This window comes from Strongylocentrotus purpuratus, unplaced genomic scaffold (genome assembly GCF_000002235.5).
Source record: "Strongylocentrotus purpuratus isolate Spur 01 unplaced genomic scaffold, Spur_5.0 spur5_scaffold_9, whole genome shotgun sequence".
In the NCBI taxonomy this organism is placed as follows: Eukaryota; Metazoa; Echinodermata; class Echinoidea; order Camarodonta; family Strongylocentrotidae; genus Strongylocentrotus; species Strongylocentrotus purpuratus.
The window spans coordinates 14,062,423-14,187,126 of record NW_022145615.1 but is presented as its reverse complement, the minus strand read 5'-3'; the positions used below and the strand labels follow the sequence as shown (position 1 = coordinate 14,187,126).

The window sequence follows — 124,704 nt, the reverse complement described above, 5'->3', positions numbered from 1 at the left end:
ACCTATCTCGGATATCTCCTGGTGGTCAGTCAGAGACATTGACCATCCTACTTTCCGTCCTTCTTTACGATCTCAACTATTACTTTTCTATTCGAGCTTTGGATGAAGCAGGAAATGCAGGAGCTATTTCAAACATTGTTTCATTGCCGATTATAGAACCATATATTTTTTCCACCTCAGCCCCTAATTCGACAACCACTGTTCAAGACTTTACCAATGGTACCAATGTCACAACATCGACGATGAACGAGACTCTCTCCCCATCTACAATGATTACCGACAATTCTACTAATGAGGTATCGACGACTGTACCGGGAAGCACTGCTAACACGAGCGAGAGGATTCCGCCAACCGATGCAGTGGCAATAAATGGTACAAGTCCTATAGCTTCTTCAGTTAGTTGGACTACAGACATGGAACACACAACCAGCAATGAGTCCCTTATCATGACCGATATGACCACACCAGCTCCTATTGCTACAGATCTCCCAAGTACAGGTGTCTACTCTCCAGTGTCAGGTACGGTTCAAGATGACACCCATGAGCCAATGACATCAGGACAGGGTGGTAGTCAATTACCAACGCATTCCATCTCAGCTACATCTGAACATCCTGCGACCTATAGTACTTCTCTTGCAGATGTATCATCTCTCATCAGTACATCTGATCCTAGCGCCACAGAGCCACTAGTCAATACAGATAGCACCCTGATATCCTCAACGGAAGGACGTGAAGGGTCACACCCAACAGAGCCACTGTCCAAACAACCCCAGACAACTAATGAAACTGAGGAACCAACAGACCTTGGTACTATCATAGGTCTGACCGTAGCATTTATCGTTGTGGCTTTCGGTGGAGCTGTTGGTTTAGCATTTGGCGTCGCCTTTTACAAGAAGCAACAAGCCAGGATTCGACCCGCACAAGATGTGAGCCAAAGCTACCCATCTCAAGATAACTACCAGTCCACTGAGTACCCCTATTATGCTAACCCTACGTATTCAGTAGCATAACGTACTGTGCAGTTCCTTTATATTATAGTTCTAAGAAATGCACCTACACTTTTAACAGTGACCCACATGCGTATAATTATGAATGCTACGATGACAAGAAGAAGAAGAAGAAGAAGAAGAAGAAGAAGAAAAATAATTCAACTGTTTTTACTTTTTTTATTATCGAATAATTTCGTGTCTCCACATGATATTCTTGTCCTGAGTGAAATTGATGCAATATATTGGTCCTGTTCATTCCGTAACCTTAATTTTGAGTTGATATCAAAGGGAATCATAACTTATAACCAAATATTAAGTGTCGCGTGACGCCTTTTCGAGCTGATAGGAGAATCGCTAACAAATAACCTATTTTATGTATCAAATTAATCATGTCAATTATGAATATCAAATGTTTTTTTAACTTTTGATATAAGAGGAGCCAGTTTATCCAAGAAAACGATGTTCATAATTTAATCTATTTAAGAAATACACTGAGACTTATAATAGTGAGCCGCATGCCTTCCTATGATCGATGACAAGAAAAAGAAGAAGAAGAATAACAAAACAAAACGGACAAATCCTGTACCCAGACAAAAATGATGCAATATATTTATCATGTTCATTCCGTAGAATTAATTTTGAGTTGATATCAATGTGCATCATAATTTCTAACAAAATTTTGAGTCAGCCAATGGGATACTCGCTTACATACATCCTATTTTCATAGCAAATTAGTCATGTAAATTATGAATATCAAATGCTTTAATTTAAGATGAACCAGTTTATCCAAGAAAACGATATTTATGATTTAATCTACTCCATACAAGTTTACTTGAAGTAACTCAGAGCAGTCATCAAGATGAATAATGTACATACGTGAAAAGTGCCATCAGAATATGTTTTTTCTTTCTTGTCTGAATGAATCGAGGTGCCAATTCGTTTGAGAAAAAAAAAGACTGTCTCACATATATGATAGATCTATATCTTGTAGATGATCATATTGATAATATTTTTTCTGGCCCGTTACTACTCCTACAAAAAATATTTCCAAGAGCAGAATCACATAAATAACCTTTTTATTTTCCATCTTACTTTTAGTCTTCTACAGTAACAATTCCTGCGATAAAGAGCGAATAAATGTCCTCTTCCCTTTAAATGGGACTTTAATAGTAAAATTGGTCAGATGAGGTTGGTGCTAATGTAGTGACTTCAATGCTAGTTGTACAATTAAAGATAATCTGAAAGTTTGAGTGAAAACATACCATTATTAATGATAACAATTGGGAAAACTGATCTGATCGATTCCTTAATTCTCCCAACTATATTATTACAATTTAATTACATTTTAGGTGAATGTTAATCATTGCAAAACAATGAATTGGCTCTTTATACCATTCCAGTTATTGAATTGTTGACAGATTTTAAAAAGCCTGTCTTATGTCTTATTTTCGTGGAAAAATTCAAAAATGATTGGAAGAATTTTCTGTTTAGACGGTGTCGCGCAGTGATACTTTCAAAGAAAACCATAAATATCTTTGTGGTTTAAGAATATTTTCAGGATTGTTTGCATGTTAGAGGGTTAGTACAGTAAAAGGAATATAATAAGTAACATTTCATACCAAATTTCCGCATTTTTTCATCAACCTTCAACAAGAAAAAAAAAAGAATAAGAAGAGAAATAATTTGATATTGTCACTAGAGCGCTGGATAAAGAACACAGATATTCACAGAAAATGAGTTGATAGTTAAAAGTTAATTCACTAATTATTATAATACTACAATACGAACAATAGCTGAAAAGGTCTTTTAAAATAATGTATTGCTGGCTTTAATATGTAAAAAGAAATGAGATTCACAAAAACGAATGTTTAATGTTCAAGGAGGTGATGTAGAATATGTAAAATGTTCAAAAATTATCAAACTTATCAGTTATCAACTGATCAAACATTCTTTGGGGCATAAGGGACAACCCCTTATTTCATTAAACGTAAATCAGGTTATCGGTTATCAACTGAACACACATTCTTTTGGGTGTAAGGGGCAATGCCCTATTTCATTAAATGTAACTCAAGTCATATGCACTTTAGGGCGAATTTTAATGATTGGATTGCACACCCCATGAAAAGCTTTCAAACGATTCAATTAACATTCATATAAGATGCAAGCGTTTGAATTTCCCCTCATCATATCATTCAAATATTAAGCATCTTCATCAATTAATACATATGGAGTTTAATGATCTGGATGAGAAAATGATACTTTCCAGCCAATGTCATATCCCTTTAATTTTTGAGAAATGCAAACCAATAACGACTTTTTGTTATTTGTTACAAAATAGAAAATAATTAAATGTACAACTGTAGTGTATAGGTTGTCACATCTTGGATGCGAGTTGACATCTTAAAGCGATTCATATCACGTATTATATATTAAGGAGCTATATGAATAAGTGAACAATCTCCTTTATCACTCTTTGTCTTGATTTAATTTGATCTTTGTACTTTGTTAAATAATAACAGCAAGAGTTGTTTGATTTTCGGTAGATCAGAGCGTTCATTATTAATAAATCGCATCACAAAAAATATTTTTTTAAAGCATGTACCAACGGGTACCTGGCATTGCTGGGGAAATAATAATTGTTCAGGCTCTGATTTTCGTTTTTATTCTAACGCATAATGGCCGAGGGCAGAATTTACCCAGCCCCTGTCTTTTAACTGATCTTTAACTGATCAGCGTACATGTCGTTTGTAACGAGTATTATCAATTAATTCAAATTTGAATATCTGATATCAGATTAACCTATATAGGTTATATCATAATATGATGAAGTGGATCCGGATCAAATGATTAGTCGAGAGAGGACATGTGACCAGGCAATACTTTTTTCCTTACACATCACCAGTCATAAGAAAGTGCAAAAGAAAGGTTCCATAGATGGCTATTTGAACGCTTAGATCTATAGTTGTCAGTCGACTTAAAAATGTGGACTTTGGGAAAAGGATGATATACACAAATGACAAGGACCCTCGTAGAAAATGTACAAATATATAATAGACATCATGATATTCGGGTGTTAGTACAATTATCGACCCTTGTCACTCTGGATACAGTCCAAATAGCCTCTGTTGTCAACGCCTCGAATATCGGGCTTTTATCTCCTCAGACTTGTAAAGAAGTAATTTTGTAATAAGATGTATTATCTTTTGTAAAACCGTAATTCGCAAATTTAACGCAACATTTTATGTTTAACTCCAGTAATCATGCATGCTGTACATGATGGGATGCCCTTTAAAATGACACTCCTCCTTGTTTATTTGCTTTCATAAGGTGTATTATTTCAACTTTCTTAAAATCAATGTTTTTGTATCAATCCTTACCCAGTTAAGTTTATTATCACACTTTGACTTGAAGGGTAATATTTCTGATGTAAATTCAATTCCATTCAATTAAGTTCATTTATTTCCATAAAAATCACATTACAAGAACACATACATTTGCAAAAGGTACTGTAATTAACATGCAAAATGTTTAAAAATTAAAATACTAAACAATAATGGAAAAAGAAAAGTTATAAAAACCCAAATAAATGACTTTGTCGAGATATCTCTCCAAAAAGTAATTAAACAAAATGTGATGAACATAATTAAGAAAACTCGTATAACGACAGAAACAAACAAAAAACCCATAAAAGCCCTACAAATACACACATATATATCAAGTGAAACAAAATATTCTACACAAAATCACATGTGATTAGATGCTGCTTTACACTTCTTTTAAATCTGTTGTAATTCATTATAGATGATATGTTATTTGGCAAAGTATTCCATGTTGTTGGTGCTTCATATCTGAAAGAAAATAATAAACAAGATGTTTCAACGACCCATGAATGATATTTATTTCTATTCCTCGTATTATATGTATGAGTTGCATTAGTGAGTGAAAGCAAATTGATTAGGATGTATGAAAAATCATACTAATGGCTAATCGATCATCATTATTATTATTAAGTTCTCAAGAATGTCATAATTGTAGTACTTATCTTGGTCCGCTTTTGTTAAGCAGAGATGGAATACTGTCAGGGAGACGGCAATTAAAAGATAGAGTTGATGGGGATTACTGCTTTTTATGGTTTCTTTTCGGTAAATGGTTTGGATTCGATTTGCCATAGTGTTATAGTTATCAGTGCTCCTGCGGATAACATTTATGTTGAGTGGGTATTTTGTACTCATGGGTGCTTGTATGTGTACGTGGTCGTGTGTGCGTGTGTGTGTGTGTGTGTGTGCGTGTGCGTGTGTGCGTGCGTGTATGTGGTGTGTGAGCGTGTGTGTGTGTATGTGTATGTGTGTGTTTCTTGGTCATGCGCAGTGACATGTACGGTGATACTTTCCTCCTTATTGGGACATGGGGGGGGGGGGGATGGCGGGGATGAATGTTTGAACAAGATTATATATGGGCCTATATGTATCACCATACATGTTCTATATATAACCCTAAATGGTCATAAAACTGGTATATTACCCTAACCCTAACACTAACCCTAACCCTAAATTCAAAACATGTAACTAATCAACCTAATGACTAATGATTAAGCCTATTGTTTCTTGGAAGGCCTTTAAGTTTCCTCTGCTTGCAAAAGTACGTAGAGGGCAGTAATTATATTGTTCAATCGTTAAGTGGACACGCAAATGTCCTGCTAATGACCATGTCTCATTTTTTCCCCTTTACATATGGTTGTCTAATGACGCGGCAAGGTATATATATTTTCAAAGCTATCATATACGTGCTTTTTGAATTTTTAGTGAATAAAGAACATGAAATAAATAAATAATTATCAAGTATTTGGCGTCACCGGTGCCCTTTGACAATACATTAATCTACAGTTGACACTCTACAGCAAGGTGTTAAATGGGTACCAGTGGGTAGAATTCGAATACCTATGAACATTGCAATCGGTAGCCTAGATAGCCCCAGGGTACACTTTAAAAAATATATAATTTTTATTTGTATTATTATGAGTATTGTTGTTATGTTATTTTGTTATTGCTATCATTGCTATTATTTTCATTATATTCATCATTATTAGTATTTCAAAGACGAATCATCCCTATCTTATTCAAATAATTAAACATAGATGTTTATCTAGCAGACCACACCTCTTCTCAGTGATCAAACTCTTTTATCGTGCATTGCACTTTGTCAAATTTTTAGGCTATCGGTTTATAAACATTAGGTTTTTTATCTCCAGAATTAGAAACCAATTAGAAGGGTTCAATTATAACATTAAAGCATTGATTACACGACTTAAGGAAACAATGCACGAACGCTGAAAACACATACTTTCCCCATACTTAATGGTAAATGCTGTATTAACACAAACATGTCTAGCAGATCACACCTCTTCTCAAAGATCAAAGTGCATTGCACTTTGTCTAAATCAGTTTATAAACATTAGGTTTTTTATCTCCAGAATCAGATATCAATAAGCAGGGTTCAATTATAACATTTCAGTCACATTAAAGCATTGATTACACGACTTAAGGAAACGATGAACGAATGCTGCGAACGCATACTTTCCCCATACTTAATGGTAAATGCTGTATTAACACAAACATGTCTCCGACTGAAAACTTGATTATTCTGTTAAGTGTCTTGACCATCTTCAACTCCGGAGTAGTAAGTCAGGATGTCAATCAAATCAGTCTAGAAGATGGAGAATTCAGGAATGTACTTGTAGCCATCGATGAAGGTGTTCAAGAGGACCCCGCCATTATTCAAAAAATCAAGGTTCGTATTTATTGAAGCTCCTATACGGTGGATTGAAAAAAAAATATTCAAGTACATTGTTAAAGGGTTTTTTAAATTTTTTAATTTCACCTAACTGCTAAGAAACATGTGTATGCTTGTCAGTAAGTAACTGGGGAACCAACCGAAATCCTCTTCGATGGACTTGGTAGTGAGGATTTATGCCTTACTAATGGGTACTAGCGCATCGAATTGGTTTCGAGACTACTGTTCTACCACCGAGCAATCACGCCTCATTCATGAAAGTTAAATTATTCATCACCTTTAATATACCTTCACGTGATGTCAAGTTTACTACAGAAGCACAAATTAAAAAGATGTGATTTGCTGGACCTTCTTTCATTGGCATTCAGATTTTAAGCTTCAAAGTCAAAATTAACTCATGTATCCTATGATGATTCAAGTTAAAAAAACAAAGACAATGGATATAGGGTCAACTTGTTAGTGAGGGAAATGCAGATCATATATTCATATGAAGTGAACTTATTTTGCTTACATTTTTCTGTGTAGGATATGTTCGTGATGGGTTCACCTCTTCTCTTCAATGCAACCGAGTTAAGAGCCTTTTGGAAGGAGATTCTGATCCTAGTCCCAAGGTCTTGGACCCGACTATCTTCCTATGGGTTCACTCAGTCCGAGTCCTATAATCGGGCTAATATCCGTATATTCTCTGGCGAAGAGGCTACGGATCCCGTCGTTGTAAACCATTTGCATTGTGGTATGGAAGGGCATCATCTGGAAATGACATCAGGATATTTACAGAGCACCAGTAAATGCCACAGTAAGTTTCAAGGGCATAGATTAGTCCTCAACCATGGCAACTGTTGGTGGATCAAGTCTAAGGGCTCAAATTATTTCATTCTTTAAACCAAAAGATTATTCTCGGTAGTTGAATTGTGTTGCAAATTCACTGTTCGTGAGTACATTTTAATATATATATTTAAAAAAAATGTCCTTAATATTTTGAGGTCATTTGACTTTTTCATGAAGACATTTGAATTGCAGTCTCGCGAGCTCAAATGACATGAAACAAAAATACCCTAGTTTTAGTATTTATCCTAACCCAAATAACGTGATCCTGACTCCAAAATATGAATTGATATTTCTGTAAACACTAGCCATTGGACTTTGCTTCCACACCCACAGCATTTCATTCATTACCTAATATTCAGAATATTATTGTCTTTTAATGTTTAGAAGACATCTCGATATTATTGTCTGTATCGTTTGGACAATGTGCAATTCTACCTCGGGTATCATTAAGTGGAGATACTTATTCATGTGTAAGACAGTAGCGTCAGTAACATGTATAAATGAACAAATCGGAATTTACAAAACTAGACTGACAATTTTTTGGAAGTGTTTTTCTTTTTTTTGGAAAAGCATCAAACAAACCAAATTTGTGAGACAACAATAGAAGCCAAATACAATTTCCAATATTATATTCTTTTGTTGGTGTTGGTGTTCGGCAATCGATTGGAGATTAATCGGCAACCGATCGTATATCATTCGTCGATCAACTGCCGACGATCAGTCGGTAACCGAGAAAATGCTTTGCCCGTCCAGTTTAGTGGTCAAAGATTTTACATTTTTCTGAAGTTAAATTCTTCGTGGTTTTTTGTGAACGTTTGGAGATTAATCGGTGACTAATCGTTTATTGCCGAACTGTTCTCAACCAAATACCGCTCGACGATCGACGGCAAGCACTGTAGGGGAGTTCAGCCGGCGATCAGTCTGAAACCGTCGCCTACCCTTGAAAAACGGAGAAAAACCTACCCACTACCGGTTTTGTCGGCAAAAGTCGGTCAATGTAGCACCGTAAACCTTGATTAATCCAAAATGCTTAGAAGACTCATATTGCGGATCACTGACAACCTTTTAAAGATTGCCAAAAACCTCTCTGCTTATACGATTTTTCCAACCTAATCAGGTTTTAATCAAACTGTACTTTTGCCTGTACCCCCTTTTTACTTTCGTTCCCAGATATGGACATTGTGAGGTATTGGGCTAGACTGCGATGGGGCCTGATGCCTGAGGACTATATTGGTGATGACAAGACTGCACCATCTTACATGGACAGCGACGGTGCGTGCCAAGCAACCAGATGCTCTCTGGAAATCGAAGGTCGTTTGTCTGATCCCATTACAATGCAGCCATGTCAAGCCAGACATGATTGCACGTACGGCGAGGACTGTGTCTTTCAAACCGAAGGTTGCTCCGGAAAACAGTGTTCATCGCTTATGTTTGGTTCACACTGTGTAGAATCCGTACGTATGTTTATATTCACAAGTTTCTATCAATCATTACAAAGTTTTATCAATCATTAGATTACAGAATGTATTTATATATATTATCATATAAAAGTATGCGCACATTTGTTAGTGAGCTATTGTTATTTTGGAGACAAACAAACTCATCGTTACAACTGACATTATATTGAAATTATATGTTGCCCATGCTTTATCGTAAGGAGCGTTTGTCCCTTATTCACATAATTGGATCACAGTATTGCCGTTTTAGTTACGTCATAACTAACCTTCTGATTTAGTTTTTCATATTTAAAATGATATTATTTCAAACAAATTGATTAATTAACCGATTTTATTAGTCCATCTACTAATAGTGGGACTGAAGAAACATTTTCCTTCTTATTCCTTACAGATAGTGGAATTCTGCAATAGTAACACCAAAGATAAACATCGCTATCACAATTTCGAGGCTCCAAATCTCCAGAACATCAAATGTGCTAAAAGTGCATGGGATGTCTTACACGATAGTGACGACTTTGTAGACGAGAAGAATCCACCTATGCCAGGGAGTACCAATACTGCACCAGCTTTCAGGATTCTACAGCCTCCTAAAGATAGACATGTTGTACTCGTTCTAGATATTAGCGGAAGTATGAACGTAAGTATACATTAGAAACCTACAATAGAACGAAATGAGATCATCAATATGATCATCAATTGTTGCGTCACAACTTTGTCTTCAGTCCTCCGGATTAGTTTTCTTGCTTTCCATGTCTTTCTTATTTTAATCTTCAATATTCACTGGACTTCTTGAAGCGACTTGGATGTCGAGTGTCATCAGCAAATCCAAGACGCGTAAGATAGTCACCATGTAGGCCTAATACTGAACACAATTGTTTGTCAGTTCAGTGGTACTTATCTCTGAATATTTCATTCTTTGTTTTCCTATCTTCAGAATGCAAATCGTTTCAACAAGTATATACAGGCAGCAACCATCTTTATCATGGACCTGGTACCAGCTGGGAGTGAAGTAGGCATTGTCTCATTTCAAAATTACGCTATTAAGGCCCGGTCACACAGAGGGGACGCATGGGGGACGCACGGCCGGCGCATGGAAAATTGGCAATTTTGGCCAGTGCGTTGTCGTGCGCCCAACTTTTGTCGAATTTATACAGCTAGCTGACACCAAATGCATAGCGCGCTGGACGCATACAGGGCGTATACAGGGCGCACACAGGGCGCACACAGGGCGCACACAGAGCGCACATGAAAACAACTCCCACGAATGCACAGCGTGTTGCTAGCGCGCTGGAAGAATGGTCCACGCATGCACCGCGTTCTACGACGCACGGCCAGCGCATTGGAAATCGGAAAAGAACGTGTGCCTAACTTTTGTCAAAATTTTGGAAAAGCTAGCGAGCTGACACAAAATGCACGGCGTGTAGCTAGCGCGCTGTGCGTATACAGGGCGTGTGCTCCGCGTTTGTCTGGCGCTGGTCTAGCGCGCTCCACGCATGTCTGGCGCTGGTCTAGCGCGCTCCGGCGCATGTCTGGCGTGCCTTTGGCGTGTATATTCATGCGTCGAGCTCGGCGCACGTTTTTGAGCATGCTCAAAAAATCCCGACGCACACAGCGAATGACGACGCATGCATAGCGCTGGTCCAGCGTTGGTCCAGCGCGCTCGACGAACGAGTAACGAATGATGACGCACGCCTAGCGAACGACAACGCACTGGCCCAAATTGCAAATTTCCAATGCGCTGGCCGTGCGTTCCCCATGCGTCCTCCCTGTGTGACCGGGCCTTAACGAATGCACTTCTCCACGAGATACGAGACGATGCCAGTTCGAGAGAAGACCTAGTAAACCTTCTGCCTCCTTCTACTGGAGGGTCCACATGCATCGGTTGTGGAATACAGGAAGCCATCAATGTAAGTCATTCTCTAAACTATCTTTAATCTGATGTCCTGTATGTGTCACGTTGGACGTGAGTATATTTTGTAGCGATTACAAATCTTATTGTGCCCCATTTTAATTACTGAAGCATACTGGATAGATTAGATATCTGAACGTGAATCTAATGTTATAATAAAAGTGGTCGTTACGCAGTCGCGAATGAAGAGTTGGATTGACAATCCGATCTTTGCTAACTTTGAGTGTTGGTAATTGAATTGTACATGTACATCGAGTATGTCGAGCACAAGTGAAACAATTTTGCTGCGTTTTTTTCAGGCGCACTATATGCAAATTTGACCTGCAAATTTAAAAAAAACTCCAAGGAAACATGCTGATAATTATGACAAAATTTATATGGTATCAGAGATTGATCTATACACGATCAGGACGACTCAATTTATTTGCTCATTTCTCAAGTAGCCTGATAATTTTTTGCCAAAGTCATCTTGCAAAAGTTTTTCATTTGTATGATTAAACTTTATTTTGAATGATATCATGAGAGTTCAAGAACTCAATTTCAACTTTTAAAATTGGTAAATGTATCGGAAAGCACACAACTAATATTAAATAGATATTGTAGGCTGATAAAAGCAGTGATTTTATGTGCAAAAATAATCAGGATATTGGTCGTTGACGAGGGGAAAACGATTATTATCAATCTGTGCAAATGTGCATAACTGATTAGGATGAATGAAGATAATTTACCCGTTTCTTATCCCTCTCTTTTTATCGGCTTGCCTGCCTCACCTTTTCTCCTTTGATATTTTGTTGTTTTGAAATGAAATAATTGAGGGTATGACTAGACATCTAGACAGCGGGGTTCAAAATACAAATCAATAATGTGTCATTACTTCCCTTTGTTTTGAGCATTTGCAGTACATATACGATGCAACTGAATGAACAGAATTTGTGTTAAAAAAAAAAATCCGGATGGGAAACTAGCAATCAATTTTCCTTGGTCCTATAGATCCTGGGAGTAGACTCAAATGGCAGCTATATTTTCTTACTGAGTGACGGGGAAGAGAACCGTAGTCCATATATCCGCGATGTTTTACAAGACGTCAATACGGCTGGAGTAGTTATCGATACTGTCGCTATTACTCAAGACGCCGATCAGCAGATGGAGGATTTAGCTAATATGACTGGTGGCAGATCATTCTTCTGTCATGATCTCAGAAGCAGTGCATGTGTGACAGACGCCCTACTATGGACTATCGTTGAAAGACCACATCTAAACACAGCCCAAGCTCCAATTGTGGTAAGTAAAACACCAGCTCTTAAGTCACATTTTATGGCAGATGGCATTTATTTATTTATTTATTCCGTTTTATTTAAACAGGGTAGCCCTGTCACTCATCAAAGTACTGTTCATCAAAGCAGTTCTGGTAACAGTTTTGTTTCTTAATAGGATTTTTTTTCTTCATCAAGAGGGGTACCCCTTGAGCAAGGGGTTTCAACAATGTGAGATAGATTACTTTAATTTAGTTCATGAAATGAATCTATATATACTTACTTAAATCTTGGAGAATAAATACCTGGGAAATTGTATTATGTCATTCTAATTATAATCTTTAAAACATTAATTTACTGTTATTAGGTGAAGATCACGGACGTCAAAGTACCACCCAGACCAGATGCAATCATTACGACAGTGGTTATCGGTGAAGAGGAGGGCAATGACACTATGATGGCTGTTACATGGCTTGATTTCTATGATATGGATGTCATAGTTGAAGGACCACATGGTGAATTCATCGATGAGTTACATCCTAGCTACACCATTGACAGAGCGACAAAAATTATCACTATCCGAATACCTGTAGCATCGGTAAGATCAAAATTTGCAGATTAAATCGTACTAAATTTATGTATCCAGAGGTTTCTTCTACAAAGATTTGTTAAAACTCAGCTTAAAAACAAAAAGATTAAACAGATTTGACTTTAAAGGTACTTAGTAACATTGTGATGGTTGATTTCACAAATCTGTTGAATCAGGATGCAAAACACGTAAAATTATGTTTGTATGTATGGATTATCCAACTACGATGCCCCAAATCCGAAATTAATTCACGCAATATGAAGATTTTTAACAAAGTTCAACGGTTTTTCGAACGGGCGTCGATGTGCGGCGCTTCTGAATCTAAATTCTCCCAACCATTTTTGAATTTTTCCAACCGTTTTTCCATGAAAAAAAATAAATAAAAACAGGCTATAAAAAAATCTGTCAACACTTAAATGTCTGGAATGGAATGTAGAGCCATTTTATTGCTTTGTGAGATTTCCATTCACGTAAAATGTAATTAAATTGTAATAATATAGTTGGGAGAATTAAGGAATTGATTGGATCAGTTTTTCCCAATTTGTACCATGCATAATGGCCCGTTTTCGCTCAAATGTCAGATTATCTTTAATTGTACATCTAGCATTGAAGTCAATACCTTAGCACCACTATCTCTCATCTGAACGATGTTACAAAGTCCCTTTAATAAAAACAATTCAATTTTACGTATTTAGAATTTGCCTTTATGTTTGAAAGTAGGATCATTAATGTAAACTGAAAACATGATCGCAAATAATTCTTCAGGCAATTTCAAATGTACGAACTTTACGATGACACATTGGCCCGAATTCACAAAGCAAGGTTTGAGCTCAGACCAAGGTTTGTCGTCAAACCTCCTTTTGTTTCGCCAAACCTCCTTTTGAAAAGAACAAAAGGAGGTTTGGCGAAACAAAAGGAGGTTTGACGACAAACCTTGGTCTGAGCTCCAACCTTGCTTTGTGAATTCGGGCCATTACGTTACTTATCTGAACATCGTTTCTGTAGGCAAAACAACATGTACTAACAATTTCCTTGGGTTTATTTCATGACAGTCTTGCAATAGCCGTAAAGCTTGTCACTTCTTAGATATTAAATTTCCTTTGCAGCCTTCAGGTGGAATGTCACCATTCTTCATAAAACTTTCCAGTGATTCTGGATACTAATATTTTTTTCTTGAATCCTTCTGTGATTTCTTAATAGCCTGGTAATTGGGATATAACAATGCTTCATAATGAGGTGTCCATTGAGACTGTAGGAGTGACAGTAACGACGAAACCAAGGCAGACCGGTGATGAGATTGCGGACGTTCACGTCTTCTTAAGCACAAGGGTTAGTAAGATTATAAATAGTTTCTTGAATAAAACTCCAACGTTCGCTGAGGGCATTGGCCTATGTATTAAAACAAGTATTGAAACCACAAGCGATTAAGGAAAGTCCAATGTGAATTGTTATTAATATAAACCGATTTTTTTGTGAGAAATGAGAACCGGATGAATCGTAATAAGTAAGGACATGGGTCGGAGTTTCAGTAACAAAACATGGTAGGATTTTTTTTATAACGGAGTGGATCTTCCATTATAGAACTTGTAAATAAGGGGGGGGGGGGGAAGAAGTAAAAGCTTAAAGGGAAATGCAACCTTAATAGCGAAGGACTCTGAAAGAAAGCAGGAAAATCATAGAAGCAGACTGGTGGAAGTTTGAACGCAATCGGACAATACATAAAATAAAGTTATTTATTTTTGAAAACTATGCGTTACTTAAATTTGGCTGAATCGGTGATGTCAATGTACGCACATAAACTTATTTTTCAATAATTTTTTTTGACTCGGGAGAGTCTTCTATCTTTAGAGGACCCACAATAATAAACTATCCAAGATATATTCTTAGTGGTAACCAAAGGGAGAAGACACTTGGGAGAAAATATTTTTGTACACGAAAATTTGGAAAGTTGTCGGTGACTAGCTCCAGTGATGTCATATTTCAAACATTCACAACTCTTTTATGATTGGTCCGATTTATTTCAGACTTTCGCCATTCTGTTTCTCTTACTTTTCTGCTTTCATACAAATGAACTTATTCCAAGGGTTAGATTGCCCTTAAAAAGCTTAGATCTGCCAGTATGCATTATTCTTTGATCTAATTGTTGTCTTTTTTGGTTACAGAACGTCAACTTCAAGGAAGACCCTAAGCTAGGAATATTTGCACTGGTTCAAAGAGGACACAACGTCGTCAAGAATGCAGACGTTCAAGCTGTCGTAGGAAATTCGATAGGTTCTATCACATCAACAATTCAACTCAATGATTTAGGAACAGGTAGATATTAGTTTGGTTATCCCACGGGACAAACAGACCACGAGACCGACAACACACGAGACCAAAAACCCACGAAACAGATAACCCACGACACCAACAGCTCACAAGAGAGACAGCCCACAAAAAGACAGCCCACGAGACCGACAAACCACAAGACCGTCAACCCACGAGACAGACAGGCCACGAGACTGACAACCCACGGGACCAACAGCACACGAGACCGACAACCCACGAGACCGACAAACCAGGGGACAGACAGGCCACGAGACTGAAAACCCACGAGACAGACAGGCCACGAGACTGACAACCCACGGGACCAACAACCCACGCGACCAACAACCCATGAGACCGACAACCCACGAGACAGACAGGCCACGAGACTGAACACCCACGAGACAGACAGGCCACGAGACTGACAACCCACGGGACCAACAACCCACGCGACCAACAACCCATGAGACCGACAACCCACGAGACAGACAGGCCACGAGACTAAAAACTCACGAGACAGACAGGCCACGAGACTGAAAACCCACGAGACAGACATGCCACGAGACTGAAAACCCACGAGACAGACAGGCCACGAGACTGAAAACCCACGAGACAGGCAGGCCACGAGACTGAAAACCCACGAGACAGACAGGCCACGAGACTGCTAACCCACGAGACAGACAGGCCACGAGACTGAAAACCCACGAGACAGACAGGCCACGAGACTGAAAACCCACGAGACAGACAGGCCACAAGACCGACAACCCACGAGACAGACAAGACAGAATCAAAATCCGGAATAAAGAACAAATACAAGAATTGCATCAGTAAAATTAATGCACTTAGAGCAGCTGGGCTAACGCCAGAGTAACAATAGGCTTATATATAGTACTTTCTAAGCACCTTGAGCATCCCCGATGATAATTACATGTACACTGTAAATGTAGCTATTATTGTTATTGTTATTATTATTATTATCATTATCATTAACATTATTATCATTGCTATTTTTATTGTTATCGTCGTCATCATCATCATTATTATCATCATTATTGCTATTACTATTTTGTATTTGTATTTGTATTTATTAACATTTATTTCCTTCTCTACAGCACAATATAAAACACAATGTATATAGACATGATATATGTAACAATTATTTCAACATTCAGTATACAGTAATTAATTCAGATACGGAAGGAGGCGAAAACCCGGAAAGCGTAGCTTGAGTTGGGAACGCCAATAATAAATTAACACAGTTACCGAAAGAACATTATAGATATTATTATGAAAATTACATTGTATATAACAGAACGTTGATAGGAAAGAAAAAATAATGAAAGGAAGAGAGGAGAGAATTAAGTATAGGAAGGCATGTTCACTTATAAAGAGAAAGTTAAATCAATTGGGCTGTACATGTGTCTGCGATTAAATCAGAAAGATAACGAAGTACAATTGTAAAATAGACAGCGGGTACATATCATTACAAACAAGCAAAATCATCAAACAGACAACAGCTTTATCCGACAGCATTGTCCTGGGAATATACAGATGGTTCTAGCAACAAGTTATCAAAGTAAATAAATAATCGGTCATACAAACATGTCATTAAATTCCACAAAAGATCATTTCACACATAAATACAAGAGAGGGTATCAATATTGAGCAATTAAATACATTTTTGCCTTACGGGAAAAAGTCTGCAAGGAGAGCGATTTGTGTAGAATAGATGGTAAGGTGTTCCAAAATTTTGGCCCAGAGTATCGAATGTCAAATTGAAATCTTCGGGTTCTATGTTTAGGGAGACGAATGTTGGCAGCGCTTCTCGTATTATACGTATGGGTTTCCGAGTTGCATTTAAAATTGATAAAATCACTAAATTGTGATGGGAAGATGTTATTCATGCTTTTATACATGAAAATACCCTGTTGGTGCAAGTTAATATCACTAAATCTCAAGAAAATAATTTGTTTAAAGATGGGACCAGTATGGGAACGATAGTGCATTCCGGATATTATACGAATAATCTTCTTCTGCAATAGTATAAGCCTTTGTATTTTGTACTTGCAGGAATTCGCCCAAACAAGATTACAGTAAAAAAATATATGGAAGTATAAGAGCACAATATAACATACGTAGAATGTGATTGGGCAAGAGATGTTTGAGTCTGGATATAATGCCAATGTTTTTGGACACCTTATTTTCAACTTCGATTATCGATTATCGATGCTAGTCCATGTTTCTATATCACATTTATATACTTAATAGAATGATTTATGATTGATAAACGCTACCTATGTTTAAATCAGTCATTGCCGTACCATATTGTCATTAAATGTATTACCCATATTTTTTTCAGGTTCCGATTTCATGAAGGATGACGGAGTATACTCGGGATACTTCCTAAACTTCGATGCCGATGGTAGATATAGTGTCACGGTAAACGTTCTTGGTGCAGCCGCTTCAAATATCAGTCATACAGACAGAAGTAGGTAGTACACTTACGGATTTAATGGGGAGAAGCACAACTGACCAGTGCCCTTTTTTTTAACCCAATCTACTGTTCCTTTCTTCCATATTTGTTTTCTTCGTCAGTATTGTGTCGCCGTCTTTTGGAGAGTCCGGATAGATCCCGTCTCAGAGTAGTAACAATGAATCATATATTTACAAAGCATGATACAAAGTGTATCATGGACCTTGAACAAGAACATTCATTATATATGTAATACGATTTTGTTTGAGGCGAAACACATAAAGAAATAATTAGTGTTTAGGTTCAAACTTAACTGGTGTCAAAACGATTTAAAATTTAATGAATCAGAATTAGGTGGATTGAATTGCTAATGGTGAGAACAAATCTTGAATATCATTCATGATAGGTCTTTGAACTATCAAATCATTATTTACTCATGATTTTTTAGCTAATGAGAGGGTATCCGTTAACTTTTGTCTCCAGCTAGATTGATCCCATACAAAGATAACGTTCCAATTTTGAGAAACAACTGTAGCAAACTTCTACTGTCAAAGCAAAAGCAAATCTAAATATGAATTATTTTTCAAGTTCTACATGTAAGTAGGTTTGGATGATGACTGCCGTAAGTATAATAATACATGCAGTTAACATATCATACCTTTCTGTTGTTGCTTATTGTTTTTCCACTCCTGGCTCTTTCGTACGCATTTACAGAACGACGGGCCATAACTCCAACCCCACCATCTGTCCCCTCTTCATTCATGCGGTCAGCATCAGGTGGTGTCTTTGCAGTGAATAACTACATCCCGAATGCTCCCGATGTCTTAGCTCCATCCCGTATCCAGGATCTTGCCTATTCTTCATTCTCTTATGAGAATGCAACGGTTATTCTCACCTGGACGGCTGTAGGAGATGACCTCGACCAAGGAACAGGTAGGGGCTACTTTGGCGCCGAAGGAAGAGAATGCCGTTACCCTGGTTTTATATAAATTCCATTGTTTTTACATAGACGTAGCCGATTTACGCATTGTTCGTTGTGTTACTTTGCTTTTCAAAAAGTGTATGTCCTTCGTTTACATTTCATAACTCCAATACTTTGGAGAAGGATTAAATATGTTGAATAAAGTGAATTTGAAATAAAAATTAAAAGAAAGGATATATGAATAGAAAATTGATGGGTTTTGTTTAGTTAAAACACTAATTGTATTCTTATTATTGTAGCTTTAGTGCTCAAACGCTTTAAATGTTTCATGGTCTTGAAGGAGGAATAAAAACAGTTTGACGTTACATGCATTGCAAAAATGAGACAAGGGACCCCTGGTATAAAAGTTAAAAAGTTAAAACTTTGATACAGCTGAGGACGCAGGTTCGAAACTGAGTCACCTCTTTCGGAAGGTGACGTTTGAAGGTTGGTCGCCAGACGTAAATAATCATATCTGATTGATACACGTCTGTAAAACCCCAACACACACACACACACACACACGCAAATTGTTTCCAACCAATCAGGCTTGTTTATTTTGAATTTGTGTTTAATCTTCTTGAGTTTTGTTTGAATGCATTTTTTGTGTGAATAGGCCCAAGGATTTTTGTATTGATATATGAATAAATCATGTAGGTAAATTGCCTGCACAATAGACATACTGGTGATAATGAGGGATTTGATGCAATTACGTGAAGTATGTTGTTACCACGTATTGCTGTTCTGCCAGAAGACATACATGAATATGTAAGAACTTACACAATTTGTTTATACCATGTTCGTAAAACTACTCAATTAAAATATTAAATGTGTCGTTTACAGCTTCTGAATACGAACTGAGGTACTCCAATGACTTCGATGTCCTGAGGGTAAACTTCACTGAAAATCCACTGGTCAACGATCACCAGATCATCGATGGAAACCTATCTCGGATATCTCCTGGTGGTCAGTCAGAGACATTGACCATCCTACTTCCTGTCCTTCATTACGATCTCAACTATTACTTTTCTATTCGAGCTTTGGATGAAGCAGGAAATGCAGGAGCTATTTCAAACATTGTTTCCTTGCCGATTATAGAACCGTATTTTGTTTCCACCTCAGCTCCTAGTTCGACAACCACTGTTCAAGACTTTACCGATGGTACCACTGTCACAACATCGACCATAACAGAGCCACCGTCCAAAGAACCCGAGGCAACTAAAGGACCTGATGAATCAAAAGACCTGGGTCTTATCATAGGTCTGACCGTAGCCTTTATCCTTGTACTTTTAGTTTGTGCTCTTGTTTATGCAAAGTTCTTTTACAAGAAAAAATTCACCCCACGATATGCAGAAGGTGTGAATCATTCTGGAGAGAGCTACCAGTCCACTGAAAACCCGTCCCATGCTAACCCTGCGTATAACGGATCATAAAGTACTTTGCAGTTCCTTTTTAATATAGTTCTAAGAGATGCACCTAGACTATTAACAGTAAATTACAGGCGTATAATTATCAATGCTACGATGACAAGAATAAAAATATTTAAATATAAGAAGAAAACAACCAAAAAATAATAATAAGAAGAAGAAGAGACGAAAAATTCGATTATTTTTTTAATTATCGGAATATTTTCATGTACCCAAAGAAATCAATGTGCTTTTCTTCTACTGAAAGAAATTGATGCAATAGAGTGATCCTGTTCATTCCATAAACTTAATTTTGAGTTGATATCAAAGGGAAGCATAACTTATAACAAAATATTGAGTGTCACTTGACACTTTTCCCAGCCAATCGGATTCTCGCTATCAAATACCCTCTTTTTACATAACAAATTAACCTTATGAATATCATTTTTTGGTGTATATAAGAAGAACCAGTTTATCCAAGAAAACGATGTTAAAAGTTTAATATATCTATCTAATAAATGCACTGAGACTGATAATAGTGAGCTGCATGCGTAGCATTACCTATGCTTCGATGACAACAATAAGAATATTTAATGATATAAGAAGAAGAAGAAGAAAAAAAAATTCAACTGTTTCTACTTATTTTTATAATCGGAATACTTTTATGTACCCAGAAAAATCCACGTGCTTTTCTTTTACTGAACAAAAATGATGCATTATATTGATCTTGTTCATTTCGTAGAATTGATTTTGAGTTAATATCAAAAGGCATCCTAACTTATAACAAAATATTGAGTGTCACGTGACACCTTTTCAGCAAATGGGGTACTCGCTAACAAATATCATATTTTTAAAAACAAATTAACCATGTAAATTATGAATATCAAATGTTTTTGGTTGTATATAAGAGGAACCAGTTTACCCAAGAAAACGATGTGTACACTCTAAGAAAAAAGGGTGCAAAAAGGGTGCAAAATAAGAGTTTGCACCCTTTACATAAAAATAAACCCTATTGAAGGAAAGGGGTTCAAAAAGGGTGCAATATAAGATTTTGCACCCTTCCCACAAAAATGAACCCTATCGACCAAAAAAGGGTGCAAAATAAAAGTTTGCATATTGCATGCATATTCATGATTAATTTCCACGTGTTAACATAAAAATACATTTATCATGATTTGTTAAGCAAATTATGACAATGCACATCAATTTTGTGATTTGTATTTTCCTTTGGCAATCATTAACCAATAGATTATTTTGTCTGATCATGTTACAATTACATTCACGTTTTAGCAATAAATATATTGATTTTTGTATTACTAACCAAGAAACATCATGCATGTTTAATATGTATTTGTGTACGAGCAAATTTTACCAGTATTCCTCGATGATGGGTGCAGGATTGCACCTTTTAAAGGGTGCAGGATTGAACCCCTAAAGGTGCTGCTACTGCATCGGTTTGCACCCCTAATGGAGCAGGATTGAACCATTGAGGGTACTAACATATCTCCTAAAAGGTGCAATCTGGCACCCTCTTAAAGGGTGCAGGATTGAACCCATAAAGGTGCTGCTAGTGTTGCATAGGTTTGCACCCCTAAAGGTGCAGGAATGAACCATAAAGGGTACTATTTCCCCTAAAAGGTTCAATCTGGCACCCTTTTAAAGGGTGCAGGATTGCACCTTTAAAAAGGGTGCAGGATTTAACCCCTAAAGGTGCTGCTATTGTTGCATCGGTTTGCACCCCTAAAGGTGCATAGTTTAATCTATCTATCTAATAAAGGCACTGAGACTAATAATAGTTAGCTGCATGCGTAGCATTACCTATGCTTCGATGACAAGAATAAGTATATTTAATGATATAAGAAGAAGCAGAAGAAGAAGATGAAGAAGAAGAAGAAGAAGAAGAAGAAGAAGAAGAAGAAGAAGAAGAAAAAAAAAGAATTCAACTGTTCCTACTTATTTTTATAATCGGAATACTTTTATGTACCCAGACAAATCCACGCGCTTTTCTTTTACTGAATAAAATGATGCAATATATTGGTCCTGTTCATTCCGTAGAATTGATTTTGAGTTGATATCAAATGGCATCATAACTCATAACAAATTGTTGAGTGTCACGTGACACATTTTCAGCCAATAGGATGCTCTTTAACAAAGAACATATTTTATATAACAAATTAACAATGTACATTATGAATATCAAAAGTTTTGAAATATGAGGAACCAGTTCATCCAAGAAAACGATATTTATAACTTAATTTACTCCATAACAGTGCACTCGAGGTAACTCAGAGCAGACCTCAATAAAGAATAACGTACATGTGTAAACAGCGCCATCAAGATTTTTCTGAATGAATTGAGGTGCCAATTCGTATGAGAAAAGCGACTGTATCACATGTATGATAGACCTATGATTTTGTAGATAACTAAAAGTCCCTAAATTTCCTACTTACATGTGATTTATTTCCACCTAACGTTGATTTCCTTTGATTTTGATTAACTCCATTTAAAATACACACTGACTGATCCAATTATATCTTAACCTCTCTCCAATTAAAGAGGACCCCGAAATCTAAATTCATTGTATTCTTTAGAAAGATTTGTGTCAGTGTTGATCATATCATGACTCTCTCATTTATATTGAACCATTTTACCTTACGTAATAATTGTCCATGACCTGGCATCGTTCATGGTATTAATCAGAGTCTAATCAACAGGTCAACGAAAGTAAACCTGTACTCCTTCTCTATCCCTTTACTGTCCTTCTTTGCAAGTTACCCCCAATCATTCTATCTCTCTTTTGTTATATACATTTTTGTTTAGAAATTATATCTTAGGGCTGTAAGCACATCAAGCTTCATGGTTATAATTCACCTTCTGTATCTCATTTATGCTTAATATTCCTTCGACATGTCATTCATTTTGATTTCTCATGTTTTCTATATGTATAGAGTTATATTAATATTGTACCAACTTTATATCTATGCTCATTGAAATGTATAGAAGAGGTTCAGATTTATTATACATCCATTAAAATAAGATCGAATCTAAATCAAACTCTCCTGACCTGTGTTTGTGACTTAATGTTTAAAGGAGTGATGGATACAGTTTTCATGTGCTACTATTTCGATGAGATTCGGGTCTTCTTAAAGGTACTATTCGTGGATTACCATTTTTCATATGCTTCATAGCTTCCATTCTCGCAGTCCGAATACTAAATTTGCAAAGGTGACAAAATAATGTACATGATTACAAATCAAACACATGATTACAAATCAAACACATGATTACAAATCAAACAAAAGCACAACATTCACTTGTTTCAAAAAGTCCAGTTTAAAAAAAATATAAAACTTACAGATTTAGAGAAAAATCAAAATCAAAATTCAGTTTAGTTTAATACACAACAGCAAAATGAAAAGAAAAAAAACACATTTTGTTTTATTGTCAGTCAGGAAAAATATCTTAGTAGAAATGTGTCCTTAATAAGATTGCTTTTTAAATTATGATAGAAATATAAAGAGAAATAGTATAAATTTTGGGACCACGCATTCGTGCCACTCGTGTGTATAGTTCTATATATACCCACTTCAATGAGCAGTTCATGTGCTTTTCATCGAGATTGAGTCCATTTCCTATTATATTTTCGATAATTCCAAAAATCACAGTTGACGCCAATATTTATGTACTATCAACTTTTTCCAATAGCTTCCAGACAGTTTATCTCTCCGTGAACATGACCAGGGGACTGTTTCATACAACTTGTAATCAATAACAAATGCTAAAATTCTATGTTAAATTGCATTCAGCCAATCAAATGCAACGAATTTAGTAGTTAATAACAGTTATTGGAACCTGTTATTGATAACATATTTCATGAAACCGGGCCCCGAGCACAACTTTATTTTTTTAGAAAAGTATGAACAAGACTTATTAGTTGACATTTTTCAATAAGTAAGTTACCCTGCATCGCTGTATGAATTTGGTTCGGTTGTTGTTAATTGTGTCGTTTTGTTTTGTTTTGATTAAACAAATAAAATCAAAGTAACAATTCAACACTCTGACGTCGTTGTGACTAGTTGATTTTTTTTCTTCTTCATTTGGTCTGAGAAGTTACAAAAATTGAAGGTACATTAGCACTGGGAATTTTTAATATATGTTTTTAGAGTAATACGAGCCTGTTTTTGTATACATGTACATGTATATTAAACAAGATAGTAAATGCAAAATTTAATGTGAAGTACCAATTTGGTAAATGACTAAGTACTTTGAACCCTAGTTCATCTCGAATATCATGAACAATCTCCATTCGATAAAACCACTTTCTTATCTGAATATGCTTTTCCTCTCTCCTGATTTTGAAAGTTTAGCCCTTTATAATATATGTAGACTTTCAAGGCCTAGGTACATAAAGTTAACTTATGGTGCAAATCTTGGTTATACCGAAATCAGACTGCGTAATTGATGACTCGATGGATGGGTCTTAATGGAGAGCTGAGAGGATATCTTCGTTTTCTTTATTTTCATCAGATGCTATCAATATGTTATCGTATATCAGGAGAAACAAACATGGATTGAATTTGATCTCTCTCTTTATTTCTGACCATCTACAGACCTAAAATTGATAAATCACTTAAGGAAATATTGAGTGAGAAGGAATATCCTGAATGGGGATTGACCTCCTTGGATCTTGGACAGAAGGTTTCCGTCCAGGCATGGCTGTCAAAACCCTAACGACAGCTGAGATCTAAACCCCTTCCGAATATCCATCCGAACCAGAAGCCATAGATGATCTGATGTGCGAATGATATCCATGTTCAAAGAACGCAGTCGATATCATAGACAATATAAATAATAATAATATAATAATACTTTGTTCTTTTATAGCGCATTTCATGTCTTTTGACATTTCAAGTGGATATCATAGACAATGCGTATAATAATAATTCAATAATACTTTGTTCTTTTATAGTGCAATGTATGTCTGTTGACATTTCAATGCGCTTTCGAATATACATATATATATATACATAAAATATAACAAGATCATAAAAGGAAGATGAGTAAACAGAAGCATTTATAGAAAATATGAAGTTCTTACAAAGAAAAACATCACATAAATATCCGTTAGTACTATTGATATATGCTAGTTTGAAGAGATTAGTTTTTAGTTTAGATATAAGATTTTCAGTATTGGATTCACAACGTATATATTCAATACCATCTTCATTTTGGAAGCTTAAAAAGTTAAAAAAATATATTCCTGAAGTTCAAATATGCGCTATGAAATGTGCTCATTCTGCAGATTTGCTGGATACATGTACTCGTAAAAGATATATGTTTTACAAAAATGTCTTATATGATATACATAATTATTTGTGCATGTAGCATAATCGCCACTGTATGATGCAGAGTACGACGGAAGGTAAAAATGAACATGATGAAATGAATGTATCATCTACAGGGATATGTTACATGAAATGGTGTTATTCAAGCGTTTATTCGGACTTATACCAGCGGAACGACTGACAGGACTAAGAACGATATAAAAACAGTTCAAAGGGTGTGAATTCAAATCCCTGTACTAGTTCGCTTTTTCAGACGCTTGATTTAATACAGAAGTGTATTGCACTTTAAATGACCACTGATCTTTTTTTCTCCTGATTCCAGTTACTCATAAATGGGCAACAAAAGTATGCAAGGTTGTTTTTCCATATTTATTCAGAAAATAAAAAAGGAAAAAAAAAAGTGAGGAAAATGATAAGATAATCAAGCCACCACCATGTTCTTTGTGTAGCGTTTTAACATGAAGAGGCGCCCCTACCATGCGAAAGGACGGCTACCCTCCCCCATACATCATGTACATGGCGATGAGTCGAGTGAAGCTGACCTTTGCTGGATAAACATAGAGCAGTGTTTATGATGATATCATAATTCATCCGATCTAGGGGTCTTCCTTCATCATGTCCATCGTCTCTTAAGGAAAGGAATCTTAAGAAGAGGATTTAAGAAAGAATGTGAGTATAAGGTCAAGTAAGAGAAGGTAACGAAAAAAGAAAGAACGGGTCTTGAACGTCGAGCTTGTGATCAAATCCTAGAGTAATAAAAAAAAAAAGGACTTGATATTCTCCACACGAAAAAACAATTATTTTGTATATGAGAAACGATCACTATATTGAATTCTAAGCGTGTGCTATCAGTAGCTAACTGCCATCATCAGGTAAAAATGAGTATGCTACATCGATTTGGGTATGGAAAAGTAGTGATGGTTGCAATAATCAAATTCTGGAGGAACCGATTAGTAAATTCCAAATTAGGATGGAATAGAACAATAATTATGGGGTTGGAAATCATTGAAATTATTTGAAAAACACCGGATTCTATTTGACACATTCTTCAGTTTGAAAAGGCTCTACAAGGCCTGCTTTTTCTTCAACCCTCCTGAATAAGTTTAAACTCAGGGCCTAGCTTATTTGTTATCGTCGAACATAAAAATAAAGCTCTTATCAAACTTTCGGTAGAGAAATCCTTATTCGCCCTCATGATCTACGTTCTAATATTTAGAAAATACACTGTTAAAGAACTTTAGGTGCAGGGCAGCAGTACTACACGGCACCATCCTTCTGCTACTTATCAGCTACATATCATTAAGATAAGTCAAAGCGGTTCATTCTTTTTATTTTTTAAGGATGATTAATTCTTTGAGTTCAAAGTCATTTCGATAAATCTGAAGAATGCGGGAGACACAAGGGTATCTATGGAGAGAAACAAGATTAAGTATCTAAGGGAAAACATCCTCCAAACTTGGCGGGAAATGAGAATGATCCGATGCATTTCCTACAAACCGCCCATCTACATATCTCGTATTTCCGAATGCACTGTCAAATGGGAGGGGTCGCAGTCTGCATTGTAAGAGGTCAGTGACGTAATCAATGACTAGTAACTTGCTTTTAACAGGTGCATTGTCATGCTCAAACTCTCGTTCAAAATTACAAGTCGATGATTGGTATCTCAGCAGTGCATTGTTAAGGAGATAGATGAAGGAGTAGGAAGAAGAATATATATATATATATATATATATATATATATATATATATATATATATATATATATATATATATATGAATAATGAAGAAGAAGATAATCTTACTGCTTTTAATCTAACAGTTTTATTAATGAGAACTGTAGAGTTTTATAAAGCGTTAAACATCTTTTCTTCATCATTACTTACGGCATCATGTGCAACCACGTGGACTTAATATCGGATGTTCATATTGAAGATAGAGATAGATAGATAGATAGAGAAAGAGAGAGAGAGAGAGAGAGAGAGAGAGAGAGAGAGAGAGAGAGAGAGAGAATGTTTATGTGGAGCTTAGGAGGTAGCCAACGTATCCTTGTCATAAACTAAGAAGTAAAAGAAAAGAAAAGATAAGCCTATATGCAGATAATGCAAACAAAGTAGTTGTAGAAGGGTGGGATGAAAGGGATCAAAGAGAGAGAGAGAGAGGAGAAGAAAAATCTTTACCGAAATCAACATATTAAAAATCTATCTGTTTCTTCTCCGTATTAAATGTCCCTTTAGCACTATGTGCCAGATATCAAAATCAGTGCGATTACAATGTGTACAAGTTTCGTTGTTAAAGTTTATGGTAAACTGATTACCGATTTGTGTGTTTTCGCACAACATATTAGTACTTGATATGAGTGCATTTCTTAAACACACTTTGGGGGACGGGGGACTTGCAAACATTACCTCCCATTTTCATATTTTGAAAAATAATATTTACTCGATTCTGTCGCAAATGAATAGGTTATATGCTTTCATAATGTATTGTTATTTGTAGGTTTATTTTTAATATTTTGCTTTGTTTAATTTGTCATTGTTTATCATTGTATTTTATTTGTTATAGCGCTTAGAGACTTCGTTGGAAAGCGCTTTAAAAGCACCATTTTTATTATTATTATTTTTTTTTATAGACCTCGAAATAGGAATGGGACCTCCCTAGCATGCTTAGGAAACTCGAATCTCGAATCCCGAACGTACTTTCGGGAAAAGGAAGATGAATTTTGTATCCTAAAACTCTTTGTGAACTGCATGAACTTCAGGCAGTCTTTCGCCACTCGTTCCCTAGGTGATCAAAATCAACTTTATTCCTTCAATATGGTTGTAATTGTATTGATCTTGGTTCTTGTTTTGATTTGATCTCTGGAGACCACGTTCTCAAATCCAGACATGAATTCAGATAACTTCAGGTTTAGAGCAACGTCCTCAAAGCGGCAGAAGCTTTTAACGCTTTTTGTACCTGCGACCTTGCTTTGATCCCTTCTTCTCAAATTGAATTCAAGTTCGGCGAAATTTGTAACAATGTCAAATTGCAGGGCTTAACATTAAAGGTAGCCTACCTGCCTTATCCTTCAGCTGATTTTTTTGTTATGTTGCCAAATTTTCTTGTTGGCTGCAGAAAATTGAAACTGAATCAGGAGCGTTTATAGAAGATTGTTTTCCTCATTATTTCTAACATCTCTCCTGAACTAAATGTCAGCACGTCTGTGAAAATCATATACTTTTTAAACGTTGTACGTGAAAGTTCGTGAAATTCGTGAAAAGGCAATTCCTCAATAATTGATAGGTTTTTTAGATCCTTATGTAATCGTCCAAATCTCTCATCGACCACAAACATCGACCGCAGACGTACGCTTGTTGGCATTTGGCTTTGATCCAATGATTGTTTAAATAGGAAATTTTCACGTTAATTGAAGTTAAAAAATCCATGAACAATACTTAGAATTATCAAAGTTTACTTTGTTGATATCTAAATTGTATTTAACTGTAAGTATCAACAGGAAATTAAAAAAGCAAGAAGAAGGAAAAGAATCATACAGTACTCCCGAATGCACTTTTAATGTTTCCAAGAGTTATAGACAATTTGAAATACACTAAATGTTTCCTCTTGTGTAAATTATCTCTTCGATTTACTCGGCCTGTATGAGTTTTCATTTAAATAGGTGCAAGAACTATGAGGATTTTTTCCCCATCCGTTTTATCATTACTATAATTATAAGAACACTATCCATGGCTTCAATTGTTTATGGTGGTCGATGGGCTCTTCATTTCTAAGAGTTGGTGTCATCGTAGGGGTATCATGATGATCATGGTAAGAGACAGACCATAGATGTACTATGTCTTGTCCAGACGGTTACCCCAGACAACTACCAAGACTATTGCCCCCAGACAACTCCCCCTCGTTTCAAAATAGCCCGTATTATTGGTAGTAGTTGTCGGAAGAAGGTATTTGTCCAAGTGGTGATAGTTGACTGAGTAGAAGTTGTTCAATGGGTCGTCTAAAAAGGGCTTTTTTGTCCGACAGTTGTCTAAGGGGTTATTAATCTGAGGTAATAGTCGACCGATAGCAATTTATATTCATGTACTTATGAATGATACTCAACATATATATTATATAAAATATTGAATTTCTTTTGGAAAAATATATATTCAATTTCCTTCACTGTTATATCTGATTCAAAATGAATCACTTAACTTTGTTTCCTCCTATCTCCCTGGTTCAAGAAATATTTCTCGCGCCATTTACTACTTCTAGTTTATGTTTAATGTCGTACATCAATGTTCATCATTGCATTCAATAGACCATTATTTATTCGGCTGGTTTGATTTGGTTTTTCGATAATATTTGAATGTTTCTTTTGCCCTACCCGACTGCATTAGCTTCATCAAGTATAAACAAGCCTTTGAGAGTTTAAAGCTATTAAACCACGTTTACTTCCCCTCGGTTACGCCTTCGGTTCCAGGTTTAAACCCTGCCTATTTTCCAAACAGTGAATTCAGACATGACTCTAAACGTACTATTGCGCCTGTATATATAGGTTTCTAAAATAATATTTTTCAGGAATTCAACCTATTTTTTATCTTGTCAAAGCGAAATGTTTTTTTGGAAATAAGTTTAGAAAGCGTGAGGGAGACGATAAATTAATCATTTGACTTATAACGAGGCGAAACACTTCGAATGGTCTTATACGTAATCTAGATTCTGGTCAGGAAAGGAGACAATTTTGGAATGGCGGCTGCACCCCCCTCCCCCGCCTTCACCTCATCTAAGAGATCGAAGCTCCCAATATTTCGGCAACCACCACGGTAAGGGGTGGCCTTATTGCCATTTGTTAATATGTTGTGGTTGCAAACATGACATATGAAGCACCACTAATTGAAAAAAGACAGTTTCAAAATTGTTCTCGCATCGCCTTTCTTTCCAAGTTTATGTTATGGAGAAGATAAAAAAAAAACAATATATTCAATGATTAATGAAAAACATTATCAAGGATTTTTTAACGACATAAGTAGGCCTAAAACTAAATTCAAATTATTCTTGATGATGCACTGGTGAGGAAAAAAGGGATAGAGCAACGTCTCTTTGCAATGAGTTGTATTTCTGTTTTGATATTTTGGGATGAATTAGATTATTCAATTCAAGCCCGTGCAATGCTGGTAAAACCTTATCTTTAATGAAAGCGAAACCGAAATCGAAAGCGAAATGTTGATTTAAATCGAATTTGTACAAGAATACTACTTATTCAGCAATTTAAGGGCTCGATCGTTACGGTTTAAAAGAATCGGAGCTGCAAAAAGAAGTATTGCAGTCACGTTGTTAACCTTGAACCTTAACTTACTACAATAAAGATATCCGTCATCGGTTTACATGGAAGTCAAATGTTTGATCTTTAGTATCTCATTCTGTGATTTCGAGGAACTTAGGAGGTTGAGATCAATAAATACATCGTTCGGAGTCTAATCATTCCACAAGGTCTTCATTACTTATGCATCGATACAAATTCAGTACTCGTTGATTATACTATACACCACAAACGGAGGCGTGCAGCATGGCACCAGCCATTAAGAGAGGGGGGGGGTGAGGCATCATGAGGAAGGGGCACACACTGGTCTTTATTGGTGGATATCCTTTAATTTGTCATTTTTAAAAATATTGTTTTAATCAAGTTAAAAAAATATCGTATTAATTCATCTTATTGTTCGTGTTCTTCTTGTCCTTGTTGTTGTGTTTCTTGTTCTCCTTCTCTTTTTTCGCCTCACCCTCCTCCTTATTCTCATTCTCCTCCCCTCCTTCTGTTCTCCCTCTCTCTTGAAACATTTTATAAGCCAGATACCAGTGAGTCGTCCATACCATTCTTTCTTCTAGCTTGGAGGGCCAGGAGGGGTATAATCGTTCCCCCTTCCTCCAGATGGAGGTTAGGAGGAAGTAAGAATGAGTTAAGATGAGCGATGACCTCATTGACAGAGCCAATACCTTATCCAATGATGACATGGTGACGAAAAAGCAGCCAGAAGCAATCAATTGAAAAATGTGAATAACAACGACGTTGATAAACGACATTCCCTTCCTTCCACCCGCTTTTTAAAAATCAACATTTTTCCTACTTCAATCTGTTTGAATTGAGGTTTTTAACTTATAAACTCCATTTCCCTTTCAATTAAAACATTACAAACCGTCGCATAAATACGTCTAATATCGGATCTTACACACTTAACGTACGTATGTGCTGAAAGTGTGAATTGTTTCCATGGAAATAAAAAAAGACAAGGGATACGAAACATCTTGATGTTTTTCGTGATGATGACTGAACGGAATGGTAAATTGTCACTAGGTACCTCGATTACTTATGACTTGAGCGATTAGTGTATACTTACACAGTAACGTTTGCCTTTGTTCTTACATCATTAGCTTAGGTACCACATGATATGTTTGATGTATCCGATGTGTTTGTTTTGACCGCACAGAAACACGTGGTAGGATTAAAATTGTCATTTCAGATTTGCAGGTGTGCTAGGGTGCAAAGGTTTATAGAAACTTAAAACCATGGAGAAGTATTTTACTTTACTAAACTTTAATTAGCATCGATTTACAGACTTTAGCATGATTGTGTATATGTCCACTGTTAAATTCAGCAGTTCCCCAGATGCAACACAGACCAATCATAGATAGGCCTACATGTTGTGTAAGTGGGCACAATATCACGTAGATTATACTCAAAGTAAAACAAAATAACAACAACAACATCATCAACCATAAAATGTACTTTTTAGTTAGTGTATTCGACAAAATATTAACTGTGTTTTTTAAAAACTAAAGTATTCTTTGAGAAAGGGTGAACAACATGTATTATAAATGCGTGTGCATTGAGCTAAAGTCATCACGATTGAAAAGAAAGTTAAATCTGACAATTCAATAATTGGATCATGACCCACTTCTCTTCAACTTCCATTCCTATTTCCCTGGAGGGTGGTAAGGCACTGGATTGTGGGTAAAATTGCTAATGATAGGAGCAAATTCGTTCTCGTTAAAGTCATGCTAGTGCTTTGAAATAAACTAAACGATCTCATGGATTACATAAGTATTCAAACTGATTAAAACTAATATTATTGACTATACAATTTTGAAAGATTTATAGCTTGAATATATGAGAATATCATGGCCACGTTTAGGTTATATTATTGTGTTGAAAAGACCAATAGCATCTCTCTTATTCTATAATGATTCATTTGTTGTCTTCTATAAACCAAACTTCAATGATCGGCGACGTTATATCATGAGGAAATGTTGCACCTGTGAACCTTTAGAACAATATTTAAATGTCGTCATAAAATAATGTCAATGGTTTTTCAAGTTCTCGAATCAATCCAGACTATATTAAAATTACTGTTTTAAGTGCATCCTTTAATGAAGGGAAGTTTAATCCCAATCTCACAACCCCTCTAGCGTGTTTCTGAAATAGGTCACTTCCCTCGCTTGTTTACTCTATTCGTAATCATTATATTCCTAATTTTATTTCTTGTAATAGTATTCTGATATCAATCATGACAGGTTCATCTGTAGCTCCATATCAAGTGAGGTGGATATGAAATATCTACAATTTGCGGTGACCTGATTTGTTCCATTCCAACAAAATCATATTTTTTAAGCTCCATTTTAGTTAGGGAGCCTCGTGGAAATAACTCATTGCATTAGTAACATAACGTAATTATACTTTCAGTATTCTTGCACAATGTAATCCTTATGTTTAGCAGTCAGATAAAGATACTCTTTCAAATGTATTTGATTTCCTATGATGAGTCCTTTCGGAAATAACACAATTTGACAATTCTAAAAGAGCTCATAATAGTAAATTATTGTGTCTTTCTTTCCTCAAGAAAAGTATAACGCCAACGCAATTTTAAAAACTGTAATTGATATCACATAAGTTAATTTGTTCATCATGTTTATTCCATCAAGATGATAATTGTCAATTAAATAAAACGGAAGATGAAATGAATTGTGGACTCGAAACTAAAGATTTCATGTTTAAAATCACAACATTTATAAACGATAACAAACATTAGTTACTCCTGTTTGACAAGTTTTTAGCGTCATGGATTTTTCTTCTTTTTCCTGTAAATATTTCTAGAAATTTATTTCGTGATGTTATAAACATATTACAACAAATATTAAATGGCAGGAATCACCACAGGAAACTATGGACTTTAACATTAAAGTGAAATATGAAGTGAAATATAACATACTAAAGCTTTTTCGCCTTGCGCTCATCGGTTTCTGATCATTCTTGCGATTGCTGGACGAACAAAACGCCCCTCTACGCCTTAAAATAAAAAATAGAAATATCGTTGGGCATGGATTGTTTGTTTCCCCCTTTAAACCAGTCCCTATGGGTCCTGTCATAGTAATAAGACTGGACTCTCTTGATATTAGTAGGGGTGAAAGATGGATCCCATCTCTACCTCCTCGCTGACCCAGGGGACAAAGGTTAGCACCCTTACACGTCCAAAGGGGGTCATCTTTAAACAGGGGGTATTTTCGCACGAGTGGTAGATGCTGTATTTCTAACGTTATGGGGAGGGGGGGGGGGTCAAACAAATAGATTTATGTAAATTTTATATATGAAATTCATATTTAGACAGGCTTCGATGGTTTGTAATGACAAATTACAACACATTAATCATCTATATACTTTGGATGTGTCATTGATATTAGGATAGAAATGAAATTTTGTCTAGCTTTACAAATATAAATGAGAGCATTTTCTAATAAATGAGATTAATCTAGTTTTGTGGTCAGTAAGCCTTATTAAAACCGTTCCTCCAATGCATTCCCCTCCATTGACCCGTATAAAAATAATAGTATGATAAATTACCCTTGAAATGAAATGTCGATATAAGGGCAAGATTAATTGGATAACATAAAAAGGATAACAATCAACCGAAATTTGCCAAACAGATTTTCGTCATGTAGCGCACACTAGATCACGAAGGTCTGTGAACAGTCAGCATACTTGGTGCTCGACCTGTGCCTCGTGTTCGATGTCCCCTCGTCATCTTGAGAAGCATTCAGTAGACAGATCACAGTCAGTGAGTGAAAGACGTCTGCTCGATTACGAGCACTTGCAAGACAGCTGAGGACTTGAGAAGATCGTTTTCCTGTATTATGTCATTGATTTCAAAATAAATGTCATGTGACGACATTAAAGTTTTTTCCTGGAAAGTCTGAGATAAGATAATAATAATCTTCCGTCGTGACCATTGCTGACGGACGAGATTCTGATCGCAAAATCAGCTTCAGATAGAATCCTGATTCGGTGATATACACAGTTTAGATGGAATGATCTTTATATCTTCTTTACAGTGTGTGTCCTGTACTTGACCTAAAGGAGAAATCATTTTATCTAGTTCGAAAAGTTTCTTTTGAGGCCCACCCATACAGCCTCTTGAAAGCCAAGAACGTAATGACCAGATGCAACGTTCTTGACCTTCATAATGCACAATTAAGCCTTTAATGATTCCAAGCCCGCTGAGGAATAATAGTGATTTATACAAACGGAACGAAATTATCAACTTAAAGGGTAAGTGAACTCAAGAAACTTCTGAATGCCTGTATGCCATGCCAACGTCGTACTTGATTCTTAAGTCTTTTCTTCTCACTATTTGAGTAACTCTTCAGCTACGCCAAGACTCATGTCTTCTCTCACGGTCTGCCGTTAATTAGCATACAAATAGTGTTTCTGGTGTGTTTGGTTGCAAGCGAGGGACTCAATTTATCTAGTACCTTGCTCTTTTCTGTAAGCTTGTATTAACTCCCATTGTTGTTTGGCTTTTTCGTCTGTATGCGAACAAGTCTTAAACTAACAACAACTTTTTTCTTTGTCCTCTTCTACCAACGATCTCTAAACTCGATGATGGAGGTGAAAGAGACTGGAACGAATTGATGGCTGTAAGTGACTAGGGGAGGCGGCGTGGTATAGTGGTTCATTCATCTGACTCTAAAACCCAAGGGTTGGGGTTCGATTCTCAACAAGTCATTGACGTCATTTGGCAAGACATTTATCCACATTTGCCACTCTCCACCCATGGGTAAATGGGTACATGGCAATGCTAGGGCAATCATAATTGCAGGGCCAGCAGGATGAGCAATATATTAAAACCTATTATAAAAAACTGTATTAACGTATTCACTCTTTGTATATAAGAACCGATTATATTCATCTTTAATTATTTATAAATGATTGACAACTTACGTCTTTTCTCAAAGATACAATAATTATTGTTAGCTTTGCTATTTAGTCTTAAACAGTTATTGTTAGGTCCTTTCTCCCCTCAAGTCCACACCCTATCACCACCACCTTCAGTTAGAATTCCATGGGAAGTATTTTGGAACATTACATACCAAGTAGAAAGTTATAATATTTTTTCGACTTTAATATTTTGGAATGAAGTGTTTATGATTCAGATTCATGTTCAGAGTTTGTCTAGAAATGTAGTTTCTGTATGAAAATCAAGATTACCTTTAATCGCAGAACATTAAAAGCTATTTATCGTTAAACGTCATATTAATATTAAAGGCCTATCACGTTTTACAATAAAGTGATTTCAGTAATCAGTAAGGAAACGTTTTCTTTTTTCAATTTTTTTTTCCCTTGTAATATTCTATGCTTTATCAAAACTTATTATAAACTTATACATATCTGCTACTACAGTGACGAAATCAGCAATTTGCAAGTTGCTGATTTCTACTCTAATATCTGACGTTTAACAAGTTTTGAAGAAGTTAAAATGCACTTTACAATTTCGATTTCTACTCTAAAATCTGAACACAACAACGAACAAACAGACAAAATCATAACGTCATATTCATTCTTCCCATTCTCCCATCCCTATGAATGACTCTAGCTCCTATCGTCCATTCACTTTACGTAATATCCGTTCGCCAGTCATTATAACCTATTCTAGTAGCGAATCGACAAGTTTTCAAGAAGGTTAAATGCACTTTACAATTAGTTGAATGGTCCCAGCAGGTTCGCAGCACAAATGAGTGTGAGTAACGTCTAGATTAAATAGAATAAATTAGATTATACGATGATATACGTTTGAGTAAACATTGAGTCATCTAAAGTCTTCATCTGCCAATCTCAAGATATCTGGGAGTACTCCGGCGAAATTCCAAGTCATATGTTCAGAATTTTGACAGGAATATTATTTTTGCTAAGCTCTTGGTTAGTTTATGAGATATTTTATCAAAAAAAGTTTTTTCCTTTACTCGTGTGTCCCCCTCCCCCATGCTCTTTTAAATGTTACTTTCACTCAACTCAAGTTTATGAAAGTCATGCAGAAATACTATCCAGACCTCTGCCTCACACCAGAAGACAATTAATTTTCTCTTGACATCGTGAAACTGCGAGCCTAGTGTATTTGGTTGTTTTCCGCTATATAAGGTAAGATGGAAAGCAGTAATTATAAGTTTACTTTTTATATCTTTACAGTCTTCTTTGAAAGGACACAGTCATTCCAAGAACTATTCCCCATATTACAGTTAGTATAGAGGCGGGCTGGCCAAAGGAATTTGGGGGGTGTTTTCCCAGCGGTCCACTCGATATTTTGGCTTGAAGGTCTGAGGGCCGGAAAATGTCAGATTCCCTAAACTTATTTCAGTCCTCCCCTTGTGCACAGTGATATTCTAGCTCGACGAAATTAATATGAATGAGAAAGGGGTTCAAACGTGTTTATTCTAAAGTGGCACCCCACTTATAGATGTGATACCTTTGGATATTGAAAGGTTTAGTTACTTCCATTTTAAATTGCCAAAGGGTTTTAAGTAGCTAGGTCATTGGTGTATCTTTTCAGTTTAATTGTCAATTGGCGTTAAGTTTCGGATCTGGGTAATACAAGCTACAGTATTCGATAAAAGAACAAACAACAACCATTTTTGTTATCCCTCTTTTGATTCACCTCCACTTTTTTCTCCGTCTGTCTGTCTGTCTGTCTGTCTGGCTGTCTGGCTGTCTCAGTCTCTCTCCCTCTCTGTCTGCCTGTCTGTCTCTGTATCTGTCTCTCCCCTCTCTATATGTCTTTCTGTCTGTCTATTTCTCCCCCTCTCTGTCTCTCTGTCTGTCTGTCTGCCCCTCTCTCACTCTATCTCTTCTCCCCCCCCCCCCCGTCACACACACATATTGTCCTATCTTAAATCGTACAGGTAATAATATGGTAAGTAACAATACGATTGAAATAGGGTATAATCTTGTATAATTACCTGATTATTATTGACCCAGAGACTCTAAGATCTTTATGTGCACATTTAAATCATCTTAACATACTTATGTAACCATTGTGCCTGATCTGTTATGGACCATTCAGGGTGGCCTTTGTTTGCATTTTCGCAATCAATTAAGCGGCCTAAAGATAGTTTTATTTGATCTCTCTTGACTGCAAGATTACTTAAGAGTAATTATTTAATCATGGGTTTTACATCTTAGATTAGTAGCAGTGGCGTAGACAGGTTCGTACACCTGGGGGGGGGGGGGGATGACTCAGGGGCGGATCTAGCTTTTTGCTAAGGGGGGGGGGGGGTGACCAAAATAATGACGATGCAGAGCATCGTCCACGAGCCGATTTTTTGGGGGTGTTTATTTGAACCCCGTAAGTGATGTTTTCCTGGCATCTATTAACACAATGGAGACCATAAAAAGCAGTGCATGATAACGTCTTTTTAAATCAAGTAACAGTTAAATACACAGTTATATCCAGAGTTATCATGTGTTTGGTTAAGTTACCAGATGAGTTGAATATCTTCTCACAATATTTGCACTTGAAAGGGTTTCTCTCCAGCGTGCGTTCTTTTTTCTTTTCTTTTTTTTTCTTCTTTTTCCCTTTTTTTTGTTTGTTTGTTTTTTGGGCCGCCCAAGGGGGGGGGGGTTTAAACCCCCTAACCCCCCCCCCCCGTAGATCCGCGCCTGTTTAATCTTGTGGTTATCTTGTGGTTTCCAAACCACAAGATAACCACAAAATACTTGTAAGATTTTCTTTTTTTTACCGTCTGAATTGGCTTTCTCCGTGTGAATGCGGCTAATAACAATAAACACAATTACAATAATGATGAGGATTATTATTATCATCATCATAATTATTATTATTATTAATATTATAATTGTTATCATTATTATTATTACTATTATTATCATCATTATGACTTATTAAGTAAGCAAATATCATTCCCCAAAACCTGGGGGGGGGGGGGATGATTGTACATGCCATCCCCCCCACCTTGTGAGGTGGGGGGGGGGGATGCATCCCCCTCATCCCCCCCGTTGTCTACGCCCCTGATTAGTAAGTTATACCGTGAGTACATGTGTGTATTTACAGATATACCATCAAACAAAGGACTGACCTAGTGTAAGTTATCTTGAAATTACAGTTGATTTGATTTTCTTTTTTTCAATCTATTTAGTTTTATTTCATTGTGGAGGAGGGGACAAGGACATTACTATAACGCAATATTATTCCCCCCATCCCTATTACGACGACCTAAAACTTATCGTACTCGTTTATATTCAGCTACATTTTGTCCCGGTAAACATTAACATTGGTCCCTTTTGAACCAGCACTTCCTTATTATGCTCATGTTGATCATGCAGATTGGGTTTCAAATATGTTCAAAAAGTAAAAAAAATGTTATCAGTTATAAAGGGAAATATCTATCCCACCATCTGAACATTCATGTCATAATAACATATCTGGAAGTGATTTTTCTATAAATTTATCATCGAAAAACAATAAGGACAAAAGATTACAAAATACGGCAACATTATTTTTGCAGGAAAATATGAGGAAGGACGAAAAACAACTTTTTATTTCTGTAGCTATTCATTTCCGTTTTGATTTAAGCAGGTACATAAACATATCGAGTCACTAATAATATACAAATGTATTAAATGTTTATCAGACAAAAAATAAAATACTGAAAATAAATAAATAATGCATCTCCGCTGACCTCAATGAATACATGAACATTGAAATAAGGCTTTAATCTACATGCAATATAGTCATGCGCAGTCAGACCCTTAAGTGACTTTTCTATCAACAGGTTTAACCTGCTGCATCCTAAAGCGTCGTCCAGATGGACTATGGAATGCTCTTGGGAGCATGGTAGGTGTTGCAGAGCTTTATGAAAGGATTTTATTGGAATTACTATCTAAATGAACACACGTGCTCAGTTCTACCAGCAAATCCATCCGTTGGGCCAAGTTTATTTTGCCTTCATCTTTATAATCTGTTGACGAAATTTATGGTCATTCAACTAAAATTTAGGAAAAAAAGCCACCCCCGATGTGCTGCTTTAAACAAAAACATTAAATGCAGAGTGAAAGCGCTTTGATGTAAATCTGGCCCCCGGTATAAAGGAAGTTATGTATTTATAATAAAGATGCCTATCTAACGGATAGGCCTACAATTTTGCAACGTTGTGACAGTTCTATGTATCATAGCTTCAATATTTAATGCGATTCTACTACTACACCACGTGTATTCTGCTTTCGGCACCTTTCATCCCTCTTCCCATCTCTTGATCGGTATCTATTTGTTTCCTATCTCTTTCTCCGGGATGTTAGTCCAGAGAGTTATCGTCCTCGGAAATAGTTGTCCTTTGGGGGAAGTCATCAATGAGTTGTTGTCCGGGATAGTTCGTCTTTTATAATAATAATAATAATAATAGATCACATTTATAACTGTAGTAACGGTCCGGGTGATAGTCCATGAGCATTGTCTAGAGTAGTTTGGAAGCTATAGACTACATAACCATCGATGTTTAGAGAAAGAGAACTAGATACTCTATCAAAAGTAATTGTATATGTTGTCTATAAAGCCATGTTTCCTTGTTTAGATATTTCACTTTCTTTCCCTTCTATTTTTCATATTGAATCTAGCAATCATCATTGTTTGAATTATGTGTTTTGTTGTGAAACTTGCAGAGGATGTATAGTCACCATGTATTCATTGTCTGTGAGACTACTTGTCTCGATACAAGGACGCCCAGATGAAAAATAATTTCTGAAAGTAAAGAAAATTATAACTGTCCGCGCCGTAATTTTGACGTCGAAATTTTGTTTCCCTGGAGAGCATTATGATGTACGAGCGGACACGTCGGCTGATCTTCCGCCGTGGTAGTACCGTACCTGTCATCACAATGTCTCGATGAGCTGTAGTGTTCCCATATGGGCTCAAGAGGGAAATCGAATTCATTGAATATGAGCTTACACACGTAAAGACATTGTAAAATACACATACTTTATTCACTTCAGCCCACCCCCCCTCCAACTGCCGCTCCCTCAGTTTTCGATAGATCTCTTCCTGTCTCCACTTTCTCCTCTCCATCTCTGTCTTTCCCCTTCCCCCCTCTCTCTCTGTCTCTCTCTGTCTCTCTCTCTCTATGTGTCTCCCTATATATATATATATATATATATATATATATATATATATATATATCTCTCTTCCTGTCTCCACTTTCTCCTCTCCATCTCTGTCTTTCCCCTTCCTATATATATATATATATATCTATCTCCCCCCCCTCTCTCTCTCTCTAAGTTTATATATATATCTTTGTATCTCCTCCATCATTTCCCTTTCTCACCTTGCTACCGATCTTTCTCAGCAAACTGTGTCATTTGTGATTTTTGTTTCTTCTTCATAAAACTGATATATCCAGTACTGTACCTATGTCCTCTCTTAAATTGTTCTAACCTTCAATTTATTCCTTTACATGCGTTGAATCTTTTTCTGTATACAAAGGGAGAGAGAGAGAGAGAGAGAGAGATGGAGATATAGAGAGGGAGAGAGAGAGAGAGAAAGAAATTAAGGGAGAGAGAATGAGAGAGATAGAGAGAGAGTCAGAAAGAGAGTGATATATATATATATATATATATATATATATATATATATATATATATATATATATATATATATATATACAGAGAGAGAGAGAGAAAGAAATTGAGGGGAGGGAGAGAGGGAGAGTGAGAGAGATAGGTAGATAGAGAGAGTGAGAGAGAGAAGGAGAGTGAAAGAGATATGTATAGAGGGAGAGAGAAAATATAGAGGGAGAGAGAGAGAAAGCGAGAGAGAAAGAGAAAGAAAGAGAGGGAGAGGGAGAGAGAGAGAGAGAGAGAGAGAGAGAGTAATCATGGTAATGGTACAATAATAGAGAAGTGGGCGTTAACGTTGTGGATTAATTATCTTTATCTTCTCCTTCCACATGCAAAAAATGGGGCACTTCTAATAACATAATTAGGTGCGAAGGTTTATGGATCATTTTATAATTCAATATTCTGGGTTATCATTTACACTTGCAAATGTTGTCATGATAGTAGAAATGCTGAATTTAGAAGGCGAATGATAAAAACGATCTAGATTTACTTACATAAGTTGAAGAATTTTTTTCTTTCTTTTCAGTATACATATGTTCTGGTCATTATTGTTTAACATGTTAATTGTAAAGCTGAAAGACCATTCAAACTATGCACAACACCACAATATATAACAAACATTTGCTTTATAAACCTTCGCACCTAATAAAAAAAGGGCCAACCTTTCAGGTTGCAACCTATTCCGTTTATTTTATATCTTTGTCCAATATGTTCTTAATGTGTATTTTATGTTATTTTTATATGAAATGTTGTCATGTTAACTTAATGAAATAGTTGAATTGAATTGAATTCTTGATATTTGCCTTTGCCACAAAGTATTGTCATAACTGGAGCTCAATATGCAAATGGTTTTTCTCTTATCAGGTATACATATTTAACAAATTTACTCAACTAATAAGTAAGGAAATGAATTAAGTGTCTTGGCAAAGAACATGAATTATGATAAGTCTTATCAGAGCTAGTCATTTCTTTAATTTGTTTATTTGGCATTATACTAGTGTGGTCCTTTGATGCAAGGTTTGTGTTTTTATTTAGATTCCTAGACGTGCATCAATCAGATATGATATTTGCATCTTGAACCAGCATTTAAAACCACATCCGAAAAACGTGACTCAGTTTCGAACCGCGGTCCTTCAGAGACAGTCAGAGAGCTGATCATACGGCTAGACAAACTCATCTCCCTAATGTAATAGACCTCTACACCTCTACACAAGGCACTGTATTATGATGATTGGACTTTTATGTCCTAAATATTCTCTCCTCCCCCTCTTTCGGAATGTTTTACTTAAAGTCCCACTGTACTACTTAAAGCTACTTGCGCCCTCTCAATAGCAAACAATACCTAATCGGTGACCATTGGTCCCCCAGGATCCTCTTCTTCTTATGTTAATTGAGAGCTGATTTGATGAGATAACCACCTGTCACTGACCTTGCAGGGTGGTATAATCCCTCCTGTTAAATAGTACAGATGGGCTTCAAGTTTTTGTACCAATGTTTTCTCAAATCTTTCCACTTTTCTCATTACATTTAAAACCACCTGCTCAAACACACTTCTCTTTCCCACTACATTTATCATATTCTACCTTCCTACATCCCGTTATTCAAACATTATTAAATGTTTCATGTACTTCTCCTCTTACACCTCGCCTATTTCCTTAGTCCTCTTCCCATGTCTACCTTGTGTAAAATGACCTGATTTCAGATACATTCATGACATTGGCAGTCGGCAGTTAATACCCCTCCCTTCAGGTTTCAGACCTACACAAAATCCAAAAGAAAACAACTTGTTCCATTTTGACAGCATTATATTCCCATCATGCTCTTGACCCTGTAATTCATGGTTTTAAACTTCAACCTTTCCGGTTTAAAGCTTGTAGACACAGCCCCGTTCATACTATACCATTCAGGAAATCTAAACCCTAACACGACGGGGTAGATGAAGCCTCGTTTAGATTATATAACTAACTATACTTTTTAGGTTATGAATAGACCATGGCCTATTATGGTGGCACACACAGCCTCGTTCATGGTGCATCCGCAAGCCTAGTGTGTAAACGGTATACTCTGTCCGAACACGACGGCGGTAGAGACAGCCCAGTTTAGACTGATTAAACCACGAATCCTTACTTTACTTTTAGGGTATGAATAGACTCTGGCCTAACAAGACAGTGTCCCACACAGCCTCGTTCATACTATACCGTGATGGTGAATTTCAGGAACGGTTAATCTAATAAGACGGGTAGAGAGAGCCCTGTTTAGACTATACCACAAATTCTAACATTACTTTTAGGGTATGAATAGACCCTGGCCTAACAAGACACTGGCATATACGGCCTCGTTCACATCGTACCAGGATGGTAAATGTCAACCAGGGTATATGAACTTTGTCTAGCACGAGGAAGGTAGGCAAGGCCCCATTCACACTATACCATGATGCAGGATTTCAGTATGTGAACCATGGACCTATAGGACATGGCCACGCTATAACAATGAAACTCGTTAGAGTAGACTTGAAATATCATGGTAACTTTCATTGAAATTTGTTTCACTATAATTATGTAATCAACCTACAATAATAATTAAAACAAAAGGGCTATCGGAGTACAAACCGTAATACAAACGAGTCCGATTAATTCTTGTTTAATCTTTATAAAAAGCTTTTGAAGGAAACACCGTGGTCAATACAGTACATCTAGCTGTACAAAAAATGGTAATACAATACCCAACCACTCTTTAATACGATTTAGTGCATCATATCATACCTGACCGAACAATGTATCATTTTAAGATGATGTAAACACCTTCCAATGTCGATGTCGTCATAATTTTGGCATTTCAAAGCATCGTGGGAAAATTATTAACATTTTATTTATAAATTTACAGTGTGCATGACACCATTGACTAAATATATTAATCCATGATCCTAACTAGTCATGCATATTGATATTATTGTGATAAAGGTTACTTGAACTATTTGCAGAGACAGTTACTTCATCGGAAGTTGCATCTGATTGGTCAGGCATTTCACAAAGCTCCAAAACGGTTCTCTCCTCATAAATATAGAGATTGTAAGTGGGATTAGGGTTGGATGGAACGATTTGGAGCAACATGATTTAACCTCAGGCTAATCTCGTGTACGCGTAGATGAGCGTGTCGCAACTATCTCTCTCTGTACGCTATGGTTGAGACATATATCGGGTGTTTCGAAACATCTTCTGTTTTTCGGGAAAGAGTTTGACTGCCGGTATGACAACTCTTCTGTTTAAACATTCTTACCACTTTCGGGGTTAAGAAGGGAGAGACATCTGTGATACATGAGTGTTATGTACGTGGGTGTGAGTATGGGGTCTGTCTTAAAATAGAACATGAAGAAAGAGGATGGATTGTAAAATGAGAAGTTTTTCATTTTCTTCCATCCGACCTAAGATCACCTCTCTGAGTTTTGAGCACATTACAGCTTCTATCACAACCACTTTAAGCCTTCCTTTTTAAAGGTAAAGACCAGTTATGGTCATGCGATTGAATTGTGAAAGAAACGTTGTGGAATCGATCAGAAAAGGTTGATCATCTAGCATCTAGCATCTGCAAGGTTCTGGAATCATCAAAATGATAAGAAATTTGGCCCATTCTTCGTAAAGTTACAAGCACTATACACAGAAAGATGTATATGGGACTACCCTATATCTCTCACAGACCATGAGAGAAACAAATTTACCAAATATATGAATTAGTAGGCAGTTTCTCGGCAATTTTTTATCATCATGTATTAGTCAAAACATATTCTTTCACATGATTGGTAATGAGATCTTCCATTTCATTTTTTGAAATTGGGGCATTTCCAATACTTGGCTTTACCTTTAAAGACTACAGCTGCAAGTACAAATGCTTCATATCAACATTTGTTCTCTTCAACGAAGTGGTCAGAAATTGTTCTGAAATGTTGTAATTTTTCTTGGGATTGCAGACCTGCTAAAATGATTATCAGATTATAACGGAATAATGATTTGGAGGACACAATCGCGTTTAAGACAATTAAATGAATTGATCACGCATCCCAAAACTTTATATGGGGATTCGAAATGAAAGTATAAGAATGAAATAACAAGTCATTGAATAAATGCACTAACGTTTTAAGAAGAAGGGTAAAATGTAAACAGTATCAGATGGAAGTTCCAAGGAGAATGGCTAAATTGAAAAGGTATCAGATGGAAAACACACGGAGAAAAAAGAATGCATTCGAGAAGGGAAAGAAAGAAACTGATTACATTGTGAAAGAGAACTAATCAAAATTAAACTTCTAGAGCCAAATAGGCCAGACAGTAAGAGACATGGAGAAATGATGAGGAGAAACTAGGCAAGGGACAGACAAGAACACAAAAGCAAAATAAGGCGTGATTATAATGCCAATTCTCGTTCACTTAACACTTCATAAAAGGGTTTCTTACTGAAAAGCTGTCAAATTCTATATTTGGTTTAGGCCCAATGATGAATGGAGTTTGAGGACGGGGGAGTTAACGCCATAATAGTAGCGCGATTGAGCTTGGAAAATCGGATTTGATAGAATAAATCCCTGTCGGATTAGTTCAATTACACCTTTAAACCCTCCCCTCACAAAAGTACTTTGGTGAATAGAAAAGTACATTTGTAACTATAGCAGAGTTAAGTCTTGTAAGTGATTATGTTGACTTATGAGAAGTGTTGTGACGCGTCAGTGTGTCGTCATGATTCTGTACGTGATGGCGGGTCAGGCTGGTTTAGAATTCAAAGCAATGATTCGAGTCGTTATAGATCAGATCACGTTTGCAACGATTGACAGATTAACAAGATACTTGCACAATAGTCTTAATATGGCAAATTTGTTAAATCGCCCCTATTTATTACTCGGTATGATTAAAAAAGTTGTGTTGGTTTACAGGGAGTCACTCACAATCAGTGTTTCATTTATTTTCTTTAAAAAAACAAACACCATTATGGTTGTTTGTCTCTTTGAAATAATGTTACTTTAGTTCAGTGTGGGCTGGCATCTATCAATGTTCACATAGTTTAATTTACGTTCACCATACTGGTGCCAGTATTCAATCACAATATTTATTTTTTAACTAATGCCTGATTGTTAAGCGTTAATCGCATGGAGTAAGATGAAAATGCTGACATTTAAAAGGTAATACAAAGTTTTTGTATGGGGTCATGAATTTGGTTCAAATGAACATATATGAAGCATATGCGATCCTTCAATATTCAGTGATCGTTGTCGCGGTTGAAATCGAGTCTAAAGTTGTACATTATTAATAATAAACTCTTTATGATGTATAGCTCCCTCTCAAGGTCAAGATATTAATTTAGCTATGAAACAATGTTTCTTGACTAAAATCGACCGATTAGCTATTCCCGTTTGGAAATGATGTATCACAACTACATATTCTGAGATTTTCAACGTCGCAGCTACCATTGTACGGCCATAAGCGCTAGTTGAAATTTATCAAAATTTACCGGGAGCACCGGTAAATTTTTATATTCAATTTTTCTCGAAAACAGAAGTGTTTTAGGGGCTATTTTTTTTAGTGCTTATAATACATCCACAGGGGCATCCAAGTATACCAAAATTGTAAAGATTCACTATCCACCCAATTTTCAAAATTTCCCAAAACTTTATATTACCTTTAAACATTTCCAGTTTTCCGACACTCACTCGAAATTACAGCTTATAGACCAACCATGAAACGAGGGTCCTCGAACCCCAATCTTTATGTAGGCCAACCGTATACGAATTTCATTTTCATTTTATTTTTTAAAAAAATTATCAAAAAAGCCGGCTGTGAATCTGGAAGAATGGAATCAATAGAACGTGATACTTGGATGTTGAAATGTGAGAATAGACCGAAGCTGTCGGATGCCTTGATGACTGGTGCTAAATGAGACACCTTCACACTCCTGCATCCTGCGGGGAGAAAGATAGTCATGATCAAGGTTCTGCTATGGTTGGCAGAACATACAGGGAGGTGTTTCACAAAAATCCTAAGTTGAACCTATCTCTAAGTTGGACTTAACAATTATGGAAAGCCGTTAGCATCATTGAAAATATTTTGTAAAAGCTATTTTGAAAGGCATAAAATGTTGATTCAATTCATGCATATTTTCTATAATCAAGGAGATTTCATGTTATTGATGTGGAATTTATGAAAAGTCTAAAATACTTCAATTTTTGCTTTTAGAAATATTTCATTTTAAGGCTACAAATGGCTCTCCATAATTATGTTAAGTCCAACTTAGAGTTAAGTTCGATTTAGGATCTTTGTGAAACACCCCCCAGGACGAGTACATATTGAAGGCCGACAAGGTGGAGTCGTGCACCATTTAGAATTATGACTAAGCTGTGCGAAATAATGGAATCACTTTGACAAAAACTGACATGTTGATATTTCCAACTGTGAAGGTTGAATCGGCAAACGACTTTCCTCAAAGAAAAAAAAAATTGGGGAAAAAAGAGAGTCGGGCCTTGAATTATCAGCATTGTCGGGAAATAAGAGGAAATTATATTCAAATCGTAAACTGTATACCATCGAGTTGTTTTTTGTTATGAAGATTTTCAAATGAATCTTGACCGTCTCCTAAAAATATGGAAAAATGAATTACTGCTCAGTGATTTAAACTGCTATGTCATATGCAACATAAATCAAAACAAAACCTTTATAGTTTGATAATGAACATTGTCACTACTCATATAAAGATAATAAAAACTAATTTTCCGCTTTTGTTTTCACGGTTTTTCTGTTTTTCCCTCGTCGTATTATTATTCTTTTTCTTCATCACATGTTTGTATTTTATAACAAAAACTTGTATCGATTTTCGATCAATTTTTGACCACTTTTTGGAGAGCAAATAGTTCCTACACCATGAACATGAATTTTGTTGTTGGCACAGGCTTTGCTTTTTTTCTGTCGAAGCTAGCAAGCCCTGAAGTAAGGAAAGAGATGGTAGGTCACTGAAAGTACGTATAGTGAGTATCATTTCCTTGATGTGACAAGCTAGCCCTGCCTTTGCGTGTTTAAGAATGCTCAAGGGGAGAAAGAATACCCTAAACAAATACCCTTCCTACTGAGCTACCTGTCAACCAGAGTTTGGAGGAAGTTTGATGGAAACCATGGAAATTCAAGACCATACCTTCCATTCAGAGCAGTTAGTTTAATTCAACATAAACAAATGTTGTTATAATAGATCGAAGGCAAAAGAGAAAGAAAGAAGAATACGAAATATTCTGTAGTGATTGAATTATTTTCTTTGGGTAGGGGATGTTCTCCATTCGAGACCTTTTCCATACTTCAATATATTTTATTTCAATAGAATAGACCTATATGTAGGTTTATAAGCATAGCTTGCCATAAAGTGCATAAAATACTGTCCGGTAACTATGGGTAGAATAATTCTGGACATTCTCTCTCGAACAGGGTACATTTTCCACATAGATTTCTAACCCAGTTTGTTTGATATGAGATCACCGTTACAAATTATATTATGATGTATATGCAATATATTCTTAGAAATGGCAATATAATATTGTAATATTACAATATATAAGGATCATACTTTGATGTGACTTGGATATGTACATGTATGTAGACCTCAAGTTTCACAATGTTGATAATAACAAAGCATTTCATGTTGTTTATGAAAAATTGAATACGTTTGACTTGTAGTATAAAGTTAGAGTGCTTTGCTGTCGATTTTTATTATTGCACCTGATGCACATTATTTAGATATGAAATGCTTTACTTATATCATTATTACTGTGGTCATTGGATCTCCACTCACTGGGGAGTATTCCTACCATATGGTCACCGTGAGGGCATTATGGCAATTAATATCACAAATGCTTTCCTCATCCTACCAGGTTACCATTTCTCTTCTGTGTATGGTAGGTTAAATGCAGAATAATGCCTTGTCCGTGTCAGGTATGGAACATACGACCTTTGCATTACAATCAAGTGCTCAAACCACTCGATTCCGTCACCTCTACGTATTTTTGAATTGTCTATCTAGCTACTTCAGGTGATCAACTAGAACAGAAATCTTAATGCATACACAATCTTAACGTTGACCCTTTAAATACAAAGGGCTAATGTATATGACAGAGATGCTATATTATCATGCAACCATTCTCGCAATACTTGTCCATCAACTATGACCGAGTTGGAGTCAATGGTTGGAGGCAGAGAAACATTTGGTAAGATCTTTAAACCTGACTCGAGTGATAGGAAAGGCAAACATTTTCCATGGGTTGCATTTGTAATTGGATGATGAGAGAGAAGGCGTAACCCTCAGATAAACGTTCGTCAAGGGTTGTGGAGGATTATAAACAGTGTAGACAGTGGCGTCCCTGGGCGCGGGTGACGGGTGATGACTGTTACGAGCAGGGGTGTGGGGGGGGGGGGGGAGATAGGGGCACGGGTCTTACCAGATGGATGAAATGCATGGGGAAAATATATAGAGGAGGAGTTATATTTATTCTCGTGTTCTCTTTCCTTTATCTCGTTTTATGTCTCTTTACTATCTCCCACTATTTCTAATTTTCTGTCATTCGCAAGGGAGAGGGAGGGAGGGGGGGGGGGTGCTCCCAAAAACTACGCCACTGAGTATCTTCATCTCACATATTCTTCTACATGTTAAGGATGCGCCTATATCAAGACGAATGATGGGGTCGTATACCCTATATAGGTAGTAAAGAAAAAAATAGTAGTTCACATTTTCCCGTCGATTACCCCCTCCCCTAAATATGATTCATAGGTTCAAGTTCATTGACATACACGGTATTAAAGTTGTCCTAACCATACCACCACACCCTCCCCATATATTCAATGGTATGGCGGTGTTTATTCTGTACATGCCAATGTCGTCACAGATTGTTAGTTTAGAAACATCATATGTTATGTGAAAATTGAAACGGACCCCTCATAGGCTGGTTTCTCAATCAGGGAACCAAGCCTTGGGTATCATCTACCGACTTAAAAATGCATTCGTCTGCAACCGACTATCCACTGAGTGATCTGACTATCACAAGTGCTACACATTAGGATAGCTACTCCCTGAACTCACCACAGTGGACAACATCGGCTGGAAAACTTTCCTAGGCATACCCTCGGACAATTATCGCCCGACAATTACCTAGGAAAACTAACCTACAACACAAATATCACAGGAAAACTAGGCCTCACCCGAGACCCTATCCCATTCTAGCGTTAAAGGTACTATGTCCCTTTTGCAGCCAACATCAAATTATTTACTATCTGTGAAATTTAAACATTAGCAGTGTCCTAGCAGGGCATGTGAGTTAAAGTCTCACCTCCCTGGTCTTAGTACTTAAAGTATGCAAGATAACCCATTTACCTTCTAGACTTCACTGTCAGACAATAATTATTGAGTGACTGGCTGACATCTTTCTTTATTTGGTACTAACATACATGAGCTGTAACAGGTACATGAGCATTTGTCTACATCAATTATCCACTTCATGTAATGGTCAAAATTGAACTGTCGATTTGAGAACTAATGGTCGTTATTTTCCCCCTAAAAGCTATTTTCAAGCCCTTTCGTTTTGACGGAAGTTCTAAATTAGTATTGTCTTTCAAATGCCGTTGGAATTTAACCTTTCATTTTTGGGGTCAGCAAATTGGAAATAGTAATAATAGTACCTCTCAGTCTTATTATCGTACAGCGTTTAAAAACATGTGGCTAATCAACATTATTTTGTAAACGACGGCTCAATACATTACTCTGCAAAAGTGGACCTGCATAAAAAGAAGAACAGTTATAATACTAATGTGGCTACCCTGGGTGAATACGACCATATCAACATCATTATGCTTTCGGTCTACACGGCAAAGATGTCAATTATTATGATTTATGATCAGACGAACATGCTTAATTGATACTTCTCAAGAGCTGTGAGACTTTACGATCCTAACCGTAGTTCAAATGTCATAGAAAGCAGCAAGTACTATCTTCTTTATGTGAATGAGATCCGACGAGCGTAACGAAGGGATTCACTGAAAATAAATATTTACAATTTGTAAATGATAAGGTGAAGTTGTATCTTTTAAGACTACACAAGCTTCGTAGTTGGTATACTAGTAGTACGCAGAGATGATGCTATCATTTTTTCTGTACATTCCAATGAGACGATGGGGTTGTATATCATACAATATATGGGGGAACAGTGACGTCCAGATGTATCTCGTTAGTTTTATTCAATGCAAGAACAATAGTGGATAAATCAAGTAGGTTTGTTCTGAATATAACTGGTATAATGAGTGACGACACCGCCATTAGCCGTAAATGAAGTGATGGGAGAGATGATCAAGGATAATCACAAATTGGCAAAGAGTAAGGTCAAACATTGATTGGGAAGATCACTGATTACATATAATATTTAAACAATAAAGATGAGTGGAGGATAGATGGACATAATTCAACAATTTTGGAAATTCATGGAACATGTTGAGCAATCATGAATCTGAATATACACATCAAGAAAACACCTCAAAGTTTTTTCCCGGTCAGACTTTTATATCCAAGTTGCAGACCGTATGATCTGAATAATTTCAAATATACATACATTTTGCTCTCAGACATTATAATAACATTCAATGTTATTTCTGCGGGCCTGCGGCATTGAGCTTTTCCGCTATCCCGCTAGGTAAGTTGCCGTCTCCAAAATAAGAAAAAAAAATGTGTCAAAGTAAACTCTGTCATATTCCCAAGAAATGGTAACCCTTTCCTCACATTTTATACATCATCTTAATTGTGTTTTAATTTTGTAGAAATTTTATTCAAATGACCTTACCAACCATTTTTGACATAGTTTATAAAATATAATAGTGATGACTATTCGTGAAAGGCTATAGAATGATTTATTTAAACATGTATTTTCAAACCTTGTCTCTCGATATTAGCCGGGAACACACACATAAACATTTCTTTTACAAACAATTATTACAGCTGTTATGTCTACTTAAAAAAAAACAACAACAAAGAACGACGCCAACAAAAACAACAACAACAACAACGAAAAAATACCCCCCCCCCCCACAAAAAACAACAACACAGCATTCATATCAAATAATGTATAATAACGATAAAAGCAATACGGTCTGATAATAACAAATTGGTTTCTAGTTAAGCTACCGATAACAAGTTAATGTTGCAGCATGACGATTTCTGGATTAATTTGCCAATATCTGCATTCGAATAATAACTTATATATGGAGATTACAAGTAAGTCATGTCACAAAAGGTGCTAACTACTACAAGCAGTATTAAAGTTATTTTCATTCATTCCGGTATTATCAAGGCGACACTACGTCTCGTGTTGTTGGCGCTCTGTTCTATAGTTCATGATTACTATGAAATCTCCCCTTAAACTTGGATTATTTTACTAAAGAGAAATTTGTAAAATTGCGTAGATATGTCAAACGTTCTATTCGATAAGAAATCGAGCAAAGCATGTGAATTTGGTACATGACGATATTGAAGGTGAGATCACTTGTAGGGGTTTATAAACCCCAAGGCCGTGATATCAAACCCATCAACGAGCTCAATATGAAATAGATCATTGTATTGTTAGGAATAATTGGAAATGTGAAGATATAGTGACGAAGCCCCGCTAGGGTTATACCTGTGCCATTTCACAGATTCATCTGGGTTATGCTATGGTCACATTACCCAAAAGTAGCCCGCTCGGCGGCCGAGCGGCGAGTTTTTAACCAATTCTGCCCGGCGGCTGCCCGGCCACCGAGCGGCGACCGCTCGGGCACCGCTCGTTTTTAGGGCATCGCTCGGTCGCCGCTGAAGTTTTAGCGCGGAGTTAAAATTTGGGCAGCGCCTGCTCATTTTTCACTCGCCGCCCAAAATACGCTCGGTGCCTGGGCGGTCGCCGCCCGGGCACCGACCTAATCGCTGGGCGATGCCTAAATTCCAGCAGCGACCGAGCAGGCTACTGATCGGTCGGTCGCTGCTCTGATTTGTGACCATAGCTTTAGTGACAGAATATCTTTCTTCAGTCACGAAGTCTTGGCGGAAGTTTAAGTGTGATATTGAACAATATGTCTATTACTCATTCTTACGAAGTGATATTGTTCACCTTTAGCTGTAAGCGCACTCAATTCCGTTCTGCTTCTTTCCTCTCCATCTCACGCCTTTCAGGTTTATCTATTTATTTATTCCTCACGCTCTTATTTGCATTTACACGAAATGATATAAAAGTTCTATCTGTACAAAGTTTGTCACCAACATCTTTATATCTCTGTCTGCCTATCTTTCTCTCTCACTCCATTCCTATTTCCATATTCTTTGTCCTTCCTATTAAACTTCGCACACTCTCTTTCCTCTCCCTCTCCGTGCTCTCCTTTAATCCACCCTCCCTCGCCCCACGTGCCTCCCCTCTTTTTCTTATATATATCTATCTATCTATCTATCTATCTATCTATCCACCTATTTATTTAATCTATCTACAAATGTATAAATTTTGAATCAATCATTTTTTCAATCAATCTATCAATCAAGGAATCTTTTATCAATTCATCAGCTGATCAATCAGTCAACCGATTTATCTTCTATCTTTATATTCTATCAATTGGTCCTTTAATCTGTCTATTTGATAAATATATTATTCATTCAATAAATTAATCTTTCTATCTATATATTTATATATCCATCTGACTATCTATCTATCCAGTTATCCCGTTTTTTACACAGTTTTGTGTCGAAGAGCACTGTCGAACAAATTAAATAAGCAGGTTCAATTCGTTCCAGTTTTTTTTATGGGTTTAGATTTTCAGTTCTATAGAAGTTATTTTCGGGTCCAGTGATTTTGCTACAATGTCGTTAAAGTGTCAGGTCGAGTTCACGGTCAGACCAATGATCGAGCAGCCTGCACAGCCAGAAGGCTGTATCTAGTGCTTCTATTCGTGCCTTGTATACTAACAGTTCTCTTATTGCGCCAGTAGCGTAGTGGGAGACGAGTTGGGGGGGGGGGGGGGGGGGGGGGGACACAAAATGTAGTACAATGCGCCCCAGACACGAAATGTTACGTATTACAGTTTGTGATGTTTTAAGATGCGAAAATGTTCTAGTGCTGGGTCGCTTTCTTCCCTCGCATGTGCAGCTTTAGAATCTCGTAATGTGTAATAACTCATTTATTCACAGCGTGGACATATGAAGGAATCTATGCTGAGATAATAATATATACCAAATTGGGGGTGTGCATTTTCACCGTAATAAGGTATCAAGTGTTTTGTTGGAAATATGAAAATTGATAATCGGGCAATAGACGTCAGCCCGTACACTTATGGTGACGAGGGCACAACACTTGATATAAATTATGTAAAAGTTGGTAGTTACTAACGTCTAGTCTACCTTTGTGGAATGATAAACATAATTTAAGTGTAAACTTTTTCTAGACCTTACCATTTTCTAGTATGTATTAAATTAAAATTCGTAATTCATTTCTGTTTATTGATTTAAAGCTTATCTGCCATAGTTTACAGGAGGGATTAGAGCGCCCTGCAAGGTCACTGGACAGGTGGTTATCTCACTCAACTCAGCTCTCAGTTAACATAAGAAAAAGAGGATCATGGGGGACCAATGGTCACCGATTATTCATTGTTTGTTATATAGAGGGCGCAAGTAGCTACAAGTAGTGCAGTGGGCCTTTAAAAAAAATCCTTGTCAAACAGTCCAAAAACTGATAAATACAAAGTTGCCATGATAGTTGTGTTATATACAATTATATAAAAGTTTACAATGCTATCACAAGAATCGATAAAGAACAAAATTGAACTTAGAAACTGAAAGAAATTCTTTGAGAAATTGCACTTCAAGTTTATATTTACGAGTATGTTGTTAATGCTTGACATAGCCCCTGCATGTAGACAGTTTCATTGATTACCAGGTTGTAGTAGTACACCCCCTTGTTATGGATTGGTGTATGATCAATAGAGTTGAGGTTGCATTGGACCATCTTATTGATTTCTTCCGAGGTACATATCCTTACATGTGCATTCCTAGGTTAGTAGTTAGAGAGTACCCATCAACGTTCTATGTCCATGTAGCAAGCTGTGGATGAGCGGTTTATCTCCTTGATTTTCAGTGACAGATTCATGGGTTCAAGCCTTGTGTCGTGCTTCCAGACCACAGGTGTAATGAGTGAGTACTGATTTTGAATGAGTAAATCCAAGATAATATAGCGATACTTCTGATAAGCACGCTAAATTTCGGGATCTACAGGCGAAATGCAGTCTATCGTTAATATTACCGTTGAGTTTATGAGTGTAAATTTCACATAATAGTGGATATTAGATAACAATAATAATAGTACAGTTCTTATAAAGCGCATAATACATTTGTTAACATCATTTGTTAACATCTCTACGCGCTGTAGAAAAAAAAATAGATCATGGTTTAATAAAGGTCTACTAATTTCTCTCTTTTGTCCCGGTCTTACATCTTCGTCATCATTTCGCTTTGTAGAGAGAGATTTCGGGTTCGAATCCCAGCCAGTATTGATGACCGTTGGTTGATGTCGATCTACACGTGTGACTATTCGCCCATATAATTAGGCACCTATAGTTGGAAGAAGTTGCTTTTTAGCTTTTTACTAATATAGATACAATTTTCAGAATACGGTTCCAGGTCGTCAACCCCCCTTGGAGGACGGTTTAGAATAGACGGCAAGGGACTTGTGCAAACTTATACCGTTGTGGTTGAGGGGGGTGCTTTTAGACAGACGGCAGATGATTGTTAGTGACCTCAAATTAACGTTCCTTTCAGATATTTGCACTATAATTTATTAGAAAGCATGGATATATCATCATGATATATGTCTCGTATATCTTCTGACACAAATGGAACAGTATAAGGACAAAGCAAACAAGGGTAATTGTGATTTCATTCTATCTATCAGAACTGAAGAGATTGTCTGTAAATTCAAGGGAGCTGCCGAAGCACTGCTGGAAAGTAACTCACTTAATCTATATTATGATTATCTTCTTATCTATTCTGTACCATCTACTAGGTTTACTATCTATTGTTTAATTCTTCTTCTTCCTTTTCTTTTTCTTCTTCTTCTTCTTCTTCTTCTTCTTCTTCTTCTTCTCCTTCTACTCCTCCTCCTCCTCCTTCTTCTTCACCTCCTCTTCCGTCTCTCCCTTCTCTCCTCCCCATCTCCTCCTTCTTCCCTTTTTCCTTCTCCCTTTTCCTATTTGTCTTCGACTTCCTATTTGATTCATCTTCTATTTCTTCTTCCCATACTTCTCCTTCTCCTCCTCCTCCTCCTCCTCCTCCTCCTATCTCTTCTTCTCCTCCTCCTCCCCCTTCTTCTTCTCTTTTCCTTCTTCTTCTCCTCCTTACCTTTCTCCGTATCTTCCTTTGCTTCTTCTCCTCCTCCTACTCTTTCTTCTTCTTCTTCTTCTTCTTCTTCTTCTTCTTTTTCTTCTTCTTCTTCTTCTTTTTCTTCTTCTTCTTCTTCTCCTCCTCCTCCTCCTACCTCTTCTCCTCCTCCTCCTCCTCTTTCTTCTTCCTCTTCTTCTTCTTCTTCTTCTTCTTCTTTTTCTTCTTCTTCTTCTTCTCCTTCTTCTTCTTCTTCTTCTTCTTCTTCTTCTTCTTCTCCTTCTTCTTCTTCTTTTTCTTCTTCTTCTTCTTCTTCTTCTTCTTCTTCTTCTTCTTCTTCTTCTTCTTCTTCTTCTTCTTCTTCTTCTGTTTCTACTTCTTCTCCTCCTCCTTACCCTTCTCCGTCTCTTCCGGCATGTGCTTCTTCTCCTTCTCCTCGTTCTTCTTCAATTTAATTTATTCACATATTAATCATGTGTTCAGATATATCGAGCCATTACGTTCCAGATTATTGCTACATTGGTATCATGATACAATACTAAAGGATACTATAGAAATCAAGGGGGGGGGGGGGAGTAGGATAATGCCTGTAGATCTATAAAAAAGAAAGACAATTGTTTATACCCAGTTAAATGAAATCTTAGAAGATCTATTTGTAATGAGGTTTCAGCAGGAAGCTCGTCGCCATTCCAAACCGATCATAATAGTCTGAACGAGGTCACAAAGGCAATTATTTGGTATTAACATTAAGGCACTTCTAAAGAATAATCAAACTCTTTAAGCAAAACTTTTGCTCAAAGGTAAAGAGAATGTTGACGCTAATTACAGTAGATGGTCATGTTATCCAATAGAAGCTAATATAATGCTGCAAGATTGATGTTATAATTTGCCCCTAGCGGCGAGGCTGTCATTGAAGAAGACGGAGTGGTAAAACAACCAATAATAAAAGTTGATTTTATTTCGGCAAAACCTTTGGAAAACACGGCGCCATATTGCCTTTTATCAAGGCACATTGCATGCTAACTTTTTAAGGATTCTTAATCTTGGTTATTTCCACCTACCTATACCCTGCTTTTATTATTCAATCTTTAATTCATTATTCTTAAAGTAAAGAGAGAAAGTGGCTGTTCTCAGTGTGGAAAATGAACCGAGGAAGGATTACAAGACCCTAACAATGTAGGACAAGAAAATCGTCACAAAAGTCTATTGTTGTCGGTTAACAGTAGTTTGTGAGTGGTCCACTCTAATGGATTATAGTCCTACTTCTGAGCTCCTGGTCCTACATCAGTGGTTTTAAACCTTGTTCTGGCCCCACGTCCCCAGGCATTTGGTCTTTTTTATCAGTGCCGTTTGCTCCCATGTAAATTCGGGTTAGTGCCATTACCTCTTAAATTCAACTTTAAAAATAGAATTCTCCCCTCTATTACCCCCCCCCAAAGTTAACAAACTTTGTCAAGTGTGTGTGTGTGTGTGTGTGTGTGTGTGTGTGTGTGTGTGTGGGGGTGATCATGACCCCCTCCCCCTCCCCCATTCCCTTCACTTCTCTACTCCTGCCAATCCATCATGGTATGATCAACAAAACTTAACCATTAACATTGATGCTCCTCAAAACACATTGAACATAATGGTTCCGCAAGCTGTCAAAGTGACCTTGCCACATGAATGCTTTGTTGGAAGTGTAGGCATATTTGTTCCGGTGATGTAGGAGGTGACACTTGGCTAGTTTGGAAAACAAAATCACATATCAACGAGACACAATTCGTCTGCATTTAAAGAGAAGGGCCTCGGTAATGAGAATATGTGATAAAATGATCAGATTTATTAACATTCAAGATATCCTGCTCATCTAATAACATGAATCTGTCATGCGTAGGGTGCCATTCAAATTTGGGAAGTAATTTTTGGTTCGATGAAGATGAGACAACAGTATTTCGGTTTCTTTTTCTTTTATATTGATAGCGCAATTGCGAACAAAAGCTAGTTGAGGTAAAGGTATCATGGGATAGATGTTGACGTAGCCGGAGTCATGCAACACCCTTGATTCCTTTTCTCCAGAAAAGCTAATTTGAAGTAATGGGACACTTTGATATACCAGTTCCAATATTTGACTCGACGCTCAAAAGACGCACTGAAACGGTATATGTGGGTGCTTCCAACCATTGTTACAGTAGCGCAACGAACTCAGTCGCAGGCTATCATCAGCTTATGAGCAGTTATAACTGTCGCGTTTCTCATTCAGATGTCAAGTGTTCGTTCGGTTGGGCTACTGTTATCATTGCTCTCTCGCTCTCTCGGAACTATGTAAGGGATTCCAGGGATTCTAGGGTATAAAGGGATTTTCTTTGCTACTGACCTGGAATAGCGTGTTTGAAGGTGTCTACCAGAGCAGGTCACTACTGATGATATTAATGGAATTAACCAATTAAAGGTAAAAAGATCAACTTTTCAAAGATTTGTTAAATTTTCAAAGATTTTTTTATTTTAACTTCTACTTTTCTTCGATGTATTTGAAGGCCCTCTCGTATTTCATCACTTGCTAATTATTTAAACCACATTGCATATTGGCTATAATTCGAGTTATTATCACAATTCTTTGGGTAATGGTGTAATATTTGAAACAGCGATGAAGTAGTGGAACAAACTTAGTCTAGTTCACAAGTAACCGGCTCGTTCTGTATGGTAAACCTTCCTGTTTTTGTAGTCAATCCATTATGCATGCTACACTGAGTGTTATCATCTATTTCATGATCATCTTATTTGATTGGTCACTTCTTAAAACTTTGGCCTGTTAACTGTCTGTAAATGTCGTTCAATTATCTTCAATATCATTACAGTTTATGTTGTAAAGCGATGGTCGGAGGGCAAAACATAACGATTTCGGGGGAGAATTTAGTACAACATCTCCCTTGATATTCATCTTATCCAAACGAAAGGCTAATATTCATCATATAAATTGTTTGTGCATTTAATTCGTTAATTTTTTTTTTACAGTTATCTAGATTTTTCCAAGACTGCTATTCCTGTGGAAAGCCAAACATCCCATGTTGTTTTATATCGTTATGATCTTGTCAAAATCACATCGAAAGTAACGGATATAGTAACCGAGCCACATGGTTAGCAAAATGGTTACCATGGAAACACAAAGGACATTTTCCGTTCACCAAATTACCTCATTATTTTTTCTTGAGTTATCAGAGCTATCAGGAAGGTTGTAGGTAAATAATGATTTTACTCCAGACGAATGACGGGATAGTTGTTTGAAACTATTCCCAACTTTTATTATTCACCTGTCTCTCAAACTGCTGAATATTTCAACTGTCTGCTTCCGATTGTTTTGTCAGTTGTGGTACGGCTGTTTCCGAATCAAAGTTCTCCTTTTTGTGCTCGGCTAGTATGAATTTTGGCCTTACGCAAGAACGATTTATCACATGTGACTGTATAATCGTGGAGTTACAACCCTGTTTCTGATCAGATACTACGAAAGCTTTGGTGAAGAGGTTCACTTGGTCCAAAGTACTTCTTAAATTGCCTTTAGCTTTCTCAATCCTATTCAACGGAGGTTCATTGTAACGTCGGTTGTTGAAAGAAGATGTAACACTTCATGCTTACGGCCCTCGTAGTGTGTAAACATCAAAATCTTTCAATTGGTTTTCTTTCCTCCTCTGTTTGGTGTTCAATATGCAGTGTGGATATTAATACCGGGTTCACAAAGTGCGAATATTTTTTTTAATTTTTTTTTTTTACATATTTCATATTTCAAATCATAGAATTAATGCGATCAGGGGTCAACATGGGTGTTGATTGATGGCTTACAATCTTATTTGGGTTTCACATGAGACTTATTGTGCGGTTTTTAAAGTGAAATATGTCATTGAAAGAGACGGTAGTAGAGATTGAGAAATCAATCATCCAGAATTCCGATCCGAGACGCTCTGACATAACTTGACAATGCCAAATATAATCTCAAGAAGATAGCCAAGATATGCTCTTATGAAAGACATCCATAGACCCGGGCCATAGACTCCACCCATATGTCCTTCTTCAATTTGATTCTTAAGTTGGCCGATATATTGTGTTCATCTTCCGCTTTAACTAGTGCTGTAGCCCGGAAGGCTTACCGGGTTCCAACCCGCCGGGTTGAGCATTTCGGGCCGGACCAGTTCCGGGCCGAACTGCAGCAAGAATTGGATCAACTCGGTAACAAAACCCGGCAGTAAAAAAGAGTTTTTAAATAGCTCATTGTTTGTTATCTACTTATCTTTCATCACGATAAAACCTTCAAAAGTAACTGTAAACAAACAGCATGATGGCTCGATCTTTTACATCTGTTGACCTGTCTTTGCAATAGACACTGGGTCACACTGCACACATAGATTTTGTGTTGTGTGTTCAAGTGTGTATATGTATCTCACTGGCCCTGCCTGCAATTGATATGACTGATCAGCTTACTGTACTGACCAATCAGAAAGTTTCCCCCAAAGGGGCGGAGAGTGAAACCAGCATAAATTAAAGTTCAGTGATTGCTGGCACAGAACAGACGATTCATAAATTATGAAGTTTGTTGACCTAGCTGATAGACAGTGAGTGGCAAATCTACATAATGTGTATGAGAGTGTGTATGTGAAAATTTGTTATGCTTGAGGTGGAGGCTGAGCTGAGATGAAGTCGACAGAGAGTTAAGTTAAATTAAAGAGTAATTCCATCACCCAAATACTTCCTGACAAACGGATTTAATTAGCAAACAATCATTTAGCTAATTTGTTGTCTCAAGATAATTATTGGGGTCCATCCTCTCTCTTATTCCCCTGTCTCTAAATTGAACAATTTTTTTTTTAGCCCAGATTAGAAGAATAAAGGAAGAACAAAAATGATAAGTTTGTGAAATGTTGATAGTATTTAGAGATGAGAAGGAAAACGATGTTATCTTCATCATCATTCTTCCTTCCATCTCTACCTTTTTTCAATTCTATTTATTTATCTTCCGAATGTGTTTTAAACCTCCCCCCCCCCCCTCAAATCAATTTGATCTTCTTTCTTAAAAAAAAATAAAAGTACAGAATTATTTACGTAATGTAGTTTTTCTCATTTTTTCTTTTCTTTCTTAAGTTTCTTTCATTGTGTCTCTCGATCCCCCCCCCCCCAAAAAAAAATTCATTCACATCTGATTTATCTCTTTCACTATCATGTCGCAGAAATTTAGAATACAAAAACACTCCCTGTCAAAGATTAATGCATGCCAGACAGCTTGGGCCCAACTGGGTGTAACATTACACCGCGGTTTCTTTGAACAGGGTTCAAAGGTTCAAAGGTTCAACATGCAGCCTTTGTCCAGCTAGCGTTATCGCGCACATTCCAAATATTATGCAAATATCAGTTAAGCATGTAGCATGTGCCTACATGTGATCATTGTCTTAATTGGCAGACAAACAGACCAATCATAGTAGAGCATCTTGTATGGGCACTCTGACAGGGAAATGAGCTATTTTTAGGATGCCTACATACATGTAGCTAGCCTTATGCTTCATCTTTTTAGGGAGTGGATTAAGGGTGATAATTTATGCAGATCGACCTGGGACTTATGTCTGGACTCACAGACAGCATGATAAACAAAATGAAGCGATGTGCCCTCTATTCAGGACAAGGTCGGTAGATCACACAAGATGTGTTTGTAGTAGCTTTCAAATAGAATCTAGTCAATATTATTTCAGTCCAACTCTCACCGGGTTACCGGACCTTTCCGGGTCCCGTTAAGAAATTTGGAAAATTGCCGGGTCGGGCCGGGTCCGGGTTTTGGGTTCCGAGCTACAGCACTAGCTTTAACCCATTATCATGAAAACGCTTGCCTGGCCTATATCACTTATGTAGATGACATGTTCAGCTCTTAGTTTTAGTAACGATTGTAAGTACAGTATTATTTTTTAATATATAGAGTAACTGTTTATGTGTCATGTACAGTTGTGGGTCGAGGAGATTTCTACGTAATGGTTCAATCCTAAATTCGTTCTCAAACTGAATCGTGAGAAAAATGAAATACATCTTACAATCACGAGCCTCATTGTGAAACGCAACTTCCTATACATATAATAACTATACATTATTACGTTTTATAGAAACCTTGGGTTATGTGGGACGGGATATCGGAGTAAGGATAAATTCCATACCCCAGAAATCATACCTTGGAAGTAGGCTAAATGTTAGACAAAGCTCGCCTGCCCTTCTACAACCCTGAGGATGAATTATGTTCTATTTGAAAGACTCTATGCAGCTGTTAAAGAACATGGACAATTCAAGAATTCATTGAGGTCTAATTCATCTTAAAACTTATTTTCATGTTTATAAATGTTGAAGAACATGGACACCGAATAAGACATTTTGGGTTTAATTCATCTTACAAGTTTTTTTCAACGTGTCAAATTGTCAATTTAGAAACCAGCATGGCTTTGTTTCGGAGTCTGGCAAAGGACATTTTTTAAACGACATCATGAATTGTCCAAATGAAGGTTTACATCACAAATCACGTGACTCCATCTTCACCACATACCCGTGTAATGATGGTGATTGATGCCTTTTTGATAGTCATGGAAATTAGGAGTGAGTAAATGATTTTGAAGACACATTGAATTAACGCTAATTTATATGTCGGATATTTCTAGTTTCGTGAGTAATAAGTCGATGAAATTAGATTGAGAACGTGCGAAATGTGTCGCTTCTGCGAGACTTTACTGGCTGTAGCTATTTCCTCTTGTGGTCTTCGAGCTGAAAACATCTCAATCGCAATCTCAGTCTTAAGAAGATATAGCTGTTTAGAACCAAATGAAATACAGTACATGTATAAATTCAGATAATAGATTTATACGAGTTATAAATATTTGTTTTACATAAAGCATCTAAATACAAAGGATCTGTATAATTATGAGGATCAAGATAATCCGTGTCAGGGTTCATTAGGTTGTCATTGCTGGCGTATATCTGATTTATAAAGACATATCCATTTTGAAATTCTTTGAGAATTTGTCAAATTAACAATTTGATAATGTGATGAATAATTTGAAAAGCAAGATAACTAAATGAATGAGCATCACATATGTGCAGATATTGCAGTGATTCGATATGCATCTTGTTGTATTCTTGGATGTTTGTGTACGAGACAATCTGATATTCGAAGATGTTCCACAGCTTTTGGCACCAAAAGGAAGACTTATGACAACAGAGATATTTAAGTACAGGGATCAACAACATTTAAAAACAGATAATCCGTGTCAGGGTTCGTTATTGTCAGGTTGTCATTGATGTAGCTTCTCTTGTTTCATGAAGATATATAAATTTCTTTCTATAGTTTGTTAAAAAAAAACAATTGTCAATGATCAACGGACTAAAACGCAAAGTAATTTCTTTGAATAAGCATCACGCACGTACGAGCAGCGATTGCAATGTTTCGAAATGCATCTTCTTTTCGACTATACAGGTATATAACTTTCAAAAGACATCTCGTTTGCGACAACAAAAACATTTTTCTGCTTCAAAGGTCAAGGAAGGGCACGCCACATTAAGATTTTACAGATCATAAACATATACAGATCTTACTTCAAAAATAGTATTTCTATTGTCATCCTCTTATACAGCGGAACCTGTTCGTGTTGATAGGATCATAAACAGATTATTTCCTTCGTTTCTACTAATCTATCAGTATCTACTTGATTTATGAAGCATAGAAAAGACTGACATAATGGTTTCCAATTTGTTAACTCACAGAGTCACTTACATTTGCGACGGCTCAATCAAAGGACGCCATAAAACGTGTCCTTAAATTCAATTATATCACACAAACATTTGATGCAACAGAACGAGCTTTGAAATGATTTATGGTGTGACATAAAACGCAAACAACATTTGAAATCTGTTTCGCGTAAAAATGAAAAATTGATTAGTCCCTTCAAGGTAGCTTCAAGCGTTTTGCAAGCCTATACATATGTCTACCAATCAAAACGAAACAAATATACTTGGATAGAATAAGGTATTATTATTTTTATTATCATTTTCTATTTTTGTTGTCATTCATTGGATAGTACTCCGTATCGAGGACTTGGGTCCCTACATAAACAAATGAATTGGGAAATGTATTTCAGGAACAGAGTGACTGTCATTTATTGTGTTGTAAGGAATAATCTTTGCAATAATTTCTTCTTCTTCTTCTTTTTCTCCTTCTCCTTCTTCTTCTGCTTTCCATTCTCTTTCTTTTTCTTTTTCTTGTTCACCTTCTTCTTCATCTTCTTCTTCTTCTTCTTCTTCTTCTTCTTCTTCTTCTTCTTCTTCTTCTTCTTCTTCTTCTTCTTCTTATCCTCCTCCTCCTCCTCCCTCTTCTCTTTCATGTTTTCTTTCACTCCCTCCAGCCATTCCCATCATTTTTTTTAAACCATAGATGCTAGCCTGTCAGTGAGTGGATAGTAAGCAGCTTTATATAGTCATAAGAGCTTTCCCAATGCACCCACGATACATGCCCGCTGGTGACGACCCTGGTAACGCCGTTTTGAGTTAATCTCACTGTGTGGCATGCTGAACAGCTTACACTGAGGCGCCAAATATAAAACATTTGAAGGTCAATAATCTGTCACTTTTCATGATTAATGTAAGCACGAGATGATTCCCTTTATAATGTATGTCACTCTCTGGTCTGTACGTCATTTTCGTTTTTTTTTTCCGCCGGTCGTAATTTGGATATACAACCAAGTATCTGCATTTATCCCCTCGTCTAATGTCCTTATTTTGGAAGACGCAAAGTTAATTAGAAGAAAATATAAACTGCACAAACATTGTATAATGATTATCTTATCAAGTAAACATGCCGCGTCTCGCCATCATCAATGGTTCATCATTTGGTCCATGTTTGTCCAGCCGGCGCCACTCTTGTTACTCGGTTCTGTTCTATCAAGACATACAAACATTTACATCCATGTAAGAGTGATATTCAAGACACGTTTAAATACCGGTTAGTTCTACTTTTTCGTTACAATCCACAATTTATTTCATTCGTGATTAGAAGCCCATTTCAAACACGTTATTTTTTACTTTTATTTGTTAAAATAAAAAGAAGACGGGCCCCCTCCCCTGGTGCTCAAGGGGGGGGGGGTACGATTGTTAAATTTTCGGGGGCAAAAAAAAATTAAATTTAGTGCTCACCAGCCCCCCCCCCCCCCCCCCCCCCTGCTTCTTTTTTTTCACCGGCTGGCTATTTCGCCGCTAGATATTTTCTCACGAATTGGGCCCCTTTTTGGCCCCCTCCCCTGCCGCCGGCTAGATCCGCCCTGGCCTAATTAGGGGTGTGTAGTTCTCTAATCCTTCCAGACACTAAGGTCAGGATGATATCACATTTGTACGACTTATGTTCGTTAAGAATGGAATGGCCTCATCCCTAACACGGATGAGAAAAGACGTATGTTGAGATAAGTGCTTAGTTCCATGATCCCGCTCTCACTATAGAAACGGTTGTGGATGTGAAATTAGTAACAGCTATATTTAATCTGGTTAATCCATGTCATTGTGAGCATGGTGAAGGATTATGTTTGGAGTAAAGAAACGGAAGTCTACGATGAATGAGCACTGTTCATGGACATGAAACCTTTCAAGTAACACAAAATGTGTAAAAAGCAAACATCGAATTGGAGTGACAAGAATTATCATAGAAGAAGTGACAACTATTGTCTCCTCTATTTAAAAAAAAAATGCAAGGACAATTCATAGGCCGTATCTAGAGAGATAACTTTATCGGAATACTTGATGATCTATTACTGTATCATTCAGAACGTGAAAGCATATCTACCAGGGATTAGTAAGCCCTTACAGTTACGTTGCCATCATTATTTTTCATCAATGTTGTCAATTGTGATTTTTTTTCCCCCTCAACATTTTGGCCCTTTTACGAGTTTTGTGATTTTCACCGTTCAAGTTCCTTACAATGCCTTTTATTAAAAGCGGGACAATGATTTTGCCTATTACCAAACGCAACAATTAATTGGACTTCGTTTGTTAATTACTTCTGTGATCAGTCAGTTCAAACATACACAAAAAACAACTTGTCAATTGATTTTTTAATTGATTGAGACCAAGCATGAAATAGAATAATTACACGCAAGAGCAGTTTGGTGGTAAAATGTCCTTCCTCTTTTCTTTACTTAAAATAACAATAACAGTTATAGTTTCTCTAAGACGGGACATAACGATAGACCGCCAGTCCACGAGACCACCAAAGTCAGTCTTGTGTGTCCCAAGTCTCGAAATCATAAGGTAATTTTTCAGAAGAAGGTCTGCGATACTATATTCTGTCGGTTTTGTGGCCGTTACTATAGTGGGTTGTCGGTATCGTGAGCTCTAGGTCTCGAGGGCTGTAATCTTTAAGAATGTAACAATACAAAAGAGAAAGAAAGCGACAATACATTTTGTCAGAACCCCCCCCCCCCCCACAGCTTTTCGCGAAAGAGAAACAAATATTTATAATTGTTGGGGCTGTAGTTTAGCGTTAGTTCCCCCGGGATGGTCGTAAAGTGGTGTACTTGCATTTGTATTTAAACGCGCCAAAAATGATCCTATTTGCACGAAGAGAGGTTTCAAGGTCAGGACAACGTCATTAACGGAAGTATACACCAGCAACTGTGGTATGTTTTTTCATATCGTGAAAATGAAATGAAGAGCAAGAGAAAACTTGAAAAGCAAGTACGAGACGTTTTAATAGTTAAAAGTGAAATATACCGTTAAATTCTTCTATTATGTAATTGCAGATATTTGGTTCTGAAAATCGTTTCTATTGAACTACATTTACTCGACAAATATTTAAAATAAGCTATTGCTGTTAACATTCTTTCGTTTGAAAGCCCAGGAGAGTTAACAAAAATCGAATGATTGATACGGTAGTTAGTCTGTCTCAAATATGTCATCTTCATGTAAAGGAGTGGATCGAAAATACGTTTTGTTGAAAATGTTTGAGATCCGATTATTGTAGATTTGTCGTAATTATACATGTGAGTATACAAACATGTTGTTCACAGACTTTTATCTTTCGATTCTTTGGAAGTGGCGACACTAATCAAATATGCGAGGAAATGAGAAGAGATGGGTACATACTCATCGTCTTCTTATTTACCTAGGACAACGAGTTGTCATTGCAAGAAGAAGAAAAACAGTGGTTTAAGACACACAAACCTCCTCGTTCGTCTGTCTGTATGAATACGTGTCTGTCTGTCTTTCTTCCTGGAGTGTCTATATATGTCACTGACTCCAATTTGCTATCTTAAGTCGAAAAATGTTAATCTCCTTGTCGCTACTATATCCTATACATTTTTTAATGAAACATTCCAATCTTCATTGCATTACTAATACCAAAAAGAACCCTTTTTAACGCTAATCTACATACTGGTGAGTACAGCCCTTTCATTATTGGCATTCAATCCGTTAATAGAACCAAACAATAAGAATTGTGTTTTTATGAGAGCAAGTAATCCAAAATGAGGCAAAATGTGGCAAATTGAACGTTATTGATGTTTTTTGGAGGAACCATACAAAAGTTTACTTTTTTATAGGCGATTTCGATATTGATAATTTTAGAGTGATGTTAATCCAATTTGTTAATCCAATTAGCCGGCCTTCAGTATTTCATTTGATGTCCCTCTTGTTCTCTTGATTATACTTTATTTTCCCCCTCTTACTTCTTTCTATTTAATCTTACTTCCTTTGATTTTCTTTTCCTTCGCAACCCCTCTTTTTATTCCTCTTTTATTCTTTATCTTCTTTTTCTTCCCCCTTTTCTTTTGTATCCTTTGTCATTTTCTTTTCCTTTCTCGCTGTTCTCAGCCGTCTTGCACTTATCTTTTGCAACTTTTCGTCTCTTTACCTTTCTTAAGTTTCACTTAAAGACAAGACCGGATCGGTTTTGTGCTTATTCTTTTTTGTTTTACTCTGTACATAATTTTGCAGCTAAAGCTTATCGCTTTTATTGTTGTTCAATGCAGCTTGACAAATATTTGTTGTTATAATGTGTTTCTTCCACTTCCAGCCTATGGTGAATTAATGTGGGTGGTGTAATGTGATTGCCAGTCTCACAGGAATAACAATGTTGAATGTGTTGATGATGCAGGGTACTTAAAGAGTCACATTTTTTGTGCTTATGCACGTGTATGTTTACAGACTTTTATCTTTTGATTCTATTTGAAGTAGGGAAGAGGCGACACTTGTCAAATAAGAGACCATACGTGGAGAGGAACATGTTGGCCAATAGTGGAATAAAGGAACGTAATTGATCTCTTGGGTTTCTTTGAATTGAAGAGAAAGAGAGAGAAAGAGAGAGAGAGAGAGAGATTACTTGCCAGTTTGATTTGATATATGGAACAAAGTAAACAACATATAATACCCACAAAATAATTGACTTTAATAACAACCAAAACAATTAGACATAACAAGACAATACAATACAATAAAACCATTTATATAGTGCTCTTACAAACTAACTGTAGTTTCACAGCGCTTTACCAATCCCCCCCCCAAATAATATATTGTTGATCATGGTTGCATTGTAGCAACCCATGGCCCCTTACCACAAAGAGTTGATAGCAATTGATTTTTGCGATTGATTGCACATAGTGATCAATGCAATCAATCGCTAAAATAAATTGTACGATCAATTGCTAAGTTTTTTTTACGGGGCACTGGCGTGGCGACGATATATAAAGCTATTTTTTAAAGGGGTGGACGGCCAATTATATTATTGTCAGGCTGCATCTGCTAGGTGCTACGTTGGAGGGAGGAATGCCTTGAAATGTTGGCTAAAAATGGACTGTAATACGGCACCAGGGGTCTCTCGGTCTGTGTGGTGTTAGCGCTACACAATAAATCAATGTTGGTGTCAACCTTTTTTTTTAATACGAAGATAATGAATTGATTTTATTTGATTTAATTTATTTATTTCTGTTTGATTTTTCTTTTTCTTTTTGCAGTTTTACAAATATATAACAAACAAAACATTGCAAATTTTAGGCATGACAAAAGAATATATGTAGAATAAAGTAAGGCTGGCTGTAACTAATCGAAAACATCAAACAGGAGGCTTGACAAAGTAAGCACAGTTTGATAGAATGACTACCCTCGAATTGATGTTTTGTTTGAGTAATTGATGCGTCGAATAAGTTTTATTGGAAAGGAATTGAAGTACTCCCATGAGATATACATGCACCGCTATTTCGTTTCCTATTTGTGTATGTTTACAAGAAGTTATTTTGTCCTTGGTGACGTAGAGTAGAATAACTACAAAATCTTATACGACCTACCGCATTTACAGACAACTTGCAAAGAAGTCAGTAGTAACATTTCCCATTCATCTACAGATAAGCCGATAATGACACAGTCTGGGTTGCGATGATTTGTTTTGACATATTATATCATGATATCACAGAGTGTTATCTCTGAATGCCCCTTCAGAGGTACCCTCTTATAATTATGGTTTATAGCCTTTTACTACCAGTACGTCTACTACCCGATTGGTCTATTCCTATATGATCTACGACCAGTCCGTCTACTACATGGTCTAGAATCGTTTTGTCTACATATCATTTGGTCTAATGACAATTAGGATAATTCCATTTGGTCCAATCTCCGATAAGTCTGCTAGCCATTTGGTGTGTTGCTCAATTAGTCTAATTTCCGATCGGTCTAATTCCCAGTTTGTCTAATGCCCTCTTTGTCTACTACCCATGATTTAATAATCATTCAATCATATATAAATAAAAATAATCATCAAACTGATTATTAGACCTAAAAGATGGTAGACGAAACGGGAATTAGACAAACTGGAAATTAGAATAACTGGGTATTACAGTAAATGAACAATATACAAAATGGGAGTTAGTCTAATTGGAGATTGGATCATATGGAAATTAGACCAAATGGCCGTATTAGATGGTCTATAGACCAAATAATAAGTAGACGAAATGATTATTAGACCATGTGGATAGCATACGGGCTGGGTGTAGACCATATGGGAATAGACCAATTGGGTAGTAGACGAACTGGTTGTATACCAAAAGGCAGTTTTCCAGGGGCAGTTTTATATGACCCTTCTTCGAGAAAAGTAAACTCCGCGGTAGTTTGATATCTATGATTTAGTAAATTAATTTTTATGTACAAATGATAGCTGTAGATATTATCTTTTGCTTCTGCTTCATACAATAATTTCTGATTACTAGTATGTAGATAAGTTTGTTTATTAACGTAATTCCACGTACTTGTTTTGCTTCTTCTCACAAGATGAGGTACAGTATATGTTTATCTTTCTTGTAACCAGAAACACCAACACTTATAACTCAAAGAACGTGTGCTACATTACATTAGAAAACAAAAGGCCATCGTCACTTTTCGAGAGAGAGAAAAAAAGGTTTTAAATCACCTTCAGTTATGAATATGCTAATTGTTAAGACTACCGTGTAACTGTTGATGTATTGCTATAATTAAACACATGTGAAAAAATTATTTGCGAAATAACTCTTTGTTGTATTTTTTTTCTTTCTTTGAATGTATCTTTACAACTTAAAGGGATGGGTACCTTTGACTCAAATTCTGAAACAAAATCCTGGATGTAGCTCATGCTGCAATGATAATTATAAACCTTTAGGTCAGTCAGGAACCCCATGACTTTTACAAGCCGATCGCCTGTCTGATTATCAAGATTTTATGATTGGAAATCGAAATCAATTTTTCCATTTTCCTTACGGTTTTATAACACTACAGTCTATTGGAGAAAATGAGTATGGTAAAACCGGTCAAATTTTTAATTTCTTGAGGTACTTCACGATCATTTTGAAGCGCAATTTTGTTTAGGGCTTCAATATTTCACCATATCACATACACTAATAACACGTAGGGCCATGAATCTCAGATCTAACATTGTTAAACGATGCCTTTAAACACAACAACTAACAGACTAAGGCATTTTGTTTTCCTATCTCAATCCTACAGAGACATGATGGTAGGGATCTATTACTCAAGAGCCTGTTTCATTCCTGCTGTTATTTGTCTTCTCTGGCTGTGTGCTGTTAAGAGTGAAGAAGGTATAGGCCTACAACATGATGTAAGTATGAGTACTATGTGCACTTCACATAGTCACATACGCTACATTATTTTGTATGTGCAATTAGGGAAAATTTGTTTCGTAATGATGATGATAATGATGATGACGATTGTCTTATCTGACTGTTAATAAATCATGTGTATGTTTGTAATTTTGTTAGCAACTAGAGGACCGTCGCGACGGTTTTAAATCTTCGACTAGGGACTTGGTAATGACTAGCGCATGGACTAGCGTATAGAACCAGGAACCTTCCGGTTACGAAGCCACTGCTCTACTACTGAGATATCGCCCCTCCTGGTGGAATATTTTGACCATTGAAATATTTACTGGAAATTTACTGGAATTTATATTTATGTTAATAATGTTATTTACGCTAACCAGGGAGATGACAGCAATCTCCCTGTGCTAACCTAAAGTGATTCTTCACACATTTTCTTACTGTCCGCTCCCTCGAGATAATGGGAGCGAAGACAGGTGAAAACTAGAGTTCAGGAAAGTATTAATCCTTTAATTTTGATCCAAATGTGTATTTTAAAGACAAATTTATGGGCATCATCCCTTCCAATTTTAGTATTAAAGGCAAACGATCTTACATACAAGGCCTGTCCTTTATTCAGTGGGTGATTTTATTGCTTTTTAGGGTAATTGGGCTTCTGAAAGCAACACTGAGTCTGAATAACCCATCTCATTCAGAAGTCATAGAACACGCCCTTTATACTGGACATAACATTGGAGGGAATTTGAAACACACCAGTGGTCAAGAAAGGTGAATGTATCCAACTGGATTAAAATGATTAATCCTAATTCACTGAATAGGGATTTAGCTATTCACCGTGATAATCACCTATCTTCTCTACCGTGTGAGTCAAAAAAAGTTTACACCTAGAAAATTGCTAATTATTTTATAAATCGAAAAATAAAGTGTTTTATCCCAAATCATTTAGTACCATTTTGTGTGGTATGTGTTCACGCTTGGATGAACAGGAGGCTTTGTTTGCGAGAGTGCAAAAATTGACTTGCGCTAAAGTTGCTTATGTGATGTTTGAATAAAACACTTAGGATTTGGGTAATAATTCGATCTTTGCAGATCCAAATAACATCCCTAATAAATTTAATCATGTCACACATATCAAATATCGAATTTCAAATATCAAACAACATGTGTGCGCGTGTGTGTGACTTTGCTTCTGCAAAAAGCATAGCAATGCGTTTCATTCGATACATTCAATCCATTCTCTCACTCACTACATACTGTAGGCATCACTCTGCCGCAAGTCGATTTTTGCACTCTCGCAAAAAATGCCTCCTGTTTATCCAAGCGTGAACACATTCCACACAAAAATGATACCAAATGATTTGGGATGAAACACTTTTTCATAAGATGTATAATTATTTACTGTTCATAGATGATTTTTTAAAATAATAAGCAATTTTCTAGGTGTAAACTTTGTTTTGACTCACACGGTACAGTTATGAATTCGAAGCATCCGACAGCAAGAGACTGCGTGTAGTACCATTTGGTTTGAAAACGTCTGCAGGAGTGAATGATTGGTAGAAGCCTATTAAAACAACAACAAGTAATACTACTACTATATGTACTACTACATTTACTACTACTACTACTACTACTACTACTACTACTACTACTACTACTACTACTACTAATAATAATAATAATATAGTACTACTTTTAGCAAGGGTTTCATATATATCCATCCACCCGTAGTCCTAGCCTATTCTTTGGTATCAAAATGAAGAGATAATAAACTTCTGCAATTTGAGCAAACTCCGATTAAAATGAATGAGTATTAAAATTATATAAATTGAATGTTAAACCTCTAAATCACCTAGGTGTCTAACGAAGAGAAGGTCGACCTGAGAAGCGCATCGAGATCGTTGACTGACTGGCGACATCGAGTACGACGGGCATCGTTGACCAGTGTCTGGTCATCATGGAGTGGCTGGTCAGCGTGTTCGAGGACGTGTGGGGGAGGGGCACAGTTTCGGACTAGACATTGTATGAGTAGGTAGGTGGCCCCATACTCGAACACTGTTTCAACGTTTAGTAGAGAGGTCAAGCGTCATTATCAGTTTTCTGTCATGAATCTAACAATATAAAAACAGCCAATGGGCATGAATTCATTCACATATACATCTCAATGGACGTCTTACAAAGTAAATACATATGTGAAAACAATAACATAAATTTCATAATAAAGCAAAAACGAACAAACTACAAAGAATGTAATATGTGTATAATATATTACGAATCAACGAAAGAATTAGGAATATTTTTTAGTTGGGTAACACCTGAATATGCATATACTATTCTTGTTCTTCCACTTACGTATCTCCTTTCTTCTTTAACATTATTTCTTCCTTTCCCCCGGGCCTTTTTCATCTGTATCGGGTAACTACTCTTATAAATGCATTTAGATTAATGGAAAATGAATGATAAATTTGAATTACTGACTAAGAACGCTGAATTTGTGAGACATTGTAGAGCAAGCGCCATGAGCGCCCACCAGAGGCGGATATCGGCGCTATACTAGAAGCCACCTCTATCAAAACCACCATCAACATCACCACCACCCAGGGGCGTATGCAGGATTTTTTCAAGGGGGGGGGGGGGTTTAAGATCTGGCCCAAAATATTTTTGCTCCCGAAAATTTGAAAATCGCGCCGGCCGAAAAGTCGCTCAGTGGGGGGGGGGGGGGGGGGAAGCGGACACTTTTTTGGGGGGGGGTCTCGAAAATTTGACATTTTTTTCGTTGGGGGGGGGGGGTAAGGTCACTTTACGTTAGCCGTGGGTATATATATTTTTTTTTTTAATTAAAAAAAAAAAAAAAAAAAAAAAAGGGTTTTTTTTTTTATAGTTTTTTAAGGGGGGTTTACACACATAAAAATACCAAAGGGGGGGGGGGGGTTGAACCCCCAAACCCCCCCCCCTGCGTATGCCCCTGCCACCACCATCATCATCATCATCATAATCATCATTATCATCATCATCATTTTGTTTCTTTTTTAAGTTGCCTCCCTACTATCATTTCCATGTTCATGCTTTATTTTATTGTATTCATATTATTCTCCATCTCCATTCTTCTCCATGCTTCTCCATCTTACGCTCTCTCTGTCGAAAACCTACCACAATATTTCAGGCATTCAGACAATTCTACCGCTTTCAGTTGATATAATTCAATACGTTCATTCCATAATTGCTCCCATTCCTGAAGTTTAATAGATCGACGGCAGGTGTATCCGCGTATTGAAAGTGAAATTATTTTACCTTGGGAGCACATTAAATTCCCGTTGAAACATATCCCCTAATGATCGCTCAAAACGGGAATCTATATGTAATGCACCTACAATTATTATGTGCTATCAATCACAGCGAAAGCAAAACTAGAAGTATTGCTTTGTCGGGTATCAAAAGTAAATGACAACACAGGATTAACATTGATTTAGTACTGAAGATTTTAAACCAAATTCAGGGAATGTTTTTTGGTTTCTCGATTTCTTTGCGCGCACATGAATTGAATACCGTGATCACTTCTTCACTTTCAGCCTTTCCCCTTTCCAGACACACCTTCACATACCACTGCAAACGACAATCACATGTAAGATATCAAGCCAATACATCAACAGGATTCGAAAGTGGAGGTTTATTTAAGGAAATCTTTCGCAAAAATCAGGAAGACTTTATTCGCATGCATAGTCTCTCAAGTGATTACATTTTTCTTGTTACCCCCTTGAGAGAGAGAGAGAGAGAGAGAGAGAGAGAGAGAGAGAGAGAGAAAGAGAGAGAGAGAGAGAGAGAGAGAGAAGAGAGAGAGAGAGAGAGAGAGAGAGAGAGAGAGAGAGAGGGGGGGGGGGGCGTAACCACGTGTATCCGCAAGATCCTGAGAAGATTACATGGTTAGCCCCTTTCATTCTTCTCCTAGAAGTTTACCCTGTGAAACATTCTGTGATCGATGAAACTGTACACCGAAATAATCTGAATCATTTTCATCGCCAATCTGTCCTAAAAGAATGAGTCAACTGCTACACTGGTATTTCGTACAACAACTTTCCCCGACAAATGATGTAAAACATCCCCACCCCCAAACAAACAAAAAACATCAACAAGAACAACAACAAACGAACAATGAAAAATGTTAGGTTTATTAAAGGGATGTCACAGTTACATTATCTTTAATAATGTCATTGAAAATACTTTATTTCCAGACAGGTTTAATGTTGTAGTGAGAATGTAATATTGAACTTCTGATGTTTTAAAATACATTTGTGTTTGTTTGTTTGTTTGGTCCATGATCAGGCTTCCGATGAGGTACATGACGAGAGCCATTACCTGCCCGGGGGACAGGAGACAGTATCAAACATGTAACACTGAGGTATACTAAACTACTTAAAAGTCTCTCTTATTTCATTTATTATTATTTTGTAGCCTATATATATCTGCTAGACTTTAATGAAGTCAAGAAACAAAACACTCCAAACAACTTGAATGTAATGTTATACTCAGATTAATAATCTATATGTAACACATTTAACGATGTAAACCTGGGCCCCCCGTCTTAAGAAGGGTTGCGATTGATCCGAATTTATCGTAGATCCTTCAGCTCATCGCATGCTTGCAAACTCCTATCTATTTAGCTCAGGGTTGCGACTGATACCAAGTTATGATCAAATTTTATTCAATCGCATATGTTTCTAACACAGGGCTCTGGCGCGATACTCGTCCAGCTGATTATAAAAAGGTATTTTTAGAAAAATACATATTGAGTAAATCAGAAAACAAGATTCCTTTAATGATTCAGCATAAAGATACAATCACAGTTCATTGACAATAAAACGCTCTTATACGGCCGTCTTGCGGGCAGAGGGTGGAGCCCTTTAATTTGCTCTTGATATATTCACTATGAACATGACGGACAAAGAAAGAGGACAAAATAAACAGTTCCTCAGGTAGACAAAGGAACATCCTTTCACTGCTAAAATGTACAAATGAGTAGAACAGGTGAATATGCATGCTACACCTGTTCTACACGTTTATATAATAGCAGTGAAGGGATGTTCCTTTGTCTACCTGAGGAACTGTATAATTATTTGTCCTCTTTCTTTGTTCGTCATATTCATAGTGATTGTTAACCCATTGACTACTGCGAAATATTAATTAATTAATTAATTATTTATTTATTCATGTCCTCTTTAAAAAGTAGGGTGGGTCATTCTTTTAAAAAACACTGCTTTGCAATGACACCCTGCTGCAACATACGAAATACATGAGAAAAAGAAAACGATGTTTAACTTCACAAATAATAAGTGCTATGATATTCTAACAAGTGACAAATGATATCCTCTATCCTTCGTATCTGGTATTCATAGGAATGTCCCGATCATCATCTGGACTACCGATCTGCTCAATGTGCTGTCTTCAACCAGCGTGATGTCCAGGGGAATATAATCAGAGAATGGCTTCCAGTATACAACTGTAAGTATTCACATTCATTTTGAAAGATTGTTGGTATATCCTATTAAAGGCACGTGCATGGACAAAAAACTATGAATTCCTATTGCATTCAAAGTTGAAAGTTTGCGATCCAAAGTATACTAAATTCTGCAGACCTTCCCACCCCCACACCCCTGCCTTGTATGCCTGGTATGACGGCGTGACTGTTACACCATGCAGGTATCCAAATATCATTGTGTAGAGCAAGACTTTGATTTATTAATACATGGTTTGTTTTCTAAGGAAGGAAGTAGCAGAACGTTTAAAGTGTCGTTCTTAATTATGTTAAGCCCCCCCCCCCCTTTGTAAAAGCTTGAATGAAAACAATATCAACTGAGAAGTTTACACCTCCATTTATTATACCCAAGTCATCTTGAAGATTTCCGGTTTTGAAACATTTCAGTTCCCCCAATTCCCCTCTTGAAGTAAGTCAAAAGGCACGGTAAAAGCACATAATCACGTACTCAGAATAAGTTTATTTCGTATTACAATTTTCAAGTGTTATCTGATTTCAAAGGAAAATTCAATTTCAATTGTTCAAATGATCAATGTGTAAAAAATGTCACGATGCAGAATAGCAGCAGTCAAACTAATAGTGCAGAATGCAGGTGCATGCAAACTGCCTCTGAAAACTGACCTCCATTTTAGGAATTGATTTTGACAGAATTTTTTTTTTAGGACTTACCTTTCCTTTTTTCTTGCTTTGATATTTCGTTTTCCATGCAATCAGTGATGAAATTCAAAAGGCCGGTTATGTTTCAAAAACCATTTAATGGCCTTGATTTCATGTCACTGTGCCTGGAGAAAATTAGAATCATAGTAACATGCGCCAAATTGAAAAGGGAAAGGAATTTTTCATGTTTGTAAGTAGGTTAATCCATTTTGTGTTTAATACTCATGAGCATTAAATTTCATTCAGGAGTTGTGTACCATAGTAATCCATCAAAAATATAACCAGTCAGGTCAAACGAGTACGCGATCTTTCAAAAATAAATAGTTGCACCTACTTTACAGGGACAGCGAGGGGGGATGGGGGGGGGGGGGGGGGGGTTCGTGCCTCTTATTCGGGGTTACATAACAAATGCCCCTTTTGCGAGAAAAGTACCTAAATAAGAAAATACCCCATCCGCGGAGATGAGATAAGATTTCCCATCGTCCCTATTGTTGTACCGTGATTTAATACAAAAGGGGTATTCCTCTTCGTCACAAAAAATGTCCTTTCTTTGATAGGTATATTCTTTTTCGGTTTCCATACCGTATCGTAGTGACGATCACCAACCAATGAGACCTAATTAATCAACCCTAAAATATTCACTTTATGCTCCTGAATGTTCCTCCCCAAAAATAAAAACAAATCAAATCAAAACCACCCCACTTTGAACAACGCTCCGCAGCCCCTCTTTAAAAACTATGCAGCACGTCGAATTGTATACACAATAGTTGTGATCAATATTTAAGAAAATGATTTGCTATTTAGGTCAGCATGATTCTACTCCCGTTTCTCACATCTATTCATCTGTCTGTCTTGTTTTGTTTTTGTCTGTGTTTCAGTCCTGTTGCTCGTAGTATATTCCTGTTTCTCTTGTCTATATAGCCATTATTTAGTAGTCAGTAGATTTTATTGTACTTATTTATGTTTATATTTTCTCAATTGTTAAGTTAGTTTAGTTTGTAAGCATTTAAATGTAACGCCATATTCTGTTCACTTGTTATATTCATGTCATATTTGTGATGTGTGTTATGAAAGAAAAATACATAAAACTTGAAACTTGAAACTTGAAACACTTGAGGTGGGAAGTAAGATTTTGACGTCCTTGGTTATTGTGCCGTTAAGGTTTCCTGAGTACTCCTGGGCCATGATTGTTAAGAAAGTGAGAAACAATTCCATTTATGGCAAATAAAAACTGTATTGAGTACAGGTGAGATTTCAGGATCTGTACCATGATTTTAAAAGATAAGGTTGGCCTGATGACGCAAACCGAGTTCTCCATGGACTCTATCGACAATCGTCTTTGCCTTGCAGGAAAACCCCATTCAATACTAATTATATTTCACTTAATAAAGGACCTACTTAAAGAGCTTTCACATTATCACCTGAATTATATCAAGTATAACCGGTTTCGTAGTGATGTCGAAGTTTAGTGGATTAAACACTTGATTAGAGATGCGAGCCCCGGCGCGGCACTAATGACCTTTTGACAAATACAATTAATGAAATACCGGTAGGAAGGTATTAATTGAACTGAACGCCGAAATCGGTAGCCTATATAGCCTGTAAAACTTGAACACTTTGAGCAGCTTGCCTAGTGGATTTGAGCGCTATAAAAAAAAAATCAGCAATACTTTTATTAATTATTCTTAATCATAGTTTTCTTTCAATAGGAAGAGGCGTAACTAACGTTTCAATATAGCTAGCCCCGTTAGCTAACCATTCTTTAGCTCTCGTGGGCACACAGTGACATCTCAGTCTGTCTTATTTACGGCTGACAGGTTTAATTACTACAACATAAAGTCCAACTGTGTAACGGTGTTTGGTCTTAATAATGATCCCATAAATATTTATTTTTCTTAATCCCGTTACAGCTCAAGAGGAATGTGAGTTAGTATGCCATACATCTGATGGAGCTTACATGTATACATTCGGCAGAGTACTGGATGGAACGCGTTGTCGATTTGAGGATCGGGACATGTGTATCAGTGGAAAATGTGTTGTAAGTTTATAATAATACAGAATTATAAGTAAAAAGCAAACCAAGCAGTGATAGAAAAGTCCATTCGTTCCAAAATATTGTTATCATCTGCTATTCAGAGTATAAAAGAAGATTCGGTTGCACTGGTGGGGGGGGGGGGGGGGGGGGGGGGGGGGGGGTGGGTACACCATCCGTTTTTCAATCAACAAATAACCTTGATTAATATGTTTTTCTAACATTTGATCAATTTAAACCTTTGCAGTTCAGTCATAATGCTTTCGGATATCTCTCTTCTGAATCTTATCTTTCTGTTTTTGACATAGAAAGTTGGATGTGACGGTGTGCTACACTCCAATCTGACTAAGGATTCTTGTGGTGTATGTGGAGGACTCAACGATACATGTGGATACGTGAGAAACGTATACACTGATGAATATCCAGTCAAAGGTAGGTTACATGAGACCTTAATGCTCTCACAATAAAACGAAAAAAAGAACAAGAATATAACTTGTGTTATACGTACACTCTGCCTTTAAAGCTATGGACAGCTTTATTATAATTTAAGTTAAATCTATGAAATTTACTAGCCTATTGTGGGGGCAAACATTCATCATTCAAAGAATAATTTTGTTCATGCCCAATTATTTCGTTCTACAAAAGGTATAATCTCACTGATAAAACGATGCTAACGCTACAAACTGCCCGTATTAGTAGTCTAGTGTCTGTATTATCTTTTATGTTTTGTGTTCAACAATGTGGCTTTCAACGAAATTATGATAACAGCCGTGTAAAATGATGAGCCATATTTTTCATTTCATTTATTAACCTAGGCTACTACAGATATAGCAAGATTGGTTCGATACCAGCTGGAGCTACTAACATCAGGATCAACGATAAGAGTGGACTCAATTACATAGGTTAGTATCATGATAATGAGCATGATCACAAGAATTACTTCGCCCGGCCCCCTCCCCGTATCCGTGATGAATGCTCACAATTTACACCTTATTGCTATGACGACACGAACATGCAAGGGCAGGTCGATATTATTTGGTCATTGTGTGTCTCACAAGTCATGTTACCAAGTATGTGAAGCTAAGCAAATCAGAGTGAGTTCTCAAAGCACTTAACAAAAGTAACATACATATATAGAGAGCAGACAATCAGGATAAAAGAATTTCAACTAAATGTGTAATTGCATATCATATCATTCTCTTCACATCTGGTCTTTCACTTATTACAATGATCATGGATGCTAACAAAATTGATGTGATCGGTATAGCGTATGGAACAAAATTGCTTGGATTTTTCCGTGACACAATTCATTTGTTAAAAATTGGATAGAATTGGATAAGGAGAGATAAATGATACGCATTACTCAATGATGGTACATCATCATGGCTATCAATTGTGTTCCAAAATATAATATGGCATGGCAATGCATGAAAAAGGAGGGTGGTTGCTGACGTTATAGGAAGAGAGAGGGCCGTTAACTTACAAAAACAAACACTAACAAACTAAAAACAAAGCAAAACAAAACAAAAATCACAAAAACAAACACCCCTAAAAACAGATATATAAAACTTTCGTTTGACTAAAAACATTTGCAAATTATTTTGGTGAAAGTAAACCTAATACTTGATTGTGAATGCCATGCATTCCTACAAAAGAAGTATATTCCGAAAATTCCTCATTACTTCTTATTCTGATAAAACTCTTGAAACACACTTTCTTCTCTTTCACAGCTTTAAAGGACGAGTCGAATAATTTTATATTGAATGGCGATTGGACTATCAGCTGGCCTGGAAGCTACGAAGCGGCTGGTACATCTATATTATATGATAGAAAGAACGATGGATTGGAAAATGTGATTGCGGATGGTCCTCTAAACAGTTCACTAAACCTCATGGTACGTACCCACTTGTTCACCTTACATCATAATAACATATTTAACATTATCGTTATCATTGCCCTTGCCTTTTTAAATTTGTACATTACACTAGCAATTCATTTGTTCTCTCAATTTCGGTCCGAAAAAGGTTGTCTCATGTTTTGTTTTGAAGGATTAGGTCACTATGCATTAAATTAGGATTATTTACATGCATTTTAAGTTTTAACACCATACACACTTTGATACTTTGATACATTTTAAGTATATTATTTGTTATATTTTCTACAGTTATTGCCCTGTTATATCATGTATTTGTTGGATATTTCGGCAATACAAAGGGAAAATATCAAAGTTATGTTGCTAAATGTATACCAATGGCTAAATCTGCTGTCTTGTTTATGTACAATAAGTTTTACATTATCTATTTATCTTACAATTCTTCACATACAAATAAAAAAGTAGTTTTATGCATTTCTGTATGATATCAAAGTAACATAGGTTCCTCACAATCAATGGCAAACATCATTTGGTAGCTATTCGTATTCCATTATGATAGTTTGATCACGTATTATTTTCTTTGAATGCTTCATTTTGGTTCGCCCTTTACAGATCATATTTCGAGAGCGTAACCCCGGCGTGGAGTACGAATATTGGCTTCCACCGAAGACTAATGACAATGAAATACACAGCATCAACTATAACAATGAGATACAGATGCTTCCATTCATACCAGAGCTATCTGCAACACCAGAAAAGAAGAAATTTGGAACAATGGGTATGTTTACCTTTAATGATCTTTGAGATTAAAAACAAGAAGCAGTTGGGGGGGGGGGGGGCTCATGCCACTCACAATTATTTTGGGGTCTCCAAACATTTTCCCCTGAATTTAAGAGAGGCCCTAGTAGAATTTGAATACGCGGAAGCTTTGACGTTTTATTAAATTATTAGAGAAAGAAGACGATTCGTATCTAAATTCAGTTTCTTTTGACGTTTTATAAAATTATTAGAGAAAGAAGACGATTCGTTTTACCATTCTCAACTCTAAATCCTTGTCTGAATTCAGTTTCCCCACTCCCGCGCAAAGCACCGAAGCTTTGACGTTTCATGAATTATTAGAGAAAGAAGACGATTCGTTTTACCTTTCTCGACTCTTAATCCTTTTTCTTCCTACGTCCTCTGCCTTTCTTCTTTTTCCTCTCCTTTTTTTTTGCCGGCGTTTTTTTTGGGGGTGACCGCCCCCACCCCCTCTCTGGCTACGCGCCTGAACTAATTAACCCCTGTGCATGCACCACCGACACACTGTCCCTTCTAAACAGGGTAGGGAACGATTGTATTAAAAAGGTATAGCAATCGCTTTATATATTTGTCCGGGGATGATCGTTCATAATAGAGTATTATTTTATTCTGAGGGTATTTTTTTCCAATTATGCATGGAATCTGATGCAAGAAAGAGAAAATATATGGGCCTTCTACAATCCGAACTATTACAGACCCATCCTTCTCATAATATTTTGATTGTTTATAAAATATGAACAGAGTCGACGAATAAAAAGCAAGTGCCTCAACCAGAAGAAACTCCGCCATCTTCACCAGCACGTGATGAGAAAAGACCAGCATTAAAGAGTTCTGATAAACAGACTAAAGGAAAGAACAAGAACAACAAATCAAGAAAAGGTGAGAACTCATATCAGCATAGAATGGAGCATGTATAGGCGACAAATAGGATATGTAATGTATATGAAAGGAATAATGGTAGATACTTTCCACTGATAAAAATCCATGTTTTTATAGAAAATAAAATAAAACACAAAAAAGCATACAAACAAATAAATAAAGAGAAAACGATCCTTTAGATGTATTTTGGTTGAAACTTTCCTGGTAATTTTTAACGATTACTGTCACCATAATTATTACTGAACAAACATCCACAGAAAAGTCTACTTATCTCTTGCAGGCAAACAAGATGGTTAAGGATGACACTGTCGAAACAATTTCTTATAAACACCATTTTTTGATAATATTTATTTGTTATTTGTTCTTCTTTTTTGTAATGTATTGCTCTTCTCCTCATAATGTTTTTATTTCTTCTCTGTCATTTGCACTTTCAGAAAAGTGCGGTAAATGCAAACGGGTGAAAGGCCGCGCAGAGCACTATTGCGGAGGGTCATATGGTGAGCATCTGTTCAGGTTTTATTCTGCATGTTACTATTTATTTAGCATTAAAAAAGAAGTTCGTTAATAAACAGTCGTGATTGTTAAATCATTTTGACACGTTATTCCTGTTTATCAGCTATTATTCATCATCATCATCATAAACCATTAAAACACAAATTATTTCCCATCTAATTTCCAGCAATCTTATTCGAGGTGGTCGGCCAGACAGCGATCAACGGTGAAACGCGGTACGACGTCGCCATCGAGGAGAGCTTCAAGAACAACATGCAACTGAACCGTCGCGAGTATCTATGGGTCACCAACTCATGTCCCTGCCCTAAGCTTCGAACAGGCAGTCGATACATCTCAACAGGTGATCGAGTCACAAGCCTCGAGTCAGGCGAGAGTAGACTTACGTTAGAGCGGGAAAACTTGGTCGTAAAGTACAAACCAGGATTAAGAGAATCTTGGAATCGTCTACAGAGGAAAGAAGAGTCAATTTGCTCTAAATTCCTCTGAAAATGGAAAGAAACTGTATAACATGCTGCTAGGATATGATGCAAATTGATTTGTTTACTTCTTGTTGATGTGCTCAATATCATCATAATACTTGAGAAACCACCCTGATTTGATGTGCCTCTTCCATGGTGAAAATGGTTATTTTATTTTATCTTCTGGATTAGATCTGTATTTCTAGAATTGCTTTTCATTATTTATCGATCAATCGTTGTACAGAACAAAAAATAAACATATGGTAAATATGTAATTACTGCAACAAGCCATCTATCAATAGTACTCTGAAATATGCAGGAAATGCAAAGTTTCATAACTCCAAAGGTTTTCTGCTATATTGGAAATTAATGCAAAAATCATAGAGGGCTATTTCTCATTCTGAAAAGTGTTCACTGATTTTCATTTGATTGTACATATACAAATGAAGAATGGTTCTATTTGCTGAAGATAGTAATTTCTCTTATTGTTCTTCGAACATTACATATTTTGTCGAGCTAAGATTTCAGTTTCCATAAAAAACAAGTTCATCTTGCTTCTGGTGAGCTATCATTCTTTCCTCAAAAGGGCAATTATTATTATTATTATTATTATTATTATATCATCACATAAAATATCTACTGATATATCAGAGGGAACTATGAGTCAATTATCGTATCATGAGATTTTCATTTTTGGATGAAATAAATGAAAAAGCAAAACATGCATGGGACATAATGTAGGGCATTGCCCAAAATCTCATTTCTGAAATAATCAAATTGTTCATATGACAATCATTACAAAACCACAAATAAAGGCTCGGAAAGGAAAGATGAGTTTTTTTCAAATTTAATATCAATAAATTGTTTGTAGAAATCATCATCTTCTGTAGATAAATAAAGTATGACTCAATAGAAAATTTCCCACATTGATCAAGCAATTTATTGTTTCCCCACTCAAATCAGTGATTATAATAGAGTACCTTTATATACAATTCATCTTCAAAAGCATTCAAAATCATTTCAAATATTGGATTTGTAACTTCTTGTTTGATACGTAAATTCATCCAAACCGACAAGAATCAAAAGGAAAAATTGCCCCTTTAAAAAGAAGAATATGAACAGTTATATCAGCATAACTAGTACAAAACATTCTAGTGCTGTAGCCCGGAAGGCTTACCGGGTTCCAACCCGCCGGGTTGAGCATTTCGGGCCGGACCAGTTCCGGGCCGAACTGCAGCAAGAATTGGATCAACTCGGTAACAAAACCCGGCAGTAAAAAAGAGTTTTTAAATAGCTCATTGTTTGTTATCTACTTATCTTTCATCACGATAAAACCTTCAAAAGTAACTGTAAACAAACAGCATGATGGCTCGATCTTTTACATCTGTTGACCTGTCTTTGCAATAGACACTGGGTCACACTGCACACATAGATTTTGTGTTGTGTGTTCAAGTGTGTATATGTATCTCACTGGCCCTGCCTGCAATTGATATGACTGATCAGCTTACTGTACTGACCAATCAGAAAGTTTCCCCCAAAGGGGCGGAGAGTGAAACCAGCATAAATTAAAGTTCAGTGATTGCTGGCACAGAACAGACGATTCATAAATTATGAAGTTTGTTGACCTAGCTGATAGACAGTGAGTGGCAAATCTACATAATGTGTATGAGAGTGTGTATGTGAAAATTTGTTATGCTTGAGGTGGAGGCTGAGCTGAGATGAAGTCGACAGAGAGTTAAGTTAAATTAAAGAGTAATTCCATCACCCAAATACTTCCTGACAAACGGATTTAATTAGCAAACAATCATTTAGCTAATTTGTTGTCTCAAGATAATTATTGGGGTCCATCCTCTCTCTTATTCCCCTGTCTCTAAATTGAACAATTTTTTTTTTAGCCCAGATTAGAAGAATAAAGGAAGAACAAAAATGATAAGTTTGTGAAATGTTGATAGTATTTAGAGATGAGAAGGAAAACGATGTTATCTTCATCATCATTCTTCCTTCCATCTCTACCTTTTTTCAATTCTATTTATTTATCTTCCGAATGTGTTTTAAACCTCCCCCCCCCCCCTCAAATCAATTTGATCTTCTTTCTTAAAAAAAAATAAAAGTACAGAATTATTTACGTAATGTAGTTTTTCTCATTTTTTCTTTTCTTTCTTAAGTTTCTTTCATTGTGTCTCTCGATCCCCCCCCCCCCAAAAAAAAAATTCATTCACATCTGATTTATCTCTTTCACTATCATGTCGCAGAAATTTAGAATACAAAAACACTCCCTGTCAAAGATTAATGCATGCCAGACAGCTTGGGCCCAACTGGGTGTAACATTACACCGCGGTTTCTTTGAACAGGGTTCAAAGGTTCAAAGGTTCAACATGCAGCCTTTGTCCAGCTAGCGTTATCGCGCACATTCCAAATATTATGCAAATATCAGTTAAGCATGTAGCATGTGCCTACATGTGATCATTGTCTTAATTGGCAGACAAACAGACCAATCATAGTAGAGCATCTTGTATGGGCACTCTGACAGGGAAATGAGCTATTTTTAGGATGCCTACATACATGTAGCTAGCCTTATGCTTCATCTTTTTAGGGAGTGGATTAAGGGTGATAATTTATGCAGATCGACCTGGGACTTATGTCTGGACTCACAGACAGCATGATAAACAAAATGAAGCGATGTGCCCTCTATTCAGGACAAGGTCGGTAGATCACACAAGATGTGTTTGTAGTAGCTTTCAAATAGAATCTAGTCAATATTATTTCAGTCCAACTCTCACCGGGTTACCGGACCTTTCCGGGTCCCGTTAAGAAATTTGGAAAATTGCCGGGTCGGGCCGGGTCCGGGTTTTGGGTTCCGAGCTACAGCACTAACACAGTGCCTCATGTAGATACCAACAAGAACAATACAATTACACAAGCTGTAAGGCAGAGTTGGGATATTAGTGCCTACATCGACTTTGATTTGTATATAAGAGTTGTACAGATTTCTATACTTGTTATTTTGTATGACATTCTTTTGTGAAGTGTACATATATGTTTTCAATAAAATAAAAGAGAATGGATTCACTGAAGATAACCGAGTACTATAATCTTTGATTTACAGTTGGTGATTTTAAATCTAATGCTACATGTACAACCAATTATACATTGTTAAATTATGCGGTCACACCTGTATATTAAGACTGCTCAAGAGACAAGAAAAGTGGTCTTTATACCTGGTAGGCAGTTTTTTTAGTACACATTTCAAAGAGAAACACTGTTCAAGGAAAACAGAAAATGTCTTTATAGACGGGTTGTCTTTCTATACAAGTGGTCGCTAACGCACGTTTCACTCTCTATCATGATTTCCAACGTTTGAGCCTGTCTCCAATAAAAAAGAGGTTTTCAGTGTTGTAAAGAAGATTGTAAAGAAGGCTTACTAGGTAAACTATCAAAAGCTTGTAGCTGGGATGGGTGTACCTGCACTTAAGAGCATGGAAACTAAAATACCTAGAGAAGCCTAAAGCTCCACAGCTCTTCCTATACAGTGGTGTGAAATTTAACAAAATTTGACCAAAAAATTACAAAATGGCACATGAAATGCTTATTAAGTACTGATTTAAGTACTCCAAATGGCAATTTGGATTGGTGTCTATACTAACTAGTATCGAACTCATACATATGTCTGCCCCACTTTATTCTTGCAGAAAATTAGTCAGCCTATTTGACATTTCAGTAAAGCTACTTGGCTAAAATATGTTAGAATTAATAAAAACAGTCGGATTGACCCTCTTCCCAAATGAACAATCATATCTAACTCAAATTTTAAGCATATTTGATATCAAGTTCATCATGTGAAATATTACATGAATATACAATATACATAATTCAGCATATTTTAACACATATTGAGTAGTGATGATGGAAAATTGCACAAAGATGTTATTTTTTTCAAAAATATAACTATTGGTATTAGAAACTTGAATGCCATGAACGTGGCTTAAATATATATATATATTCTTGCACACTTAGCACAATGTAGTTATATAGAACCTAAAACACAGAAGGCATGAGGAAAATGGATAAGCAGATAGAGAGAGAAAGAGAGATGAGCCAGAGAGAGTGAGTGAGAATGAGAGTGAGAGAGAGATAGAGAGAGACAGAGTGACTGAGTGAAAGGGAGAGATTTTGTGAGAGACAGACAGAGACAAGAAAAGAGAAAACAAGGTAGTAGGAAACTGACATCGACTGAGAGAGTGCGTAGCATTTACCCTCACAGTGCCCTTGAAAAAAAAGACTCTGTTACAATGCTTGAAAGAATTCAAAGTAAAGATGCCTTCTACATTTAAATTGTATAAGTGCAGTACATCAAACAAGAGATACACTTCCTTGTAATTAATTTCAGTACACAGTTGGCTAACTATATAGGGTAATATTATGTTTGTTGTTGTTGAGATAAACATTAATGCCCTTTTTTTCCTCAAAATCATTGTGGAATGATTTTAAGATTAGATTAAATTCTATCATGGAAGTTAATAACTTGAATTAGATTTGAGAGAAATACTTTATATCAAAATCAGCTTCATTCTCTAAATATATCATTACTACAAAACTTATGATCCTTAGTGCAACCAATCACTAGAGGTGTTATGCTAGTAGTACTTTGTTTAGCATAACAGCTCACAAAACATTACACAAATTATACATTTCATATATCACATAAGTACCACAACAATAGAGTACATCTACATTTACATATATTTCTCAATGCATGTACTGTTTTCACACAAATAAGTATACACCTTTAGCGATAAATAGGAATACAATAGCTCTATGATGCATTAAACATATTTCTAATTGGTATAATTATGACAATGATGTACCATCTACTTTACACAGGTTCCATTATATGTGAATACAAGGTTAATATTAAAGTTGCCATAACAAGTTATATCCAAAACAAACAAGATATAGATCAAGAAGCCAAGGCAGAGTAACAGTAAGGATAAAAAAGAAAGAAAAAAGGAGATGAAGTACATATATGTTTCTATATCAAGGGGCAGTCTACAATAAACATAAACTGGTACTCATGTTTTTAATACCTTAACCAGTTTTAAGTATTTTCAATACTGTTGGTTTCTTTGTGTGTCTTTATAAATGTTGCACTTTGGATATAACCCATACGCTAATATAATTTGATATCAACATGTGCAAATTTCACATCATTTATATTTCATCTTATGATCCATCATAATTTATATTGATAATAAGTGATGTTTAATTTGAAATGAAAAGGATCATTAAAAAATGAAATACAAAACAAAAAAACATTGCCTCGATATCAAGCTACATCCGTTCATTTTCTCTTATCACATCACATCAAATAGTTGTTGGTTTTGATATCAACCCACTGCACAGCATAAAAAAGCAAATATATCATTCAGCCAAGCATTTTCCCCATTTCACTTTGTGCATAAAAAATAATTTTTAAACCATAAAAGCCTACAACATTTACCTTGAGAATGAGTGGAAAAGTATTTATACCAAGCAAGTATTCAGAGCAAACAATTTCAGTACTCTCTGTAAGCGTATCTATACTTTGTCATATCATATCATTTAAGTCTATTGAGACACTGATTAGAATGAAAGACTGTTGATTTATCAGAGGTATGATTCAATCCTTGAGAGACAATGATTCCAAAAATAGAAGACAATATAAAAATATACCAGAGAATCAAAGGAGTTATTTATCATAACTGAGTTCTGTACTACATGTACATACAAAATAGTGAAATAAAAAAAAGTATCAAAATATATGTGGACCATGAAATTTGGTCTGAGGCAATTCACCATCAACAAAGTGATTGACAAAAAAAGTAATAGATCAACAAATGTCTGATTACTTCTATTTTTCACAATTGTGTTGAATAAGTTCAATCGTTGATCCTTATTTCTGTATAATCAGAATTATCCTGAACTAAATTGAGAATAGTGCTATGTACATAGAATTGTTTGATATAATTCACACACATTTGTTCATTCAAGTTCAAAATTTTGCTTCAAAATATTCTTTGATCAATCAACAGCATAATTTAATACAATATGACAAATTTTTACTTTCTTCAATAAAAAAGATCATATACCTTAGCTTTCATTGACAAAAATGAGAAATCAACTTCACTTCAATAAAAAATATAAAAAACAAGTAAGTACCTTCAATTCAATTTAAAAAATGTCAGAAAAGTCAAATTAGGGCAGCATTTGTTCACAAATGTAAGACTTAAATACAGAAATATATGATAAGATAACAGTACTCATCAATATATCAATATCGATGTACATGTAGTTAAATATTTCAATTAGCACCCACACAATCGAAAGGACTGATCGTTGATAAGATAAATATAGTTCTATCCTCAAACTACATCTAGGCTTTCCTTATTTCCTTCATTTTGCTGTTCACTCATGGGTGAAACACCCAAATTGAATTAAATATATTCTAGATGTCCCCATTTTCATTCTCTTTTTTCTCTCCCATCTGTTATAGTCTGTCCCCCTCCTCTCTCTCTCTCTCTCTCTCTCTCTCCCCCCTCCCCATGACTCCCCCTCTCTTTCTATTTCTGTTTCCAGCACTACATGCTTTTTCTCTCATTGCGTCTGTCTGACTCCCCCTCTCTTTCTCACTTTCTCTCTCTATTTCTACTTTTCTCACTACATGATTTTCTCTCACTTTATCTGTCTGTTTCCCCTCCCCTCCACCATCTCCCCCCCTCTCTCCCCCCCCCTCCTCTCTCTCTCTCTCTCTCTCTCTCTCTCTCTCTCCTCACTTGATATATTCTATGTATTCTATATATTTTTGCACTCTTACAATCTCCAATCCAACTTTGTGCATACATGTACATTCGTTTGCAATATATTTTTAAGTACTAACAAGTTTCTTTATAATAAAAACATTTCCTGAAAATGATGGGGCGCTTCTCTATTAGTGTTCTGGCATGCTAAGAAATTGACCAAGTACCAGGATATGAAGGAATGGCAATCACAAAGGTGTACTCCTGTGACGGGCTCTTCTTCTTCTTGATCTCCTGAAAGAAGATTTAAAAAACAAACAAACAAGATAATAAGTATATGACAAATTTGTTACAGTCCTCATACATGGTTGAATTGTACATACATTTAGTTTACATCATTGAAATATATATAGACATATACAGTCAAACCTGCTTTAGTGACCACCTGTCTACAATGACCACCTGAGAGGCATACTTTTTTGTTATGAGAAAATATTTAGCGACGACTCAGCCGGCCGGCTGAAAAGGCGGGGGGCGAAGGGGTAGTGAGCACTAATTTTTTTGTTTTTGTTTGGCCCAACTGGGGGGGGGGGGGAGGGGAAGGGGAAAGGGGGGGGGGTGGGAGGGGGAGGTCTCATGCTGTATAATACTTTCCAATAAAATCATAACCTTCAAAATGTTTTTCTTCATTGTCTTAATTTTCTTTCCTTAATGTTCTATCTTTACAATGTCATGACATGAGCATTTATCCTGCATCTCTCTCTCTCTCTTTCTATCTCTCTGGATATCAAAAAACAAATGCATGTTCTTTGCACAATATATAGTGAAATGCCAGGACATTAAACAATTACCATTAGTCCCCCCCCCCTCCTCCTCCCCCCCCCCCCCCCTTGAAGATATTCTGATGAGCCTTACCAACCTATCTGAATACCCAGGAATTTTAACAATGAAAGTTCTCCCTTTTACTTCTAGGCTCCATCTTATAGAAAGGCTGTACTGATCTAAATAACTGCCTCTTGAAAGGAGACGCACAATCAATTTAGATCATAAAATGGTGTTACTGGGTGGCAAGACATATATCATGATAATATAGTTGGTTATCTTGGTGATTTGAATAAATAAATAATGAACATGAGATGTGAATTTTGAGGAGATAAGCAAGCAAGAACAGAGATTGATGGTGATATATCTAGTTGCTGTAGTAATAAATGTTAAGACATTATGTATAAAAAGCATATGGTTTGTCTACATTTTACAGCATACAAAGACTAAAGAACAAGATTATAAGCTGAGCTACATTACAAGAGCGCATGAGAGTGAATGTGTTAATAATGTATTTACTCACTGTGGGTGAACTACATGTAGAGCATGCATTATAACATGTCTAACTACCTATTAGGCTCTTCATCAGGATCAGGATCACTGCGACACATGATGACAATGACCTTGAGAGCGTAGAGAAGGGCACACACCCAGGCAGAGACAAGACGTACCCAGAAAGGGGGCCACGTTCGGTGAAGGTTCTCTAAAGTGGCATTCTCAGGGCTGGTGGGGTGGAAATATATACCAAGAAAGAGAAGCAAATAATATTGAATAGATAAAGTATTTATGTTATCAAACATAGGAAAAAACTATATTATAAAATATAATTTTTGTTTTATGTAATTCTACAAAAAGAACACAAATCCATAAATTATAATAGTATGCCTATTAAACAGTCTACACAGTTAATAAATCATGCATGACAGGCTCCAGACAGTTTGAAGTGTAAGAAACCCAATTGTCCAAAGTATGTGGATGGCTGATATGTTTGGTTAAGTATGGTTTTCAAAGGAATGAAATCATTTGGGATTACTAATTAATTGTTGATTATCACATTATCTAAAATTGTGTACTCTCATCTTTTGATTGATGCCACAAATATGATGGGAGAATCATGCATGGCACAACTTGTAAGACACATAGACAATGTTCAGCTGCATACTTTTATTTGCTCAAACAAAATGACATTGTGCCTTTCTAATTGCAATGTGATGCCTGGTCAGTCATGCGTATCCTTCAATCATGATTAAGATCTTGCTTGAGAGAAGAAAATAATATGAGCTTTAAAAGGATGTGTATTTTCAATAATGAAAAACACAACAAAAAAAAAATCAAAGTTTTCTGAACCATAATAAACCAAACGTTTCAGCCATCCTCTAATATTTTGGACAACTGGGTTTCTGACATTGCCACTTCAGACTGCCTGTAATCAGTCATGTGGGATTTTTTGAAGTTTTTTGTGTCACATGAAAGAAGAGAAAATGAGTTTTCCAATGATGTGTACATTAACCAAAAAGAAATTGAGATTATCGCATAGTTTCCTTTTTGGGAGATGCCCTGTATATTACATCAATGTCTCTCTTTCTTTCAATAATATTCTTCTTTCTTCAAACGAGTAACTCAACTCACCTGTACCAGTTGGTGAAGGTCATCATGGTATAAAGTGATGCAAGGAGGAATGTAAAATGAAAGAATGAATAGCTGTATACAGTTCCCTCAGCTTCATTTTCAATGGCTCCCCAACTACGATGTGGTCCTGAAAGAAAGAAAGAAGTATAAATGTACTCTTTACATACAGTACACGCCAAAAATCTCTGCAACACGATAACACAATATATTTTTTTGAAAACACATTCTACACGATTCACCTTAATTATGTAACCATGTAATCGTGTAGACGATTGAAGACTGTCGCTCCGAATCGTGTAAATAGTTAAGTGCAATGGTGGGATGATTCGACAAGCTGCAACAAATGCGTAACCATGTAATCATGTAGATTTACAGGATTGAAGACTGGAGGACCATATCAATTGACCGACAGACAGTGATTCAATCTTTTGTGTTCTTAGATTCTCTTTGGAGCAGGGGAGTTAAGAACAATGACAACCTATTATTAAAACTTTAATCAAAACATTTAAATTCCGACAGGATATTGTTTCTTGCACATTTCATTAAGGGCTGCGCCTATTAAAAACATAACATACATGTACAGTGTCATTGTCATGAACTTTGCGATCGATGTCTCGCTTGTTCGCACACAGCCCGATTAAACGATTCAATATCCGTCAACCTGAATTGAGAAATTGTTTAATTTTACACGATACGCGATTCAAATTTCGCTTAATTGGCAAATGACGAATCATGTTTTAAAAAAATGACACAATTCCATCGAGCAATCAAATCGTGTAATCGTGTTGCGGAGACTTTCGGCGTTGATGTGTTTCTAAACTGACACCCTTTGTGGAAGATGGTTTATTTATACCAAGCTTACATTCAATCTTCTTTACAAACAAGCTACTCATGATAGAATTGTCAACATCCCTCTAAATAGAAATGTTAATAGTAACATTAAACTACTGGTATGAAGAAAAGCAAGCACAAGGTTTAGATAATTTACACTAAGAGAAGATGTGAACAACATGTCTGTATCACTTGCTAAGATGCTCCAACATACCTATACACGTAGGTTTGTGACTGCCTTACATGTGCAGGCAAGTCAATTCAAAAGTCATTTCACGGAAAACAATTTTTACAGAAATCATTGCTTGCAAATTAGAATATTCAATTTAGATATCAACTAAAGTACACACAAAGTATGTTGAATAAATCAGCAAAGATGACAACTGATATTGCAAGTAGATAACCAGAGTAAATTACAAGGAAGAGAAGCCTTTTCTGCTGGTAATACAGTGCTTTGGTAACTGCCCATGCATACCTAGCCAATCAGAAAGTGAGTTCATTCCACACTGTTTTAGTCACTTAGCCAATCAGAACGGCATTTACTGTACATCATACTTGATACATACCGTCAACTTCATCCCCATTAGTATCTTTATGGCAGCAGCACCAAAAGTTCTTGTTGGCAGTGCCCTTAAAATACAACAGGATAAAGAAGAATGAAATACATTTGAAGTACCAGTAATACATGTACATGTTTACTACAAATGTACACCTTACATCTTTTTAAAATTCCTGTCTTGTCTATGATATTTGACGATAATGACTTTATGACTTTAAATGTAATCAAAGCCTTGAATTTTCATAACATGCTTTCATAATTAAGTCTTACAATTTACTTTGATGAGATCATTCAAGAAGACTTTTGAGTTCAAAACCTGCTTATACCAATTATCTCCATTTGACAATCTCGGTCACTATTATGGTCCCCCCCCCCCCAAAAAAAAAGAAGAGAGATAAAGATGAAACAAAGAAAAGGAAGGGAGAAATAAAATGTTAAAATACCAAGTGGTCTGTTTAATGAAACTGCAAGACTACTATTTAGTCGATGGGAAGGCTACAAAGAAATTCAACTCTCAATGCTTTATTACATAAACATATAAAACTTGAAATGTTTTTGTTTCATAATGACCATACTGTGACCCCTTAAAAACCACAAATGACATTCCAGACAATTGTGAACTACTGATCATCTAAACAAATATAGACAAACACAAAGCCACATCAACTGAAATGCAACCAAGCATAAACATACATGTAACTACAGGTACATTTAGCATCAAGTATATTGTATAGTATATTCTTTGTACAGGCACTGAAATACATTTAGGTCATGCATTATAGTGTGAGAATGATCAGGGTAGAATACTTGAGATAGGTTCCTTATAAGTTCTTCCTTTAAAAATTATCAAAATAAATAGAAAAGAAAAGAAAAACACCATTCACCATCATATCTGAATTTGACCACAATTTACTAGCCTCTGATATAAGTGCATCTTTTACCTGAAACTGTAGAAAGTAGAATTGTAGGTACCCTAGTGGTATTTTAAATCAAGTATTGGATTTTTTTCTCATTGTTTTTTAGGTCCATGTCCATGTGAATACAACCCCCAGATTTATCTATATCAGTTCCACAAAAGGTCCTTTGCTTTAAACTGTCAAAGAATGTCTATGTGATACAACTACCATTCAGTGCATAAATCATTTCTGATTTTAAAAAAAGAAAAAGAATATGAATGAACTGTTGAATTTGATTGAAAGTGATACATGTATGATTTTCATCCACACAAAATATCTTCTGAGGGATCAAAAAATATAAATCTTTTTCCATATCATGGAAAGTTTTTCTCAGGCAGCTTAGCGAAATGAGTGGACCGAGAAGATGCGTCCGGAACGCAATACAAACGCACAATTGTTGAAAATTACTATTTTCTCGCACACAGGTAGACTTACATCAATTGGTAAATACATGTTCTATCTCGATGAGGCTTCATATTACCTAAACTTACATTCAGATATGTTAAAAAGAACTTCTAATGAGCAAATATCACAAACTATTATGACTCTTGTTCGTTCCTGACATGTCATGTTCTTGCCTTCATCATAACAGTGTATCTATACAAGCACATGTGGTTAGGGAGGCTTTAAATATTTGGTCCATACATCTATATCTAAAAAAGATTCTACAACTTTACCACACATCATACTATGTGCTCAAAATGCTCAGATTGCAAAGCCTCTTTAATAAAGGCCGATATAAAATCACAAGCTACAAGAAACCACTCACTTCTTCATCAGGAACAAATGTAGTGGTTGTAGAGCGTATGCTGCAAATAGTAATGATGATCGTGGCATGCACATGTATAAGCAAGTAAAGAATAAGGAAAACGTGCATAAGATAGAGCAAATAATAGTAAATAATAATCAAAATAAACCAAACAAAATTGCATGTTGCATACAAAACCAAATATTCACAATATACATGTACATTGAGTCTTCCACAAAATAAAATTATAATGATCACACAAACAGATTTGTGTGAAATATGACTGTCTCATATATATTTCTATGGTGACTATTTTACATAACCTACATTTAGCACAAGTATTTCATATCAAAGAGTAGTATTTTATCAAAAGCTAATCTGCCTTTGTCAAGAATCAGTCGGAAATTTATGTTTTACTGTATCTTTGAACTAAAAATGAAGTTCAATAGATAAGAAATTCCTGCTCCCATTCATATTTCAACTAATGAGCAGCAAATGATACAAGTGTACAACCCATTAAGGAGATCAATAATCTATGGCTCCAAGACTAGCTACCATATTCTACCAATTCCTGGCACATCTAGGAAATAAACAACTTTCTATGATATGTAATATAGAGTGTTTCCTTGTCATGCATGAACCATAGTGCTGAATGAGAGGAAATGAAATAAACATCAATGGAATAAACATCAGTGAAATAAACATCAGTGGAAGTGTTGATTAAAGGAACACATGGAGTAGACCACATGTTTACCTGTATCTGTAGAGGTCTAGGCGTATCAGTCATCCTATAGCTGTAAGAACATTCAATCCAACTCATATCATTACTTATCTCTATTAACTGTTTCAAAATAAGTTTTTATAGGTCTATTTTAATAATTCATGTTTATTAATAATTAAGTTAAAATATTAGCAAAACGAAGGGGATGTTGAGATATCAGTCTAAACATTGAAAAATGTTGTACTGTGGTTCATTTTCGGGGCACATTACCTTGGTTTAATTTGCTCATCCCCTTTTCATTTCTCCTGACTATGAACCAGCTAACATTGCTAGTGAAATGACATATATATGTCAGTAAGTGATATCGCTGTTCAAACTTATTAATGCGTGGAAACATCTAGGTACAAACTTCAGATGCAACAACTTTCTAAAAGAGTCGATCATGGAAAATAAAAGATACATGTATGACGTCTCCTCCTACACCTCTCTCTTGTATAAACTAAACCGGATCTATGGAAGCTCTGTATATTTTAAGCATGTACTTATTCACACTCTTTGACTTCCAATCAGAAAAAATTGAGGTTCAACTTTTAAAGCCTGGCTTAGTGCCTGTGCCCTTACACAAGGTAATGTGTCTTCATGTATCTCTCAAGACATTTGGATGGTTCCAGTGATTACATGGCAGCATAAAAGGAAGCACTAGTAAATTTTCAGGATGTTAGTGAAAACTGCTACACATGAAAGAAAGAGAAAAGTTTCTTCAAAAGATGTTTAAAAATCTTCCAGAGGGCTGTCAGAGAACTGGTATTTTAATTTCAACTTTAAAAAAATCTATACAAAAATCAAAGAAAATCGGTCTTCTAAAATACATCAACAATTATTTTTCATTCCATAGCTTGACCATACCCTTTAAAAATAATGGTCAAGGCAGCAGGATGTTATTCTATTTGAATGAAACTAATTTATAGTGAGCTATACACCACATGACTTTCATACTTAAAACCTCTTGAGTTTAAGAATTAGCTTGGTATCAATTGTATGATCTTTTTTCCCAGGGTAGCACGTAATCACTCTGAGATCTCACTAAACAAAACCTGATTAGAAAATGACAAGTACTTCCTGCTAACAAACCACTGAAACTTAAGGTGTTCACAGGAGAACATTGTTGTGAATCATACAAGTATACATGTACAAATTTTATGTTCGTGTTCATGTACTTGAAAACCAATCCAGATCCAACTTTAAAATCCCTAACCAAAATTGAAATGCACGCCACTGTCTCCATATTAAAAATTGGCACTTACAAAAAATTCAGCAATTTACATGTAGGTGTCGACAAAAATTCATCAATATTTATCAATAAGCACAAATTTTCCCAATTGTGAGAGATCATACAAAGCATAGCTGTTTATACTACAGTAAATAGAACACATGTGTGCAATGAAGGGGGGGGGGGTGTGGCAAGACAACTGAGATTTTGGTACACATAACTAAAGGTACTTAAGCAGATGGAGTGAACAAAATCAGAGAGGCAGCTCATTTGAAGTGGGTAATCTAAGGTTCAAGATGAAATACTAGTAGCATTGCATAAGGCATTATTTTATGCATCCTCTTTTCAACAGTGATCTGGTCTGGTGATATTTTACTCCATGCTTTATAAGAATGGTTTATTATTATTTCATCAAAGAGAGGAGGATAGGGCCAGGGTTGCTAGATGTTCTAGGTAAAATCTCTGCGTATGGTTGGGTTAGGGTTAGGTAGGGTTAGGTAGAGCATGTACAACTTCTAAAGAGTACTGTTACTTAACACTACTCTGCGTGATCCCCTAAATGCAACTAACAGGTACAAGCTGTACCGGTACTCCATTTCTTATCACTCAAGTAAAATAGAACTATATTTTTTTTTTAAATAATAAGTATCTTCAGTCATTTTACACCATCTTTAAACATTTGTTTGTTGTTTCTGCAAGCCTCAAAGGTCATTACAAGTTCATAGATACTCAATTTTAATTCACTGTGGTTTCAGTAGCACATTAGTATCTACCGCATCAGTCAAGGTGATAAAAGCTCCATACAGATATTAGAAGGTCTATTAAGTGGTTTTAAGTAGACCCAAAGGCTTATAAATCATTAATTATTGTCACCATCACTGAATAGAAACACAGCTTAACTTGTTTTGATACAGGATGGAGATTTTAACATTGCCATTTCCCAGTACATTTGTCTCACTCAGATAAAAAAAAAATGCTGTTTTATATGTTGTATCCGAATGATATTATGTTATATTATTGTCATTATCATCCTCTTTATTACCGTGATCATCGTCATAATACTACTACTACTAAACATAAATACAGTCATAAATTATAATTTTAATTATCATTCTTCTTAAAATATCATCATCATTATTATTATCATCATTATTACTTTATTTTTATCACTACTATTGTTACTATCAATTTTGTTATTATTATGATCTCCATCATCATAACCATCATCATCATCATCACCGTTATCATCAATTTATCATTATATCTTGTTATCATAGAACTTCATAGCATGTAATTAATCCATAAGATTGATAAAAAGGATTCTTTTCTGCTTACCATGCGTATAGGACCATGCCAAGGAGTAGAATGGTGGCCACTGCAGCACTAAGCAGCTCGCCGTAGGAACTATCTACCAAGATGGCTGATGTTATACTAGTTGGGGCACACAATACCAACGTTGTGTTATAGATTCTTGTTTTCGTTGTCTCATTGTAGCCAACTTCAGTTAAGGCTAGGGAAAATAATATTATGAAGGTGATTATTCAAATGAGAAGCTTTAACCCCTTCCTGTACCATGGTCAGTGAATCTTGCCCATGAACGCGAGTGTTAAGCAATATGTTTGGACTACACTGGGGGGTGTTTCACAATGATCCTAAGCTGAACTTATCTTTAAGTTGGAGTTAACAATTCTGGAAAGCTGTAAGTATCTTTGAAACTATTTTGTAAAAGTTATTTTTTAAGACGTAAAAGTGATTTTATAAGGCATACAATGTTGATTTAAATCCTTCATATTTTCTATTATAAAGGAGATTTCATGTTCTTGATGTGGAATTTATGAAGTCTAAAATACTTGAATTTTTGCTTTGAATATAATTAATTTGAAGGCTACAAATGGTTCTCCATAATGTTTAATTCCAACTTAGAGTTAAGTTTTACTTAGGTTCTTTGTGAAACAACCCCCCCCCCCCAGGTCTGACCCCAAAAAGAGTTTTTTTAAAGGCCATAGAACAACATCAAAGACATATAAAGGTCTACATTAGTATTATAGAAGCTGATTGAAATTGATCTCTTCTCAGACCTAGCAAATTTGTATAACACTTTGGTGGTTCTTTCATACATAGATGTACCTCACTATACAAAACAGTATATGCTAGAATAATTCAAATATACATGTATATAAAGAACTTACTTTCCATTGGTGGTTCGATGACAATTGCTGAGAATGTTAGGTACATGACGTATGCCGAGACGATGGACGCTTGGAGTAAGCTGGCTCTTGGATGATCTGAACATATCAGGAATAATATAGTGAGATTTAAAAAAAAAAGTTTTATTGAAAGTAAAAAAAAAGAAAGGTTTTAGAAATCCGAGGGAAGCAAGGTGCAGAGCACTTGCGCGAGGAGTTTCAGCAAGTTGTGAAATTTTAAACTGGATTTATACATTGATCTCAGGGACTATCTATTTTTGGAGAAAAAATAATCTGAAATAATCTGGAAAACATAATAAAATCGGGAAACAGATTTGAATTGGGAATTTATCAGGCCTAACATTTACACATAAATATGGCTATGACTGGATTCAAAAAGGCAAAGAATCACTGTTGAATGAATGCTATGCATGAGTTAACTTGGGCTGGAGTATATAGGAAATACATATAAATAATGAAGTCGTATCCCACTGGTTATTAACCTCATGCGGGATGCTTTAACTCTTTATGACAGGAAATCCTTTCTCATCCACTGCAGCTTATGTAGTGTTCATTTAATACATGACAAATGAAGTTCAATAAACTTTGGAAGGCTAGATGCCAGTCATATGCTGGTCAGAAAGCCAAATAATTTTACGATTTATACCATATTCAAAGTAATTGCTTCTTGGACAAGTGTTCCTGTGATCAAATCATGAACCGGGGACAATTACATTTTATTCCAGAAGACTCACCAACCAATCTCCCTGACAATCATGTACATGTAGATAGGGCAATTACCCCTGAAATATTATTCACTTTGGGCAAGTTTTCCCAGATGATCTTTAACATATCTAGGATAGTTAGCACTTCATAATCATACTATGACAACTATCAACGGATCAATCAGACATCTAGGACTATGAACTACTGGACAATAATCCACTGTGGACAACTTTCCCAGGACAAACATTCACTTGGGATAATTATCCATATTCCAATGGAGAACAGGTGCTCCTAGATACCCTCCTCCCCCCAACCCCGACCCCCACCCTTGGACACTACCACTGGACAGTAACTAGCTTGGATTATCACCCACCTACATGTACATGAAATAATGAACATTACTATTCATACTAGTGCTGTAACATCACGGATATCTCCAATTCCGTTTAACCGCCTGTCAAAACCGGACGGTTTCGGTTAAACGATTTATTTAAAAAAATAAAATAAAAAAAAAAATTATTATTTTTTTTTTTTTTTTTTTGGCCGTGTGAAAAAGCAGGAAGGTGATTTAACTGAAGGCGCCGATTTGTGCTTGTGAACTAGTCACAAATAATAGTAACAATGTCGTTTTAGAATAATGTGTAAGGTCATTAAAGTAAATTAAAAACAGTAGAGGACCTAGGATAGAACCTTGTGGTACACCATGTGTTACACTTGGATGAATATATATTCAAACCAAGATGACAGACAAATTGGAGTGTTGTTCTAGTTTCCAAGTGGTAAGTCATCACACCGATTACTGAGCTGGGAGATATTGCCAGGCATAGTGCCAGGTGGAGAGGCATAAATCGAAACTTTCAAAAAAAAAAAAAAAAAAAAAAAAAAAAAAACGGGAAAACAAAACCGTCCAATTGAAAACGGAATCCGCCATGGGCGGTCGGATACAGGACGGTTAAACGTTTGACTACAGCACTAATTCATACGTACGCTACAAACACATCACTCAATATGGAAGAGTGTATTATGGTGGTATTGGTCTACAGGTGTATGTTAAAGAACCATTCTGGCTTGGAATCTACTCCCCCCCCCCCCCCCCCCCCCCCCAATATTGTTATATGCAATTGAGTAGAAACCTTCAAAACCAGACTCTGGGATGCAATCCAAAGGGGGAATATAAACACGGTCCCTCTCTGCAATTGCAAAGTGATAGCACTCAACTCCAAAGTGTACTAAACACACTCTATCTATCTCTAACGCTAATGTTCTCATTGATCAACAATATCCCACTGCGAAGATCAGGACCAGAACAGATTCATATAAATTTCCTGAGTATGTAATCGTCATTGGGAAGCACGAAATTCTAAGATTATACTTACTTCTTGATATACATGGCAGGATGGTAAGAACGGAAAGAATGGCGCAGGCTGTGGCACTAAAACAGACATAGAGTGTGTTCCTGAGACATGCAAAGAATGGCTTGCCGTACAACTCAATAGTAAACACTGTGATGAGGATGGATATTGCGTAGAAGATCAGGATGAAAAATATAAGGCCTGAAGAAAGAAAGAAATGTTTGGAAAACAGGACCATAATGTGGTCATATTGAATTTGTATTTGATGTATTCATATCAAATAACAAGATGATATATAACATGTTTGCTACGTCCAGTGTAGGTTTGGTGCACAATGATAATCAAATGACCAAAGTTACCCCTTTACATAAGACTGAATAAATAAACTAATAAATAAAGATCCCTGCTAAATAGAATAATTAACATGTATGTAGTCTTAGAAATAATCATCAACTTCTATGAAATCTGTTCTTGTTGATATATTTTATGAACCCTACATTTGATAAAATCCCATTTGCATCACAGTATGCAGGCAAGTTTGAACATACACATGTATTCAGGCCTGCAGCTCTCAAAATATTAAAATAGATCTAAAAAAACACAATTACTTTCTATTTCAACCGAGAGCTTCATTTGACCGAATAACTCGAAAATACACTCAAAACTTGCTCAAATACAACATTAAAGAAGAAAGGAGCTACCTTTTATAACAGTTCAGCACAGGATAGTTTTGAAAGTTTGTAAACAATGGCTTACCAATATACCAACACTTAGAGCCTCCGTCATACTTCCTTGACCTGCAAGACAAACAATATAAGATATCAAGAATCATAGGAAGTAATACTTCCCACAGAGTCCTGATATGAAACACATCCACTCTAAAGCCTCATTCATCCAAGTGCAACAGATCACAGAGTATGCAAAGAGGCCTTTGTTGAGCACACCATTTCTACTCTCACTTGCCATTCATTTGTATGTAAAGTTGTTCTTTAATTTTTGCCATGGAAGATTTTTGATGAGGTTTAACCCGTACGTGTAAATAAGGCTTAATCCTACACATCTTGATTGTCAACCTAAAAGACATCTTTCCTGAAGCCTGTTCACACACATTAGTCTTGTTTACCCTATACCGTACTACGTATTTACTGAAATTTTACAACCCAGTCTCCAACAAAAAATTGCCCCATTGTCAATTTCCTACACTTCCCAAATTACCTAAATTCTTCTCTGGACCCCCAAAACAAACCTATAAATATGTGTACCTTGAGCATTGCACTAGGATCTCTCAGTTGAAATCAATTTTGTAATCAACTTTTTACATTTAACAAGACAAGATTGCCTGTTTGTATATGTAGCTAATAAGGACAAAAAATATCAGGATAAGAAAATATATAGACAAAGAAAGATAATATAAACAATAGTCTTGATTAGTTCAAGTTACAATGATTACAACATCAATGTCATTAGCAATTATAGGGGCACTGATTTTCCGTTTCCGTTTGCCATAGACTTTGTACACATGAAAAAACTAAAATTCCGTTTACATTAAAGATTTTCATTAAAACATGAACTTGTAGGGTACAAATGTTCTATTAAAGCCGCCACCTTTGACAAGCCACTGATAACCACTCAAAAACATACGGACAGGACTGGATAAACTTGATGCAAAATACTAGTGAAAATATAGACCCCTATGGTCTAGGCCAGACCTACAAAAAATAAAAAATAAAAAATTTGGTACTTCAAATTCGAACTTAGACAAGCAGACTAAAGTCAGCGGAATGTGTCAGAACACGACATATTCCTGACGGAACTATACAGTAGTACCGATGTCGACGAAAACATTTCAGTCTTGGCTGTCATGTCAGCGATCCAATCGATCAATTTTAGGCGCACATGCCAGCCCCTTTTTCAAACTGTACAACAGCGTGTACAATATCGCCGCACTTAGCGCCCATTGCTGGCGTGTGTGTGCCTAGTATTACGTCTACGTAATACGCGAAAAATCAGTGTCCCTACAATTATGTTTAATACAATGGAGCATGGTAATCATCACTCAATCAATCTAGAATAAACCTCTCTAAACCAGTATAAGCCACTCTAAACCATTATAAGCTCACCAACTGTGGTTCCAGGATGATGCAAAGTCAATGAGAAGCCATAGCTGCATGAGAATGAAGAGACACGCCCCCGTGAAGCCCACCACCAATCCTGCTGTTACAGCTTGACTAGGGGTAGGTATGAAGAATGCACCTACCCATAGCAAAATCAAGAAGAGTAACTTGAAGAACCAGAACCTGGACAATGCATGAGATTCAAATGAAACATATGAAAATGAATTTTAAAAAATGCCTTTGGTGATTTGTAGAGTTTACATGCAATATTTTATAAATCTTATGCTAGGCAATATCATAAAAAAGACAAATATTTATGATGGTAAGTGCTAACTGATGCATACTTTTCTATAAATACGGCTTTACTTTTATTAAGCATCTGGACACCCCCCCCCCCATATCATACATGTAAGCACCCCTGCATTTTGTATAAAGACAATAATACCTTTTTTGTGTAGCTCATATCACATAATGATCTGAAAATATTCAGATGAATGTAGAATTATTAAGAGGTGTCAAAGTCGATTGGTTTAATCACTTGACTAGAAATTCAAAGGGCATGGTATTTATGTTCTATTAAAAGGTGGCAAGCTGGAATGGTCCCCCGAGAGTGGGAAATGTGCACTGTAATAAACAGAATAGTAATTAAATTCTGGGAAGTAATAATACTGTAAGCCTTTTGGTCAGTTAATGGTAAAGTGCTATATAAGAAACCAGTATTACTATTATCATTGTGTTCCTGGAAAATTGTCTTGGCTAAAGTATCTATACTAGGAACCTTTAATTTTGTCTATACCTGGATTATTTAAGAGAGATAACTGGTAATAAAATGCCTTCTCTAACAGATAATACATGTATGTACCAAAAAAGTATTTGAACTCCGAACCTCACTCCTAACAGTCATGTGGATAATCCATTATACTGGTACCAGGTGTTTTATACCATAAGAAAAAAAAAAAAAAGCATCCTGTAGGACTGAATGTACGCTAACTTTTCTGGAATTTCCAGGGATTGAAAGCATTTTTGTGAATTGGAAATTAAAATTAAATCCATCTGTCAATATATAACATACACCTCATCATGTGTTTGGCTCATATGTTTGGAAACTTGTGTAATATCGTACAAGAACTTACTACCTATATATTGGAAAAATAGGGTATTCATTTTATTCCCTATACTCTGGTTAATTCACATTACTACATGTACAGTACATGTACATTAGGGGGTGGTTACTCAAAAGTAACTTCTTGGAAATCCCATGGAAAGGTGTGTTATAGAATTAACATGAATTTTCATGACCGGACATGGTGGCTCAATGGTTAGAGCGTCCGCCTCATGAACGGGAGGTCGTGGGTTCGATCCCCGGCCGAGTCATACCAAAGACTTATTAACAATGGAACCTTCTGCCTTCTAGCTAGGCGCTCAGCATATTAGATTGGAGAAGGGTAATAGTAACATGTTATGTTATGCAGGGCCCGCTGGGAGAGCAGTTTTAGGGTAAATAAAACATTATTATTATTATTATTATTATTATTAACACAAGTTTCTATGGGATGTCCACGAACTTAGAAATTATGACGGTTTTGAGTAACTGTCCCCAGGTAGCATTCAATCTGTTTTATTCCATGCTGTTCTTTACCCATTGTGTATTTGTCCTCGGATGGAGTTACTACTGCCTACACAGATAGTCAAAACAGCCATGACTAGAAAGAACGCAGCCAGGGCATAGTTGATGCGATACACTGCTACATATCCCATCAGGCTACTGCAGTTTGTCCCGGCACCGACATTCTCACAGAAATCTACCAGCCATGGAGCCTAGGTGAAAGGATATGATTGGTGATCAACATTGCATGAATGATTAAAATCACATGCTCAAGTGGGTGAATTGTGCGCAATAATAACTCTTGCACATGAACTATTAACCCCATGAAGTCTCTGCTAAAGAAAATGTGGCTTAAAAACCCATAGAGAAACAATATATGAAATCATTTTAAACCAAAAATTCAGCAATTTGGGGGTCCAGAATTAGAATTTGGGGGCCCATGGGTCCCGGGTGCCTGTTAGTTTTGAGCCTGGTTATGGGGATAAAAGAAAGAAATGTTTCAGACACCTACATTATGCACATACATTTATATCAAGGTAAAAATAATCTCTTTGGAAATGCCTGCATCTTCCAGAAATCTATTCTATACAGCAAAGCCTATCAAATTCTGAACTATTTGGTCTGAAAAAGAGGAAGAACTTTTAAAGGTAATGCAAATATTTGGTAATACTTCAACAGGCTTGGATTATGAAATTTAAAATTTCCATTTCCATTGTGAAACCTAGAGTTATGATAAACAACTTTGACACAATTGGGCTCTAAAAAAGATTTCAAGAAATTAAAATTGATCGGTGAACCAAATAAATTTCAAATAGTGCCTACGGCCATAAAATGTTAGCTGTGACTATGAAAATCTTGGAATTTGCAGTTCTGATATATAATTTTCAATCGGGAAAAGAAAATCAGTCTATTTTAGTCGAAAAAACATTGTTTTGAAGCCAAAGTAGTATCAATCTTGAGAGGAAGCTATACAACATAGAAAGTTTATTATTCAAAATTTCATCACTTTAGACTCTATTTCAATCGGGACAACGATCATTGAATATTCTAGTATCGTATATATTTCCAATATGTTCATTTGAACCAAATTCATGACCTCACACCAAAACTTTGTATTACCTGTAAGAATCAATGTGGACTATGGAGCTGATCTATTGGCTCAATTATATGCCACCATGAAATAGCAAGAGACACAGTGACTGAGATTAAGACATGTACGTGCATTGTAGGCTACAACAGCAAGTATTAGTCACTTGTACAGGTACATGTACTTTGTACATGTACATGTACACACTCCCACTTCTTCTTGTTTTTTCTATATTCAACTTTTTTTTCTAAACAACATTTCACAGTGAATATAGACAACATTCCCTTTTTTGGGTGTGTGCATGTATTTCACTATGAATTCACAGTCACTGTACACTCTGACACCCACATTTCTATTTCAGCTAAATCATTGCCCTGTGAATAATAGGCTAAGATCTAAAGTACACTGTACAGGTTCATGACTTATTTTGGTTGAGGTGCACATTTCCTGGTTCATCGACAGCAACTTGTTTATCCAAAGAACAATAGAAAGGCAAAAATCCCTCATATACAGGTGTACGCCGATTGCTAGAAAATCTGAAGTTAATTAACACAAACATTCTCATTACATGTGGCAATATAAATTTAAAAACACTTTCTGATTTTGTAAACCATTGGAATATTAGGGCCCCCCCCCCTCCCCCATCCGTCCACACATGCACACTAACTTTTTTCTGGCAGAGGGTTTGAAATTAAGATTTTAGAATCTGAATGCACAAGCCCCACATAAAAAAACGAAATTGTGGATTGAGTGTTGGCTCAGTCACTAGAGCGTCCGCCTCACAACCGGGAGGTCGTGGGTTCGAACCCCGGCCGCGTCATACAAAAGACGTTAAAAGATGGGAGTTGTTGCTACCTTGTTTGGCGTTCAACAATAAAGGATAGAGCAACGTCGATCTGGCGCTGTTCAGTGGCTGCCGGGCTTACGATCAATTGGGCAAAAAGAATTTCCGTTTCGATTTAATAAAATTTGGAGTGGACTATTAGGCTATTATTATTATTATTATTATTATTATCTGTATGTTGAGGTTAATTGAGCCCTCTTGAAGTGTATTTTCTTACCCGATGCAATGATTCTCGTATGGTTTCTGTGACCATGACAGCTGAGAGAATAGCTCCAAGAAGGTAATATAGAATATACATCAGCCTTGTACTGGTAGATTCTTTGATAGGCGGTAAACATGGTGAAGAACAGGATGCATTCCCACAGCAACATGCTACCTGCAAAAAAAAAAACATTTATTTAAAATCAGGGTCTTCTTATACAAATTTTGATTTGCTCATGATTGCAAAAGCAGCCTTGAGTAGACTCTATATGATTAAATCTTAGATGTCAATAATAACAAACGTTTTTCACGAAACTGGGATATTTGTATCATCCCTCTTCAAGTTTTACATTTTCAAACAGTTTGAATGAAATTGACCCTTGAAATCTCTGGGTAATTCAGGATAAATCAATAGATCATGATCACAAATGCATTTTAGGTTTTGTTATATCTCCCTCTTCATGCAGGCGTATGGGTGCCAAGCTTAGGCTATAGCGCTATGTGTTATCAATATCAATAGCAAGGGCAACTGTCTGTCTGTGTGTGTGTGGGGGGGGGGGGGGGGGGGGTGCTGGGAATTAATGTTGACAATTGTCAAGTTTTTATTTCAAAATTCCTAATACCAGACGTTTATTTCTGTCTAACCGATGACATGACTCAAGTACTTGAAGTACACCTACAGTACCTATGCAAATGTTGATGACCAACCTCACCAGTGAAAGTTACCAATCAATAACACCACACACTCACACTGACACACACAAAAGATGAATGTCACTTGTCATTGACCCCTCATTGACCCATTGTCAGAGTAGTCAGACTAGACCAAATCTTACCTGGCTAGTGCAACAATTTCGCTGGTTATTTCTGCCCATTTTTGTTCACATGTTTCACTACTTAGCTGCTACAGAGACCCAATGTCAGAATCGTCGGCGATTCTATTCTAGTACTCCGGTCCAGTGTTGATGGACCATTCAGGTGCTTATGCCATGGGTTAGTAATCCTCGAGCTCTTCTTAGATTTGTCATATGGCTACACCCTTTGTGTCATAGGTTTGTGTAGATATATACGCGCGTGTACGTACGTCGTGTCGTACAGACTCTGCACATATCAGCTGTTCGAGGATCGAAAATATAAACAAAGCGAAACACGATGGATAGTCTGTAAAGAACAGACTCTATCCACGATAGACGGCGAAAGTCATTTTCCGCTTATATAGGCCTATATAAATATAATATAAGAATGACTGCATGACTTGTGTTCTCTACGACATATTTTTCCTCATATGCACCTCCAACGCTTTTAAAATCTATTTGATTCATCTAGATTCAACAAATTATGATTAAAAAGAAGAGGAGGAAGAATAATGATAAAAAAGAACAAGGAAGAAAAAAAGGAAAAAAAGAAGATAAGATCTCTATTGTGTGGGGGAGTGGGGGTGGGGGGGGGGGCATGTCCAACCGTACCCAGGGGGTGCTGACTACTGAGTGAGCACATTACCCGGGGGAGGGGGTCACTGTCATACACAAGTGTTTTAATGAGAAAATACAAAGTGTTCTTGAAATACTGGAAAGTGAGAAGAAATATATTTTAGGGGCTTGATTATGGAATCCATAATAAAACAAATTACCTTTTAGATTTGATCTTTTCTTTTAATTTACATCCCTTAATAACAAAGCCAACTCGCATTACTGAAAATAAAGCATCCTAATTGATAGATAACATTTTAAAAATACCATACAGGAAGAAAAATACAGAGGACTCATTTATAGTGATCTATCTGATCATTTCCCAGTATTTTCAATTGCAAGTGAAAAAATTGTAAAGAATGGATTGGTAACAAATACATAAAAAGACGTATAATCTATGATTCAACAATGTCAATGTTTAAAGAGAGTTTATCATCCTTTGTTGGTCAGAAGTCTATAATTAAGAAAGCTCAAATGATTCTTGGGATATTTTCTTTACAAAAGTCTATTCCAATTATAATACCTATTTTCCAATTCAATTGGTCAAACAAATCAATGGTAATTTACGGAAACCTTGGATTACGCAAGTAATATTGAATTCAGTGAAACGTAAACATAGATTACATGAAAATAGCTTAAAAAGACCTAGTGTAAAACTGTCAATCATACAAGAAAATATTTAGATTTTAAAAATAAATTTAAAAATATCATAAGAGCATCAAAGAGGAAATATTACGAGTCTTTGTTCTATAGCTTAAAGAATGATACAAAAAACATGGTCGCAGATCAATTTGACACTTGGTAAAAAGAAACAGAATAAACTACCTCAAAATATGTATCACGGAAATGTAAAATGACTAGTAGGAAAAAATGTTGCACAACTGAGAGTTTAATAAAAAAAAAATATTGACATACTATTAGGTAAAAAAAACAAAATCAATTCAAACACGTAATTACTATTTGATAAATGTCTTGTTAACCCAATTTAAAATTTATTTTATGTTAAAGCAACAAGTATTCCTGAAGTTATCAAATTGTCATCTATGTTAAAAATAGATGAATCAAGTGGACCTGACTCCATTTCACCTAAAGTTGTTTAAAAAAATTATTCATTATTTTGTTAATCCATTGTGTGACATATTTTTAATAAATCTTTGAATAGTGGAATCGTCCCAGATGAATTAAAAGTTGCCCAAATTGTACCCTTATACAAAAAGAATATTGTTAATATAGAAAATTATAGACCCCTTGCCTTGCTTTCTGTTTTTGCAAAACTGTTGGAAAAAGTAATTCATGAAAGGTTGTAGGATTATTTACTCAAATGCAATATTCTTATTTCAGCGCAGTTTGGTTTTCGCACAAATCATAACACTGATTTGAGTGAATTTTTCTACAAATATTCCGCATGCAATTGATAATGGAATGTTTTGTTATTTATGGATCTATCTAATGGGGTGTTGCAAGAAAGTTGCGATTGATTGCAAGTTGCGTTTAACTGCAAGTTGCAAAATTTGCAACAGATATTTGCAATCGATTGCAACTCAACTTTCTTGCAACGCCTCACTAGTCTCCTAAATTTCCTGGGATTTCGTTAGGATTTAATCTTGAACAATTAAATTAATTTAACTAGATCTAGCTTTTATTCATCCCCCCCCCCCCTCTCTCTCTCTCTCTCCCTCTCTTACTAATGGGACGTTGCAAGAAAGTTGAGTTGCGATCAATTGCAAATTTGCAATTAATCGCAAGACTTGCGCTTGATTTGGGTTATTTGCAATTGATTGCAACTTTCTTGCAACACCCCATAAGACATATTTTGACACCATCGACCACCATATTTTACTTTAAAAACTGTACCATTACGGTGTACGTGGTATACCTCATCAGTGGTTTTCTGATTATTTGTATAATAGAAAACATTATATACCTCATTTTAAGATTCTTTTCTAATCCTGTCTTCTGATTGGTTGAAAATGCAGTCATGTTCTTAACCATGCCCGCTAATTGAAATTCATAGTCATTTTTCCCGGCTCTACCGGTTTATATCAATTTTTCATAGCACTTTTTCCATGGCTGTGAAACGTGACGTCATTTTGCTGCGATCCCCAATTTGGTTTACGTGTTACCGTATAAGTTTCTTTTGTGCGATGACCGATGCGCAATACCGTTAACGGTGTTTGATCGCTGCATTCAGGCGACGAATCTACCAATCCACGCAGCGCAGACGACCGATCGCCATTTTGTGTACTAGTCTCGATCGCAAAATACTGGGGTTTTTTGTTTCCAATTTTTTGTCAATAAAGAGGCAAAATGGAGGACACAGCTATGCCAAGATTTCAACTTATGGATGACATTCAGCTGCAAGACTTAATCGATTCTGCTGATAGCAAAAATACGAAGTATGCAGTAAAATACGGCATTAAAATATTTGAAGAGTTCTTGCGAAATGTCAACACGGACCTCGGAGATGTAAACAGACTTCCGAATGCAGACCTGGACAAGATCCTTCAAAAATTCAAACGCACAGTCTGTGTAAATATGTTGCGAATTTGTGAATTTATAAAGTTACTGTTCATGTTCTACTGTTCTACTGGAGCACAGCTTGTTGGTGATATCATCCTGTACAAAAGTTACTGTTCGTGTAAACGTGTTTGGTATTCCCTGTTCTACTGGAGCACAGCTTGTTGGATTTCATACTGTACACAAGTTATTGTTGGTGTTAATATTCATGACTTCAAAGAGATGGAAACCTAAATGGGTGAGTCAACATTTTCCTTTTTTTCGGTATATAAAATATATATTGACTGCTTTTAATATTCGAGGCATAGTTGTTTCTATAGGGTCTCGGAAACTCACAACCTGCTATGACCCCGCGGCGCAAGCGCCTTGGGGTCATAGCAGGTTGTGAGTTTCCCTTGACCCTATAGAAACCACTATGCCTCTCAAAGCAGTCAATATATCCTTAATATGTGGTGGTCGATGGTGGCGAATCTGATTATATGGATATAAATACTGGAGTTCTGCGAGGACCGGTTTTTGGACCACTTTAATTTATCATATACATTTATTTAATGATATTATTAGTTCATCCAAATTACTTATGTTATCATAAATCATACGGTTGTATATCATTCTCATTCCAATGTAACACGCTTAGTTTCTATTTTAAAATAAATAAAATTGAATAGGGGCATTTACACTGTCTTCCAAACACGCCAAAAAATGCCAAACCGGAGCCTGGCCGCGATGTTACCAAGGGCAACTACGCTTTACCGGCAGAAACGCCAAGCCCCAAACATTCCAAAACGAAGTGCGATCTTTTGGCGTGTTTTGGCGTGTTTTGGCGTGTTTGGCAAGTATCAACGCTCGCAGTTGTAACATCGCGATGTTAGGTAAAGTGACTTGAGGAGCGGGGCTAGCTAGATGTCGTCCTTTTGAAGACAATGATAGAACGATTAATACAAAGAATAACATAAGAGAAGGTGACAGAAGGAAGAAACTAAGAATAACATAAGGAAAGACAGAAAGAGAAAGTGATAGAAGGAAGAAATAAAGAATAACATAAAAAAAGTGATAAAAGGAAGAAATAAAGAATAACATAAGGAAAGACAGAAAGAGGGAGTGATAGAATGATAAAAAACAAAGAATAACATAAGAGAAGGTGATAGAAGGAAGAAACAAAGAATTACATAAGGAAAGACAGAAAGAGAAAGTGATAGAATGATTAAAAAACAAAGAATAACATAAGAGAAGGTGATAAAAGGAAGAAATAAAGAATAACACAAGGAAACACGGAAAGAGGGATTGATAGAATGATAAAAAACAAAGAATAACATAAAAGAAGGTGATAGAAGGAAGAAACAAAGAATTACATAAGGAAAGACAGAAAGAGAAAGTGATAGAATGATTAAAAAACAAAGAATAACATAAGAGAAGGTGATAAAAGGAAGAAATAAAGAATAACATAAGGAAACACAGAAAGAGGGAGTGATAGAATGATAAAAAACAGAGAATAACATAAGAGAAGGTGATAGAAGGAAGAAACAAAGAATAACATAAGGAAAGACAGAAAGAGAAAGTGATAGAATGACTAAAAAACAAAGAATAACATAAGAGAAGGTGATAAAAGGAAGAAATAAAGAATAACATAAGGAAACACAGAAAGAGAAAGTGATAGAAGGAAGTGATAAAGAATAACATAAGAGAAGGTGATAGAAGGAAAAACAAAGAATAACAAAGAAAGATAGAAAGAGGAAAGGGTTTGCATCGGAGTGCCGCGCATGCGCATTACCAACTGAAACACGCCAAAACATCACTGAGCTTTTCAGTCGGTGATGTTTCCGCACAAGTGTAAACGGCTGCGCGAAACATCGCGACTTTTCAAAATGAGGTATTTGACAGTATAAATGCGCCTAATGATTACTTTAAATTTAATAAACTATTTTTGAATTATGACACAACTAAATATGTAATTTTTCACACAAACTAAAGGAAAGTTCCAATTTTCACCGAATCTGTTAGAGTAGCGAATGTAACTATTGAACGAGAACTAAGTGTAATTTTTTTAGGTACTAATATTGAAGAAACTCTATTGGAAATGTCATATTGATTACGTTTGTTCTAAAATTCTAGAAGTGTTGGTATTTTGTCTAGACTGAAGAATTTTCTCCCAAGGAACATATTAATGAATATTTACAATGCAACGATTCTTCCCCGCTTAAATTATTGCAATATTATTTGGGGTAATAATTACAAAACAAAACTATTCAAGATTTATTTGTTACAGAAACGTGCAGCTCGCTTAATTACAAATACTCATTATTTTTCTCCAAGTTTACCAATATTTATGAAACTGACAATTATTCCTGTATAAGATTTGATCATGAATATTTATGATTTAATTTCATAAAAAACGGTAACCATCTGTTACCATCCAGACGAAATACTTGATACATGGCTGATTGTCAACGAAACGGAGTTAAGTATTTTGTCAACTTTGTTTGTTGCTACGGCAGGCAGCAAATGAAAACGAATTCGTTTAATCAAATCATGAAAATGCAAGCATTAATTTAAACAAACAGAACTTTGTTATTTCTGAATCATTTTTCCTGATTGAGGTGTCATGATGAATGGGCAGAAAATGAACTTTCTAGAAATGTGATTTTCTCTTTGAAATTCAGATACCGCCCTAAATATGACTTTTAAGTTTCATCTCTTCAAATTGTTTTAATCACTCATGCGTGAAATATGCATCATATGAGTTACATCAAATGAAAGTGGAGGATCTTAGCTTTACAAATATGTGTCATTTATTATTTATAATTGTGATTAAGTTATGATATAACATCGATAATTCTTGGTTTCGTTTTTTTCTGGGACGCACTGTATATTTGAAATAAACATTGCAAATCGAGTGGTTTTGAAATCTAGAAGTTTGTTTACTGAGATGTATTTTTAACTTTTTTTTGTACTTGCACCAAGTGCTGTCGTCAATTTCTAGTACACGTTGAAAGTAAAACGGACCCCTCTCAAAAAAATGAAATGGAAGCTCTTATTACCATCATGTGAAAGAATATTTTTGACGAATACGTGATGATACAAATTTTGCCGGGAAACCTCCTACTAATCGATATATTTGGTAAATTATCATATCGATCCGGCCTGGATAGATATCGCGAATGCACTTCAACAATGTAAATTTGGGCATATATTTCTGCAGTTTTGCGAATTTAGGTTGAAGTATTGCCTTCTAAACCTCTGATTGAGATCAAACACTTCATAATATTGCATGTTGTGATAAAAACTCCTCTATTGATTATAAATATATCTTGAAATAAAAAAATAAAAAAGTAGGAAGGGCGGGGGGGGGGAAGATTGGTTAGCGTCAATTCAGAATTTTTAATGTAGAATCAATAGCCTTGAAGACAGAAACCAATGCCCGTAGATAGTACTGTCTTTTCTCTTTTTTATACTTGAAATATACATTGCAAATTGTGTGGTTTTGAAATCTAGAATTTTGTTTACTGAGATGTATTTTTAACTTTTGTTTGTACTAGAACCAAGTGCTGTCGTCAATTTCCAGTACACGTTGAAACGAAAAAGGGCCCCCTCTCAAAAAATAAAACGAAAGCTCTTATTACCAATCATGACTTGTGAAAGAATTTGTTTAGACTAATAATACGTGATGATACAAATTTTGCCGGGAAACCGCCTACTAATTGATATATTTGGTAAATTATCATATCGATCCGGTTGCATGTTGTGATAGAAACTCCTCTATTGGTTATAAATATATCCTGAAATAAAAAAAATTAAAAAAAATGGGAGGGGGAGGGGAAGGGGGGGGGGGTCGCGTTAATAGCCTTGAAGACAAAACCAATGCCTGTAGTAAATACTGTTTTTTCTCTTTTAAATACCTGAAATAAAATAATTTGCAAACTGTGTGGTTTTGAAATCTAGAATTTTGTTTACTGAGATGTATTTTTAACTTTTTTTGTACTTGAACCAAGTGCTGTCTTTCATTTCCAGTACTCATAGAAACGGAAACGGCCCCTCATAAAAAATGAAATGGAAGCTCTTATTACTAATCATGTGAAAGAATATGTTTAGACTAATACGTGATGATACACATTTTTGCCGGAAAATCGCCTACTAATTGATATATTTGGTAAATTATCATATTGATCCGGCCTGCAGGGATAGATATCGCGAATGCAATTTGGGCATATATTTCTGTTGTTTTGCGAATTTAGGATGAAGTATTGCCATCTTAGCCTCTGAAGGCAATATTTAAACAAGATTGAATGGATATTTCGCACTCAAAACCCTTGAATCGCAATTTTACCAAAACCGGTCTATATCTTTAAGAATGAATTGAGGCTTATTATGTCATGATCATTGAAATTGTAACTAAAATTGTAAATACAAATTAACTCGAGGGATGTTTGAAATAATTGGACTCACTTTTGGAAGAAGGGATTGGAGAGAAAGAGAGAGAAAGAGAGAGAGAGAGAGAGAGAGTGTGTGTGTGTGTGTGTGTGTGTGCGTGTGTGTGTGTGTGTGTGTGTGAGACAGGGAGATAGCAATATACGAACCAAATACTACACTATAATAGTAGAAGCAATCCACGAGTAGAGCATTGTAGATTAGACACAAATTGGACAGTTTAAAATGAAAGGCTCATTAAAGGACAATAATACAGGTTGAATATTCCCGCAAATTTCACACTTTAGAAATTACTTTACTGAACATATCTTAGTTGTTTGTCATATTGCTGCCCACATCTCACTCTATACTGACTGCACAAATTGTTATTTAATGCTTTTAAGTGCCATAGAGGGGGTAGTTAATTCAAATGAGGTTGGTGGCTCCTAGACAGGAACTGGGTGTTCCCTGTATATAACAGCGGATCTCAAACATTTTCCTTGGTGGTCCAGAGGTGATTTCCAGGAAAGCTTAAGGTCAAAATCATGGGATGCCATTCTCAGGGTCATTAGAATATGTCAAATGTAGCAGAACAATGTACATGAGCTATAATAAATTGCTGAAAAGCAGGATGCAACGCTTTCATCATTTCATTTTGTTTCAGACACAGACGATGTACTCCTAAAATTTACAGTAATGCCTTGTAATACTACATATGAAGAAAATGAGGCTTGTTTTAATTATATATCTGATCTAAGGGAGTAATTACAATTAAAAAAGAAGAAGCAGAGCCTCCCAGGCCATCCTGACTTTGAGAAGCCCTGCTGTATAGCTTATGGGAATGAGATAACTCAGTAGTCAAATGATTCATAGAGCGACAGCCAATGCAAGAAACCAATACAGCATAACCCTAATTTCATCAGTTCCAACTTCATTCTTTTAAGCCAAAGTTGAAACAATATTTGATTTCGTATCCAACTCTAAAGATTTAGTTTGTATGGTGTTTCTGACTATTTTCTCACTTATTTTTTTCTTCTTTATATCATTCATTTCCTCTATAATGTATGTATTGGTACCACCACCCCACTACTACTCACCCCACACCTAGATTTGCTTGTAAAATTGATATATGCTTTTGTATGTGTTTATTGTTTAATTAAAACATTTATTGCATTTTAATATTTTAATTTTAATCAGGGGATGAATCCCCGATATATCTCTATGGTTTTTGATCACCCCCTCTGCAGGTTCATCTTTTGTTTTAATGCTTTTATATTTGACTGTAATTTATATTGTCTTTTATGAATCTGTGGAAATAAATGAAATTAAAATTGAATTAAACTACAGTACCAAAAAGAAAAGAAAAAAAAGAAGGACTCTTAGCTTTAATATACATTAAATAAACAAAGAAAGAGGAGAAACGACATATTCAGTCAGGTATCAAGTAACACTTTTTGATTCTTTAGTACATGTATACACACAAATTGTATATGCACTGGCTTGAAAGGACTTAACAAAATCAAGTTATAAAAAATAATGATTTCAATTTGTTTCGCACTCATATATAAATATATCTCCTCATCCAACTTTCTCTTCCGCCTGATAATCCCTAGTGATGAGAATTGTCAACTCAATTTTGAGGGACTTTCTCTTATTTTCCACTGAGAACTGTATTTGACCACCAACACAACTTTAATGATGCTGTGCTGAAGCAACACCTTAATAAAGGGCTTATATCATGTATCTCCTTTCAAAGGAATAAGTACACTGAAATTGACTGACAAGATCCACAATATCAGAGTTTTTTTGTTGTTCGCATTATTTTCAGTAGTGGGCTCAGAGCTTCTTCAGTTTTGGATGAAATAAAGGAAAAATACTGTATATAATAGGAGACAGTGCACGGAGTAACCTGAAAGCTGTCATTGAGACCTGGAGCCCTTTCATGATGTTCATGAGCCCATTTTTCGGGGCCTTATTCCATTGAAAAGAAATCAAGGTGTAACACTAAAAAAATCCCAAGTTTTTCTCAGCCGAAAATTTGATCTCAATAAGTTGCCAAGTTTGAAGCTCTCGATCTTTTCCAATTTTGAATGAACTTGGGGCGCGTTCATGCTTGATTTTGACGGCCAGAATCAGGCATCTGTTACGCGTTTAGTTTAAAACACGGTTGCGTCTTAGCTCACTTTTGTAGAATCACCGAAAAACGGCGATCACGATCGCCGATCGTAAACTCACAAAAAGATGCGTTTACAATTTGTAAACGCGTTTAAATGGGGTCAACGCACTGACCTCTAGTGGGTCTACGTAGCATGCACAGTGAAGGTTTGCGAATCCAGCTGGAAGACCAATTAAGGCCACACACTGAGAATTGCCTGGGGGAGCCAGAGAAGTAAGCATGAACACTACATCGTGGAACTGCGATCACGATGAGCGTTTACGATGAGCGTTTCAGATCGCTCATTCTGCCTTCAAAATTTAAGCATGAACGCAGCCTTAGAAGCACAAATCTTTGTTTATGCTTTTTCAAACTGATTTCAATCACTCAATCGTGACATATGCACCATATGAGTTGCAATAAATGAAAGAAGAGGATCTAAGCTTTACAGATATGTGTCATTTATTAATTATAATTGTGATTAAGTTATGATAAAACATCGATAATTCTCGGTTTCGTTTTTTTCTGGGACGCACTGGACAATACCAAGCGCTTAGGATTACCACTTGTGGTTTATACGGCATGACATCCTTAGTAGCGCAACAACGTATGTATTACACAATTATTGTTGGCAATACGAATGCAATAAATGGAAATAGAATGAGGGTCCCCTCATGAATCGAGCCTGCACTTTAGACAAACCAAACCCAGAGAAACAGGCGTCGGATTGTACTCCACGTATACTCCTCCTTGGCATTTTGTGAAGCCAAATGTGTCTTTCAGTGTGCATGATTGTGAACAAGAAATAAAAGAGTTACTTCCAATACAGCGGTTAAATTGCACATTAGAAAAAAAATCAATAAAATGGAACAACTATTACAAAATATATACAGATGGATCCAAACTTCATGATGGTCTAAACGGTGCAGCTTTTTACGTTCCAAAATTTAAGATAAGTACAGGTTATAGAGCCACCCCAGTGAATACTGTATTATGAAATAAACATGTATTTTACTTGTACTACAGCCCCAATGCACAATTTATAGCTACTTGCGCCCTCTATATAGCAAACAGTGCCTATCTGATACAAAATTGGTGTTGTAACAGTAGCGTTTTTGTATCTGCACCCAGCCAAGTTCATGTTAGGCATTTCAAAAAATCCACACGCTTTTTGCATCTTAAAAACACAAAGAAAATGCAATAAATTATCAATAATTCATCGCATTTTCTCCCGGTCCTCAACAGAACAAATCCTCTGTGTGGCCAGGCCTTGAACCATACTGCATGGCTGTACAGAGGAATTTTTCCTGCTGGAGACCGGGGGAAAATAGAATGAATTATTGAAAATTTATTGCATTTTCTTAGTTTTATCTTGATATGCCACCTACCCTAGCCCCCGCTGCGTACAATCACGATTCATTTGCAAAGCAATGACCTCGTAACTGTGAGCCCCAGGGTCAAAATTGTGTTGATCAGCTATATTAGTGCCCTTTTGTGAGGCATTAACCCTCATTACTGTCAGTTATGAATTAAGGACGTAGGTCCCCTAGTTGGTAAGCAAAGCAGCATACACAGGCTTTAGCAGGCACGCAAAACAAACACTCGCGAATTATTATTCAATAAAATATGAGAATGTATACTATTATTTAGATCTATTAGGAATAAATCATTGTGAAAATGTTGAGCTCTGCGTCCGGGGAGAGGTTGCTGCAAACGGTGGACACAAGATACGTGATCTGCATCATCTGCAGCATCCAGTTCGTAGTTATCAATAATGGTGGATAGCGGATCTTCTACACCCTGTCCCAGGATGTTCGTCTACTTTAGACTGATAGCCCAAAGTCCTTGCAGGCCTTGGAGAAACGATTCAGTGGGGTCTGGAGCTCCTGGTGCGTATGGGTTTTGTCAGCAGCGTCGTCTGGCAATAGCATGTGTTTGACCAGAATCTCCCGTACTTTTGTTTTGGCTTTGAGGCTAGCGTCTAATCTAGAGTGTAGGTAGATCTCCTCTGTTACTGCGCTAAAGACATGCTCCAGGAGAAAGGCAAAGATGATCCCAAAGAGAGTCGGAGCAAGGCTGCAGCTTTGTTTGACGTCGCTGCGTATGTCGAATGGATCTGAGGTGCTGCCGTTACATTACAATGTCTCCTTCGTGTCTGTATGGAAGGAATCGATGAGGCTCTGTAGGTTTGGGGGGCATCTTGAATGCTAGCCAGATCGAATGCCTTGGGGAGATCGATGAAAGCGAGGGACACGGGCATGTTCTGTTCTCTGTATTACTCCTGAAGGTGGCGAAGGGAGAAAATCATGTCTACCGTTGATCTCTAATTGGTGCAGAACCCACACTGGGACTCAGGGTAAACACGTCCGGCTAGTTTCCGTAGGCGAACTAGGATGGTACGTGTGTAGACTTTGCCAGCAATGCTGAGGAGCGAGATGCCCTTGTAGTTGTTGCAGTCGCTTCGCTCGCGCGCCCTTGTTCTTGTAGATGGTGATGATCTTGGCATCCTTCATATTCTGTGTACAGCACCTTCTTGCCAGCACTGCAGAGGACTTCGTGCAATAGGGTTGTCTTGCAGTGCTTAATCCGGTCGGGTGGTATTCAATCACTGCCTGGTGACATTCCTGCAGCCAGGCTGTCAATGGCCTTGCTGAGCTCATCCAAAGTTGGCTCGGCATCGAGCTCATTCATGGTAGGTAGACAATCAATTGCATCAAGAGCTGAAATCGACACAGTGTCCTGTCTGGAGTAGAGGTCAGAGTAGTGTTCCACCCACCTCTCCATCTGCTGAATCTTGTCTGTGATTACTTTCCCAGTGGAGGATATGAAGGGTGCTGTCTTGCCCTGGACTAGTCACAATGCTTTCTTGATACCATCGTACATTCTTCTTATGTTCCCGGTTATGGTAGCAGTTTAAATTTATTCGCTCAGTTGTATTCAGTACTCGTTAGCGAAGCGCCTGGCGGTCTGATGAGCTTTGCTTTTTGCAGCAAACTGGAGTTTGGAGAGGTGGGAGAGCCCCTGAAGCTCAGTGTTTTTAGGTATTTGATTACTGTCAGATGAGCATCCAGGGGCCCTCCTTAGGGCCCTTGGTGGGGTCCAGGGGTAGAGTTCCCGGAAGCTCAGGAGTTTTAGGTATTTAATTACGGTCAGATGAGCATCCAGGGGCTACCTTAGGGCCCTTGGTGGGGTCCAGGGGCGTATCCTCCGTAAGCTCAGGGGTTTTAGGCATTAATTACAGTCACATGAGCATAATATTATGCTCACCTGACCTGCCAGTGTCACAAATGAGATATCCAAATATGTAATGTTTTTGATACTTTATTTGAAACACTGGCAGGACACTCATTCTTTCTTCTTCTCTTTAACATACTTTTTCATAAACGAGAGGGGGTTCGAGCCTCCGATCCCCGCCGTTCTGCAGGACCTGACATGAAGGCTTCTAAACTTCCTGTTTACTCTCCTTTTCTTTGAATGGAATTTAGTTTTTATGTGATTCAATTCAGGTTTTATTTTTTATTTTATTTTTGGTTAAAAAAGATAAACCATTTTACTCCTTTACTATTGATTTTTTTACTCCCCTACTACCCCCTACTTCTTCGTCTGGGGGGGGGGGGGGGGGGGACGGCCCCTGCCCCCTGCCCCGCCTCAGGCGCCCATGTATGAGTATAGTAATTGGCATACCTCTCCCCATTCAACTTGGCTGAATTTCTTTTCAAATGAGAGATTGAGGGAACTTTGGAACGATCATTCATTGTATTCACAACTTTGAATACACGACCACAAGAGGAACGATCTGTACGTGCATGATCAATTTCCTGAACTCATTTTCTGCATCAAGAGTCGAGATTAGAACTGCAGTTTACATAGTTTTGTAATTTTATTGTTACATTAGCATTTCAACATACACACAAAATTGAACAGTCAATGGTGTCTCACACACCTTTGTGACGATCCTGAATGAGACCAGTCTATAAAGGAGCTTTTGAGGTTGGGAAACAAAAAAGACCATTGTCTTTATTCCCCCGAAAGTATGATTTTAATTCAGTCATGCATATAAATGGATTACTAGTAAGACGGACTGCACTCCAAGAAGATATGCAGTTTCTTGCATTCTTATTATTACGTCTTGATCTTTTCCTAACCTTTGTAAGATTTTCCTCAAAATATGCAAAAATCTCAGACCAAAATAAATCATATTCTTAGTTTACATTATTATATGCGAGTATATCTTCCTATGTTTCTATCATAATATCACCAATCAGGCGAGATGTATTATTTGTTGGGAATCTACGTGAAGTAATATTCTTTTTGACTGTTATACAGTTATTATATTACACTAAATCACAAACACTGAAAACATGCAGGGCCATGCATCTCAAATTCGTAAAACTGGAAACATTATTAAAACGATACCTTTAATCAATGTATCTTTCTACTGGCCACTTCTTGCTACTATTGGCCTGGGGGGAGGGGGTAATTATCCCGCTGGTAATTGGCCGGGGGTGATTGTCCAAGGGGGTAATCGTCCTAGAACCGATTTGAAAAGTTTGGTAACATAAAAGAGTGGATTATTATAGATTACCCAGCTCTAACATGAGACCCGGGCCAATGAACGATATTATTTGTCTGCAGTACGATGTGTACGTAGCAGGCAAACTTGTCTGTGTCGTTAATGAATTTGTGTTGGGTCCGGGGCCGTTGGTAGAAGGTGCATTGACAGCTCGTGCAGTACAGGTGTGCGAGCTAGCTAGGGCCGCCACGGAAACTAGGGCGTGGCATCAGTTAGTGTGAAATTGAAACATTCTAGTTGTTGTCAAGCTACCCCACACTAATTGAAGTGTATTATTGTGTTATTTGTGTGTATTCAGAGTCAAGAAGGATGCCAGATGGAATAAGATGTGAAGTAATAGAACAGACCTTCTGAAACTTGAAAGGAATTAGATCGACTGGAATTCGAAATCAAAACACAAATGAGGTTGAGTCGACGTTTGACGGGCGTGCATATCCAGAGAGCTTGCACACGTTGAATTTCGAATGGATGCAGGCAGAGATTCCTAATTTCATCTTGGAGGTAGACCCTAGGCCTACATACTGATTTGGGGGAAGTGAAGATATGCATCAGGCGACAAAATAATGACCCCTCCGCATATGCTAATTTGAATTTGTAAATTCATGCACCGGGATTATGAACGGTTAAAACTAAAGTATAAAGGATTTTCTTGACAAATCTGTATTGGACGGATTAGGCAGGAGGCTCCGATGCAGAGTGAGACAAACTAGCATCATGCT

The 124,704-nt window shown here is 36.4% G+C and overlaps 3 protein-coding genes across 8 annotated transcripts; 2 read left to right on the top strand and 1 right to left on the bottom strand.

Annotated features, from left to right (window-relative positions):
- Positions 1-6,602: 6,602 nt before the first annotated feature.
- On the top strand, positions 6,603-19,986 carry LOC105444552 (calcium-activated chloride channel regulator 1-like). Its single transcript, XM_030976343.1, has 12 exons — positions 6,603-6,776; positions 7,305-7,575; positions 8,778-8,918; positions 9,418-9,701; positions 9,999-10,073; positions 11,964-12,254; positions 12,594-12,824; positions 14,016-14,144; positions 14,978-15,128; positions 17,479-17,607; positions 18,307-18,525; positions 19,397-19,986. The coding sequence occupies exons 1-12, from the start codon at positions 6,603-6,605 to the stop codon at positions 19,984-19,986; spliced, it is 2,685 nt and encodes an 894-aa protein (XP_030832203.1).
- Positions 19,987-55,275: 35,289 nt separating this feature from the next.
- LOC100891041 (ADAMTS-like protein 5) lies at positions 55,276-85,534 on the top strand. Of its 3 annotated transcripts, none has more exons than XM_003726340.3 (13): positions 55,276-55,410; positions 71,596-71,707; positions 73,559-73,734; positions 76,023-76,098; positions 77,093-77,198; positions 79,800-79,927; positions 80,230-80,353; positions 80,737-80,823; positions 81,652-81,815; positions 82,407-82,572; positions 83,334-83,471; positions 83,906-83,968; positions 84,151-85,534. In XM_003726340.3, exons 2-13 carry the CDS (start codon positions 71,600-71,602, stop codon positions 84,468-84,470), a joined length of 1,656 nt encoding a protein of 551 aa, XP_003726388.2. In that variant the 5' UTR covers positions 55,276-55,410; positions 71,596-71,599; the 3' UTR covers positions 84,471-85,534. The 3 variants fall into 3 exon arrangements, with proteins under 3 accessions (XP_003726388.2, XP_011677200.2, XP_003726389.2); XM_011678898.2 differs by having other exon boundaries at positions 55,276-55,419; XM_003726341.3 differs by lacking the exon at positions 55,276-55,410 and adding an exon at positions 58,828-59,029.
- Positions 85,535-91,207: 5,673 nt separating this feature from the next.
- Positions 91,208-109,789, bottom strand: LOC100891160 (serine incorporator 5). 4 transcript variants are annotated; one of them, XM_011678895.2, is made up of 13 exons: positions 109,704-109,789; positions 108,884-109,042; positions 106,769-106,947; positions 105,136-105,312; positions 103,772-103,812; positions 103,040-103,216; positions 100,941-101,036; positions 100,087-100,261; positions 97,515-97,554; positions 95,064-95,127; positions 93,667-93,793; positions 92,608-92,760; positions 91,208-91,509 (listed from the first exon to the last, which is right to left on the bottom strand). In XM_011678895.2, the coding sequence occupies exons 1-13, from the start codon at positions 109,740-109,742 to the stop codon at positions 91,464-91,466; spliced, it is 1,473 nt and encodes a 490-aa protein (XP_011677197.2). In that variant the 5' UTR covers positions 109,743-109,789; the 3' UTR covers positions 91,208-91,463. The 4 variants fall into 4 exon arrangements, with proteins under 4 accessions (XP_011677197.2, XP_011677198.2, XP_011677195.2 ...); XM_011678896.2 differs by lacking the exon at positions 97,515-97,554 and adding an exon at positions 96,782-96,821 and having other exon boundaries at positions 92,561-92,760; XM_011678893.2 differs by lacking the exon at positions 97,515-97,554 and adding an exon at positions 96,782-96,821.
- Positions 109,790-124,704: the final 14,915 nt, after the last annotated feature.

Coding starts and splice junctions, on each gene's coding strand:
- LOC105444552 (XM_030976343.1), top strand. CDS start 6,603: ATGTCTCCGACTGAAAACTTGATTATTCTGTTAAGTGTCTTGACCATC. Junction 12,825..14,015: donor TCCGAATACCTGTAGCATCG/GTAAGATCAAAA, acceptor ATTTCTTAATAG/CCTGGTAATTGGGATATAAC. Junction 17,608..18,306: donor TATCAGTCATACAGACAGAA/GTAGGTAGTACA, acceptor ACGCATTTACAG/AACGACGGGCCATAACTCCA.
- LOC100891160 (XM_011678895.2), bottom strand. CDS start 109,742: ATGGGCAGAAATAACCAGCGAAATTGTTGCACTAGCCAG. Junction 105,313..106,768: donor CGAGGACAAATACACAATGG/GTAAAGAACAGC, acceptor TGCATTGTCCAG/GTTCTGGTTCTTCAAGTTAC. Junction 100,262..100,940: donor CATCGAACCACCAATGGAAA/GTAAGTTCTTTA, acceptor TATTTTCCCTAG/CCTTAACTGAAGTTGGCTAC.
- LOC100891041 (XM_003726340.3), top strand. CDS start 71,600: ATGATGGTAGGGATCTATTACTCAAGAGCCTGTTTCATTCCTGCTGTT. Junction 76,099..77,092: donor ATCAAACATGTAACACTGAG/GTATACTAAACT, acceptor TGGTATTCATAG/GAATGTCCCGATCATCATCT. Junction 77,199..79,799: donor ATGGCTTCCAGTATACAACT/GTAAGTATTCAC, acceptor ATCCCGTTACAG/CTCAAGAGGAATGTGAGTTA.